The sequence below is a fragment of the Hemitrygon akajei genome, unplaced genomic scaffold (genome assembly GCF_048418815.1).
Source record: "Hemitrygon akajei unplaced genomic scaffold, sHemAka1.3 Scf000074, whole genome shotgun sequence".
NCBI lineage: Eukaryota > Metazoa > Chordata > Chondrichthyes > Myliobatiformes > Dasyatidae > Hemitrygon > Hemitrygon akajei.
Window position 1 is genome coordinate 2,858,835 of NW_027331960.1, and position 144,179 is coordinate 3,003,013.

The following is a 144,179-nucleotide window of genomic DNA, read 5'->3' on the forward strand; positions in this document are numbered from 1 at the left end:
TAACCTCCCTGTCTCACTGGAACGTACCAATGCAGAACTACACACAAATATGGCCTGAACATGTACCCCTCCATAACCTCACTGTCTCGTTGGATCGTCCCACTGCAGAACTCCACACAAATGTGCCCTGAACCTGTAACCCTCCATAACCTCCCTGTCTCACTGGAAAGTACGAATGCAGAACTCCACACAAATATGTACTGAACCTGTACCCGACCATAACCTCCCTGTCTCACTGGAACGTACCACTGCAGAACTCCACACAAATATGCCCTGAACCTGTACTCCTCCATAACCTCCCTGTCTCACTGGAACGTACCAATGCAGAACTCCACACAAATATGCCCTGAACCTGTCCCCGTCCATAACCTCCCTGTCTCATTGGATCGTCCCACTGCAGAACTCCACACAAATATGCCATGAACCGGTACCCTCCGTAACCTCCCTGTCTCACTGGAAAGTGCCAATGCAGAACTCCACACAAATATGCCCTGAACCTGTACCCGACCATAACCTCCCTGTCTCACTGGACCGTACCACTGCAGAACTCCACACAAATATGCCCTGAACCTGTACCCTCCATAACCTCCCTGTCTCACTGTAACGTACCAATGCAGAACTACACACAAATATGGCCTGAACATGTACCCCTCCATAACCTCCCTGTCTCGTTGGAACGTACCAATGCAGAACTCCACACAAATGTGCGCTGAACCTGTACCCTCCATAACCTCCCTGTCTCACTGGAACGTACCAATGCAGAACTACACATAAATATGGCCTGAACCTGTACCCCTCCATAACCTCCCTGTCTCGTTGGAACGTACCAATGCAGAACTCCACACAAATGTGCCCTGAACCTGTAACCCTCCATAACCTCCCTGTCTCACTGGAACGTACCAATGCAGAACTACACACAAATATGCCCTGAACATGTACCCCTCCATATCCTCCCTGTCTCATTGGAACGTACCAATGCAGAACTCCACACAAATATGCCCTGAACCTGTACCCGACCATAACCTCCCTGTCTCACTGGACCGTACCACTGCAGAACTCCACACAAATATGCCCTGTACCTGTACACGACCATAACCTCCCTGTCTCACTGGACGGTACCACTGCAGAACTCCACACAAATATGCCCTGAACCTGTACCCTCCATAAACTCCCTGTCTCACTGGAACGTACCAATGCAGAACACCACACAAATATGCCCTGAACCTGTACCTCTCCATAACCTCCCTGTCACACTGGAACGTAGCAATGCAGAACTCCGCACAAATATGCACTGAACCGGTACCCTCCATAACCTCCCTGTCTCACTGGAACGTACCAATGCAGAACTACACACAAATATGCCCTGAACCTGTACCCCTCCATAACCTCCCTGTCTCACTGGAACGTACCAATGCAGAATACCACACAAATATGCCCTGAACGTCTACCCGCCCATAACCTCCTTGTCTCACAGGAACGCACCCATGCAGAACTCTACACAATTTGCCCTGAACCTCTACCGGTCCATAGCCTCCCTGTCTCATTGGATCGTCCCACTGCAGAACTCCACACAAATATGCCATGAACCTGTACCCTCCATAACCTCCCTGTCTCACTGGAAAGTACGAATGCAGAACTCCACACAAATATGCACTGAACCTGTACCCGACCATAACCTCCCTGTCTCACTGGAACGTACCACTGCAGAACTCCACACAAATATGCCCTGAACCTGTACCCCTCCATAACCTCCTTGTCTCACTGGAGCGCACCAATGCAGAACTCCACACAAATTTGCCCTGAACCTGTACTCCTTCATAACCTCCCTGTCTCACTGGAACGTACCAATGCAGAACTCCACACAAATATGCCCTGAACCTGTCCCCGTCCATAACCTCCCTGTCTCATTGGATCGTCCCACTGCAGAACTCCACACAAATATGCCATGAACGGGTACCCTCCATAACCTCCCTGTCTCACTGGAAAGTACCAATGCAGAACTCCACACAAATATGCCCTGAACCTGTACCCGACCATAACCTCCCTGTCTCACTGGACTGTACCACTGCAGAACTCCACACAAATATGCCCTGAACCTGTACCCTCCATAACCTCCCTGTCTCACTGGAACGTACCAATGCAGAACTACACACAAATATGGCCTGAACATGCACCCCTCCATAACCTCCCTGTCTCGTTGGAACGTACCAATGCAGAACTCCACACAAATGTGCCCTGAACCTGTACCCTCCATAACCTCCCTGTCTCACTGGAACGTACCAATGCAGAACTACACACAAATATGGCCTGAACATGTACCCCTCCATAAACTCACTGTCTCGTTGGAACGTACCAATGCAGAACTCCACACAAATGTGCCCTGAACCTGTAACCCTCCACAACCTCCCTGTCTCACTGGAACGTACCAATGCAGAACTACACACAAATATGCCCTGAACATGTACCCCTCCATAACATCCCTGTCTCATTGGAACGTACCAATGCAGAACTCCACACAAATATGCCCTGAACCTGTACCCGACCATAACCTCCCTGTCTCACTGGACCGTACCACTGCAGAACTCCACACAAATATGCCCTGAACCTGTACCCTCCATAACCTCCCTGTCTCACTGGAACGTACCAATGCAGAACTACACACAAATATGCCCTGAACATGTACCCCTCCATAACCTCCCTGTCTCATTAGAACGTACCAATGCAGAACTCCACACAAATATGCCCTGAACCTGTACCCGACCATAACCTCCCTGTCTCACTGGACCGTACCACTGCAGAACTCCACACAAATATGCCCTGAACCTGTACCCTCCATAACCTCCCTGTCTCACTGGAACGTACCAATGCAGAACTACACACAAATATGCCCTGAACATGTACCCCTCCATAGCCTCCCTGTCTCATTGGAACGTACCAATGCAGAACTCCACACAAATATGCCCTGAACCTGTACCTCTCCATAACCTCCCTGTCACACTGGAACGTACCAATTCAGAACTCCGCACAAATATGCACTGAACCGGTACCCTCCATAACCTCCATGTCTCACTGGAACGTACCAATGCAGAATTCCACACAAATATGCCCTTTACGTGTACCCGCCCATAATCTCATTGTATCACTGGAACGCACCAATGCAGATCTCCACACAAATTTGCCCTGAACCTGTACCCCTCCATAACCTCCCTGTCTCAATGGAACGTACCAATGCAGAACTCCACTCAAATATGCCCTGATCCTGTACCGTGCATAATCTCTTGTCTCACTGGAACGTACCAATGCAGAACTCCACACAAATATGCCCTGAACCTGTACCCTCCATAACCTCCCTGTCTCACTGGAACGTACCAATGCAGAACCTCACACAAATATGCCCTGAACCTTTACCCCTCAATAACCTCCCTGCCTCACTGGAACGTACCAATGCAGAATACCACACAAATATGCCCTGAACGTGTACCCGCCCATATCCTCCTTGTCTCACTGGAACGCACCAATGCAGAACTCCACACAAATTTGACCTGAACCTGTACCCCTCCATAAACTCCCTGTCTCACTGGAACGTACCAATGCAGAACTCCACACAAATTTGCCCTGAACCGGTACCCTCCATAACCTCCCTGTCTCACTGGAACGTACCAATGCAGAATTCCACACAAAAATGCCCTGAACGTGTACCCGCTCATAACCTCCTTGTCTCACTGGAAAGTACCAATGCAGAACTCCACACAAATATGCACTGAACCTGTACCCGACCATAACCTCCCTGTCTCACTGGAACGTACCACTGCAGAACTCCACACAAATATGCCCTGAACCTGTACCCCTCCATAACCTCCTTGTCTCACTGGAGCGCACCAATGCAGAACTCCACACAAATTTGCCCTGAACCTGTACTCCTCCATAACCTCTCTGTCTCACTGGAACGTAACAATGCAGAACTCCACACAAATATGCCCTGAACCTGTACCCGTGCATAACCTCCCTGTCTCATTGGATCGTCCCACTGCAGAACTCCACACAAATATGCCATGAACCGGTACACTCCATAACCTCCCTGTCTCACTGGAAAGTACCAATGCTGAACTCCACACAAATATGCCCTGAACCTGTACCCGACCATAACCTCCCTGTCTCACTGGACCGTACCACTGCAGAACTCCACACAAATATGCCCTGAACCTGTACCCTCCATAACCTCCCTGTCTCACTGGAACGTACCAATGCAGAACTACACACAAATATGCCCTGAACATGTACCCCTCCATAACCTCCCTGTCTCATTGGAACGTACCAATGCAGAACTCCACACAAATGTGCCCTGAACCTGTAACCCTCCATAACCTCCCTGTTTCAGTGGAACGTACCAATGCAGAACTCCACACAAATATGCCCTGAATCTGTACCTCTCCATAACCTCCCTGTCACACTGGAACGTACCAATGCAGAACTCCGCACAAATATGCACTGAACCGGTACCCTGCATAACCTCCCTGTCTCACTGGAACGTACCAATGCAGAATTCCACACAAATATGCCCTTTACGTGTACCCGCCAATAATCTCCTTGTCACACTGGAACGCACCAATGCAGATCTCCACACAAATTTGCCCTGAACCTGTACCCCTCCATAACCTCACTGTCTCAATGGAACGTACCAATGCAGAACTCCACTCAAATATGCCCTGATCCTGTACCGTGCATAACCTCCCTGTCTCACTGGAACGTACCAATGCCGAACACCACACAAATATGCCCTGAACCTGTACCCTCCATAACCTCCCTGTCTCACTGGAACGTACCAATGCAGAACTACACACAAATATGCCCTGAACCTGTACCCCTCCATAACCTCCCTGTCTCACTGGAACGTACCAATGCATAATACCACACAAATATGCCCTGAACGTGCACCCGCCCATAACCTACTTGACTCACTGGAACGCACCAATGCAGAACTCCACACAAATTTGCCCTGAACCTGTACCCCTCCATAAACTCCCTGTCTCGCTGGAACGTACCAATGCAGAACTCCACACAAATTTGCCCTGAACCGGTACCCTCCATAACCTCCCTGTCTCACTGGAACGTACCAATGCAGAATTCCACACAAATATGCCCTGAACGTGTACACGCCCATAACCTCCTTGTCTCACTGGAACGCACCCATGCAGAACTCTACACAATTTGCCCTGAACCTGTACCGGTCCATAGCCTCCCTGTCTCATTGGATTGTCCCACTGCAGAACTCCACACAAATTTGCCCTGAACCTGTACTCCTCCATAACCTCCCTGTCTCACTGGAACGTACCAATGCAGAACTCCACACAAATATGCCATGAACAGGTACCCTCCATAACCTCCCTGTCTCACTGGAAAGTACCAATGCAGAACTCCACACAAATATGCCCTGAACCTGTACCCGACCATAACCTCCCAGTCTCACTGGACCGTACCACTGCAGAACTCCACACAAATATGCCCTGAACCTGTACCCTCCATAACCTCCCTGTCTCACTGGAACGTACCAATGCAGAATTCCACACAAATATGCCCTGAACCTGTACCTCTCCATAACCTCCCTGTCACACTGGAACGTAGCAATGCAGAACTCCGCACAAATATGCACTGAACCGGTACCCTCCATAACCTCCCTGTCTCACTGGAACGTACCAATGCAGAACTACACACAAATATGCCCTGAACCTGTACCCCTCCATAACCTCCCTGTCTCACTGGAACGTACCAATGCAGAATACCACACAAATATGCCCTGAACGTATAACCGCCCATAACCTCCTTGTCTCACAGGAACGCACCCATGCAGAACTCTACACAATTTGCCCTGAACCTCTACCGGTCCATAGCCTCCCTGTCTCATTGGATCGTCCCACTGCAGAACTCCACACAAATATGCCATGAACCTGTACCCTCCATAACCTCCCTGTCTCACTGGAAAGTACCAATGCAGAACTCCACACAAATATGCCCTGAACCTGTACCCGACCATAACCTCCCTGTCTCACTGGACCGTACCACTGCAGAACTCCACACAAATATGCCCTGAACCTGTACCCTCCATAACCTCCCTGTCTCACTGGAACGTACCAATGCAGAACTACACACAAATATGGCCTGAACATGTACCCCTCCATAACCTCCCTGTCTCGTTGGAACGTACCAATGCAGAACTCCACACAAATGTGCCCTGAACCTGTACCCTCCATAACCTCCCTGTCTCACTGGAACGTACCAATGCAGAACTACACACAAATATGGCCTGAACATGTACCCCTCCATAACCTCCCTGTCTCGTTGGAACGTACCAATGCAGAACTCCACACAAATGTGCCCTGAACCTGTAACCCTCCATAACCTCCCTGTCTCACTGGAACGTACCAATGCAGAACTACACACAAATATGCCCTGAACATGTACCCCTCCATAACCTCCCTGTCTCATTGGAACGTACCAATGCAGAACTCCACACAAATATGCCCTGAACCTGTACCCGACCATAACCTCCCTGTTTCACTGGACCGTACCACTGCAGAACTCCACACAAATATGCCCTGAACCTGTACCCGACCATAACGTCCCTGTCTCACTGGACCGTACCACTGCAGAACTCCACACAAATATGCCCTGAACCTGTACCCCTCCATAACCTCCTTGTCTCACTGGAGCGCACCAATGCAGAACTCCACACAAATTTGCCCTGAACCTGTACTCCTCCATAACCTCTCTGTCTCACTGGAACGTAACAATGCAGAACTCCACACAAATATGCCCTGAACCTGTACCCGTGCATAACCTCCCTGTCTCATTGGATCGTCCCACTGCAGAACTCCACACAAATATGCCATGAACCGGTACACTCCATAACCTCCCTGTCTCACTGGAAAGTACCAATGCTGAACTCCACACAAATATGCCCTGAACCTGTACCCGACCATAACCTCCCTGTCTCACTGGACCGTACCACTGCAGAACTCCACACAAATATGCCCTGAACCTGTACCCTCCATAACCTCCCTGTCTCACTGGAACGTACCAATGCAGAACTACACACAAATATGCCCTGAACATGTACCCCTCCATAACCTCCCTGTCTCATTGGAACGTACCAATGCAGAACTCCACACAAATGTGCCCTGAACCTGTAACCCTCCATAACCTCCCTGTTTCAGTGGAACGTACCAATGCAGAACTCCACACAAATATGCCCTGAATCTGTACCTCTCCATAACCTCCCTGTCACACTGGAACGTACCAATGCAGAACTCCGCACAAATATGCACTGAACCGGTACCCTGCATAACCTCCCTGTCTCACTGGAACGTACCAATGCAGAATTCCACACAAATATGCCCTTTACGTGTACCCGCCAATAATCTCCTTGTCACACTGGAACGCACCAATGCAGATCTCCACACAAATTTGCCCTGAACCTGTACCCCTCCATAACCTCACTGTCTCAATGGAACGTACCAATGCAGAACTCCACTCAAATATGCCCTGATCCTGTACCGTGCATAACCTCCCTGTCTCACTGGAACGTACCAATGCCGAACACCACACAAATATGCCCTGAACCTGTACCCTCCATAACCTCCCTGTCTCACTGGAACGTACCAATGCAGAACTACACACAAATATGCCCTGAACCTGTACCCCTCCATAACCTCCCTGTCTCACTGGAACGTACCAATGCATAATACCACACAAATATGCCCTGAACGTGCACCCGCCCATAACCTACTTGACTCACTGGAACGCACCAATGCAGAACTCCACACAAATTTGCCCTGAACCTGTACCCCTCCATAAACTCCCTGTCTCGCTGGAACGTACCAATGCAGAACTCCACACAAATTTGCCCTGAACCGGTACCCTCCATAACCTCCCTGTCTCACTGGAACGTACCAATGCAGAATTCCACACAAATATGCCCTGAACGTGTACACGCCCATAACCTCCTTGTCTCACTGGAACGCACCCATGCAGAACTCTACACAATTTGCCCTGAACCTGTACCGGTCCATAGCCTCCCTGTCTCATTGGATTGTCCCACTGCAGAACTCCACACAAATTTGCCCTGAACCTGTACTCCTCCATAACCTCCCTGTCTCACTGGAACGTACCAATGCAGAACTCCACACAAATATGCCATGAACAGGTACCCTCCATAACCTCCCTGTCTCACTGGAAAGTACCAATGCAGAACTCCACACAAATATGCCCTGAACCTGTACCCGACCATAACCTCCCAGTCTCACTGGACCGTACCACTGCAGAACTCCACACAAATATGCCCTGAACCTGTACCCTCCATAACCTCCCTGTCTCACTGGAACGTACCAATGCAGAATTCCACACAAATATGCCCTGAACCTGTACCTCTCCATAACCTCCCTGTCACACTGGAACGTAGCAATGCAGAACTCCGCACAAATATGCACTGAACCGGTACCCTCCATAACCTCCCTGTCTCACTGGAACGTACCAATGCAGAACTACACACAAATATGCCCTGAACCTGTACCCCTCCATAACCTCCCTGTCTCACTGGAACGTACCAATGCAGAATACCACACAAATATGCCCTGAACGTATAACCGCCCATAACCTCCTTGTCTCACAGGAACGCACCCATGCAGAACTCTACACAATTTGCCCTGAACCTCTACCGGTCCATAGCCTCCCTGTCTCATTGGATCGTCCCACTGCAGAACTCCACACAAATATGCCATGAACCTGTACCCTCCATAACCTCCCTGTCTCACTGGAAAGTACCAATGCAGAACTCCACACAAATATGCCCTGAACCTGTACCCGACCATAACCTCCCTGTCTCACTGGACCGTACCACTGCAGAACTCCACACAAATATGCCCTGAACCTGTACCCTCCATAACCTCCCTGTCTCACTGGAACGTACCAATGCAGAACTACACACAAATATGGCCTGAACATGTACCCCTCCATAACCTCCCTGTCTCGTTGGAACGTACCAATGCAGAACTCCACACAAATGTGCCCTGAACCTGTACCCTCCATAACCTCCCTGTCTCACTGGAACGTACCAATGCAGAACTACACACAAATATGGCCTGAACATGTACCCCTCCATAACCTCCCTGTCTCGTTGGAACGTACCAATGCAGAACTCCACACAAATGTGCCCTGAACCTGTAACCCTCCATAACCTCCCTGTCTCACTGGAACGTACCAATGCAGAACTACACACAAATATGCCCTGAACATGTACCCCTCCATAACCTCCCTGTCTCATTGGAACGTACCAATGCAGAACTCCACACAAATATGCCCTGAACCTGTACCCGACCATAACCTCCCTGTTTCACTGGACCGTACCACTGCAGAACTCCACACAAATATGCCCTGAACCTGTACCCGACCATAACGTCCCTGTCTCACTGGACCGTACCACTGCAGAACTCCACACAAATATGCCCTGAACCTGTACCCCTCCATAACCTCCCTGTCTCACTGGAACGTACCAATGCAGAATACCACACAAATATGCCCTGAACGTGTACCCGCCCATATCCTCCTTGTCTCACTGGAACGCACCAATGCAGAACTCCACACAAATTTGACCTGAACCTGTACCCCTCCATAAACTCCCTGTCTCACTGGAACGTACCAATGCAGAACTCCACACAAATTTGCCCTGAACCGGTACCCTCCATAACCTCCCTGTCTCACTGGAACGTACCAATGCAGAATTCCACACAAAAATGCCCTGAACGTGTACCCGCTCATAACCTCCTTGTCTCACTGGAAAGTACCAATGCAGAACTCCACACAAATATGCACTGAACCTGTACCCGACCATAACCTCCCTGTCTCACTGGAACGTACCACTGCAGAACTCCACACAAATATGCCCTGAACCTGTACCCCTCCATAACCTCCTTGTCTCACTGGAGCGCACCAATGCAGAACTCCACACAAATTTGCCCTGAACCTGTACTCCTCCATAACCTCTCTGTCTCACTGGAACGTAACAATGCAGAACTCCACACAAATATGCCCTGAACCTGTACCCGTGCATAACCTCCCTGTCTCATTGGATCGTCCCACTGCAGAACTCCACACAAATATGCCATGAACCGGTACCCTCCATAACCTCCCTGTCTCACTGGAAAGTACCAATGCTGAACTCCACACAAATATGCCCTGAACCTGTACCCGACCATAACCTCCCTGTCTCACTGGACCGTACCACTGCAGAACTCCACACAAATATGCCCTGAACCTGTACCCTCCATAACCTCCCTGTCTCACTGGAACGTACCAATGCAGAACTACACACAAATATGCCCTGAACATGTACCCCTCCATAACCTCCCTGTCTCATTGGAACGTACCAATGCAGAACTCCACACAAATGTGCCCTGAACCTGTAACCCTCCATAACCTCCCTGTTTCAGTGGAACGTACCAATGCAGAACTCCACACAAATATGCCCTGAATCTGTACCTCTCCATAACCTCCCTGTCACACTGGAACGTACCAATGCAGAACTCCGCACAAATATGCACTGAACCGGTACCCTGCATAACCTCCCTGTCTCACTGGAACGTACCAATGCAGAATTCCACACAAATATGCCCTTTACGTGTACCCGCCAATAATCTCCTTGTCACACTGGAACGCACCAATGCAGATCTCCACACAAATTTGCCCTGAACCTGTACCCCTCCATAACCTCACTGTCTCAATGGAACGTACCAATGCAGAACTCCACTCAAATATGCCCTGATCCTGTACCGTGCATAACCTCCCTGTCTCACTGGAACGTACCAATGCCGAACACCACACAAATATGCCCTGAACCTGTACCCTCCATAACCTCCCTGTCTCACTGGAACGTACCAATGCAGAACTACACACAAATATGCCCTGAACCTGTACCCCTCCATAACCTCCCTGTCTCACTGGAACGTACCAATGCATAATACCACACAAATATGCCCTGAACGTGCACCCGCCCATAACCTACTTGACTCACTGGAACGCACCAATGCAGAACTCCACACAAATTTGCCCTGAACCTGTACCCCTCCATAAACTCCCTGTCTCGCTGGAACGTACCAATGCAGAACTCCACACAAATTTGCCCTGAGCCGGTACCCTCCATAACCTCCCTGTCTCACTGGAACGTACCAATGCAGAATTCCACACAAATATGCCCTGAACGTGTACACGCCCATAACCTCCTTGTCTCACTGGAACGCACCCATGCAGAACTCTACACAATTTGCCCTGAACCTGTACCGGTCCATAGCCTCCCTGTCTCATTGGATTGTCCCACTGCAGAACTCCACACAAATTTGCCCTGAACCTGTACTCCTCCATAACCTCCCTGTCTCACTGGAACGTACCAATGCAGAACTCCACACAAATATGCCATGAACAGGTACCCTCCATAACCTCCCTGTCTCACTGGAAAGTACCAATGCAGAACTCCACACAAATATGCCCTGAACCTGTACCCGACCATAACCTCCCAGTCTCACTGGACCGTACCACTGCAGAACTCCACACAAATATGCCCTGAACCTGTACCCTCCATAACCTCCCTGTCTCACTGGAACGTACCAATGCAGAATTCCACACAAATATGCCCTGAACCTGTACCTCTCCATAACCTCCCTGTCACACTGGAACGTAGCAATGCAGAACTCCGCACAAATATGCACTGAACCGGTACCCTCCATAACCTCCCTGTCTCACTGGAACGTACCAATGCAGAACTACACACAAATATGCCCTGAACCTGTACCCCTCCATAACCTCCCTGTCTCACTGGAACGTACCAATGCAGAATACCACACAAATATGCCCTGAACGTATAACCGCCCATAACCTCCTTGTCTCACAGGAACGCACCCATGCAGAACTCTACACAATTTGCCCTGAACCTCTACCGGTCCATAGCCTCCCTGTCTCATTGGATCGTCCCACTGCAGAACTCCACACAAATATGCCATGAACCTGTACCCTCCATAACCTCCCTGTCTCACTGGAAAGTACCAATGCAGAACTCCACACAAATATGCCCTGAACCTGTACCCGACCATAACCTCCCTGTCTCACTGGACCGTACCACTGCAGAACTCCACACAAATATGCCCTGAACCTGTACCCTCCATAACCTCCCTGTCTCACTGGAACGTACCAATGCAGAACTACACACAAATATGGCCTGAACATGTACCCCTCCATAACCTCCCTGTCTCGTTGGAACGTACCAATGCAGAACTCCACACAAATGTGCCCTGAACCTGTACCCTCCATAACCTCCCTGTCTCACTGGAACGTACCAATGCAGAACTACACACAAATATGGCCTGAACATGTACCCCTCCATAACCTCCCTGTCTCGTTGGAACGTACCAATGCAGAACTCCACACAAATGTGCCCTGAACCTGTAACCCTCCATAACCTCCCTGTCTCACTGGAACGTACCAATGCAGAACTACACACAAATATGCCCTGAACATGTACCCCTCCATAACCTCCCTGTCTCATTGGAACGTACCAATGCAGAACTCCACACAAATATGCCCTGAACCTGTACCCGACCATAACCTCCCTGTTTCACTGGACCGTACCACTGCAGAACTCCACACAAATATGCCCTGAACCTGTACCCGACCATAACGTCCCTGTCTCACTGGACCGTACCACTGCAGAACTCCACACAAATATGCCCTGAACCTGTACCCCTCCATAACCTCCCTGTCTCACTTGAACGTACCAATGCAGAATACCACACAAATATGCCCTGAACGTGTACCCGCCCATAACCTCCTTGTCTCACAGGAACGCACCCATGCAGAACTCTACACAATTTGCACTGAACCTCTACCGGTCCACAGCCTCCCTGTCTCATTGGATCGTCCCATTGCAGAACTCCACACAAATATGCCATGAACCTGTACCCTCCATAACCTCCCTGTCTCACTGGAAAGTACGAATGCAGAACTCCACACAAATATGCACTGAACCTGTACCCGACCATAACCTCCCTGTCTCACTGGAAAGTACCACTGCAGAACTCCACACAAATATGCCCTGAACCTGTACCCCTCCATAACCTCCTTGTCTCACTGGAGCGCACCAATGCAGAACTCCACACAAATTTGCCCTGAACCTGTACTCCTCCATAACCTCCCTGTCTCACTGGAACGTACCAATGCAGAACTCCACACAAATAAGCCCTGAACCTGTCCCCGTCCATAACCTCCCAGTCTCATTGGATCGTCCCACTGCAGAACTCCACACAATTATGCCATGAACCGGTACCCTCCATAACCTCCCTGTCTCACAGGAACGTACCAATGTAGAACTACACACAAATATGCCCTGAACCTGTACCCCTCCATAACCTCCTTGTCTCACTGGAGCGCACCAATGCAGAACTCCACACAAATTTGCCCTGAACCTGTACTCCTCCATAACCTCCCTGTCTCACTGGAACGTACCAATGAAGAACTCCACACAAATATGCCCTGAACCAGTACCCGTCCATAACCTCCCTGTCTCATTGGATCGTCCCACTGCAGAACTCCACACAAATAAGCCATGAACCGGTACCCTCCATAACCTCCCTGTCTCACTGGAAAGTACCAATGCAGAACTCCACACAAAAATGCCCTGAACCTGTACCCGACCATAAACTCCCTGTCTCACTGGACCGTACCACTGCAGAACTCCACACAAATATGCCCTGAACCTGTACCCTCCATAACCTCCCTGTCTCACTGGAATGTACCAATGCAGAACTACACACAAATATGCCCTGAACATGTACCCCTCCATAACCTCCCTGTCTCATTGGAACGTACCAATGCAGACCTCCGCACAAATATGCACTGAACCGGTACCCTCCATAACCTCCCTGTCTCACTGGACCGTACCATTGTAGAACACCACACAAATATGCCCTGAACCTGTACCCTCCATAACCGCCCTGTCTCACTGGAACGTACCAATGCAGAACTACACACAAATATGCCCTTTACGTGTACCCGCCCATAATCTCCTTGTCTCACTGGAACGCACCAATGCAGATCTCCACACAAATTTGCCCTGAACCTGTACCCCTCCATAACCTCACTGTCTCAATGGAACGTACCAATGCAGAACTCCACTCAAATATGTCCTGATCCTGTACCGTGCATAACCTCCCTGTCTCACTGGAACGTACCAATGCCGAACACCACACAAATATGCCCTGAACCTGTACCCTCCAGATCCTCCCTGTCTCACTGGAACGTACCAATGCAGAACTACACACAAATATGCCCTGAACCTGTACCCCTCCATAACCTCCCTGTCTCACTGGAAAGTACCAATGCAGAATACCACACAAATATGCCCTGAACGTGTACCCGCCCATAACCTCCTTGTCTCACTGGAACGCACCAATGCAGAACTCCACACAAATTTGCCCTTAACCTGTACCCCTCCATAAACTCCCTGTCTCACTGGAACGTACCAATGCAGAACTCCACACAAATTTGCCCTGAACCGGTACCCTCCATAACCTCCCTGTCTCACTGGAACGTACCAATGCAGAATTCCACACAAATATGCCCTGAACGTGTACCCGCCCATAACCTCCTTGTCTCACTGGAACGCACCCATGCAGAACTCTACACAATTTGCCCTGAACCTGTACCGGTCCATAGCCTCGCTGTCTCATTGGATTGTCCCACTGCAGAACTCCACACAAATATGCCATGAACCTGTACACTCCATAACCTCCCTGTCTCACTGGAAAGTACCAATGCAGAACTCCACACAAATATGCACTGAACCTGTACCCGACCATAACCTCCCTGTCTCACTGGAACGTACCACTGCAGAACTCCACACAAATATGCCCTGAACCTGTAACCTCCATAACCTCCCTGTCTCACTGGAACGTACCAATGTAGAACTACACACAAATATGCCCTGAACCTGTACCCCTCCATAACCTCCTTGTCTCACTGGAGCGCACCAATGCAGTACTCCACACAAATTTGCCCTGAACCTGTACTCCTCCATAACCTCCCTGTCTCACTGGAACGTACCAATGCAGAACTCCACACAAATATGCCCTGAACCTGTACCCGTCCATAACCTCCCTGTCTCATTGGATCGTCCCACTGCGGAACTCCACACAAATAAGCCATGAACCGGTACCCTCCATAACCTCCCTGTCTCACTGGAAAGTACCAATGCAGAACTCCACACAAATATGCCCTTTACGTGTACCCGCCCATAACCTCCTTGTCTCACTGGAACGCACCAATGCAGAACTCCACACAAATTTGCCCTGAACCTGTGCCCCTCCATAACATCCCTGTCTCACTGGAACGTACCAATGCAGAACTCAACACAAATATGCCCTGAACCTGTACCCTCCATAACCTCCCTGTCTCACTGGAACGTACCATTGCAGAACACCACACAAATATGCCCTGAACGTGTACCCCGCCATAACCTCCTTGTCTCACTGGAAGGTACCAACGCAGAACTCCACACAAATATGCCCTGAACCTGTACCACTCCATAACCTCCCTGTCTCACTGGAACGTACCAATGCAGAACTCCACACAAATTTGCCCAGAACCGGTACACTCCATAATCTACCTGTCTCACTGGAACGTACCAATGCAGAATTCCACACAAATATGCCCTGAACGTATACCCGCCCATAACCTCCCTGTCTCGTTGGAACGTACCAATGCAGAACTCCACACAAATGTGCCATGAACCTGTACCCTCCATAACCTCCCTGTCTCACTGGAACGTACCAATGCAGAACTACACACAAATATGGCCTGAACATGTACCCCTCAATAACCTCCCTGTCTCGTTGGAACGTACCAATGCAGAACTCCACACAAATGTGCCCTGAACCTGTAACCCTCCATAACCTCCCTGTCTCACTGGAACGTACCAATGCAGAACTACACACAAATATGCCCTGAACTTGTACCCTCCATAACCTCCCTGTCTCATTGGAACGTACCAATGCAGAACTCCACACAAATATGCCCTGAACCTGTACCCGACCATAACCTCCCTGTCTCACTGGACCGTACCACTGCAGAACTCCACACAAATATGCCCTGAACCTGTACCCGACCATAACGCCCCTGTCTCACTGGACCGTACCACTGCAGAACACCACACAAATATGCCCTGAACCTGTACCCTCCATAACCTCCCTGTCTCACTGGAACGTACCAATGCAGAATTCCACACAAATATGCCCTGAACCTGTACCTCTCCATAACCTCCCTGTCACACTGGAACGTAGCAATGCAGAACTCCGCACAAATATGCACTGAACCGGTACCCTCCATAACCTCCCTGTCTCACTGGAACGTACCAATGCAGAACTACACACAAATATGCCCTGAACCTGTACCCCTCCATAACCTCCCTGTCTCACTGGAACGTACCAATGCAGAATACCACACAAATATGCCCTGAACGTATAACCGCCCATAACCTCCTTGTCTCACAGGAACGCACCAATGCAGAACTCTACACAATTTGCCCTGAACCTCTACCGGTCCATAGCCTCCCTGTCTCATTGGATCGTCCCACTGCAGAACTCCACACAAATATGCCATGAACCTGTACCCTCCATAACCTCCCTGTCTCACTGGAAAGTACCAATGCAGAACTCCACACAAATATGCCCTGAACGTGTACACGCCCATAACCTCCTTGTCTCACTGGAACGCACCCATGCAGAACTCTACACAATTTGCCCTGAACCTGTACCGGTCCATAGCCTCCCTGTCTCATTGGATTGTCCCACTGCAGAACTCCACACAAATATGCCATGAACCTGTACACTCCATAACCTCCCTGTCTCACTGGAAAGTACCAATGCAGAACTCCACACAAATATGCACTGAACCTGTACCCGACCATAACCTCCCTGTCTCACTGGAACGTACCACTGCAGAACTCCACACAAATATGCCCTGAACCTGTATCCTCCATAACCTCCCTGTCTCACAGGAACGTACCAATGTAGAACTACACACAAATATGCCCTGAACCTGTAACCCTCCATAACCTCCTTGTCTCACTGGAGCGCACCAATGCAGAACTCCACACAAATTTGTCCTGAACCTGTACTCCTCCATAACCTCCCTGTCTCACTGGAACGTACCAATGATGAACTCCACACAAATATGCCCTGAACCAGTACCCGTCCATAACCTCCCTGTCTCATTGGATCTTCCCACTGCAGAACTCCACACAAATAAGCCATGAACCGGTACCCTCCATAACCTCCCTGTCTCACTGGAAAGTACCAATGCAGAACTCCACACAAAAATGCCCTGAACCTGTACCCGACCATAACCTCCCTGTCTCACTGGACCGTACCACTGCAGAACTCCACACAAATATGCCATGAACCTGTACACTCCATAACCTCCCTGTCTCACTGGAACGTACCAATGCAGAACTCCACTCAAATATGTCCTGATCCTGTACCGTGCATAACCTCCCTGTCTCACTGGAACGTACCAATGCAGAATTCCACACAAATATGCCCTGAACGTGTACCCGCCCATAACCTCCTTGTCTCACTGGAACGCACCCATGCAGAACTCTACACAATTTGCCCTGAACCTGTACCGGTCCATAGCCTCCCTGTCTTATTGGATTGTCCCACTGCAGAACTCCACACAAATATGCCATGAACCTGTACACTCCATAACCTCCCTGTCTCACTGGAAAGTACCAATGCAGAACTCCACACAAATATGCACTGAACCTGTACCCGACCATAATCTCCCTGTCTCACTGGAACGTACCACTGCAGAACTCCACACAAATATGCCCTGAACCTGTAACCTCCATAATCTCCCTGTCTCACTGGAACGTACCAATGTACAACTACACACAAATATGCCCTGAACCTGTACCCCTCCATAACCTCCTTGTCTCACTGGAGCGCACCAATGCAGAACTCCACACAAATTTGCCCTGAACCTGTACTCCTCCATAACCTCCCTGTCTCACTGGAACGTACCAATGCAGAACTCCACACAAATATGCCCTGAACCTGTACCCGTCCATAACCTCCCTGTCTCATTGGATCGTCCCACTGCAGAACTCCACACAAATAAGCCATGAACCGTTACCCTCCATAACCTCCCTTTCTCACTGGAAAGTACCAATGCAGAACTCCACACAAATATGCCCTTTACGTGTACCCGCCCATAACCTCCTTGTCTCACTGGAACGCACCAATGCAGAACTCCACACAAATTTGCCCTGAACCTGTGCCCCTCCATAACATCCCTGTCTCACTGGAACGTACCAATGCAGAACTCAACACAAATATGCCCTGAACCTGTACCCTCCATAACCTCCCTGTCTCACTGGAACGTACCATTGCAGAACACCACACAAATATGCCCTGAACGTGTACCCCGCCATAACCTCCTTGTCTCACTGGAAAGTACCAACGCAGAACTCCACACAAATATGCCCTGAACCTGTACCACTCCATAACCTCCCTGTCTCACTGGAACGTACCAATGCAGAACTCCACACAAATTTGCCCAGAACCGGTACACTCCATATTCTACCTGTCTCACTGGAAAGTACCAATGCAGAATTCCACACAAATATGCCCTGAACGTATACCCGCCCATAACCTCCTTGTCTCACGGAGCGCACCAATGCAGAACTCCACACAAATTTGCCCTGAACCTGTACTCCTCCATAACCTCCCTGTCTCACTGGAACGTACCAATGCAGAACTCCACACAAATATGCCATGAACAGGTACCCTCCATAACCTCCCTGTCTCACTGGAAAGTACCAATGCAGAACTCCACACAAATATGCCCTGAACCTGTACCCGACCATAACCTCCCAGTCTCACTGGACCGTACCACTGCAGAACTCCACACAAATATGCCCTGAACCTGTACCCTCCATAACCTCCCTGTCTCACTGGAACGTACCAATGCAGAATTCCACACAAATATGCCCTGAACCTGTACCTCTCCATAACCTCCCTGTCACACTGGAACGTAGCAATGCAGAACTCCGCACAAATATGCACTGAACCGGTACCCTCCATAACCTCCCTGTCTCACTGGAACGTACCAATGCAGAACTACACACAAATATGCCCTGAACCTGTACCCCTCCATAACCTCCCTGTCTCACTGGAACGTACCAATGCAGAATACCACACAAATATGCCCTGAACGTATAACCGCCCATAACCTCCTTGTCTCACAGGAACGCACCCATGCAGAACTCTACACAATTTGCCCTGAACCTCTACCGGTCCATAGCCTCCCTGTCTCATTGGATCGTCCCACTGCAGAACTCCACACAAATATGCCATGAACCTGTACCCTCCATAACCTCCCTGTCTCACTGGAAAGTACCAATGCAGAACTCCACACAAATATGCCCTGAACCTGTACCCGACCATAACCTCCCTGTCTCACTGGACCGTACCACTGCAGAACTCCACACAAATATGCCCTGAACCTGTACCCTCCATAACCTCCCTGTCTCACTGGAACGTACCAATGCAGAACTACACACAAATATGGCCTGAACATGTACCCCTCCATAACCTCCCTGTCTCGTTGGAACGTACCAATGCAGAACTCCACACAAATGTGCCCTGAACCTGTACCCTCCATAACCTCCCTGTCTCACTGGAACGTACCAATGCAGAACTACACACAAATATGGCCTGAACATGTACCCCTCCATAACCTCCCTGTCTCGTTGGAACGTACCAATGCAGAACTCCACACAAATGTGCCCTGAACCTGTAACCCTCCATAACCTCCCTGTCTCACTGGAACGTACCAATGCAGAACTACACACAAATATGCCCTGAACATGTACCCCTCCATAACCTCCCTGTCTCATTGGAACGTACCAATGCAGAACTCCACACAAATATGCCCTGAACCTGTACCCGACCATAACCTCCCTGTTTCACTGGACCGTACCACTGCAGAACTCCACACAAATATGCCCTGAACCTGTACCCGACCATAACGTCCCTGTCTCACTGGACCGTACCACTGCAGAACTCCACACAAATATGCCCTGAACCTGTACCCCTCCATAACCTCCCTGTCTCACTGGAACGTACCAATGCAGAATACCACACAAATATGCCCTGAACGTGTACCCGCCCATAACCTCCTTGTCTCACAGGAACGCACCCATGCAGAACTCTACACAATTTGCACTGAACCTCTACCGGTCCATAACCTCCCTGTCTCACTGGACCGTACCACTGCAGAACTCCACACAAATATGCCCTGAACCTGTACCCTCCATAACCTCCCTGTCTCGTTGGAACGTACCAATGCAGAACTCCACACAAATGTGCCCTGAACCTGTACCCTCCATAACCTCCCTGTCTCACTGGAACGTACCAATGCAGAACTACACACAAATATGGCCTGAACATGTACCCCTCCATAACCTCCCTGTCTCGTTGGAACGTACCAATGCAGAACTCCACACAAATTTGCCCTGAACCTGTACTCCTCCATAACCTCCCTGTCTCACTGGAACGTACCAATGCAGAACTCCACACAAATAAGCCCTGAACCTGTCCCCGTCCATAACCTCCCAGTCTCATTGGATCGTCCCACTGCAGAACTCCACACAATTATGCCATGAACCGGTACCCTCCATAACCTCCCTGTCTCACAGGAACGTACCAATGTAGAACTACACACAAATATGCCCTGAACCTGTACCCCTCCATAACCTCCTTGTCTCACTGGAGCGCACCAATGCAGAACTCCACACAAATTTGCCCTGAACCTGTACTCCTCCATAACCTCCCTGTCTCACTGGAACGTACCAATGAAGAACTCCACACAAATATGCCCTGAACCAGTACCCGTCCATAACCTCCCTGTCTCATTGGATCGTCCCACTGCAGAACTCCACACAAATAAGCCATGAACCGGTACCCTCCATAACCTCCCTGTCTCACTGGAAAGTACCAATGCAGAACTCCACACAAAAATGCCCTGAACCTGTACCCGACCATAAACTCCCTGTCTCACTGGACCGTACCACTGCAGAACTCCACACAAATATGCCCTGAACCTGTACCCTCCATAACCTCCCTGTCTCACTGGAATGTACCAATGCAGAACTACACACAAATATGCCCTGAACATGTACCCCTCCATAACCTCCCTGTCTCATTGGAACGTACCAATGCAGACCTCCGCACAAATATGCACTGAACCGGTACCCTCCATAACCTCCCTGTCTCACTGGACCGTACCATTGTAGAACACCACACAAATATGCCCTGAACCTGTACCCTCCATAACCGCCCTGTCTCACTGGAACGTACCAATGCAGAACTACACACAAATATGCCCTTTACGTGTACCCGCCCATAATCTCCTTGTCTCACTGGAACGCACCAATGCAGATCTCCACACAAATTTGCCCTGAACCTGTACCCCTCCATAACCTCACTGTCTCAATGGAACGTACCAATGCAGAACTCCACTCAAATATGTCCTGATCCTGTACCGTGCATAACCTCCCTGTCTCACTGGAACGTACCAATGCCGAACACCACACAAATATGCCCTGAACCTGTACCCTCCAGATCCTCCCTGTCTCACTGGAACGTACCAATGCAGAACTACACACAAATATGCCCTGAACCTGTACCCCTCCATAACCTCCCTGTCTCACTGGAAAGTACCAATGCAGAATACCACACAAATATGCCCTGAACGTGTACCCGCCCATAACCTCCTTGTCTCACTGGAACGCACCAATGCAGAACTCCACACAAATTTGCCCTTAACCTGTACCCCTCCATAAACTCCCTGTCTCACTGGAACGTACCAATGCAGAACTCCACACAAATTTGCCCTGAACCGGTACCCTCCATAACCTCCCTGTCTCACTGGAACGTACCAATGCAGAATTCCACACAAATATGCCCTGAACGTGTACCCGCCCATAACCTCCTTGTCTCACTGGAACGCACCCATGCAGAACTCTACACAATTTGCCCTGAACCTGTACCGGTCCATAGCCTCCCTGTCTCATTGGATTGTCCCACTGCAGAACTCCACACAAATATGCCATGAACCTGTACACTCCATAACCTCCCTGTCTCACTGGAAAGTACCAATGCAGAACTCCACACAAATATGCACTGAACCTGTACCCGACCATAACCTCCCTGTCTCACTGTAACGTACCACTGCAGAACTCCACACAAATATGCCCTGAACCTGTAACCTCCATAACCTCCCTGTCTCACTGGAACGTACCAATGTAGAACTACACACAAATATGCCCTGAACCTGTACCCCTCCATAACCTCCTTGTCTCACTGGAGCGCACCAATGCAGTACTCCACACAAATTTGCCCTGAACCTGTACTCCTCCATAACCTCCCTGTCTCACTGGAACGTACCAATGCAGAACTCCACACAAATATGCCCTGAACCTGTACCCGTCCATAACCTCCCTGTCTCATTGGATCGTCCCACTGCGGAACTCCACACAAATAAGCCATGAACCGGTACCCTCCATAACCTCCCTGTCTCACTGGAAAGTACCAATGCAGAACTCCACACAAATATGCCCTTTACGTGTACCCGCCCATAACCTCCTTGTCTCACTGGAACGCACCAATGCAGAACTCCACACAAATTTGCCCTGAACCTGTGCCCCTCCATAACATCCCTGTCTCACTGGAACGTACCAATGCAGAACTCAACACAAATATGCCCTGAACCTGTACCCTCCATAACCTCCCTGTCTCACTGGAACGTACCATTGCAGAACACCACACAAATATGCCCTGAACGTGTACCCCGCCATAACCTCCTTGTCTCACTGGAAGGTACCAACGCAGAACTCCACACAAATATGCCCTGAACCTGTACCACTCCATAACCTCCCTGTCTCACTGGAACGTACCAATGCAGAACTCCACACAAATTTGCCCAGAACCGGTACACTCCATAATCTACCTGTCTCACTGGAACGTACCAATGCAGAATTCCACACAAATATGCCCTGAACGTATACCCGCCCATAACCTCCCTGTCTCGTTGGAACGTACCAATGCAGAACTCCACACAAATGTGCCATGAACCTGTACCCTCCATAACCTCCCTGTCTCACTGGAACGTACCAATGCAGAACTACACACAAATATGGCCTGAACATGTACCCCTCAATAACCTCCCTGTCTCGTTGGAACGTACCAATGCAGAACTCCACACAAATGTGCCCTGAACCTGTAACCCTCCATAACCTCCCTGTCTCACTGGAACGTACCAATGCAGAACTACACACAAATATGCCCTGAACTTGTACCCCTCCATAACCTCCCTGTCTCATTGGAACGTACCAATGCAGAACTCCACACAAATATGCCCTGAACCTGTACCCGACCATAACCTCCCTGTCTCACTGGACCGTACCACTGCAGAACTCCACACAAATATGCCCTGAACCTGTACCCGACCATAACGTCCCTGTCTCACTGGACCGTACCACTGCAGAACTCCACACAAATATGCCCTGAACCTGTACCCTCCATAACCTCCCTGTCTCACTGGAACGTACCAATGCAGAATTCCACACAAATATGCCCTGAACCTGTACCTCTCCATAACCTCCCTGTCACACTGGAACGTAGCAATGCAGAACTCCGCACAAATATGCACTGAACCGGTACCCTCCATAACCTCCCTGTCTCACTGGAACGTACCAATGCAGAACTACACACAAATATGCCCTGAACCTGTACCCCTCCATAACCTCCCTGTCTCACTGGAACGTACCAATGCAGAATACCACACAAATATGCCCTGAACGTATAACCGCCCATAACCTCCTTGTCTCACAGGAACGCACCCATGCAGAACTCTACACAATTTGCCCTGAACCTCTACCGGTCCATAGCCTCCCTGTCTCATTGGATCGTCCCACTGCAGAACTCCACACAAATATGCCATGAACCTGTACCCTCCATAACCTCCCTGTCTCACTGGAAAGTACCAATGCAGAACTCCACACAAATATGCCCTGAACCTGTACCCGACCATAACCTCCCTGTCTCACTGGACCGTACCACTGCAGAACTCCACACAAATATGCCCTGAACCTGTACCCTCCATAACCTCCCTGTCTCACTGGAACGTACCAATGCAGAACTACACACAAATATGGCCTGAACATGTACCCCTCCATAACCTCCCTGTCTCGTTGGAACGTACCAATGCAGAACTCCACACAAATGTGCCCTGAACCTGTACCCTCCATAACCTCCCTGTCTCACTGGAACGTACCAATGCAGAACTACACACAAATATGGCCTGAACATGTACCCCTCCATAACCTCCCTGTCTCGTTGGAACGTACCAATGCAGAACTCCACACAAATGTGCCCTGAACCTGTAACCCTCCATAACCTCCCTGTCTCCCTGGAACGTACCAATGCAGAACTACACACAAATATGCCCTGAACATGTACCCCTCCATAACCTCCCTGCCTCATTGGAACGTACCAATGCAGAACTCCACACAAATATGCCCTGAACCTGTACCCGACCATAACCTCCCTGTCTCACTGGACCGTACCACTGCAGAACTCCACACAAATATGCCCTGAACCTGTACCCGACCATAACGTCCCTGTCTCACTGGACCGTACCACTGCAGAACTCCACACAAATATGCCCTGAACCTGTACCCTCCATAACCTCCCTGTCTCACTGGAACGTACCAATGCAGAACTCCACACAAATATGCCCTGAACCTGTACCTCTCCATAACCTCCCTGTCATACTGGAACGTAGCAATGCAGAACTCCGCACAAATATGCACTGAACCGGTACCCTCCATAACATCCCTGTCTCACTGGAACGTACCAATGCAGAACTATACACAAATATGCCCTGAACCTGTACCCCTCCATAACCTCCCTGTCTCACTGGAACGTACCAATGCAGAATACCACACAAATATGCCCTGAACGTATAACGGCCCATAACCTCCTTGTCTCACAGGAACGCACCCATGCAGAACTCTACACAATTTGCCCTGAACCTCTACCGGTCCATAGCCTCCCTGTCTCATTGGATCGTCCCACTGCAGAACTCCACACAAATATGCCATGAACCTGTATCCTCCATAACCTCCCTGTCTCACTGGAAAGTACCAATGCAGAACTCCACACAAATATGCCCTGAACCTGTACCCGACCATAACCTCCCTGTCTCACTGGACCGTACCACTGCAGAACTCCACACAAATATGCCCTGAACCTGTACCCTCCATAACCTCCCTGTCTCACTGGAACGTACCAATGCAGAACTACACACAAATATGGCCTGAACATGTACCCCTCCATAACCTCCCTGTCTCGTTGGAACGTACCAATGCAGAACTCCACACAAATGTGCCCTGAATCTGTACCCTCCATAACCTCCCTGTCTCACTGGAACGTACCAATGCAGAACTACACACAAATATGGCCTGAACATGTACCCCTCCATAACCTCCCTGTCTCGTTGGAACGTACCAATGCAGAACTCCACACAAATGTGCCCTGAACCTGTAACCCTCCATAACCTCCCTGTCTCACTGGAACGTACCAATGCAGAACTACACACAAATATGCCCTGAACATGTACCCCTCCATAACCTCCCTGTCTCATTGGAACGTACCAATGCAGAACTCCACACAAATATGCCCTGAACATGTACCCGACCATAACCTCCCTGTCTCACTGGACCGTACCACTGCAGAACTCCACACAAATATGCCCTGAACCTGTACCCGACCATAACGTCCCTGTCTCACTGGACCGTACCACTGCAGAACTCCAAACAAATATGCCCTGAACCTGTACCCTCCATAACCTCCCTGTCTCACTGGAACGTACCAATGTAGAACTCCACACAAATATGCCCTGAACCTGTACCTCTCCATAACCTCCCTGTCATACTGGAACGTAGCAATGCAGAACTCCGCACAAATATGCACTGAACCGGTACCCTCCATAACATCCCTGTCTCACTGGAACGTAACAATGCAGAACTACACACAAATATGCCCTGAACCTGTACCCCTCCATAACCTCCCTGTCTCACTGGAACGTACCAATGCAGAATACCACACAAATATGCCCTGAACGTGTACCCGCCCATAACCTCCTTGTCTCACAGGAACGCACCCATGCAGAACTCTACACAATTTGCACTGAACCTCTACCGGTCCATAGCCTCCCTGTCTCATTGGATCGTCCCATTGCAGAACTCCACACAAATATGCCATGAACCTGTACCCTCCATAACCTCCCTGTATCACTGGAAAGTACGAATGCAGAACTCGACACAAATATGCACTGAACCTGTACCCGACAATAACTTCCCTGTCTCACTGGAAAGTACCACTGCAGAACTCCACACAAATATGCCCTGAACCTGTACCCCTCCATAACCTCCTTGTCTCACTGGAGCGAACCAATGCAGAACTCCACACAAATTTGCCCTGAACCTGTACTCCTCCATAACCTCCCTGTCTCACTGGAACGTACCAATGCAGAACTCCACACAAATATGCCCTGAACCTGTACCCGACCATAATCTCCCTGTCTCACTGGACCGTACCACTGCAGAACTCCACACAAATATGCCCTGAACCTGTACCCTCCATAACCTCCCTGTCTCACTGGAAAGTACCAATGCAGAACTCCACACAAATATGCCCTGAACCTGTACCCGACCATAACCTCCCTGTCTCACTGGACCGTACCACTGCAGAACTCCACACAAATATGCCCTGAACCTGTACCCTCCATAACCTCCCTGTCTCACTGGAACGTACCAATGCAGAACTACACACAAATATGGCCTGAACATGTACCCCTCCATAATCTCCCTGTCTCGTTGGAACGTACCAATGCAGAACTCCACACAAATGTGCCCTGAACCTGTACCCTCCATAACCTCCCTGTCTCACTGGAACGTACCAATGCAGAACTACACACAAATATGCACTGAACCGGTACCCTCCATAACATCCCTGTCTCACTGGAACGTACCAATGCAGAACTACACACAAATATGCCCTGAACCTGTACCCCTCCATAACCTCCCTGTCTCACTGGAACGTACCAATGCAGAATACCACACAAATATGCCCTGAACGTATAACGGCCCATAACCTCCTTGTCTCACAGGAACGCACCCATGCAGAACTCTACACAATTTGCCCTGAACCTCTACCGGTCCATAGCCTCCCTGTCTCATTGGATCGTCCCACTGCAGAACTCCACACAAATATGCCATGAACCTGTACCCTCCATAACCTCCCTGTCTCACTGGAAAGTACCAATGCAGAACTCCACACAAATATGCCCTGAACCTGTACCCGACCATAACCTCCCTGTCTCACTGGACCGTACCACTGCAGAACTCCACACAAATATGCCCTGAACCTGTACCCTCCATAACCTCCCTGTCTCACTGGAACGTACCAATGCAGAACTACACACAAATATGGCCTGAACATGTACCCCTCCATAACCTCCCTGTCTCGTTGGAACGTACCAATGCAGAACTCCACACAAATGTGCCCTGAACCTGTACCCTCCATAACCTCCCTGTCTCACTGGAACGTACCAATGCAGAACTACACACAAATATGGCCTGAACATGTACCCCTCCATAACCTCCCTGTCTCGTTGGAACGTACCAATGCAGAACTCCACACAAATGTGCCCTGAACCTGTAACCCTCCATAACCTCCCTGTCTCACTGGAACGTACCAATGCAGAACTACACACAAATATGCCCTGAACATGTACCCCTCCATAACCTCCCTGTCTCATTGGAACGTGCCAATGCAGAACTCCACACAAATATGCCCTGAACCTGTACCCGACCATAACCTCCCTGTCTCACTGGACCGTACCACTGCAGAACTCCACACAAATATGCCCTGAACCTGTACCCGACCATAACGTCCCTGTCTCACTGGACCGTACCACTGCAGAACTCCAAACAAATATGCCCTGAACCTGTACCCTCCATAACCTCCCTGTCTCACTGGAACGTACCAATGTAGAACTCCACACAAATATGCCCTGAACCTGTACCTCTCCATAACCTCCCTGTTATACTGGAACGTAGCAATGCAGAACTCCGCACAAATATGCACTGAACCGGTACCCTCCATAACATCCCTGTCTCACTGGAACGTACCAATGCAGAACTACACACAAATATGCCCTGAACCTGTACCCCTCCATAACCTCCCTGTCTCACTGGAACGTACCAATGCAGAATACCACACAAATATGCCCTGAACGTGTACCCGCCCATAACCTCCTTGTCTCACAGGAACGCACCCATGCAGAACTCTACACAATTTGCACTGAACCTCTACCGGTCCATAGCCTCCCTGTCTCATTGGATCGTCCCATTGCAGAACTCCACACAAATATGCCATGAACCTGTACCCTCCATAACCTCCCTGTATCACTGGAAAGTACGAATGCAGAACTCGACACAAATATGCACTGAACCTGTACCCGACAATAACTTCCCTGTCTCACTGGAAAGTACCACTGCAGAACTCCACACAAATATGCCCTGAACCTGTACCCCTCCATAACCTCCTTGTCTCACTGGAGCGCACCAATGCAGAACTCCACACAAATTTGCCCTGAACCTGTACTCCTCCATAACCTCCCTGTCTCACTGGAACGTACCAATGCAGAACTCCACACAAATATGCCCTGAACCTGTACCCGACCATAATCTCCCTGTCTCACTGGACCGTACCACTGCAGAACTCCACACAAATATGCCCTGAACCTGTACCCTCCATAACCTCCCTGTCTCACTGGAAAGTACCAATGCAGAACTCCACACAAATATGCCCTGAACCTGTACCCGACCATAACCTCCCTGTCTCACTGGACCGTACCACTGCAGAACTCCACACAAATATGCCCTGAACCTGTACCCTCCATAACCTCCCTGTCTCACTGGAACGTACCAATGCAGAACTACACACAAATATGGCCTGAACATGTACCCCTCCATAACCTCCCTGTCTCGTTGGAACGTACCAATGCAGAACTCCACACAAATGTGCCCTGAACCTGTACCCTCCATAACCTCCCTGTCTCACTGGAACGTACCAATGCAGAACTACACACAAATATGGCCTGAACATGTACCCCTCCATAACCTCCCTGTCTCGTTGGAACGTACCAATGCAGAACTCCACACAAATGTGCCCTGAACCTGTAACCCTCCATAACCTCCCTGTCTCACTGGAACGTACCAATGCAGAACTACACACAAATATGCCCTGAACATGTACCCCTCCATAACCTCCCTGTCTCATTGGAACGTACCAATGCAGAACTCCACACAAATATGCCCTGAACCTGTACCCGACCATAACCTCCCTGTCTCACTGGACCGTACCACTGCAGAACTCCACACAAATATGCCCTGAACCTGTACCCGACCATAACGTCCCTGTCTCACTGGACCGTACCACTGCAGAACTCCAAACAAATATGCCCTGAACCTGTACCCTCCATAACCTCCCTGTCTCACTGGAACGTACCAATGTAGAACTCCACACAAATATGCCCTGAACCTGTACCTCTCCATAACCTCCCTGTCATACTGGAACGTAGCAATGCAGAACTCCGCACAAATATGCACTGAACCGGTACCCTCCATAACATCCCTGTCTCACTGGAACGTACCAATGCAGAACTACACACAAATATGCCCTGAACCTGTACCCCTCCATAACCTCCCTGTCTCACTGGAACGTACCAATGCAGAATACCACACAAATATGTCCTGAACGTGTACCCGCCCATAACCTCCTTGTCTCACAGGAACGCACCCATGCAGAACTCTACACAATTTGCACTGAACCTCTACCGGTCCATAGCCTCCCTGTCTCATTGAATCGTCACATTGCAGAACTCCACACAAATATGCCATGAACCTGTACCCTCCATAACCTCCCTGTCTCACTGGAAAGTACGAATGCAGAACTCGACACAAATATGCACTGAACCTGTACCCGACAATAACTTCCCTGTCTCACTGGAAAGTACCACTGCAGAACTCCACACAAATATGCCCTGAACCTGTACCCCTCCATAACCTCCTTGTCTCACTGGAGCGCACCAATGCAGAACTCCACACAAATTTGCCCTGAACCTGTACTCCTCCATAACCTCCCTGTCTCACTGGAACGTACCAATGCAGAACTCCACACAAATATGCCCTGAACCTGTACCCGACCATAATCTCCCTGTCTCACTGGACCGTACCACTGCAGAACTCCACACAAATATGCCCTGAACCTGTACCCTCCATAACCTCCCTGTCTCACTGGAAAGTACCAATGCAGAACTCCACACAAATATGCCCTGAACCTGTACCCGACCATAACCTCCCTGTCTCACTGGACCGTACCACTGCAGAACTCCACACAAATATGCCCTGAACCTGCACCCTCCATAACCTCCCTGTCTCACTGGAACGTACCAATGCAGAACTACACACAAATATGGCCTGAACATGTCCCCCTACATAACCTCCCTGTCTCGTTGGAACTTACCAATGCAGAACTCCACACAAATGTGCCCTGAACCTGTACCTTCCATAACCTCCCTGTCTCACTGGAACGTACCAATGCAGAACTACACACAAATATGGCCTGAACATGTACCCCTCCATAACCTCCCTGTCTCGTTGGAACGTACCAATGCAGAACTCCACACAAATGTGCCCTGAACCTGTAACCCTCCATAACCTCCCTGTCTCACTGGAACGCACCAATGCAGAACTCCACACAAATTTGCCCTGAACCTGTACTCCTCCATAACCTCCCTGTCTCACTGGAACGTACCAATGCAGAACTCCACACAAATATGCCCTGAACCTGTCCCCGTCCATAACCTCCCTGTCTCATTGGATCGTCCCACTGCAGAACTCCACACAATTATGCCATGAACCGGTACCCTCCATAACCTCCCTGTCTCACTGGAAAGTACCAATGCAGAACTCCACACAAATATGCCCTGAACCTGTACCCGACCATAACCTCCCTGTCTCACTGGACCGTACCACTGCAGAACTCCACACAAATATGCCCTGAACCTATACCCTCCATAACCTCCCTGTCTCACTGGAACGTACCAATGCAGAACTACACACAAATATGGCCTGAACCTGTACCCCTCCATAACCTCCCTGTCTCATTGGATCGTCCCACTGCAGAACTCCACACAAATATGCCATGAACCTGTACACTCCATAACCTCCCTGTCTCACTGGAAAGTACCAATGCAGAACTCCACACAAATATGCCCTGAACCTGTAACCTCCATAACCTCCCTGTCTCACTGGAACGTACCAATGTAGAACTACACACAAATATGCCCTGAACCTGTACCCCTCCATAACCTCCTTGTCTCACTGGAGCGCACCAATGCAGAACTCCACACAAATTTGCCCTGAACCTGTACTCCTCCATAACCTCCCTGTCTCACTGGAACGTACCAATGCAGAACTCCACACAAATATGCCCTGAACCTGTCCCCGTCCATAACCTCCCTGTCTCATTGGATCGTCCCACTGCAGAACTCCACACAATTATGCCATGAACCGGTACCCTCCATAACCTCCCTGTCTCACTGGAAAGTACCAATGCAGAACTCCACACAAATATGCCCTGAACCTGTACCCGACCATAACCTCCCTGTCTCACTGGACCGTACCACTGCAGAACTCCACACAAATATGCCCTGAACCTGTACCCTCCATAACCTCCCTGTCTCACTGGAACGTACCAATGCAGAACTACACACAAATATGGCCTGAACATGTACCCCTCCATAACCTCCCTGTCACGTTGGAACGTACCAATGCAGAACTCCACACAAATGTGCCCTGAACCTGTACCCTCCATAACCTCCCTGTCTCACTGCAACGTACCAATGCAGAACTACACACAAATATGGCCTGAACGTGTACCCCTCCATAACCTCCCTGTCTCGTTGGAACGTAGCAATGCAGAACTCCACACAAATGTGCCCTGAACCTGTAACCCTCCATAACCTCCCTGTCTCACTGGAACGTACCAATGCAGAACTACACACAAATATGCCCTGAACATGTACCCCTCCATAACCTCCCTGTCTCATTGGAACGTACCAATGCAGAACTCCACACAACTATGCCCTGAACCTGTACCCGACCATAATCTCCCTGTCTCACTGGAACGTACCACTGCAGAACTCCACACAAATATGCCCTGAACCTGTACCCTCCTTAACCTCCCTGTCTCACTGGAACGTACCAATGCAGAACTACACACAAATATGCCCTGAACATGTACCCCTCCATAACCTCCCTGTCTCATTAGAACGAACCAATGCAGAACTCCACACAAATATGCCCTGAACATGTACCCGACCATAACCTCCCTGTCTCACTGGACCGTACCACTGCAGAACTCCACACAAATATGCCCTGAACCTGTACCCTCCATAACCTCCCTGTCTCACTGGAACGTACCAATGCAGAACTACACACAAATATGCCCTGAACATATACCCCTCCATAACCTCCCTGTCTCATTGGAACGTACCAATGCAGAACTTCACACAAATATGCCCTGAACCTGTACCTCTCCATAACCTCCCTGTCACACTGGAACGTACCAATGCAGAACTCCGCACAAATATGCACTGAACCGGTACCCTCCATAACTTCCCTGTCTCACTGGAACGTACAAATGTAGAATTCCACACAAATATGCCCTTTACGTGTACCCGCCCATAATCTCATTGTCTCACTGGAACGCACCAATGCAGATCTCCACACAAATTTGCCCTGATCCTGTACCCCTCCATAACCTCCCTGTCTCAATGGAACGTACCAATGCAGAACTCCACACAAATATGCCATGAACCTGTAAACTCCATAACCTCCCTGTCTCACTGGAAAGTACCAATGCAGAACTCCACACAAATATGCCCTGAACCTATACCCCTCCATAACCTCCCTGTCTCACTGGAACGTACCAATGCAGAATACCACACAAATATGCCCTGAACGTGTACCCGCCCATAAACTCCTTGTCTCACTGGAACGCACCAATGCAGAACTCCACACAAATTTGCCCTGAACCGGTACCCTCCATAACCTCCCTGTCTCACTGGAACGTACCAATGCAGAATTCCACACAAAAATGCCCTGAACGTGTACCCGCTCATAACCTCCTTGTCTCACTGGAAAGTACCAATGCAGAACTCCACACAAATATGCACTGAACCTGTACCCGACCATAACCTCCCTGTCTCACTGGAACGTACCACTGCAGAACTCCACACAAATATGCCCTGAACCTGTACCCCTCCATAACCTCCTTGTCTCACTGGAGCGCACCAATGCAGAACTCCACACAAATTTGCCCTGAACCTGCACTCCTCCATAACCTCTCTGTCTCACTGGAACGTACCAATGCAGAACTCCACACAAATATGCCCTGAACCTGTACCCGTCCATAACCTCCCTTTCTCATTGGATCGTCGCACTGCAGAACTCCACACAAATATGCCATGAACCGGTACCCTCCATAACCTCCCTGTCTCACTGGAAAGTACCAATGCAGAACTCCACACAAATATGCCCTGAACCTGTACCCGACCATAACCTCCCTGTCTCACTGGACCGTACCACTGCAGAACTCCACACAAATATGCCCTGAACCTGTACCCTCCATAACCTCCCTGTCTCACTGGAACGTACCAATGCAGAACTACACACAAATATGCCCTGAACATGTACCCCTCCATAACCTCCCTGTCTAATTGGAACGTACCAATGCAGAACTCCACACAAATGTGCCCTGAACCTGTAACCCTCCATAACCTCCCTGTTTCAGTGGAACGTAACAATGCAGAACTCCACACAAATATGCCCTGAACCTGTACCTCTCCATAACCTCCCTGTCACACTGGAACGTACCAATGCAGAACTCCGCACAAATATGCACTGAACCGGTACCCTCCATAACCTCCCTGTCTCACTGGAACGTACCAATGCAGAATTCCACACAAATATGCCCTTTACGTGTACCCGCCCATAATCTCCTTGTCTCACTGGAACGCACCAATGCAGATCTCCACACAAATTTGCCCTGAACCTGTACCCCTCCATAACCTCACTGTCTCAATGGAACGTACCAATGCAGAACTCCACTCAAATATGCCCTGATCCTGAAACGTGCATAACCTCCCTGTCTCACTGGAACGTACCAATGCAGAACACCACACAAATATGCCCTGAACCTGTACCCTCCATAACCTCCCTGTCTCACTGGAACGTACCAATGCAGAACTACACACAAATATGCCCTGAACTTGTACCCCTCCATAACCTCCCTGTCTCACTGGAACGTACCAATGCAGAATACCACACAAATATGCCCTGAACGTGTACCCGCCCATAACCTCCTTGTCTCACTGGAACGCACCAATGCAGAACTCCACACAAATTTGCCCTGAACCTGTACCCCTCCATAAACTCCCTGTCTCACTGGAACGTACCAATGCAGAACTCCACACAAATATGCCATGAACCTGTACACTCCATAACCTCCCTGTCTCACTGGAAAGTACCAATGCAGAACTCCACACAAATATGCACTGAACCTCTACCGGTCCATAGCCTCCCTGTCTCATTGGATCGTCCCATTGCAGAACTCCACACAAATATGCCATGAACCTGTACCCTCCATAACCTCCCTGTCTCACTGGAAAGTACGAATGCAGAACTCCACACAAATATGCCCTGAACCTGTACCCTCCATAACCTCCCTGTCTCACTGGAAAGTACCAATGCAGAACTCCACACAAATATGCCCTGAACCTGTACCCGACCATAACCTCCCTGTCTCACTGGACCGTACCACTGCAGAACTCCACACAAATATGCCCTGAACCTGTACCCTCCATAACCTCCCTGTCTCACTGGAACGTACCAATGCAGAACTACACACAAATATGGCCTGAACATGTCCCCCTCCATAACCTCCCTGTCTCGTTGGAACGTACCAATGCAGAACTCCACACAAATGTGCCCTGAACCTGTACCTTCCATAACCTCCCTGTCTCACTGGAACGTACCAATGCAGAACTACACACAAATATGGCCTGAACATGTACCCCTCCATAACCTCCCTGTCTCGTTGGAACGTACCAATGCAGAACTCCACACAAATGTGCCCTGAACCTGTAACCCTCCATAACCTCCCTGTCTCACTGGAACGCACCAATGCAGAACTCCACACAAATTTGCCCTGAACCTGTACTCCTCCATAACCTCCCTGTCTCACTGGAACGCACCAATGCAGAACTCCACACAAATATGCCCTGAACCTATACCCCTCCATAACCTCCCTGTCTCACTGGAACGTACCAATGCAGAATACCACACAAATATGCCCTGAACGTGTACCCGCCCATAAACTCCTTGTCTCACTGGAACGCACCAATGCAGAACTCCACACAAATTTGCCCTGAACCGGTACCCTCCATAACCTCCCTGTCTCACTGGAACGTACCAATGCAGAATTCCACACAAAAATGCCCTGAACGTGTACCCGCTCATAACCTCCTTGTCTCACTGGAAAGTACCAATGCAGAACTCCACACAAATATGCACTGAACCTGTACCCGACCATAACCTCCCTGTCTCACTGGAACGTACCACTGCAGAACTCCACACAAATATGCCCTGAATCTGTACCCCTCCATAACCTCCTTGTCTCACTGGAGCGCACCAATGCAGAACTCCACACAAATTTGCCCTGAACCTGCACTCCTCCATAACCTCTCTGTCTCACTGGAACGTACCAATGCAGAACTCCACACAAATATGCCCTGAACCTGTACCCGTCCATAACCTCCCTTTCTCATTGGATCGTCGCACTGCAGAACTCCACACAAATATGCCATGAACCGGTACCCTCCATAACCTCCCTGTCTCACTGGAAAGTACCAATGCAGAACTCCACACAAATATGCCCTGAACCTGTACCCGACCATAACCTCCCTGTCTCACTGGACCGTACCACTGCAGAACTCCACACAAATATGCCCTGAACCTGTACCCTCCATAACCTCCCTGTCTCACTGGAACGTACCAATGCAGAACTACACACAAATATGCCCTGAACATGTACCCCTCCATAACCTCCCTGTCTAATTGGAACGTACCAATGCAGAACTCCACACAAATGTGCCCTGAACCTGTAACCCTCCATAACCTCCCTGTTTCAGTGGAACGTAACAATGCAGAACTCCACACAAATATGCCCTGAACCTGTACCTCTCCATAACCTCCCTGTCACACTGGAACGTACCAATGCAGAACTCCGCACAAATATGCACTGAACCGGTACCCTCCATAACCTCCCTGTCTCACTGGAACGTACCAATGCAGAATTCCACACAAATATGCCCTTTACGTGTACCCGCCCATAATCTCCTTGTCTCACTGGAACGCACCAATGCAGATCTCCACACAAATTTGCCCTGAACCTGTACCCCTCCATAACCTCACTGTCTCAATGGAACGTACCAATGCAGAACTCCACTCAAATATGCCCTGATCCTGAAACGTGCATAACCTCCCTGTCTCACTGGAACGTACCAATGCAGAACACCACACAAATATGCCCTGAACCTGTACCCTCCATAACCTCCCTGTCTCACTGGAACGTACCAATGCAGAACTACACACAAATATGCCCTGAACTTGTACCCCTCCATAACCTCCCTGTCTCACTGGAACGTACCAATGCAGAATACCACACAAATATGCCCTGAACGTGTACCCGCCCATAACCTCCTTGTCTCACTGGAACGCACCAATGCAGAACTCCACACAAATTTGCCCTGAACCTGTACCCCTCCATAAACTCCCTGTCTCACTGGAACGTACCAATGCAGAACTCCACACAAATATGCCATGAACCTGTACACTCCATAACCTCCCTGTCTCACTGGAAAGTACCAATGCAGAACTCCACACAAATATGCACTGAACCTCTACCGGTCCATAGCCTCCCTGTCTCATTGGATCGTCCCATTGCAGAACTCCACACAAATATGCCATGAACCTGTACCCTCCATAACCTCCCTGTCTCACTGGAAAGTACGAATGCAGAACTCGACACAAATATGCACTGAACCTGTACCCGACAATAACTTCCCTGTCTCACTGGAAAGTACCACTGCAGAACTCCACACAAATATGCCCTGAACCTGTACCCCTCCATAACCTCCTTGTCTCACTGGAGCGCACCAATGCAGAACTCCACACAAATTTGCCCTGAACCTGTACTCCTCCATAACCTCCCTGTCTCACTGGAACGTACCAATGCAGAACTCCACACAAATATGCCCTGAACCTGTACCCGACCATAATCTCCCTGTCTCACTGGACCGTACCACTGCAGAACTCCACACAAATATGCCCTGAACCTGTACCCTCCATAACCTCCCTGTCTCACTGGAAAGTACCAATGCAGAACTCCACACAAATATGCCCTGAACCTGTACCCGACCATAACCTCCCTGTCTCACTGGACCGTACCACTGCAGAACTCCACACAAATATGCCCTGAACCTGTACCCTCCATAACCTCCCTGTCTCACTGGAACGTACCAATGCAGAACTACACACAAATATGGCCTGAACATGTCCCCCTCCATAACCTCCCTGTCTCGTTGGAACGTACCAATGCAGAACTCCACACAAATGTGCCCTGAACCTGTACCTTCCATAACCTCCCTGTCTCACTGGAACGTACCAATGCAGAACTACACACAAATATGGCCTGAACATGTACCCCTCCATAACCTCCCTGTCTCGTTGGAACGTACCAATGCAGAACTCCACACAAATGTGCCCTGAACCTGTAACCCTCCATAACCTCCCTGTCTCACTGGAACGCACCAATGCAGAACTCCACACAAATTTGCCCTGAACCTGTACTCCTCCATAACCTCCCTGTCTCACTGGAACGTACCAATGCAGAACTCCACATAAATATGCCCTGAACCTGTCCCCGTCCATAGCCTCCCTGTCTCATTGGATCGTCCCACTGCAGAACTCCACACAATTATGCCATGAACCGGTACCCTCCATAACCTCCCTGTCTCACTGGAAAGTACCAATGCAGAACTCCACACAAATATGCCCTGAACCTGTACCCGACCATAACCTCCCTGTCTCACTGGACCGTACCACTGCAGAACTCCACACAAATATGCCCTGAACCTATACCCTCCATAACCTCCCTGTCTCACTGGAACGTACCAATGCAGAACTACACACAAATATGGCCTGAACCTGTACCCCTCCATAACCTCCCTGTCTCATTGGATCGTCCCACTGCAGAACTCCACACAAATATGCCATGAACCTGTACACTCCATAACCTCCCTGTCTCACTGGAAAGTACCAATGCAGAACTCCACACAAATATGCCCTGAACCTGTAACCTCCATAACCTCCCTGTCTCACTGGAACGTACCAATGTAGAACTACACACAAATATGCCCTGAACCTGTACCCCTCCATAACCTCCTTGTCTCACTGGAGCGCACCAATGCAGAACTCCACACAAATTTGCCCTGAACCTGTACTCCTCCATAACCTCCCTGTCTCACTGGAACGTACCAATGCAGAACTCCACACAAATATGCCCTGAACCTGTCCCCGTCCATAACCTCCCTGTCTCATTGGATCGTCCCACTGCAGAACTCCACACAATTATGCCATGAACCGGTACCCTCCATAACCTCCCTGTCTCACTGGAAAGTACCAATGCAGAACTCCACACAAATATGCCCTAAACCTGTACCCGACCATAACCTCCCTGTCTCACTGGACCGTACCACTGCAGAACTCCACACAAATATGCCCTGAACCTGTACCCTCCATAACCTCCCTGTCTCACTGGAACGTACCAATGCAGAACTACACACAAATATGGCCTGAACATGTACCCCTCCATAACCTCCCTGTCTCGTTGGAACGTACCAATGCAGTACTCCACACAAATGTGCCCTGAACCTGTACCCTCCATAACCTCCCTGTCTCACTGCAACGTACCAATGCAGAACTACACACAAATATGGCCTGAACGTGTACCCCTCCATAACCTCCCTGTCTCGTTGGAACGTAGCAATGCAGAACTCCACACAAATGTGCCCTGAACCTGTAACCCTCCATAACCTCCCTGTCTCACTGGAACGTACCAATGCAGAACTACACACAAATATGCCCTGAACATGTACCCCTCCATAACCTCCCTGTCTCATTGGAACGTACCAATGCAGAACTCCACACAAATATGCCCTGAACCTGTACCCGACCATAATCTCCCTGTCTCACTGGAACGTACCAATGCAGAACTACACACAAATATGCCCTGAACATGTACCCCTCCATAACCTCCCTGTCTCATTAGAACGAACCAATGCAGAACTCCACACAAATATGCCCTGAACATGTACCCGACCATAACCTCCCTGTCTCACTGGACCGTACCACTGCAGAACTCCACACAAATATGCCCTGAACCTGTACCCTCCATAACCTCCCTGTCTCACTGGAACGTACCAATGCAGAACTACACACAAATAAGCCCTGAACATATACCCCTCCATAACCTCCCTGTCTCATTGGAACGTACCAATGCAGAACTTCACACAAATATGCCCTGAACCTGTACCTCTCCATAACCTCCCTGTCACACTGGAACGTACCAATGCAGAACTCCGCACAAATATGCACTGAACCGGTACCCTCCATAACTTCCCTGTCTCACTGGAACGTACAAATGTAGAATTCCACACAAATATGCCCTTTACGTGTACCCGCCCATAATCTCATTGTCTCACTGGAACGCACCAATGCAGATCTCCACACAAATTTGCCCTGAACCTGTACCCCTCCATAACCTCCCTGTCTCAATGGAACGTACCAATGCAGAACTCCACACAAATATGCCATGAACCTGTAAACTCCATAACCTCCCTGTCTCACTGGAAAGTACCAATGCAGAACTCCACACAAATATGCCCTGAACCTATACCCCTCCATAACCTCCCTGTCTCACTGGAACGTACCAATGCAGAATACCACACAAATATGCCCTGAACGTGTACCCGCCCATAAACTCCTTGTCTCACTGGAACGCACCAATGCAGAACTCCACACAAATTTGCCCTGAACCGGTACCCTCCATAACCTCCCTGTCTCACTGGAACGTACCAATGCAGAATTCCACACAAAAATGCCCTGAACGTGTACCCGCTCATAACCTCCTTGTCTCACTGGAAAGTACCAATGCAGAACTCCACACAAATATGCACTGAACCTGTACCCGACCATAACCTCCCTGTCTCACTGGAACGTACCACTGCAGAACTCCACACAAATATGCCCTGAACCTGTACCCCTCCATAACCTCCTTGTCTCACTGGAGCGCACCAATGCAGAACTCCACACAAATTTGCCCTGAACCTGCACTCCTCCATAACCTCTCTGTCTCACTGGAACGTACCAATGCAGAACTCCACACAAATATGCCCTGAACCTGTACCCGTCCATAACCTCCCTTTCTCATTGGATCGTCGCACTGCAGAACTCCACACAAATATGCCATGAACCGGTACCCTCCATAACCTCCCTGTCTCACTGGAAAGTACCAATGCAGAACTCCACACAAATATGCCCTGAACCTGTACCCGACCATAACCTCCCTGTCTCACTGGACCGTACCACTGCAGAACTCCACACAAATATGCCCTGAACCTGTACCTTCCATAACCTCCCTGTCTCACTGGAACGTACCAATGCAGAACTACACACAAATATGCCCTGAACATGTACCCCTCCATAACCTCCCTGTCTAATTGGAACGTACCAATGCAGAACTCCACACAAATGTGCCCTGAACCTGTAACCCTCCATAACCTCCCTGTTTCAGTGGAACGTAACAATGCAGAACTCCACACAAATATGCCCTGAACCTGTACCTCTCCATAACCTCCCTGTCACACTGGAACGTACCAATGCAGAACTCCGCACAAATATGCACTGAACCGGTACCCTCCATAATCTCCTTGTCTCACTGGAACGCACCAATGCAGATCTCCACACAAATTTGCCCTGAACCTGTACCCCTCCATAACCTCACTGTCTCAATGGAACGTACCAATGCAGAACTCCACTCAAATATGCCCTGATCCTGAACCGTGCATAACCTCCCTGTCTCACTGGAACGTACCAATGCAGAACACCACACAAATATGCCCTGAACCTGTACCCTCCATAACCTCCCTGTCTCACTGGAACGTACCAATGCAGAACTACACACAAATATGCCCTGAACTTGTACCCCTCCATAACCTCCCTGTCTCACTGGAACGTACCAATGCAGAATACCACACAAATATGCCCTGAACGTGTACCCGCCCATAACCTCCTTGTCTCACTGGAACGCACCAATGCAGAACTCCACACAAATTTGCCCTGAACCTGTACCCCTCCATAAACTCCCTGTCTCACTGGAACGTACCAATGCAGAACTCCACACAAATATGCCATGAACCTGTACACTCCATAACCTCCCTGTCTCACTGGAAAGTACCAATGCAGAACTCCACACAAATATGCACTGAACCTGTACCCGACCATAAGCTCCCTGTCTCACTGGAACGTACCACTGCAGAACTCCACACAAATATTCCCTGAACTTGTAACCTCCATAACCTCCCTGTCTCACTGGAACGTACCAATGTAGAACTACACACAAATATGCCCTGAACATGTACCCCTCCATAACCTCCTTGTCTCACTGGAGCGCACCAATGCAGAACTCCACACAAATTTGCCCTGAACCTGTACTCCTCCATAACCTCCCTGTCTCACTGGAACGTACCAATGCAGAACTCCACACAAATATGCCCTGAACCTGTACCCGTCCATAACCTCCCTGTCTCATTGGATTGTCCCACTGCAGAACTCCACACAAATAAGCCATGAACCGGTACCCTCCATAACCTCCCTGTCTCACTGGAAAGTACCAATGCAGAACTCCACACAAATATGTCCTGAACCTGTACCCGACCATAACCTCCCTGTCTCACTGGACCGTAGCACTGCAGAACTCCACACAAATATGCCCTGAACCTGAACCCTCCATAACCTCCCTGTCTCACTGGAACGCACCAATGCAGATCTCCAGACAAATTTGCCCTGAACCTGTACCCCTCCATAACCACCCTGTCTCAATGGAACGTAACAATGCAGAACTCCACTCAAATATGCCCTGATCCTGTACCGTGCATAACCTCCCTGTCTCACTGGAACGTACCAATGCAGAACTCCACACAAAGATGCCCTGAACCTGTACCCTCCATAACCTCCCTGTCTCACTGGAACGTACCAATGCAGAACTACACACAAATATGCACTGAACCTGTACCCCGCCATAACCTCCCTGTCTCACTGGAACGTACCAATGCAGAATACCACACAAATATGCCCTGAACGTGTACCCGCCCATAACCTCCTTGTCTCACTGGAACGCACCAATGCAGAACTCCACACAAATTTGCCCTGAACCTGTACCCCTCCATAAACTCCCTGTCTCACTGGAACGTACCAATGCAGAACTCCACACAAATATGCCATGAACCTGTACACTCCATAACCTCCCTGTCTCACTGGAAAGTACCAATGCAGAACTCCACACAAATATGCACTGAACCTGTACCCGACCATAAGCTCCCTGTCTCACTGGAACGTACCACTGCAGAACTCCACACAAATATTCCCTGAACTTGTAACCTCCATAACCTCCCTGTCTCACTGGAACGTACCAATGTAGAACTACACACAAATATGCCCTGAACATGTACCCCTCCATAACCTCCTTGTCTCACTGGAGCGCACCAATGCAGAACTCCACACAAATTTGCCCTGAACCTGTACTCCTCCGTAACCTCCCTGTCTCACTGGAACGTACCAATGCAGAACTCCACACAAATATGCCCTGAACCTGTACCCGTCCATAACCTCCCTGTCTCATTGGATCGTCCCACTGCAGAACTCCACACAAATAAGCCATGAACCGGTACCCTCCATAACCTCCCTGTCTCACTGGAAAGTACCAATGCAGAACTCCACACAAATATGTCCTGAACCTGTACCCGACCATAACCTCCCTGTCTCACTGGACCGTACCACTGCAGAACTCCACACAAATATGCCCTGAACCTGAACCCTCCATAACCTCCCTGTCTCACTGGAACGTACCAATGCAGAATTCCACACAAATACGCCCTTTACGTGTACCCGCCCATTATCTCCCTGTCTCACTGGAACGTACCAATGCAGAACTACACACAAATATGGCCTGAACATGTACCCCTCCATAACCTCCCTGTCTCGTTGGAACGTACCAATGCAGTACTCCACACAAATGTGCCCTGAACCTGTACCCTCCATAACCTCCCTGTCTCACTGCAACGTACCAATGCAGAACTACACACAAATATGGCCTGAACGTGTACCCCTCCATAACCTCCCTGTCTCGTTGGAACGTAGCAATGCAGAACTCCACACAAATGTGCCCTGAACCTGTAACCCTCCATAACCTCCCTGTCTCACTGGAACGTACCAATGCAGAACTACACACAAATATGCCCTGAACATGTACCCCTCCATAACCTCCCTGTCTCATTGGAACGTACCAATGCAGAACTCCACACAAATATGCCCTGAACCTGTACCCGACCATAATCTCCCTGTCTCACTGGAACGTACCAATGCAGAACTACACACAAATATGCCCTGAACATGTACCCCTCCATAACCTCCCTGTCTCATTAGAACGAACCAATGCAGAACTCCACACAAATATGCCCTGAACATGTACCCGACCATAACCTCCCTGTCTCACTGGACCGTACCACTGCAGAACTCCACACAAATATGCCCTGAACCTGTACCCTCCATAACCTCCCTGTCTCACTGGAACGTACCAATGCAGAACTACACACAAATATGCCCTGAACATATACCCCTCCATAACCTCCCTGTCTCATTGGAACGTACCAATGCAGAACTTCACACAAATATGCCCTGAACCTGTACCTCTCCATAACCTCCCTGTCACACTGGAACGTACCAATGCAGAACTCCGCACAAATATGCACTGAACCGGTACCCTCCATAACTTCCCTGTCTCACTGGAACGTACAAATGTAGAATTCCACACAAATATGCCCTTTACGTGTACCCGCCCATAATCTCATTGTCTCACTGGAACGCACCAATGCAGATCTCCACACAAATTTGCCCTGAACCTGTACCCCTCCATAACCTCCCTGTCTCAATGGAACGTACCAATGCAGAACTCCACACAAATATGCCATGAACCTGTAAACTCCATAACCTCCCTGTCTCACTGGAAAGTACCAATGCAGAACTCCACACAAATATGCCCTGAACCTATACCCCTCCATAACCTCCCTGTCTCACTGGAACGTACCAATGCAGAATACCACACAAATATGCCCTGAACGTGTACCCGCCCATAAACTCCTTGTCTCACTGGAACGCACCAATGCAGAACTCCACACAAATTTGCCCTGAACCGGTACCCTCCATAACCTCCCTGTCTCACTGGAACGTACCAATGCAGAATTCCACACAAAAATGCCCTGAACGTGTACCCGCTCATAACCTCCTTGTCTCACTGGAAAGTACCAATGCAGAACTCCACACAAATATGCACTGAACCTGTACCCGACCATAACCTCCCTGTCTCACTGGAACGTACCACTGCAGAACTCCACACAAATATGCCCTGAACCTGTACCCCTCCATAACCTCCTTGTCTCACTGGAGCGCACCAATGCAGAACTCCACACAAATTTGCCCTGAACCTGCACTCCTCCATAACCTCTCTGTCTCACTGGAACGTACCAATGCAGAACTCCACACAAATATGCCCTGAACCTGTACCCGTCCATAACCTCCCTTTCTCATTGGATCGTCGCACTGCAGAACTCCACACAAATATGCCATGAACCGGTACCCTCCATAACCTCCCTGTCTCACTGGAAAGTACCAATGCAGAACTCCACACAAATATGCCCTGAACCTGTACCCGACCATAACCTCCCTGTCTCACTGGACCGTACCACTGCAGAACTCCACACAAATATGCCCTGAACCTGTACCCTCCATAACCTCCCTGTCTCACTGGAACGTACCAATGCAGAACTACACACAAATATGCCCTGAACATGTACCCCTCCATAACCTCCCTGTCTAATTGGAACGTACCAATGCAGAACTCCACACAAATGTGCCCTGAACCTGTAACCCTCCATAACCTCCCTGTTTCAGTGGAACGTAACAATGCAGAACTCCACACAAATATGCCCTGAACCTGTACCTCTCCATAACCTCCCTGTCACACTGGAACGTACCAATGCAGAACTCCGCACAAATATGCACTGAACCGGTACCCTCCATAACCTCCCTGTCTCACTGGAACGTACCAATGCAGAATTCCACACAAATATGCCCTTTACGTGTACCCGCCCATAATCTCCTTGTCTCACTGGAACGCACCAATGCAGATCTCCACACAAATTTGCCCTGAACCTGTACCCCTCCATAACCTCACTGTCTCAATGGAACGTACCAATGCAGAACTCCACTCAAATATGCCCTGATCCTGAACCGTGCATAACCTCCCTGTCTCACTGGAACGTACCAATGCAGAACACCACACAAATATGCCCTGAACCTGTACCCTCCATAACCTCCCTGTCTCACTGGAACGTACCAATGCAGAACTACACACAAATATGCCCTGAACTTGTACCCCTCCATAACCTCCCTGTCTCACTGGAACGTACCAATGCAGAATACCACACAAATATGCCCTGAACGTGTACCCGCCCATAACCTCCTTGTCTCACTGGAACGCACCAATGCAGAACTCCACACAAATTTGCCCTGAACCTGTACCCCTCCATAAACTCCCTGTCTCACTGGAACGTACCAATGCAGAACTCCACACAAATATGCCATGAACCTGTACACTCCATAACCTCCCTGTCTCACTGGAAAGTACCAATGCAGAACTCCACACAAATATGCACTGAACCTGTACCCGACCATAAGCTCCCTGTCTCACTGGAACGTACCACTGCAGAACTCCACACAAATATTCCCTGAACTTGTAACCTCCATAACCTCCCTGTCTCACTGGAACGTACCAATGTAGAACTACACACAAATATGCCCTGAACATGTACCCCTCCATAACCTCCTTGTCTCACTGGAGCGCACCAATGCAGAACTCCACACAAATTTGCCCTGAACCTGTACTCCTCCATAACCTCCCTGTCTCACTGGAACGTACCAATGCAGAACTCCACACAAATATGCCCTGAACCTGTACCCGTCCATAACCTCCCTGTCTCATTGGATTGTCCCACTGCAGAACTCCACACAAATAAGCCATGAACCGGTACCCTCCATAACCTCCCTGTCTCACTGGAAAGTACCAATGCAGAACTCCACACAAATATGTCCTGAACCTGTACCCGACCATAACCTCCCTGTCTCACTGGACCGTAGCACTGCAGAACTCCACACAAATATGCCCTGAACCTGAACCCTCCATAACCTCCCTGTCTCACTGGAACGCACCAATGCAGATCTCCAGACAAATTTGCCCTGAACCTGTACCCCTCCATAACCACCCTGTCTCAATGGAACGTACCAATGCAGAACTCCACTCAAATATGCCCTGATCCTGTACCGTGCATAACCTCCCTGTCTCACTGGAACGTACCAATGCAGAACTCCACACAAAGATGCCCTGAACCTGTACCCTCCATAACCTCCCTGTCTCACTGGAACGTACCAATGCAGAACTACACACAAATATGCACTGAACCTGTACCCCGCCATAACCTCCCTGTCTCACTGGAACGTACCAATGCAGAATACCACACAAATATGCCCTGAACGTGTACCCGCCCATAACCTCCTTGTCTCACTGGAACGCACCAATGCAGAACTCCACACAAATTTGCCCTGAACCTGTACCCCTCCATAAACTCCCTGTCTCACTGGAACGTACCAATGCAGAACTCCACACAAATATGCCATGAACCTGTACACTCCATAACCTCCCTGTCTCACTGGAAAGTACCAATGCAGAACTCCACACAAATATGCACTGAACCTGTACCCGACCATAAGCTCCCTGTCTCACTGGAACGTACCACTGCAGAACTCCACACAAATATTCCCTGAACTTGTAACCTCCATAACCTCCCTGTCTCACTGGAACGTACCAATGTAGAACTACACACAAATATGCCCTGAACATGTACCCCTCCATAACCTCCTTGTCTCACTGGAGCGCACCAATGCAGAACTCCACACAAATTTGCCCTGAACCTGTACTCCTCCGTAACCTCCCTGTCTCACTGGAACGTACCAATGCAGAACTCCACACAAATATGCCCTGAACCTGTACCCGTCCATAACCTCCCTGTCTCATTGGATCGTCCCACTGCAGAACTCCACACAAATAAGCCATGAACCGGTACCCTCCATAACCTCCCTGTCTCACTGGAAAGTACCAATGCAGAACTCCACACAAATATGTCCTGAACCTGTACCCGACCATAACCTCCCTGTCTCACTGGACCGTACCACTGCAGAACTCCACACAAATATGCCCTGAACCTGAACCCTCCATAACCTCCCTGTCTCACTGGAACGTACCAATGCAGAATTCCACACAAATATGCCCTTTACGTGTACCCGCCCATTATCTCCCTGTCTCACTGGAACGCACCAATGCAGATCTCCAGACAAATTTGCCCTGAACCTGTACCCCTCCATAACCACCCTGTCTCAATGGAACGTACCAATGCAGAACTCCACTCAAATATGCCCTGATCCTGTACCGTGCATAACCTCCCTGTCTCACTGGAACGTACCAATGCAGAACTCCACACAAAGATGCCCTGAACCTGTACCCTCCATAACCTCCCTGTCTCACTGGAACGTACCAATGCAGAACTACACACAAATATGCACTGAACCTGTACCCCTCCATAACCTCCCTGTCTCACTGGAACGTACCAATGCAGAATACCACACAAATATGCCCTGAACGTGTACCCGCCCATAACCTCCTTGTCTCACTGGAACGCACCAATGCAGAACTCCACACAAATTTGCCCTGAACCTGTACCCCTCCATAAACTCCCTGTCTCACTGGAACGTACCAATGCAGAACTCCACACAAATATGCCATGAACCTATACACTCCATAACCTCCCTGTCTCACTGGAAAGTACCAATGCAGAACTCCACACAAATATGCACTGAACCTGTACCCGACCATAAGCTCCCTGTCTCACTGGAACGTACCACTGCAGAACTCCACACAAATATTCCCTGAACTTGTAACCTCCATAACCTCCCTGTCTCACTGGAACGTACCAATGTAGAACTACACACAAATATGCCCTGAACATGTACCCCTCCATAACCTCCTTGTCTCACTGGAGCGCACCAATGCAGAACTCCACACAAATTTGCCCTGAACCTGTACTCCTCCATAACCTCCCTGTCTCACTGGAACGTACCAATGCAGAACTTCACACAAATATGCCCTGAACCTGTACCCGTCCATAACCTCCCTGTCTCATTGGATTGTCCCACTGCAGAACTCCACACAAATAAGCCATGAACCGGTACCCTCCATAACCTCCCTGTCTCACTGGAAAGTACCAATGCAGAACTCCACACAAATATGTCCTGAACCTGTACCCGACCATAACCTCCCTGTCTCACTGGACCGTACCACTGCAGAACTCCACACAAATATGCCCTGAACCTGAACCCTCCATAACCTCCCTGTCTCACTGGAACGTACCAATGCAGAATTCCACACAAATATGCCCTTTACGTGTACCCGCCCATTATCTCCCTGTCTCACTGGAACGCACCAATGCAGATCTCCAGACAAATTTGCCCTGAACCTGTACCCCTCCATAACCACCCTGTCTCAATGGAACGTACCAATGCAGAACTCCACTCAAATATGCCCTGATCCTGTACCGTGCATAACCTCCCTGTCTCACTGGAACGTACCAATGCAGAACTCCACACAAAGATGCCCTGAACCTGTACCCTCCATAACCTCCCTGTCTCACTGGAACGTACCAATGCAGAACTACACACAAATATGCACTGAACCTGTACCCCTCCATAACCTCCCTGTCTCACTGGAACGTACCAATGCAGAATACCACACAAATATGCCCTGAACGTGTACCCGCCCATAACCTCCTTGTCTCACTGGAACGCACCAATGCAGAACTCCACACAAATTTGCCCTGAACCTGTACCCCTCCATAAACTCCCTGTCTCACTGGAACGTACCAATGCAGAACTCCACACAAATATGCCATGAACCTGTACACTCCATAACCTCCCTGTCTCACTGGAAAGTACCAATGCAGAACTCCACACAAATATGCACTGAACCTGTACCCGACCATAAGCTCCCTGTCTCACTGGAACGTACCACTGCAGAACTCCACACAAATATTCCCTGAACTTGTAACCTCCATAACCTCCCTGTCTCACTGGAACGTACCAATGTAGAACTACACACAAATATGCCCTGAACATGTACCCCTCCATAACCTCCTTGTCTCACTGGAGCGCACCAATGCAGAACTCCACACAAATTTGCCCTGAACCTGTACTCCTCCATAACCTCCCTGTCTCACTGGAACGTACCAATGCAGAACGCCACACAAATTTGCCCTGAACCTGTACCCCTCAATAACGTCCCTGTCTCACGGGAACGTACCAATGCAGAATTCCACACAAATATGCCCTGAACGTGTACCCGCCCATAACCTCCTTGTCTCACTGGAACGCACCAATGCAGAACTCAACACAAATTTGCCCTGAACCTGTACCCCTCCATAACCTCCCTGTCTCACTGGAACGTACCAATGCAGAACTCCACACAAATATGCCCTGAACCTGTACCCCTCCATAACCTCCCTGTCTCACTGGAAAGCACGAATGCCGAACTCCACTCAAATATGCACTGATCCTGTACCGTGCATAACCTCTCTGTCTCACTGGAACGTACCATTGCAGAACACCACACAAATATGCCCTGAACCTGTACCCCTCCATAACCTCCCTGTCTCACTGGAAAGTACCAATGCAGAACTCCACACAAATATGCCCTGAACCTGTACCCGACCATAACCTCCCTGTCTCACTGGAACGTACCACTGCAGAACTCCACACAAATATGCCCTGAATCTGTACCCTCCATAACCTCCCTGTCTCACTGGAACGTACCAATGCAGAACTACAAACAAATATGCCCTGAACCTGTACCCCTGCATAACCTGCCTGTCTCACTGGAACGTACCAATGCAGAACAACAAAAAATATGCCGTGAACCTGTACCCCTCCATAACCTCCCTGTCTCACTGGAACGTACCAATGCAGAATTCCACACAAATATGCCCTGAACGTGTACCCGCCCATAACCTCCTTGTCTCACTGGAACGCACCCATGCAGAACTCTACACAATTTGCCCTGAACCTGTACCGGACCATAGCCTCCCTGTCTCATTGGATCGTCCCACTGAAGAACTCCACACAAATATGCCATGAACCAGTACCCTCCATAACCTCCCTGTCTCACTGGAAAGTACCAATGCAGAACTCCACACAAATATGCACTGAACCTGTGCCCGACCATAACCTCCCTGTCTCACTGGAACGTACCACTGCAGAACTCCACACAAATATGCCCTGAACCTGTACCCTCCATAACCTCCATGTCTCACTGGAACGTACCAATGCAGAACTACACACAAATATGCCCTGAACCTGTACCCCTCCATAACCTCCCAATCTGACTGGAACGTGCCAATGCAGAACATCACACAAATATGCCCTGAACCTGTACCCTCCATAACCTCCCTGTCTCACTGGAACGTACCAATGCAGAACTACACTCAAATATGCCATGAAACTGTACCGCTCCATAACCTCCATGTCACACCGGAATGCACCATTGCAGAACGCCACACAAATATGCCCTGAACGTGTTCCCGCCCATAACCTCCTTGTCTCACTGGAACGTACCATTGCAGAACACCACACATATATGCCCTGAACCTGTACCCGACCATAATCTCCCTGTCTCACTGGACCGTACCACTGCAGAACTCCACACAAATATGCGCTGAACCTGTACCCTCCTTAACCTCGCTGTCTCACTGGAACGTACCAATGCAGAACTCCACACAAATGTGCCCTGAACCTGTACCCCTCCATAACCTCCCTGTCTCATTAGAACGTACCAATGCAGAACTCCACACAAATATGCCCTGAACCTGTACCCTCCATAACCTCCCTGTCTCACTGGAACGTACCAATGCAGAACTACACACAAATATGCCCTGAACATGTACCCCTCCATAACCTCCCTGTCTCATTGGAACGTACCAATGCAGAACTCCACACAAATGTCCCCTGAACCTGTAACCCTCCATAACCTCCCTGTTTCAGTGGAACGTACCAATGCAGAACTCCACACAAATATGCCCTGAACCTGTACCTCTCCATAACCTCCCTGTCACACTGGAACGTACCAATGCAGAACTCCGCACAAATATGCACTGAATCGGTACCCTCCATAACCTCCCTGTCTCACTGGAACGTACCAATGAAGAATACCACACAAATATGCCCTTTACGTGTACCCGCCCATAACCTCCTTGTCTCACTGGAACGCACCAATGCAGAACGCCACACAAATTTGCCCTGAACCTGTACCCCTCAATAACGTCCCTGTCTCACGGGAACGTACCAATGCAGAATTCCACACAAATATGCCCTGAACGTGTACCCGCCCATAACCTCCTTGTCTCACTGGAACGCACCAATGCAGAACTCAACACAAATTTGCCCTGAACCTGTACCCCTCCATAACCTCCCTGTCTCACTGGAACGTACCAATGCAGAACTCCACACAAATATGCCCTGAACCTGTACCCCTCCATAACCTCCCTGTCTCACTGGAAAGCACGAATGCCGAACTCCACTCAAATATGCCCTGATCCTGTACCGTGCATAACCTCCCTGTCTCACTGGAACGTACCATTGCAGAACACCACACAAATATGCCCTGAACCTGTACCCCTCCATAACCTCCCTGTCTCACTGGAAAGTACCAATGCAGAACTCCACACAAATGTGCCCTGAACCTGTACCCCTCCATAACCTCCCTGTCTCATTAGAACGTAGCAATGCAGAACTCCACACAAATATGCCCTGAACCTGTACCCTCCATAACCTCCCTGTTTCAGTGGAACGTACCAATGCAGAACTCCACACAAATATGCCCTGAACCTGTACCTCTCCATAACCTCCCTGTCACACTGGAACGTACCAATGCAGAACTCCGCACAAATATGCACTGCACCGGTACCCTCCATAACCTCCCTGTCTCACTGGAACGTACCAATGCAGAATTCCACACAAATATGCCCTTTACGTGTACCCGCCCATAATCTCCTTGTCTCACTGGAACGCACCAATGCAGATCTCCACACAAATATGCCCTGAACATGTACCCCTCCATAACCTCCCTGTCTCATTAGAACGAACCAATGCAGACCTCCACACAAATATGCCCTGAACATGTACCCGACCATAACCTCCCTGTCTCACTGGACCGTACCACTGCAGAACTCCACACAAATATGCCCTGAACCTGTACCCTCCATAACCTCCCTGTCTCACTGGAAAGTACCAATGCAGAACTCCACACAAATATGTCCTGAACCTGTACCCGACCATAACCTCCCTGTCTCATTGGAACGTACCAATGCAGAACTCCGCACAAATATGCCATGAACCTGTACACTCCATAACCTCCCTGTCTCACTGGAACGTACAAATGTAGAATTCCACACAAATATGCCCTTTACGTGTACCCGCCCATAATCTCATTGTCTCACTGGAACGCACCAATGCAGATCTCCACACAAATTTGCCCTGAACCTGTACCCCTCCATAACCTCCCTGTCTCAATGGAACGTACCAATGCAGAACTCCACTCAAATATGCCCTGATCCTGTACCGTGCATAACCTCTTGTCTCACTGGAACGTACCAATGCAGAACTCCACACAAATATGCCCTGAACATGTACCCGCCCATAAACTCTTGTCTCACTGGAACGCACCAATGCAGAACTCCACACAAATTTGCCCTGAACCGGTACCCTCCATAACCTCCTTGTCTCACTGGAAAGTACCAATGCAGAACTCCACACAAATATGCACTGAACCTGTACCCGACCATAACCTCCCTGTCTCACTGGAACGTACCACTGCAGAACTCCACACAAATATGCCCTGAACCTGTACCCCTCCATAACCTCCTTGTCTCACTGGAGCGCACCAATGCAGAACTCCACACAAATTTGCCCTGAACCTGTACTCCTCCATAACCTCCCTTTCTCATTGGATCGTCCCACTGCAGAACTCCACACAAATATGCCATGAACCGGTACCCTCCATAACCTCCCTGTCTCACTGGAAAGTACCAATGCAGAACTCCACACAAATATGTCCTGAACCTGTACCCGACCATAAACTCCCTGTCTCACTGGACCGTACCACTGCAGAACTCCACACAAATATGCCCTGAACATGTACCCTCCATAACCTCCCTGTCTCACTGGAACGTACCAATGCAGAACTACACACAAATATGCCCTGAACATGTACCCCTCCATAACCTCCCTGTCTAATTGGAACGTACCAATGCAGAACTCCACACAAATGTGCCCTGAACCTGTAACCCTCCATAACCTCCCTGTTTCAGTGGAACGTAACAATGCAGAACTCCACACAAATATGCCCTGAACCTGTACCTCTCCATAACCTCCCTGTCACACTGGAACGTACCAATGCAGAACTCCGCACAAATATGCACTGAACCGGTACCCTCCATAAACTCCCTGTCTCACTGGAACGTACCAATGCAGAATTCCACACAAATATGCCCTTTACGTGTACCCGCCCATAATCTCCTTGTCTCACTGGAACGCACCAATGCAGATCTCCACACAAATTTGCCCTGAACCTGTACCCCTCCATAACCTCACTGTCTCAATGGAACGTACCAATGCAGAACTCCACTCAAATATGCCCTGATCCTGAACCGTGCATAACCTCCCTGTCTCACTGGAACGTACCAATGCAGAACACCACACAAATATGCCCTGAACCTGTACCCTCCATAACCTCCGTGTCTCACTGGAACGTACCAATGCAGAACTACACACAAATATGCCCTGAACCTGTACCCCTCCATAACCTCCCTGTCTCACTGGAACGTACCAATGCAGAATACCACACAAATATGCCCTGAACGTGTACCCGCCCATAACCTCCTTGTCTCACTGGAACGCACCAATGCAGAACTCCACACAAATTTGCCCTGAACCTGTACCCCTCCATAAACTCCCTGTCTCACTGGAACGTACCAATGCAGAACTCCACACAAATATGCCATGAACCTGTACACTCCATAACCTCCCTGTCTGACTGGAAAGTACCAATGCAGAACTCCACACAAATATGCACTGAACCTGTACCCGACCATAAGCTCCCTGTCTCACTGGAACGTACCACTGCAGAACTCCACCCAAATATTCCCTGAACTTGTAACCTCCATAACCTCCCTGTCTCACTGGAACGTACCAATGTAGAACTACACACAAATTTGCCCTGAACCTGTACTCCTCCATAACCTCCCTGTCTCACTGGAACGTACCAATGCAGAACTCCACACAAATATGCCCTGAACCTGTACCCGTCCATAACCTCCCTGTCTCATTGGATCGTCCCACTGCAGAACTCCACACAAATAAGCCATGAACCGGTACCCTCCATAACCTCCCTGTCTCACTGGAAAGTACCAATGCAGAACTCCACACAAATATGTCCTGAACCTGTACCCGACCATAACCTCCCTGTCTCACTGGACCGTACCACTGCAGAACTCCACACAAATATGCCCTAAACCTGTACCCTCCATAACCTCCCTGTCTCACTGGAACGTACCAATGCAGAATTCCACACAAATATGCCCTTTACGTGTACCCGCCCATTATCTCCCTGTCTCACTGGAACGCACCAATGCAGATCTCCAGACAAATTTGCCCTGAACCTGTACCCCTCCATAACCACCCTGTCTCAATGGAACGTACCAATGCAGAACTCCACACAAAGATGCCCTGAACCTGTACCCTCCATAACCTCCCTGTCTCACTGGAACGTACCAATGAGGAACTACACACAAATATGCACTGAACCTGTACCCCTCCATAACCTCCCTGTCTCACTGGAACGTACCAATGCAGAACTCCACACAAATATGCCCTGAACCTGTACCCCTCCATAACCTCCCTGTCTCACTGGAAAGCACGAATGCCGAACTCCACTCAAATATGCCCTGATCCTGTACCGTGCATAACCTCCCTGTCTCACTGGAACGTACCATTGCAGAACACCACACAAATATGCCCTGAACCTGTACCCCTCCATAACCTCCCTGTCTCACTGGAAAGTACCAATGCAGAACTCCACACAAATGTGCCCTGAACCTGTACCCCTCCATAACCTCCCTGTCTCATTAGAACGTACCAATGCAGAACTCCACACAAATATGCCCTGAACCTGTACCCTCCATAACCTCCCTGTCTCACTGGAACGTACCAATGCAGAACTCCACACAAATGTGCCCTGAACCTGTAACCCTCCATAACCTCCCTGTTTCAGTGGAACGTACCAATGCAGAACTCCACACAAATATGCCCTGAACCTGTACCTCTCCATAACCTCCCTGTCACACTGGAACGTACCAATGCAGAACTCCGCACAAATATGCACTGAACCGGTACCCTGCATAACCTCCCTGTCTCACTGGAACGTACCAATGCAGAATTCTACACAAATATGCCCTTTACGTGTACCCGCCCATAATCTCCTTGTCTCACTGGAACGCACCAATGCAGATCTCCACACAAATATGCCCTGAACATGTACCCCTCCATAACCTCCCTGTCTCATTAGAACGAACCAATGCAGAACTCCACACAAATATGCCCTGAACATGTACCCGACCATAACCTCCCTGTCTCACTGGACCGTACCACTGCAGAACTCCACACAAATATGCCCTGAACCTGTACCCTCCATAACCTCCCTGTCTCACTGGAACGTACCAATGCAGAACTACACACAAATATGCCCTGAACATATACCCCTCCATAACCTCCCTGTCTCATTGGAACGTACCAATGCAGAACTCCACACAAATATGCCCTGAACCTGTACCTCTCCATAACCTCCCTGTCACACTGGAACGTACCAATGCAGAACTCCGCACAAATATGCACTGAACCGGTACCCTCCATAACTTCCCTGTCTCACTGGAACGTACAAATGTAGAATTCCACACAAATATGCCCTTTACGTGTACCCGCCCATAATCTCATTGTCTCACTGGAACGCACCAATGCAGATCTCCACACAAATTTGCCCTGAACCTGTACCCCTCCATAACCTCCCTGTCTCAATGGAACGTACCAATGCAGAACTCCACTCAAATATGCCCTGATCCTGTACCGTGCATAACCTCTTGTCTCACTGGAACGTACCAATGCAGAACTCCACACAAATATGCCCTGAACCTGTACCCTCCATAACCTCCCTGTCTCACTGGAACGTACCAATGCAGAACTACACACAAATATGCCCTGAACCTATACCCCTCCATAACCTCCCTGTCTCACTGGAACGTACCAATGCAGAATACCACACAAATATGCCCTGAACGTGTACCCGCCCATAAACTCCTTGTCTCACTGGAACGCACCAATGCAGAACTCCACACAAATTTGCCCTGAACCGGTACCCTCCATAACCTCCCTGTCTCACTGGAACGTACCAATGCAGAATTCCACACAAAAATGCCCTGAACGTGTACCCGCTCATAACCTCCTTGTCTCACTGGAAAGTACCAATGCAGAACTCCACACAAATATGCACTGAACCTGTACCCGACCATAACCTCCCTGTCTCACTCAAACGTACCACTGCAGAACTCCACACAAATATGCCCTGAACCTGTACCCCTCCATAACCTCCTTGTCTCACTGGAGCGCACCAATGCAGAACTCCACACAAATTTGCCCTGAACCTGTACTCCTCCATAACCTCTCTGTCTCACTGGAACGTACCAATGCAGAACTCCACACAAATATGCCCTGAACCTGTACCCGTCCATAACCTCCCTTTCTCATTGGATCGTCCCACTGCAGAACTCCACACAAATATGCCATGAACCGGTACCCTCCATAACCTCCCTGTCTCACTGGAAAGTACCAATGCAGAACTCCACACAAATATGCCCTGAACCTGTACCCGACCATAACCTCCCTGTCTCACTGGACCGTACCACTGCAGAACTCCACACAAATATGCCCTGAACCTGTACCCTCCATAACCTCCCTGTCTAATTGGAACGTACCAATGCAGAACTCCACACAAATTTGCCCTGAACCTGTACCCCTCCATAACCTCACTGTCTCAATGGAACGTACCAATGCAGAACTCCACTCAAATATGCCCTGATCCTGAACCGTGCATAACCTCCCTGTCTCACTGGAACGTACCAATGCAGAACACCACACAAATATGCCCTGAACCTGTACCCTCCATAACCTCCCTGTCTCACTGGAACGTACCAATGCAGAACTACACACAAATATGCCCTGAACCTGTACCCCTCCATAACCTCCCTGTCTCACTGGAACGTACCAATGCAGAATACCACACAAATATGCCCTGAACGTGTACCCGCCCATATCCTCCTTGTCTCACTGGAACGCACCAATGCAGATCTCCACACAAATTTGCCCTGAACCTGTACCCCTCCATAACCTCACTGTCTCAATGGAACGTACCAATGCAGAACTCCACACAAATTTGCCCTGAACCTGTACCCCTCCATAACCTCCCTGTCTCATTAGAACGTACCAATGCAGAACTCCACACAAATATGCCCTGAACCTGTACCCTCCATAACCTCCCTGTCTCACTGGAACGTACCAATGCAGAACTCCACACAAATGTGCCCTGAACCTGTAACCCTCCATAACCTCCCTGTTTCAGTGGAACGTACCAATGCAGAACTCCACACAAATATGCCCTGAACCTGTACCTCTCCATAACCTCCCTGTCACACTGGAACGTACCAATGCAGAACTCCGCACAAATATGCACTGAACCGGTACCCTCCATAACCTCCCTGTCTCACTGGAACGTACCAATGCAGAATTCTACACAAATATGCCCTTTACGTGTACCCGCCCATAATCTCCTTGTCTCACTGGAACGCACCAATGCAGATCTCCACACAAATATGCCCTGAACATGTACCCCTCCATAACCTCCCTGTCTCATTAGAACGAACCAATGCAGAACTCCACACAAATATGCCCTGAACATGTACCCGACCATAACCTCCCTGTCTCACTGGACCGTACCACTGAAGAACTCCACACAAATATGCCCTGAACCTGTACCCTCCATAACCTCCCTGTCTCACTGGAACGTACCAATGCAGAACTACACACAAATATGCCCTGAACATATACCCCTCCATAACCTCCCTGTCTCATTGGAACGTACCAATGCAGAACTCCACACAAATATGCCCTGAACCTGTACCTCTCCATAACCTCCCTGTCACACTGGAACGTACCAATGCAGAACTCCGCACAAATATGCACTGAACCGGTACCCTCCATAACTTCCCTGTCTCACTGGAACGTACAAATGTAGAATTCCACACAAATATGCCCTTTACGTGTACCCGCCCATAATCTCATTGTCTCACTGGAACGCAACAATGCAGATCTCCACACAAATTTGCCCTGAACCTGTACCCCTCCATAACCTCCCTGTCTCAATGGAACGTACCAATGCAGAACTCCACTCAAATATGCCCTGATCCTGCACCGTGCATAACCTCTTGTCTCACTGGAACGTACCAATGCAGAACTCCACACAAATATGCCCTGAACCTGTACCCTCCATAACCTCCCTGTCTCACTGGAACGTACCAATGCAGAACTACACACAAATATGCCCTGATCCTATACCCCTCCATAACCTCCCTGTCTCACTGGAACGTACCAATGCAGAACTCCACACAAATATGCCCTGAACCTGTACCCTCCATAACCTCCCTGTCTCACTGGAACGTACCAATGCAGAACTACACACAAATATGCCCTGAACCTATACCCCTCCATAACCTCCCTGTCTCACTGGAACGTACCAATGCAGAATACCACACAAATATGCCCTGAACGTGTACCCGCCCATAAACTCCTTGTCTCACTGGAACGCACCAATGCAGAACTCCACACAAATTTGCCCTGAACCGGTACCCTCCATAACCTCCCTGTCTCACTGGAACGTACCAATGCAGAATTCCACACAAAAATGCCCTGAACGTGTACCCGCTCATAACCTCCTTGTCTCACTGGAAAGTACCAATGCAGAACTCCACACAAATATGCACTGAACCTGTACCCGACCATAACCTCCCTGTCTCACTCAAACGTACCACTGCAGAACTCCACACAAATATGCCCTGAACCTGTACCCCTCCATAACCTCCTTGTCTCACTGGAACGTACCAATGCAGAACTCCACACAAATATGCCCTGAACCTGTACCCGTCCATAACCTCCCTTTCTCATTGGATCGTCCCACTGCAGAACTCCACACAAATATGCCATGAACCGGTACCCTCCATAACCTCCCTGTCTCACTGGAAAGTACCAATGCAGAACTCCACACAAATATGCCCTGAACCTGTACCCGACCATAACCTCCCTGTCTCACTGGACCGTACCACTGCAGAACTCCACACAAATATGCCCTGAACCTGTACCCTCCATAACCTCCCTGTCTCACTGGAACGTACCAATGCAGAACTACACACAAATATGCCCTGAACATGTACCCCTCCATAACCTCCCTGTCTAATTGGAACGTACCAATGCAGAACTCCACACAAATTTGCCCTGAACCTGTACCCCTCCATAACCTCACTGTCTCAATGGAACGTACCAATGCAGAACTCCACTCAAATATGCCCTGATCCTGAACCGTGCATAACCTCCCTGTCTCACTGGAACGTACCAATGCAGAACACCACACAAATATGCCCGGAACCTGTACCCCTCCATAACCTCCCTGTCTCACTGGAAAGTACCAATGCAGAACTCCACACAAATGTGCCCTGAACCTGTACCCCTCCATAACCTCCCTGTCTCATTAGAACGTACCAATGCAGAACTCCACACAAATATGCCCTGAACCTGTACCCTCCATAACCTCCCTGTCTCACTGGAACGTACCAATGCAGAACTCCACACAAATGTGCCCTGAACCTGTAACCCTCCATAACCTCCCTGTTTCAGTGGAACGTACCAATGCAGAACTCCACACAAATATGCCCTGAACCTGTACCTCTCCATAACCTCCCTGTCACACTGGAACGTACCAATGCAGAACTCCGCACAAATATGCACTGAACCGGTACCCTGCATAACCTCCCTGTCTCACTGGAACGTACCAATGCAGAATTCTACACAAATATGCCCTTTACGTGTACCCGCCCATAATCTCCTTGTCTCACTGGAACGCACCAATGCAGATCTCCACACAAATATGCCCTGAACATGTACCCCTCCATAACCTCCCTGTCTCATTAGAACGAACCAATGCAGAACTCCACACAAATATGCCCTGAACATGTACCCGACCATAACCTCCCTGTCTCACTGGACCGTACCACTGCAGAACTCCACACAAATATGCCCTGAACCTGTACCCTCCATAACCTCCCTGTCTCACTGGAACGTACCAATGCAGAACTACACACAAATATGCCCTGAACATATACCCCTCCATAACCTCCCTGTCTCATTGGAACGTACCAATGCAGAACTCCACACAAATATGCCCTGAACCTGTACCTCTCCATAACCTCCCTGTCACACTGGAACGTACCAATGCAGAACTCCGCACAAATATGCACTGAACCGGTACCCTCCATAACTTCCCTGTCTCACTGGAACGTACAAATGTAGAATTCCACACAAATATGCCCTTTACGTGTACCCGCCCATAATCTCATTGTCTCACTGGAACGCACCAATGCAGATCTCCACACAAATTTGCCCTGAACCTGTACCCCTCCATAACCTCCCTGTCTCAATGGAACGTACCAATGCAGAACTCCACTCAAATATGCCCTGATCCTGTACCGTGCATAACCTCTTGTCTCACTGGAACGTACCAATGCAGAACTCCACACAAATATGCCCTGAACCTGTACCCTCCATAACCTCCCTGTCTCACTGGAACGTACCAATGCAGAACTACACACAAATATGCCCTGAACCTATACCCCTCCATAACCTCCCTGTCTCACTGGAACGTACCAATGCAGAATACCACACAAATATGCCCTGAACGTGTACCCGCCCATAAACTCCTTGTCTCACTGGAACGCACCAATGCAGAACTCCACACAAATTTGCCCTGAACCGGTACCCTCCATAACCTCCCTGTCTCACTGGAACGTACCAATGCAGAATTCCACACAAAAATGCCCTGAACGTGTACCCGCTCATAACCTCCTTGTCTCACTGGAAAGTACCAATGCAGAACTCCACACAAATATGCACTGAACCTGTACCCGACCATAACCTCCCTGTCTCACTCAAACGTACCACTGCAGAACTCCACACAAATATGCCCTGAACCTGTACCCCTCCATAACCTCCTTGTCTCACTGGAGCGCACCAATGCAGAACTCCACACAAATTTGCCCTGAACCTGTACTCCTCCATAACCTCTCTGTCTCACTGGAACGTACCAATGCAGAACTCCACACAAATATGCCCTGAACCTGTACCCGTCCATAACCTCCCTTTCTCATTGGATCGTCCCACTGCAGAACTCCACACAAATATGCCATGAACCGGTACCCTCCATAACCTCCCTGTCTCACTGGAAAGTACCAATGCAGAACTCCACACAAATATGCCCTGAACCTGTACCCGACCATAACCTCCCTGTCTCACTGGACCGTACCACTGCAGAACTCCACACAAATATGCCCTGAACCTGTACCCTCCATAACCTCCCTGTCTAATTGGAACGTACCAATGCAGAACTCCACACAAATTTGCCCTGAACCTGTACCCCTCCATAACCTCACTGTCTCAATGGAACGTACCAATGCAGAACTCCACTCAAATATGCCCTGATCCTGAACCGTGCATAACCTCCCTGTCTCACTGGAACGTACCAATGCAGAACACCACACAAATATGCCCTGAACCTGTACCCTCCATAACCTCCCTGTCTCACTGGAACGTACCAATGCAGAACTACACACAAATATGCCCTGAACCTGTACCCCTCCATAACCTCCCTGTCTCACTGGAACGTACCAATGCAGAATACCACACAAATATGCCCTGAACGTGTACCCGCCCATATCCTCCTTGTCTCACTGGAACGCACCAATGCAGATCTCCACACAAATTTGCCCTGAACCTGTACCCCTCCATAACCTCACTGTCTCAATGGAACGTACCAATGCAGAACTCCACACAAATTTGCCCTGAACCTGTACCCCTCCATAACCTCCCTGTCTCATTAGAACGTACCAATGCAGAACTCCACACAAATATGCCCTGAACCTGTACCCTCCATAACCTCCCTGTCTCACTGGAACGTACCAATGCAGAACTCCACACAAATGTGCCCTGAACCTGTAACCCTCCATAACCTCCCTGTTTCAGTGGAACGTACCAATGCAGAACTCCACACAAATATGCCCTGAACCTGTACCTCTCCATAACCTCCCTGTCACACTGGAACGTACCAATGCAGAACTCCGCACAAATATGCACTGAACCGGTACCCTCCATAACCTCCCTGTCTCACTGGAACGTACCAATGCAGAATTCTACACAAATATGCCCTTTACGTGTACCCGCCCATAATCTCCTTGTCTCACTGGAACGCACCAATGCAGATCTCCACACAAATATGCCCTGAACATGTACCCCTCCATAACCTCCCTGTCTCATTAGAACGAACCAATGCAGAACTCCACACAAATATGCCCTGAACATGTACCCGACCATAACCTCCCTGTCTCACTGGACCGTACCACTGAAGAACTCCACACAAATATGCCCTGAACCTGTACCCTCCATAACCTCCCTGTCTCACTGGAACGTACCAATGCAGAACTACACACAAATATGCCCTGAACATATACCCCTCCATAACCTCCCTGTCTCATTGGAACGTACCAATGCAGAACTCCACACAAATATGCCCTGAACCTGTACCTCTCCATAACCTCCCTGTCACACTGGAACGTACCAATGCAGAACTCCGCACAAATATGCACTGAACCGGTACCCTCCATAACTTCCCTGTCTCACTGGAACGTACAAATGTAGAATTCCACACAAATATGCCCTTTACGTGTACCCGCCCATAATCTCATTGTCTCACTGGAACGCAACAATGCAGATCTCCACACAAATTTGCCCTGAACCTGTACCCCTCCATAACCTCCCTGTCTCAATGGAACGTACCAATGCAGAACTCCACTCAAATATGCCCTGATCCTGCACCGTGCATAACCTCTTGTCTCACTGGAACGTACCAATGCAGAACTCCACACAAATATGCCCTGAACCTGTACCCTCCATAACCTCCCTGTCTCACTGGAACGTACCAATGCAGAACTACACACAAATATGCCCTGATCCTATACCCCTCCATAACCTCCCTGTCTCACTGGAACGTACCAATGCAGAACTCCACACAAATATGCCCTGAACCTGTACCCTCCATAACCTCCCTGTCTCACTGGAACGTACCAATGCAGAACTACACACAAATATGCCCTGAACCTATACCCCTCCATAACCTCCCTGTCTCACTGGAACGTACCAATGCAGAATACCACACAAATATGCCCTGAACGTGTACCCGCCCATAAACTCCTTGTCTCACTGGAACGCACCAATGCAGAACTCCACACAAATTTGCCCTGAACCGGTACCCTCCATAACCTCCCTGTCTCACTGGAACGTACCAATGCAGAATTCCACACAAAAATGCCCTGAACGTGTACCCGCTCATAACCTCCTTGTCTCACTGGAAAGTACCAATGCAGAACTCCACACAAATATGCACTGAACCTGTACCCGACCATAACCTCCCTGTCTCACTCAAACGTACCACTGCAGAACTCCACACAAATATGCCCTGAACCTGTACCCCTCCATAACCTCCTTGTCTCACTGGAACGTACCAATGCAGAACTCCACACAAATATGCCCTGAACCTGTACCCGTCCATAACCTCCCTTTCTCATTGGATCGTCCCACTGCAGAACTCCACACAAATATGCCATGAACCGGTACCCTCCATAACCTCCCTGTCTCACTGGAAAGTACCAATGCAGAACTCCACACAAATATGCCCTGAACCTGTACCCGACCATAACCTCCCTGTCTCACTGGACCGTACCACTGCAGAACTCCACACAAATATGCCCTGAACCTGTACCCTCCATAACCTCCCTGTCTCACTGGAACGTACCAATGCAGAACTACACACAAATATGCCCTGAACATGTACCCCTCCATAACCTCCCTGTCTAATTGGAACGTACCAATGCAGAACTCCACACAAATTTGCCCTGAACCTGTACCCCTCCATAACCTCACTGTCTCAATGGAACGTACCAATGCAGAACTCCACTCAAATATGCCCTGATCCTGAACCGTGCATAACCTCCCTGTCTCACTGGAACGTACCAATGCAGAACACCACACAAATATGCCCGGAACCTGTACCCTCCATAACCTCCCTGTCTCACTGGAACGTACCAATGCAGAACTACACACAAATATGCCCTGAACCTGTACCCCTCCATAACCTCCCTGTCTCACTGGAACGTACCAATGCAGAACTCCACACAAATATGCCCTGAACATGTACCCGACCATAACCTCCCTGTCTCACTGGACCGTACCACTGCAGAACTCCACACAAATATGCCCTGAACCTGTACCCTCCATAACCTCCCTGTCTCACTGGAACGTACCAATGCAGAACTACACACAAATATGCCCTGAACATATACCCCTCCATAACCTCCCTGTCTCATTGGAACGTACCAATGCAGAACTCCACACAAATATGCCCTGAACCTGTACCTCTCCATAACCTCCCTGTCACACTGGAACGTACCAATGCAGAACTCCGCACAAATATGCACTGAACCGGTACCCTCCATAACTTCCCTGTCTCACTGGAACGTACAAATGTAGAATTCCACACAAATATGCCCTTTACGTGTACCCGCCCATAATCTCATTGTCTCACTGGAACGCACCAATGCAGATCTCCACACAAATTTGCCCTGAACCTGTACCCCTCCATAACCTCCCTGTCTCAATGGAACGTACCAATGCAGAACTCCACTCAAATATGCCCTGATCCTGTACCGTGCATAACCTCTTGTCTCACTGGAACGTACCAATGCAGAACTCCACACAAATATGCCCTGAACCTGTCCCCTCCATAACCTCCCTGTCTCACTGGAACGTACCAATGCAGAACTACACACAAATATGCCCTGAACCTATACCCCTCCATAACCTCCCTGTCTCACTGGAACGTACCAATGCAGAATACCACACAAATATGCCCTGAACGTGTACCCGCCCATAAACTCCTTGTCTCACTGGAACGCACCAATGCAGAAATCCACACAAATTTGCCCTGAACCGGTACCCTCCATAACCTCCCTGTCTCACTGGAACGTACCAATGCAGAATTCCACACAAAAATGCCCTGAACTTGTACCCGCTCATAACCTCCTTGTCTCACTGGAAAGTACCAATGCAGAACTCCACACAAATATGCACTGAACCTGCACCCGACCATAACCTCCCTGTCTCACTCAAACGTACCACTGCAGAACTCCACACAAATATGCCCTGAACCTGTACCCCTCCATAACCTCCTTGTCTCACTGGAGCGCACCAATGCAGAACTCCACACAAATTTGCCCTGAACCTGTACTCCTCCATAACCTCTCTGTCTCACTGGAACGTACCAATGCAGAACTCCACACAAATATGCCCTGAACCTGTACCCGTCCATAACCTCCCTTTCTCATTGGATCGTCCCACTGCAGAACTCCACACAAATATGCCATGAACCGGTACCCTCCATAACCTCCCTGTCTCACTGGAAAGTACCAATGCAGAACTCCACACAAATATGCCCTGAACCTGTACCCGACCATAACCTCCCTGTCTCACTGGACCGTACCACTGCAGAACTCCACACAAATATGCCCTGAACCTGTACCCTCCATAACCTCCCTGTCTCACTGGAACGTACCAATGCAGAACTACACACAAATATGCCCTGAACATGTACCCCTCCATAACCTCCCTGTCTAATTGGAACGTACCAATGCAGAACTCCACACAAATTTGCCCTGAACCTGTACCCCTCCATAACCTCACTGTCTCAATGGAACGTACCAATGCAGAACTCCACTCAAATATGCCCTGATCCTGAACCGTGCATAACCTCCCTGTCTCACTGGAACGTACCAATGCAGAACACCACACAAATATGCCCTGAACCTGTACGCTCCATAACCTCCCTGTCTCACTGGAACGTACCAATGCAGAACTACACACAAATATGCCCTGAACCTGTACCCCTCCATAACCTCCCTGTCTCACTGGAACGTACCAATGCAGAATACCACACAAATATGCCCTGAACGTGTACCCGCCCATAACCTCCTTGTCTCACTGGAACGCACCAATGCAGATCTCCACACAAATTTGCCCTGAACCTGTACCCCTCCATAACCTCACTGTCTCAATGGAACGTACCAATGCAGAACTCCACACAAATTTGCCCTGAACCTGTACCCCTCCATAAACTCCCTGTCTCACTGGAACGTACCAATGCAGAACTCCACACAAATATGCCATGAACCTGTACACTCCATAACCTCCCTGTCTCACTGGAAAGTACCAATGCAGAACTCCACACAAATATGCACTGAACCTGTACCCGACCGTAAGCTCCCTGTCTCACTGGAACGTACCACTGCAGAACTCCACACAAATATTCCCTGAACTTGTAACCTCCATAACCTCCCTGTCTCACTGGAACGTACCAATGTAGAACTACACACAAATATGCCCTGAACATGTACCCCTCCATAACCTCCTTGTCTCACTGGAGCGCACCAATGCAGAACTCCACACAAATTTGCCCTGAACCTGTACTCCTCCATAACCTCCCTGTCTCACTGGAACGTACCAATGCAGAACTCCACACAAATATGCCCTGAACCTGTACCCGTCCATAACCTCCCTGTCTCATTGGATCGTCCAACTGCAGAACTCCACACAAATAAGCCATGAACCGGTACCCTCCATAACCTCCCTGTCTCACTGGAAAGTACCAATGCAGAACTCCACACAAATATGTCCTGAACCTGTACCCGACCATAACCTCCCTGTCTCACTGGACCGTACCACTGCAGAACTCCACACAAATATGCCCTGAACCTGTACCCTCCATAACCTCCCTGTCTCACTGGAACGTACCAATGCAGAATTCCACACAAATATGCCCTTTACATGTACCCGCCCATTATCTCCCTGTCTCACTGGAACGCAACAATGCAGATCTCCAGACAAATTTGCCCTGAACCTGTACCCCTCCATAACCACCCTGTCTCACTGGAACGTACCAATGCAGAACACCACACAAATATGCCCTGAACCTGTACCCTCCATAACCTCCCTGTCTCACTGGAACGTACCAATGCAGAATACCACACAAATATGCCCTGAACGTGTACCCGCCCATAACCTCCTTGTCTCACTGGAACGCACCAATGCAGATCTGCACACAAATTTGCCCTGAACCTGTACCCCTCCATAACCTCACTGTCTCAATGGAACGTACCAATGCAGAACTCCACACAAATTTGCCCTGAACCTGTACCCCTCCATAACCTCCCTGTCTCATTAGAACGTACCAATGCAGAACTCCACACAAATATGCCCTGAACCTGTACCCTCCATAACCTCCCTGTCTCACTGGAACGTACCAATGCAGAACTCCACACAAATGTGCCCTGAACCTGTAACCCTCCATAACCTCCCTGTTTCAGTGGAACGTACCAATGCAGAACTCCACACAAATATGCCCTGAACCTGTACCTCTCCATAACCTCCCTGTCACACTGGAACGTACCAATGCAGAACTCCGCACAAATATGCACTGAACCGGTACCCTCCATAACCTCCCTGTCTCACTGGAACGTACCAATGCAGAATTCTACACAAATATGCCCTTTACGTGTACCCGCCCATAATCTCCTTGTCTCACTGGAACGCACCAATGCAGATCTCCACACAAATATGCCCTGAACATGTACCCCTCCATAACCTCCCTGTCTCATTAGAACGAACCAATGCAGAACTCCACACAAATATGCCCTGAACATGTACCCGACCATAACCTCCCTGTCTCTCTGGACCGTACCACTGAAGAACTCCACACAAATATGCCCTGAACCTGTACCCTCCATAACCTCCCTGTCTCACTGGAACATACCAATGCAGAACTACACACAAATATGCCCTGAACATATACCCCTCCATAACCTCCCTGTCTCATTGGAACGTACCAATGCAGAACTCCACACAAATATGCCCTGAACCTGTACCTCTCCATAACCTCCCTGTCACACTGGAACGTACCAATGCAGAACTCCGCACAAATATGCACTGAACCGGTACCCTCCATAACTTCCCTGTCTCACTGGAACGTACAAATGTAGAATTCCACACAAATATGCCCTTTACGTGTACCCGCCCATAATCTCATTGTCTCACTGGAACGCAACAATGCAGATCTCCACACAAATTTGCCCTGAACCTGTACCCCTCCATAACCTCCCTGTCTCAATGGAACGTACCAATGCAGAATTCCACTCAAATATGCCCTGATCCTGTACCGTGCATAACCTCTTGTCTCACTGGAACGTACCAATGCAGAACTCCACACAAATATGCCCTGAACCTGTACCCTCCATAACCTCCCTGTCTCACTGGAACGTACCAATGCAGAACTACACACAAATATGCCCTGATCCTATACCCCTCCATAACCTCCCTGTCTCACTGGAACGTACCAATGCAGAACTCCACACAAATATGCCCTGAACCTGTACCCTCCATAACCTCCCTGTCTCACTGGAACGTACCAATGCAGAACTACACACAAATATGCCCTGAACCTATACCTCTCCATAACCTCCCTGTCTCACTGGAACGTACCAATGCAGAATACCACACAAATATGCCCTGAACGTGTAACCGCCCATAAACTCCTTGTCTCACTGGAACGCACCAATGCAGAACTCCACACAAATTTGCCCTGAACCGGTACCCTCCATAACCTCCCTGTCTCACTGGAACGTACCAATGCAGAATTCCACACAAAAATGCCCTGAACGTGTACCCGCTCATAACCTCCTTGTCTCACTGGAAAGTACCAATGCAGAACTCCACACAAATATGCCCTGAACCTGTACCCGTCCATAACCTCCCTTTCTCATTGGATCGTCCCACTGCAGAACTCCACACAAATATGCCATGAACCGGTACCCTCCATAACCTCCCTGTCTCACTGGAAAGTACCAATGCAGAACTCCACACAAATATGCCCTGAACCTGTACCCGACCATAATCTCCCTGTCTCACTGGACCGTACCACTGCAGAACTCCACACAAATATGCCCTGAACCTGTACCCTCCATAACCTCCCTGTCTCACTGGAACGTACCAATGCAGAACTACACACAAATATGCCCTGAACATGTACCCCTCCATAACCTCCCTGTCTAATTGGAACGTACCAATGCAGAACTCCACACAAATTTGCCCTGAACCTGTACCCCTCCATAACCTCACTGTCTCAATGGAACGTACCAATGCAGAACTCCACTCAAATATGCCCTGATCCTGAACCGTGCATAACCTCCCTGTCTCACTGGAACGTACCAATGCAGAACACCACACAAATATGCCCTGAACCTGTACCCTCCATAACCTCCCTGTCTCACTGGAACGTACCAATGCAGAACTACACACAAATATGCCCTGAACCTGTACCCCTCCATAACCTCCCTGTCTCACTGGAACGTACCAATGCAGAACTCCACACAAATATGCCCTGAACATGTACCCGACCATAACCTCCCTGTCTCACTGGACCGTACCACTGCAGAACTCCACACAAATATGCCCTGAACCTGTACCCTCCATAACCTCCCTGTCTCACTGGAACGTACCAATGCAGAACTACACACAAATATGCCCTGAACATATACCCCTCCATAACCTCCCTGTCTCATTGGAACGTACCAATGCAGAACTCCACACAAATATGCCCTGAACCTGTACCTCTCCATAACCTCCCTGTCACACTGGAACGTACCAATGCAGAACTCCGCACAAATATGCACTGAACCGGTACCCTCCATAACTTCCCTGTCTCACTGGAACGTACAAATGTAGAATTCCACACAAATATGCCCTTTACGTGTACCCGCCCATAATCTCATTGTCTCACTGGAACGCACCAATGCAGATCTCCACACAAATTTGCCCTGAACCTGTACCCCTCCATAACCTCCCTGTCTCAATGGAACGTACCAATGCAGAACTCCACTCAAATATGCCCTGATCCTGTACCGTGCATAACCTCTTGTCTCACTGGAACGTACCAATGCAGAACTCCACACAAATATGCCCTGAACCTGTCCCCTCCATAACCTCCCTGTCTCACTGGAACGTACCAATGCAGAACTACACACAAATATGCCCTGAACCTATACCCCTCCATAACCTCCCTGTCTCACTGGAACGTACCAATGCAGAATACCACACAAATATGCCCTGAACGTGTACCCGCCCATAAACTCCTTGTCTCACTGGAACGCACCAATGCAGAAATCCACACAAATTTGCCCTGAACCGGTACCCTCCATAACCTCCCTGTCTCACTGGAACGTACCAATGCAGAATTCCACACAAAAATGCCCTGAACGTGTACCCGCTCATAACCTCCTTGTCTCACTGGAAAGTACCAATGCAGAACTCCACACAAATATGCACTGAACCTGCACCCGACCATAACCTCCCTGTCTCACTCAAACGTACCACTGCAGAACTCCACACAAATATGCCCTGAACCTGTACCCCTCCATAACCTCCTTGTCTCACTGGAGCGCACCAATGCAGAACTCCACACAAATTTGCCCTGAACCTGTACTCCTCCATAACCTCTCTGTCTCACTGGAACGTACCAATGCAGAACTCCACACAAATATGCCCTGAACCTGTACCCGTCCATAACCTCCCTTTCTCATTGGATCGTCCCACTGCAGAACTCCACACAAATATGCCATGAACCGGTACCCTCCATAACCTCCCTGTCTCACTGGAAAGTACCAATGCAGAACTCCACACAAATATGCCCTGAACCTGTACCCGACCATAACCTCCCTGTCTCACTGGACCGTACCACTGCAGAACTCCACACAAATATGCCCTGAACCTGTACCCTCCATAACCTCCCTGTCTCACTGGAACGTACCAATGCAGAACTACACACAAATATGCCCTGAACATGTACCCCTCCATAACCTCCCTGTCTAATTGGAACGTACCAATGCAGAACTCCACACAAATTTGCCCTGAACCTGTACCCCTCCATAACCTCACTGTCTCAATGGAACGTACCAATGCAGAACTCCACTCAAATATGCCCTGATCCTGAACCGTGCATAACCTCCCTGTCTCACTGGAACGTACCAATGCAGAACACCACACAAATATGCCCTGAACCTGTACGCTCCATAACCTCCCTGTCTCACTGGAACGTACCAATGCAGAACTACACACAAATATGCCCTGAACCTGTACCCCTCCATAACCTCCCTGTCTCACTGGAACGTACCAATGCAGAATACCACACAAATATGCCCTGAACGTGTACCCGCCCATAAGCTCCTTGTCTCACTGGAACGCACCAATGCAGATCTCCACACAAATTTGCCCTGAACCTGTACCCCTCCATAACCTCACTGTCTCAATGGAACGTACCAATGCAGAACTCCACACAAATTTGCCCTGAACCTGTACCCCTCCATAAACTCCCTGTCTCACTGGAACGTACCAATGCAGAACTCCACACAAATATGCCATGAACCTGTACACTCCATAACCTCCCTGTCTCACTGGAAAGTACCAATGCAGAACTCCACACAAATATGCACTGAACCTGTACCCGACCATAAGCTCCCTGTCTCACTGGAACGTACCACTGCAGAACTCCACACAAATATTCCCTGAACTTGTAACCTCCATAACCTCCCTGTCTCACTGGAACGTACCAATGTAGAACTACACACAAATATGCCCTGAACATGTACCCCTCCATAACCTCCTTGTCTCACTGGAGCGCACCAATGCAGAACTCCACACAAATTTGCCCTGAACCTGTACTCCTCCATAACCTCCCTGTCTCACTGGAACGTACCAATGCAGAACTCCACACAAATATGCCCTGAACCTGTACCCGTCCATAACCTCCCTGTCTCATTGGATCGTCCCACTGCAGAACTCCACACAAATAAGCCATGAACCGGTACCCTCCATAACCTCCCTGTCTCACTGGAAAGTACCAATGCAGAACTCCACACAAATATGTCCTGAACCTGTACCCGACCATAACCTCCCTGTCTCACTGGACCGTACCACTGCAGAACTCCACACAAATATGCCCTGAACCTGTACCCTCCATAACCTCCCTGTCTCACTGGAACGTACCAATGCAGAATTCCACACAAATATGCCCTTTACATGTACCCGCCCATTATCTCCCTGTCTCACTGGAACGCAACAATGCAGATCTCCAGACAAATTTGCCCTGAACCTGTACCCCTCCATAACCACCCTGTCTCAATGGAACGTACCAATGCAGAACTCCACTCAAATATGCCCTGATCCTGTACCGTGCATAACCTCCCAGTCTCACTGGAACGTACCAATGCAGAACTCCACACAAAGATGCCCTGAACCTGTACCCTCCATAACCTCCCTGTCTCACTGGAACATACCAATGCAGAACTACACACAAATATGCACTGAACCTGTACCCCTCCATAACCTCCCTGTCTCACTGGAACGTACCAATGCAGAATACCACACAAATATGCCCTGAACGTGTACCCGCCCATAACCTCCTTGTCTCACTGGAACCCACCAATGCAGAACTCCACACAAATTTGCCCTGAACCTGTACCCCTCCATAAACACCCTGTCTCACTGGAACGTACCAATGCAGAACTCCACACAAAATTGCCCTGAACCGGTACCCTCCATAACCTCCCTGTCTCACTGGAACGTACCAATGCAGAATTCCACACAAATATGCCCTGAACGTGTACCCGCCCATAACCTCCTTGTCTCACTGGAACGCACCAATGCAGAACGCCACACAAATTTGCCCTGAACCTGTACCCCTCAATAACGTCCCTGTCTCACGGGAACGTACCAATGCAGAATTCCACACAAATATGCCCTGAACGTGTACCCGCCCATAACCTCCTTGTCTCACTGGAACGCACCAATGCAGAACTCAACACAAATTTGCCCTGAACCTGTACCCCTCCATAACATCCCTGTCTCACTGGAACGTACCAATGCAGAACTCCACACAAATATGCCCTGAACCTGTACCCCTCCATAACCTCCCTGTCTCACTGGAAAGCACGAATGCCGAACTCCACTCAAATATGCCCTGATCCTGTACCGTGCATAACCTCCCTGTCTCACTGGAACGTACCATTGCAGAACACCACACAAATATGCCCTGAACCTGTACCCCTCCATAACCTCCCTGTCTCACTGGAAAGTACCAATGCAGAACTCCACACAAATATGCCCTGAACCTGTACCCGACCATAACCTCCCTGTCTCACTGGAACGTACCACTGCAGAACTCCACACAAATATGCCCTGAATCTGTACCCTCCATAACCTCCCTGTCTCACTGGAACGTACCAATGCAGAACTACAAACAAATATGCCCTGAACCTGTACCCCTGCATAACCTGCCTGTCTCACTGGAACGTACCAATGCAGAACTACAAAAAATATGCCCTGAACCTGTACCCCTCCATAACCTCCCTGTCTCACTGGAACGTACCAATGCAGAATTCCACACAAATATGCCCTGAACGTGTACCCGCCCATAACCTCCTTGTCTCACTGGAACGCACCCATGCAGAACTCTACACAATTTGCCCTGAACTTGTACCGGTCCATAGCCTCCCTGTCTCATTGGATCGTCCCACTGCAGAACTCCACACAAATATGCCATGAACCTGTACCCTCCATAACCTCCCTGTCTCACTGGAAAGTACCAATGCAGAACGCCACACAAATATGCACTGAACCTGTGCCCGACCATAACCTCCCTGTCTCACTGGAACGTACCACTGCAGAACTCCACACAAATATGCCCTGAACCTGTACCCTCCATAACCTCCCTGTCTCACTGGAACGTACCAATGCAGAACTACACACAAATATGCCCTGAACCTGTACCCCTCCATAACCTCCCAATCTGACTGGAACGTGCCAATGCAGAACATCACACAAATATGCCCTGAACCTGTACCCTCCATAACCTCCCTGTCTCACTGGAACGTACCAATGCAGAACTACACTCAAATATGCCATGAAACTGTACCGCTCCATAACCTCCATGTCACACTGGAACGCACCAATGCAGAACTCAACACAAATTTGCCCTGAACCTGTACCCCTCCATAACCTCCCTGTCTCACTGGAACGTACCAATGCAGAACTCCACACAAATATGCCCTGAACCTGTACCCCTCCATAACCTCCCTGTCTCACTGGAAAGCACGAATGCCGAACTCCACTCAAATATGCCCTGATCCTGTACCGTGCATAACCTCCCTGTCTCACTGGAACGTACCATTGCAGAACACCACACAAATATGCCCTGAACCTGTACCCCTCCATAACCTCCCTGTCTCACTGGAAAGTACCAATGCAGAACTCCACACAAATATGCCCTGAACCTGTACCAGACCATAACCTCCCTGTCTCACTGGAACGTACCACTGCAGAACTCCACACAAATATGCCCTGAATCTGTACCCTCCATAACCTCCCTGTCTCACTGGAACGTACCAATGAATAACTACAAACAAATATGCCCTGAACCTGTACCCCTGCATAACCTGCCTGTCTCACTGGAACGTACCAATGCAGAACTACAAAAAATATGCCCTGAACCTGTACCCCTCCATAACCTCCCTGTCTCACTGGAACGTACCAATGCAGAATTCCACACAAATATGCCCTGAACGTGTACCCGCCCATAACCTCCTTGTCTCACTGGAACGCACCCATGCAGAACTCTACACAATTTGCCCTGAACCTGTGCAGGTCCATAGCCTCCCTGTCTCATTGGATCGTCCCACTGCAGAACTCCACACAAATATGCCATGAACCTGTACCCTCCATAACCTCCCTGTCTCACTGGAAAGTACCAATGCAGAACTCCACACAAATATGCACTGAACCTGTGCCCGACCATTACCTCCCTGTCTCACTGGAACGTACCACTGCAGAACTCCACACAAATATGCCCTGAACCTGTACCCTCCATAACCTCCCTGTCTCACTGGAACGTACCAATGCAGAACTACACACAAATATGCCCTGAACCTGTACCCCTCCATAACCTCCCAATCTGACTGGAACGTGCCAATGCAGAACATCACACAAATATGCCCTGAACCTGTACCCTCCATAACCTCCCTGTCTCACTGGAATTTACCAATGCAGAACTACACTCAAATATGCCATGAAACTGTACCGCTCCATAACCTCCATGTCACACCGGAACGCACCATTGCAGAACGCCACACAAATATGCCCTGAACGTGTTCCCGCCCATAACCTCCTTGTCTCACTGGAACGTACCATTGCAGAACACCACACATATATGCCCTGAACCTGTACCCGACCATAATCTCCCTGTCTCACTGGACCGTACCACTGCAGAACTCCACACAAATATGCGCTGAACCTGTACCCTCCTTAACCTCGCTGTCTCACTGGAACGTACCAATGCAGAACTCCACACAAATGTGCCCTGAACCTGTACCCCTCCATAACCTCCCTGTCTCATTAGAACGTACCAATGCAGAACTCCACACAAATATGCCCTGAACCTGTACCCTCCATAACCTCCCTGTCTCACTGGAACGTACCAATGCAGAACTACACACAAATATGCCCTGAACATGTACCCCTCCATAACCTCCCTGTCTCATTGGAACGTACCAATGCAGAACTCCACACAAATGTCCCCTGAACCTGTAACCCTCCATAACCTCCCTGTTTCAGTGGAACGTACCAATGCAGAACTCCACACAAATATGCCCTGAACCTGTACCTCTCCATAACCTCCCTGTCACACTGGAACGTACCAATGCAGAACTCCGCACAAATATGCACTGAACCGGTACCCTCCATAACCTCCCTGTCTCACTGGAACGTACCAATGAAGAATTCCACACAAATATGCCCTTTACGTGTACCCGCCCATAACCTCCTTGTCTCACTGGAACGCACCAATGCAGAACGCCACACAAATATGCCCTGAACCTGTACCCCTCAATAACGTCCCTGTCTCACGGGAACGTACCAATGCAGAATTCCACACAAATATGCCCTGAACGTGTACCCGCCCATAACCTCCTTGTCTCACTGGAACGCACCAATGCAGAACTCAACACAAATTTGCCCTGAACCTGTACCCCTCCATAACCTCCCTGTCTCACTGGAACGTACCAATGCAGAACTCCACACAAATATGCCCTGAACCTGTACCCCTCCATAACCTCCCTGTCTCACTGGAAAGCACGAATGCCGAACTCCACTCAAATATGCCCTGATCCTGTACCGTGCATAACCTCCCTGTCTCACTGGAACGTACCATTGCAGAACACCACACAAATATGCCCTGAACCTGTACCCCTCCATAACCTCCCTGTCTCACTGGAAAGTACCAATGCAGAACTCCACACAAATGTGCCCTGAACCTGTACCCTCCATAACCTCCCTGTCTCACTGGAAGGTACCAATGCAGAACTCCACACAAATGTGCCCTGAACCTGTAACCCTCCATAACCTCCCTGTTTCAGTGGAACGTACCAATGCAGAACTCCACACAAATATGCCCTGAACCTGTACCTCTCCATAACCTCCCTGTCACACTGGAACGTACCAATGCAGAACTCCGCACAAATATGCACTGAACCGGTACCCTCCATAACCTCCCTGTCTCACTGGAACGTACCAATGCAGAATTCCACACAAATATGCCCTTTACGTGTACCCGCCCATAATCTCCTTGATTCACTGGAACGCACCAATGCAGATCTCCACACAAATATGCCCTGAACATGTACCCCTCCATAACCTCCCTGTCTCATTAGAACGAACCAATGCAGAACTCCACACAAATATGCCCTGAACATGTACCCGACCATAACCTCCCTGTCTCACTGGACCGTACCACTGCAGAACTCCACACAAATATGCCCTGAACCTGTACCCTCCATAACCTCCCTGTCTCACTGGAACGTACCAATGCAGAACTACACACAAATATGTCCTGAACATATACCCCTCCATAACCTCCCTGTCTCATTGGAACGTACCAATGCAGAACTCCACACAAATATGCCCTGAACCTGTACCTCTCCATAACCTCCCTGTCACACTGGAACGTACCAATGCAGAACTCCGCACAAATATGCCCTGAACCTGTACCCCTCCATAACCTCCCTGTCTCAATGGAACGTACCAATGCAGAACTCCACTCAAATATGCCCTGATCCTGTACCGTGCATAACCTCTTGTCTCACTGGAACGTACCAATGCAGAACTCCACACAAATATGCCCTGAACCTATACCCCTCCATAACCTCCCTGTCTCACTGGAACGTACCAATGCAGAATACCACACAAATATGCCCTGAACGTGTACCCGCCCATAAACTCCTTGTCTCACTGGAACGCACCAATGCAGAACTCCACACAAATTTGCCCTGAACCGGTACCCTCCATAACCTCCCTGTCTCACTGGAACGTACCAATGCAGAATTCCACACAAAAATGCCCTGAACGTGTACCCGCTCATAACCTCCTTGTCTCACTGGAAAGTACCAATGCAGAACTCCACACAAATATGCACTGAACCTGTACCCGACCATAACCTCCCTGTCTCACTGGAACGTACCACTGCAGAACTCCACACAAATATGCCCTGAACCTGTACCCCTCCATAACCTCCTTGTCTCACTGGAGCGCACCAATGCAGAACTCCACACAAATTTGCCCTGAACCTGTACTCCTCCATAACCTCTCTGTCTCACTGGAACGTACCAATGCAGAACTCCACACAAATATGCCCTGAACCTGTACCCGTCCATAACCTCCCTTTCTCATTGGATCGTCCCACTGCAGAACTCCACACAAATATGCCATGAACCGGTACCCTCCATAACCTCCCTGTCTCACTGGAAAGTACCAATGCAGAACTCCACACAAATATGCCCTGAACCTGTACCCGACCATAACCTCCCTGTCTCACTGGACCGTACCACTGCAGAACTCCACACAAATATGCCCTGAACCTGTACCCTCCATAACCTCCCTGTCTCACTGGAACGTACCAATGCAGAACTACACACAAATATGCCCTGAACATGTACCCCTCCATAACCTCCCTGTCTAATTGGAACGTACCAATGCAGAACTCCACACAAATGTGCCCTGAACCTGTAACCCTCCATAACCTCCCTGTTTCAGTGGAACGTAACAATGCAGAACTCCACACAAATATGCCCTGAACCTGTACCTCTCCATAACCTCCCTGTCACACTGGAACGTACCAATGCAGAACTCCGCACAAATATGCACTGAACCGGTACCCTCCATAACCTCCCTGTCTCACTGGAACGTACCAATGCAGAATTCCACACAAATATGCCCTTTACGTGTACCCGCCCATAATCTCCTTGATTCACTGGAACGCACCAATGCAGATCTCCACACAAATATGCCCTGAACATGTACCCCTCCATAACCTCCCTGTCTCATTAGAACGAACCAATGCAGAACTCCACACAAATATGCCCTGAACATGTACCCGACCATAACCTCCCTGTCTCACTGGACCGTACCACTGCAGAACTCCACACAAATATGCCCTGAACATGTACCCTCCATAACCTCCCTGTCTCACTGGAACGTACCAATGCAGAACTACACACAAATATGTCCTGAACCTGTACCCGTCCATAACCTCCCTGTCTCATTGGATCGTCCCACTGCAGAACTCCACACAAATAAGCCATGAACCGGTACCCTCCATAACCTCCCTGTCTCACTGGAAAGTACCAATGCAGAACTCCACACAAATATGTCCTGAACCTGTACCCGACCATAACCTCCCTGTCTCACTGGACCGTACCACTGCAGAACTCCACACAAATATGCCCTGAACCTGTACCCTCCATAACCTCCCTGTCTCACTGGAACGTACCAATGCAGAATTCCACACAAATATGCCCTTTACATGTACCCGCCCATTATCTCCCTGTCTCACTGGAACGCAACAATGCAGATCTCCAGACAAATTTGCCCTGAACCTGTACCCCTCCATAACCACCCTGTCTCAATGGAACGTACCAATGCAGAACTCCACTCAAATATGCCCTGATCCTGTACCGTGCATAACCTCCCAGTCTCACTGGAACGTACCAATGCAGAACTCCACACAAAGATGCCCTGAACCTGTACCCTCCATAACCTCCCTGTCTCACTGGAACATACCAATGCAGAACTACACACAAATATGCACTGAACCTGTACCCCTCCATAACCTCCCTGTCTCACTGGAACGTACCAATGCAGAATACCACACAAATATGCCCTGAACGTGTACCCGCCCATAACCTCCTTGTCTCACTGGAACCCACCAATGCAGAACTCCACACAAATTTGCCCTGAACCTGTACCCCTCCATAAACTCCCTGTCTCACTGGAACGTACCAATGCAGAACTCCACACAAAATTGCCCTGAACCGGTACCCTCCATAACCTCCCTGTCTCACTGGAACGTACCAATGCAGAATTCCACACAAATATGCCCTGAACGTGTACCCGCCCATAACCTCCTTGTCTCACTGGAACGCACCAATGCAGAACGCCACACAAATTTGCCCTGAACCTGTACCCCTCAATAACGTCCCTGTCTCACGGGAACGTACCAATGCAGAATTCCACACAAATATGCCCTGAACGTGTACCCGCCCATAACCTCCTTGTCTCACTGGAACGCACCAATGCAGAACTCAACACAAATTTGCCCTGAACCTGTACCCCTCCATAACATCCCTGTCTCACTGGAACGTACCAATGCAGAACTCCACACAAATATGCCCTGAACCTGTACCCCTCCATAACCTCCCTGTCTCACTGGAAAGCACGAATGCCGAACTCCACTCAAATATGCCCTGATCCTGTACCGTGCATAACCTCCCTGTCTCACTGGAACGTACCATTGCAGAACACCACACAAATATGCCCTGAACCTGTACCCCTCCATAACCTCCCTGTCTCACTGGAAAGTACCAATGCAGAACTCCACACAAATATGCCCTGAACCTGTACCCGACCATAACCTCCCTGTCTCACTGGAACGTACCACTGCAGAACTCCACACAAATATGCCCTGAATCTGTACCCTCCATAACCTCCCTGTCTCACTGGAACGTACCAATGCAGAACTACAAACAAATATGCCCTGAACCTGTACCCCTGCATAACCTGCCTGTCTCACTGGAACGTACCAATGCAGAACTACAAAAAATATGCCCTGAACCTGTACCCCTCCATAACCTCCCTGTCTCACTGGAACGTACCAATGCAGAATTCCACACAAATATGCCCTGAACGTGTACCCGCCCATAACCTCCTTGTCTCACTGGAACGCACCCATGCAGAACTCTACACAATTTGCCCTGAACTTGTACCGGTCCATAGCCTCCCTGTCTCATTGGATCGTCCCACTGCAGAACTCCACACAAATATGCCATGAACCTGTACCCTCCATAACCTCCCTGTCTCACTGGAAAGTACCAATGCAGAACGCCACACAAATATGCACTGAACCTGTGCCCGACCATAACCTCCCTGTCTCACTGGAACGTACCACTGCAGAACTCCACACAAATATGCCCTGAACCTGTACCCTCCATAACCTCCCTGTCTCACTGGAACGTACCAATGCAGAACTACACACAAATATGCCCTGAACCTGTACCCCTCCATAACCTCCCAATCTGACTGGAACGTGCCAATGCAGAACATCACACAAATATGCCCTGAACCTGTACCCTCCATAACCTCCCTGTCTCACTGGAACGTACCAATGCAGAACTACACTCAAATATGCCATGAAACTGTACCGCTCCATAACCTCCATGTCACACTGGAACGCACCAATGCAGAACTCAACACAAATTTGCCCTGAACCTGTACCCCTCCATAACCTCCCTGTCTCACTGGAACGTACCAATGCAGAACTCCACACAAATATGCCCTGAACCTGTACCCCTCCATAACCTCCCTGTCTCACTGGAAAGCACGAATGCCGAACTCCACTCAAATATGCCCTGATCCTGTACCGTGCATAACCTCCCTGTCTCACTGGAACGTACCATTGCAGAACACCACACAAATATGCCCTGAACCTGTACCCCTCCATAACCTCCCTGTCTCACTGGAAAGTACCAATGCAGAACTCCACACAAATATGCCCTGAACCTGTACCAGACCATAACCTCCCTGTCTCACTGGAACGTACCACTGCAGAACTCCACACAAATATGCCCTGAACCTGTACCCCTGCATAACCTGCCTGTCTCACTGGAACGTACCAATGCAGAACTACAAAAAATATGCCCTGAACCTGTACCCCTCCATAACCTCCCTGTCTCACTGGAACGTACCAATGCAGAATTCCACACAAATATGCCCTGAACGTGTACCCGCCCATAACCTCCTTGTCTCACTGGAACGCACCCATGCAGAACTCTACACAATTTGCCCTGAACCTGTGCAGGTCCATAGCCTCCCTGTCTCATTGGATCGTCCCACTGCAGAACTCCACACAAATATGCCATGAACCTGTACCCTCCATAACCTCCCTGTCTCACTGGAAAGTACCAATGCAGAACTCCACACAAATATGCACTGAACCTGTGCCCGACCATTACCTCCCTGTCTCACTGGAACGTACCACTGCAGAACTCCACACAAATATGCCCTGAACCTGTACCCTCCATAACCTCCCTGTCTCACTGGAACGTACCAATGCAGAACTACACACAAATATGCCCTGAACCTGTACCCCTCCATAACCTCCCAATCTGACTGGAACGTGCCAATGCAGAACATCACACAAATATGCCCTGAACCTGTACCCTCCATAACCTCCCTGTCTCACTGGAATTTACCAATGCAGAACTACACTCAAATATGCCATGAAACTGTACCGCTCCATAACCTCCATGTCACACCGGAACGCACCATTGCAGAACGCCACACAAATATGCCCTGAACGTGTTCCCGCCCATAACCTCCTTGTCTCACTGGAACGTACCATTGCAGAACACCACACATATATGCCCTGAACCTGTACCCGACCATAATCTCCCTGTCTCACTGGACCGTACCACTGCAGAACTCCACACAAATATGCGCTGAACCTGTACCCTCCTTAACCTCGCTGTCTCACTGGAACGTACCAATGCAGAACTCCACACAAATGTGCCCTGAACCTGTACCCCTCCATAACCTCCCTGTCTCATTAGAACGTACCAATGCAGAACTCCACACAAATATGCCCTGAACCTGTACCCTCCATAACCTCCCTGTCTCACTGGAACGTACCAATGCAGAACTACACACAAATATGCCCTGAACATGTACCCCTCCAAAACCTCCCTGTCTCATTGGAACGTACCAATGCAGAACTCCACACAAATGTCCCCTGAACCTGTAACCCTCCATAACCTCCCTGTTTCAGTGGAACGTACCAATGCAGAACTCCACACAAATATGCCCTGAACCTGTACCTCTCCATAACCTCCCTGTCACACTGGAACGTACCAATGCAGAACTCCGCACAAATATGCACTGAACCGGTACCCTCCATAACCTCCCTGTCTCACTGGAACGTACCAATGAAGAATTCCACACAAATATGCCCTTTACGTGTACCCGCCCATAACCTCCTTGTCTCACTGGAACGCACCAATGCAGAACGCCACACAAATATGCCCTGAACCTGTACCCCTCAATAACGTCCCTGTCTCACGGGAACGTACCAATGCAGAATTCCACACAAATATGCCCTGAACGTGTACCCGCCCATAACCTCCTTGTCTCACTGGAACGCACCAATGCAGAACTCAACACAAATTTGCCCTGAACCTGTACCCCTCCATAACCTCCCTGTCTCACTGGAACGTACCAATGCAGAACTCCACACAAATATGCCCTGAACCTGTACCCCTCCATAACCTCCCTGTCTCACTGGAAAGCACGAATGCCGAACTCCACTCAAATATGCCCTGATCCTGTACCGTGCATAACCTCCCTGTCTCACTGGAACGTACCATTGCAGAACACCACACAAATATGCCCTGAACCTGTACCCCTCCATAACCTCCCTGTCTCACTGGAAAGTACCAATGCAGAACTCCACACAAATGTGCCCTGAACCTGTACCCTCCATAACCTCCCTGTCTCACTGGAAGGTACCAATGCAGAACTCCACACAAATGTGCCCTGAACCTGTAACCCTCCATAACCTCCCTGTTTCAGTGGAACGTACCAATGCAGAACTCCACACAAATATGCCCTGAACCTGTACCTCTCCATAACCTCCCTGTCACACTGGAACGTACCAATGCAGAACTCCGCACAAATATGCACTGAACCGGTACCCTCCATAACCTCCCTGTCTCACTGGAACGTACCAATGCAGAATTCCACACAAATATGCCCTTTACGTGTACCCGCCCATAATCTCCTTGATTCACTGGAACGCACCAATGCAGATCTCCACACAAATATGCCCTGAACATGTACCCCTCCATAACCTCCCTGTCTCATTAGAACGAACCAATGCAGAACTCCACACAAATATGCCCTGAACATGTACCCGACCATAACCTCCCTGTCTCACTGGACCGTACCACTGCAGAACTCCACACAAATATGCCCTGAACCTGTACCCTCCATAACCTCCCTGTCTCACTGGAACGTACCAATGCAGAACTACACACAAATATGTCCTGAACATATACCCCTCCATAACCTCCCTGTCTCATTGGAACGTACCAATGCAGAACTCCACACAAATATGCCCTGAACCTGTACCTCTCCATAACCTCCCTGTCACACTGGAACGTACCAATGCAGAACTCCGCACAAATATGCCCTGAACCTGTACCCCTCCATAACCTCCCTGTCTCAATGGAACGTACCAATGCAGAACTCCACTCAAATATGCCCTGATCCTGTACCGTGCATAACCTCTTGTCTCACTGGAACGTACCAATGCAGAACTCCACACAAATATGCCCTGAACCTATACCCCTCCATAACCTCCCTGTCTCACTGGAACGTACCAATGCAGAATACCACACAAATATGCCCTGAACGTGTACCCGCCCATAAACTCCTTGTCTCACTGGAACGCACCAATGCAGAACTCCACACAAATTTGCCCTGAACCGGTACCCTCCATAACCTCCCTGTCTCACTGGAACGTACCAATGCAGAATTCCACACAAAAATGCCCTGAACGTGTACCCGCTCATAACCTCCTTGTCTCACTGGAAAGTACCAATGCAGAACTCCACACAAATATGCACTGAACCTGTACCCGACCATAACCTCCCTGTCTCACTGGAACGTACCACTGCAGAACTCCACACAAATATGCCCTGAACCTGTACCCCTCCATAACCTCCTTGTCTCACTGGAGCGCACCAATGCAGAACTCCACACAAATTTGCCCTGAACCTGTACTCCTCCATAACCTCTCTGTCTCACTGGAACGTACCAATGCAGAACTCCACACAAATATGCCCTGAACCTGTACCCGTCCATAACCTCCCTTTCTCATTGGATCGTCCCACTGCAGAACTCCACACAAATATGCCATGAACCGGTACCCTCCATAACCTCCCTGTCTCACTGGAAAGTACCAATGCAGAACTCCACACAAATATGCCCTGAACCTGTACCCGACCATAACCTCCCTGTCTCACTGGACCGTACCACTGCAGAACTCCACACAAATATGCCCTGAACCTGTACCCTCCATAACCTCCCTGTCTCACTGGAACGTACCAATGCAGAACTACACACAAATATGCCCTGAACATGTACCCCTCCATAACCTCCCTGTCTAATTGGAACGTACCAATGCAGAACTCCACACAAATGTGCCCTGAACCTGTAACCCTCCATAACCTCCCTGTTTCAGTGGAACGTAACAATGCAGAACTCCACACAAATATGCCCTGAACCTGTACCTCTCCATAACCTCCCTGTCACACTGGAACGTACCAATGCAGAACTCCGCACAAATATGCACTGAACCGGTACCCTCCATAACCTCCCTGTCTCACTGGAACGTACCAATGCAGAATTCCACACAAATATGCCCTTTACGTGTACCCGCCCATAATCTCCTTGATTCACTGGAACGCACCAATGCAGATCTCCACACAAATATGCCCTGAACATGTACCCCTCCATAACCTCCCTGTCTCATTAGAACGAACCAATGCAGAACTCCACACAAATATGCCCTGAACATGTACCCGACCATAACCTCCCTGTCTCACTGGACCGTACCACTGCAGAACTCCACACAAATATGCCCTGAACCTGTACCCTCCATAACCTCCCTGTCTCACTGGAACGTACCAATGCAGAACTACACACAAATATGTCCTGAACATATACCCCTCCATAACCTCCCTGTCTCATTGGAACGTACCAATGCAGAACTCCACACAAATATGCCCTGAACCAGTACCTCTCCATAACCTCCCTGTCACACTGGAACGTACCAATGCAGAACTCCGCACAAATATGCACTGAACCGGTACCCTCCATAACTTCCCTGTCTCACTGGAACGTACAAATGTAGAATTCCACACAAATATGCCCTTTACGTGTACCCGCCCATAATCTCATTGTCTCACTGGAACGCACCAATGCAGATCTCCACACAAATTTGCCCTGAACCTGTACCCCTCCATAACCTCCCTGTCTCAATGGAACGTACCAATGCAGAACTCCACTCAAATATGCCCTGATCCTGTACCGTGCATAACCTCTTGTCTCACTGGAACGTACCAATGCAGAACTCCACACAAATATGCCCTGAACCTGTACCCTGCATAACCTCCCTGTCTCACTGGAACGTACCAATGCAGAACTACACACAAATATGCCCTGAACCTATACCCCTCCATAACCTCCCTGTCTCACTGGAACGTACCAATGCAGAATACCACACAAATATGCCCTGAACGTGTACCCGCCCATAAACTCCTTGTCTCACTGGAACGCACCAATGCAGAACTCCACACAAATTTGCCCTGAACCGGTACCCTCCATAACCTCCCTGTCTCACTGGAACGTACCAATGCAGAATTCCACACAAAAATGCCCTGAACGTGTACCCGCTCATAACCTCCTTGTCTCACTGGAAAGTACCAATGCAGAACTCCACACAAATATGCACTGAACCTGTACCCGACCATAACCTCCCTGTCTCACTGGAACGTACCACTGCAGAACTCCACACAAATATGCCCTGAACCTGTACCCCTCCATAACCTCCTTGTCTCACTGGAGCGCACCAATGCAGAACTCCACACAAATTTGCCCTGAACCTGTACTCCTCCATAACCTCTCTGTCTCACTGGAACGTACCAATGCAGAACTCCACACAAATATGCCCTGAACCTGTACCCGTCCATAACCTCCCTTTCTCATTGGATCGTCCCACTGCAGAACTCCACACAAATATGCCATGAACCGGTACCCTCCATAACCTCCCTGTCTCACTGGAAAGTACCAATGCAGAACTCCACACAAATATGCCCTGAACCTGTACCCGACCATAACCTCCCTGTCTCACTGGACCGTACCACTGCAGAACTCCACACAAATATGCCCTGAACCTGTACCCTCCATAACCTCCCTGTCTCACTGGAACGTACCAATGCAGAACTACACACAAATATGCCCTGAACATGTACCCCTCCATAACCTCCCTGTCTAATTGGAACGTACCAATGCAGAACTCCACACAAATGTGCCCTGAACCTGTAACCCTCCATAACCTCCCTGTTTCAGTGGAACGTAACAATGCAGAACTCCACACAAATATGCCCTGAACCTGTACCTCTCCATAACCTCCCTGTCACACTGGAACGTACCAATGCAGAATTCCACACAAATATGCCCTTTACGTGTACCCGCCCATAATCTCCTTGTCTCACTGGAACGCACCAATGCAGATCTCCACACAAATTTACCCGGAACCTGTACCCCTCCATAACGTCACTGTCTCAATGGAACGTACCAATGCAGAACTCCACTCAAATATGCCCTGATCCTGAACCGTGCATAACCTCCCTGTCTCACTGGAACGTACCAAAGCAGAACACCACACAAATATGCCCTGAACCTGTACCCTCCATAACCTCCCTGTCTCACTGGAACGTACCAATGCAGAACTACACACAAATATGCCCTGAACCTGTACCCCTCCATAACCTCCCTGTCTCACTGGAACGTACCAATGCAGAATACCACACAAATATGCCCTGAACGTGTACCCGCCCATAACCTCCTTGTCTCACTGGAACGCACCAATGCAGAACTCCACACAAATTTGCCCTGAACCTGTACCCTTCCATAAACTCCCTGTCTCACTGGAACGTACCAATGCAGAACTCCACACAAATATGCCATGAACCTGTACACTCCATAACCTCCCTGTCTCACTGGAAAGTACCAATGCAGAACTCCACACAAATATGCACTGAACCTGTACCCGACCATAAGCTCCCTGTCTCACTGGAACGTACCACTGCAGAACTCCACACAAATATTCCCTGAACTTGTAACCTCCATAACCTCCCTGTCTCACTGGAACGTACCAATGTAGAACTACACACAAATATGCCCTTTACGTGTACCCGCCCATAATCTCATTGTCTCACAGGAACGCACCAATGCAGATCTCCACACAAATTTGCCCTGAACCTGTACCCCTCCATAAACTCCCTGTCTCAATGGAACGTACCAATGCAGAACTCCACTCAAATATGCCCTGATCCTGTACCCTCCATAACCTCCCTGTCTCACTGGAACGTACCAATGCAGAACTACACACAAATATGGCCTGAACCTATACCCCTCCATAACCTCCCTGTCTCACTGGAACGTACCAATGCAGAATACCACACAAATATGCCCTGAACGTGTACCCGCCCATAAACTCCTTGTCTCACTGGAACGCACCAATGCAGAACTCCACACAAATTTGCCCTGAACCGGTACCCTCCATAACCTCCCTGTCTCACTGGAACGTACCAATGCAGAATTCCACACAAAAATGCCCTGAACGTGTACCCGCTCATAACCTCCTTGTCTCACTGGAAAGTACCAATGCAGAACTCCACACAAATATGCACTGAACCTGTACCCGACCATAACCTCCCTGTCTCACTGGAACGTACCACTGCAGAACTCCACACAAATATGCCCTGAACCTGTACCCCTCCATAACCTCCTTGTCTCACTGGAGCGCACCAATGCAGAACTCCACACAAATTTGCCCTGAACCTGTACTCCTCCATAACCTCTCTGTCTCACTGGAACGTACCAATGCAGAACTCCACACAAATATGCCCTGAACCTGTACCCGTCCATAACCTCCCTTTCTCATTGGATCGTCCCACTGCAGAACTCCACACAAATATGCCATGAACCGGTACCCTCCATAACCTCCCTGTCTCACTGGAAAGTACCAATGCAGAACTCCACACAAATATGCCCTGAACCTGTACCCGACCATAACCTCCCTGTCTCACTGGACCGTACCACTGCAGAACTCCACACAAATATGCCCTGAACCTGTACCCTCCATAAACTCCCTGTCTCACTGGAACGTACCAATGCAGAACTACACACAAATATGCCCTGAACATGTACCCCTCCATAACCTCCCTGTCTCATTAGAACGAACCAATGCAGAACTCCACACAAATATGCCCTGAACATGTACCCGACCATAACCTCCCTGTCTCACTGGACCGTACCACTGCAGAACTCCACACAAATATGCCCTGAACCTGTACCCTCCATAACCTCCCTGTCTCACTGGAACGTACCAATGCAGAACTACACACAAATATGTCCTGAACATATACCCCTCCATAACCTCCCTGTCTCATTGGAACGTACCAATGCAGAACTCCACACAAATATGCCCTGAACCTGTACCTCTCCATAACCTCCCTGTCACACTGGAACGTACCAATGCAGAACTCCGCACAAATATGCACTGAACCGGTACCCTCCATAACTTCCCTGTCTCACTGGAACGTACAAATGTAGAATTCCACACAAATATGCCCTTTACGTGTACCCGCCCATAATCTCATTGTCTCACTGGAACGCACCAATGCAGATCTCCACACAAATTTGCCCTGAACCTGTACCCCTCCATAACCTCCCTGTCTCAATGGAACGTACCAATGCAGAACTCCACTCAAATATGCCCTGATCCTGTACCGTGCATAACCTCTTGTCTCACTGGAACGTACCAATGCAGAACTCCACACAAATATGCCCTGAACCTGTACCCTCCATAACCTCCCTGTCTCACTGGAACGTACCAATGCAGAACTACACACAAATATGCCCTGAACCTATACCCCTCCATAACCTCCCTGTCTCACTGGAACGTACCAATGCAGAATACCACACAAATATGCCCTGAACGTGTACCCGCCCATAAACTCCTTGTCTCACTGGAACGCACCAATGCAGAACTCCACACAAATTTGCCCTGAACCGGTACCCTCCATAACCTCCCTGTCTCACTGGAACGTACCAATGCAGAATTCCACACAAAAATGCCCTGAACGTGTACCCGCTCATAACCTCCTTGTCTCACTGGAAAGTACCAATGCAGAACTCCACACAAATATGCACTGAACCTGTACCCGACCATAACCTCCCTGTCTCACTGGAACGTACCACTGCAGAACTCCACACAAATATGCCCTGAACCTGTACCCCTCCATAACCTCCTTGTCTCACTGGAGCGCACCAATGCAGAACTCCACACAAATTTGCCCTGAACCTGTACTCCTCCATAACCTCTCTGTCTCACTGGAACGTACCAATGCAGAACTCCACACAAATATGCCCTGAACCTGTACCCGTCCATAACCTCCCTTTCTCATTGGATCGTCCCACTGCAGAACTCCACACAAATATGCCATGAACCGGTACCCTCCATAACCTCCCTGTCTCACTGGAAAGTACCAATGCAGAACTCCACACAAATATGCCCTGAACCTGTACCCGACCATAACCTCCCTGTCTCACTGGACCGTACCACTGCAGAACTCCACACAAATATGCCCTGAACCTGTACCCTCCATAACCTCCCTTTCTCACTGGAACGTACCAATGCAGAACTACACACAAATGTGCCCTGAACATGTACCCCTCCATAACCTCCCTGTCTAATTGGAACGTACCAATGCAGAACTCCACACAAATGTGCCCTGAACCTGTAACCCTCCATAACCTCCCTGTTTCAGTGGAACGTAACAATGCAGAACTCCACACAAATATGCCCTGAACCTGTACCTCTCCATAACCTCCCTGTCACACTGGAACGTACCAATGCAGAACTCCGCACAAATATGCACTGAACCGGTACCCTCCATAACCTCCCTGTCTCACTGGAACGTACCAATGCAGAATTCCACACAAATATGCCCTTTACGTGTACCCGCCCATAATCTCCTTGTCTCACTGGAACGCACCAATGCAGATCTCCACACAAATTTACCCGGAACCTGTACCCCTCCATAACGTCACTGTCCCAATGGAACGTACCAATGCAGAACTCCACTCAAATATGCCCTGATCCTGAACCGTGCATAACCTCCCTGTCTCACTGGAACGTACCAATGCAGAACACCACACAAATATGCCCTGAACCTGTACCCTCCATAACCTCCCTGTCTCACTGGAACGTACCAATGCAGAACTACACACAAATATGCCCTGATCCTGAACCGTGCATAACCTCCCTGTCTCACTGGAACGTACCAATGCAGAACACCACACAAATATGCCCTGAACCTGTACCCTCCATAACCTCCCTGTCTCACTGGAACGTACCAATGCAGAACTACACACAAATATGTCCTGAACATATACCCCTCCATAACCTCCCTGTCTCATTGGAACGTACCAATGCAGAACTCCACACAAATATGCCCTGAACCAGTACCTCTCCATAACCTCCCTGTCACACTGGAACGTACCAATGCAGAACTCCGCACAAATATGCACTGAACCGGTACCCTCCATAACTTCCCTGTCTCACTGGAACGTACAAATGTAGAATTCCACACAAATATGCCCTTTACGTGTACCCGCCCATAATCTCATTGTCTCACTGGAACGCACCAATGCAGATCTCCACACAAATTTGCCCTGAACCTGTACCCCTCCATAACCTCCCTGTCTCAATGGAACGTACCAATGCAGAACTCCACTCAAATATGCCCTGATCCTGTACCGTGCATAACCTCTTGTCTCACTGGAACGTACCAATGCAGAACTCCACACAAATATGCCCTGAACCTGTACCCTGCATAACCTCCCTATCTCACTGGAACGTACCAATGCAGAACTACACACAAATATGCCCTGAACCTATACCCCTCCATAACCTCCCTGTCTCACTGGAACGTACCAATGCAGAATACCACACAAATATGCCCTGAACGTGTACCCGCCCATAAACTCCTTGTCTCACTGGAACGCACCAATGCAGAACTCCACACAAATTTGCCCTGAACCGGTACCCTCCATAACCTCCCTGTCTCACTGGAACGTACCAATGCAGAATTCCACACAAAAATGCCCTGAACGTGTACCCGCTCATAACCTCCTTGTCTCACTGGAAAGTACCAATGCAGAACTCCACACAAATATGCACTGAACCTGTACCCGACCATAACCTCCCTGTCTCACTGGAACGTACCACTGCAGAACTCCACACAAATATGCCCTGAACCTGTACCCCTCCATAACCTCCTTGTCTCACTGGAGCGCACCAATGCAGAACTCCACACAAATTTGCCCTGAACCTGTACTCCTCCATAACCTCTCTGTCTCACTGGAACGTACCAATGCAGAACTCCACACAAATATGCCCTGAACCTGTACCCGTCCATAACCTCCCTTTCTCATTGGATCGTCCCACTGCAGAACTCCACACAAATATGCCATGAACCGGTACCCTCCATAACCTCCCTGTCTCACTGGAAAGTACCAATGCAGAACTCCACACAAATATGCCCTGAACCTGTACCCGACCATAACCTCCCTGTCTCACTGGACCGTACCACTGCAGAACTCCACACAAATATGCCCTGAACCTGTACCCTCCATAACCTCCCTGTCTCACTGGAACGTACCAATGCAGAACTACACACAAATATGCCCTGAACATGTACCCCTCCATAACCTCCCTGTCTAATTGGAACGTACCAATGCAGAACTCCACACAAATGTGCCCTGAACCTGTAACCCTCCATAACCTCCCTGTTTCAGTGGAACGTAACAATGCAGAACTCCACACAAATATGCCCTGAACCTGTACCTCTCCATAACCTCCCTGTCACACTGGAACGTACCAATGCAGAACTCCGCACAAATATGCACTGAACCGGTACCCTCCATAACCTCCCTGTCTCACTGCAACGTACCAATGCAGAATTCCACACAAATATGCCCTTTACGTGTACCCGCCCATAATCTCCTTGTCTCACTGGAACGCACCAATGCAGATCTCCACACAAATTTACCCGGAACCTGTACCCCTCCATAACGTCACTGTCTCAATGGAACGTACCAATGCAGAACTCCACTCAAATATGCCCTGATCCTGAACCGTGCATAACCTCCCTGTCTCACTGGAACGTACCAAAGCAGAACACCACACAAATATGCCCTGAACCTGTACCCTCCATAACCTCCCTGTCTCACTGGAACGTACCAATGCAGAACTACACACAAATATGCCCTGAACCTGTACCCCTCCATAACCTCCCTGTCTCACTGGAACGTACCAATGCAGAATACCACACAAATATGCCCTGAACGTGTACCCGCCCATAACCTCCTTGTCTCACTGGAACGCACCAATGCAGAACTCCACACAAATTTGCCCTGAACCTGTACCCTTCCATAAACTCCCTGTCTCACTGGAACGTACCAATGCAGAACTCCACACAAATATGCCATGAACCTGTACACTCCATAACCTCCCTGTCTCACTGGAAAGTACCAATGCAGAACTCCACACAAATATGCACTGAACCTGTACCCGACCATAAGCTCCCTGTCTCACTGGAACGTACCACTGCAGAACTCCACACAAATATTCCCTGAACTTGTAACCTCCATAACCTCCCTGTCTCACTGGAACGTACCAATGTAGAACTACACACAAATATGCCCTTTACGTGTACCCGCCCATAATCTCATTGTCTCACAGGAACGCACCAATGCAGATCTCCACACAAATTTGCCCTGAACCTGTACCCCTCCATAAACTCCCTGTCTCAATGGAACGTACCAATGCAGAACTCCACTCAAATATGCCCTGATCCTGTACCCTCCATAACCTCCCTGTCTCACTGGAACGTACCAATGCAGAACTACACACAAATATGGCCTGAACCTATACCCCTCCATAACCTCCCTGTCTCACTGGAACGTACCAATGCAGAACTCCGCACAAAAATGCACTGAACCGGTACCCTCCATAACCTCCCTGTCTCACTGCAACGTACCAATGCAGAATTCCACACAAATATGCCCTTTACGTGTACCCGCCCATAATCTCCTTGTCTCACTGGAACGCACCAATGCAGATCTCCACACAAATTTACCCGGAACCTGTACCCCTCCATAACGTCACTGTCTCAATGGAACGTACCAATGCAGAACTCCACTCAAATATGCCCTGATCCTGAACCGTGCATAACCTCCCTGTCTCACTGGAACGTACCAAAGCAGAACACCACACAAATATGCCCTGAACCTGTACCCTCCATAACCTCCCTGTCTCACTGGAACGTACCAATGCAGAACTACACACAAATATGCCCTGAACCTGTACCCCTCCATAACCTCCCTGTCTCACTGGAACGTACCAATGCAGAATACCACACAAATATGCCCTGAACGTGTACCCGCCCATAACCTCCTTGTCTCACTGGAACGCACCAATGCAGAACTCCACACAAATTTGCCCTGAACCTGTACCCTTCCATAAACTCCCTGTCTCACTGGAACGTACCAATGCAGAACTCCACACAAATATGCCATGAACCTGTACACTCCATAACCTCCCTGTCTCACTGGAAAGTACCAATGCAGAACTCCACACAAATATGCACTGAACCTGTACCCGACCATAAGCTCCCTGTCTCACTGGAACGTACCACTGCAGAACTCCACACAAATATTCCCTGAACTTGTAACCTCCATAACCTCCCTGTCTCACTGGAACGTACCAATGTAGAACTACACACAAATATGCCCTTTACGTGTACCCGCCCATAATCTCATTGTCTCACAGGAACGCACCAATGCAGATCTCCACACAAATTTGCCCTGAACCTGTACCCCTCCATAAACTCCCTGTCTCAATGGAACGTACCAATGCAGAACTCCACTCAAATATGCCCTGATCCTGTACCCTCCATAACCTCCCTGTCTCACTGGAACGTACCAATGCAGAACTACACACAAATATGGCCTGAACCTATACCCCTCCATAACCTCCCTGTCTCACTGGAACGTACCAATGCAGAATACCACACAAATATGCCCTGAACGTGTACCCGCCCATAAACTCCTTGTCTCACTGGAACGCACCAATGCAGAACTCCACACAAATTTGCCCTGAACCGGTACCCTCCATAACCTCCCTGTCTCACTGGAACGTACCAATGCAGAATTCCACACAAAAATGCCCTGAACGTGTACCCGCTCATAACCTCCTTGTCTCACTGGAAAGTACCAATGCAGAACTCCACACAAATATGCACTGAACCTGTACCCGACCATAACCTCCCTGTCTCACTGGAACGTACCACTGCAGAACTCCACACAAATATGCCCTGAACCTGTACCCCTCCATAACCTCCTTGTCTCACTGGAGCGCACCAATGCAGAACTCCACACAAATTTGCCCTGAACCTGTACTCCTCCATAACCTCTCTGTCTCACTGGAACGTACCAATGCAGAACTCCACACAAATATGCCCTGAACCTGTACCCGTCCATAACCTCCCTTTCTCATTGGATCGTCCCACTGCAGAACTCCACACAAATATGCCATGAACCGGTACCCTCCATAACCTCCCTGTCTCACTGGAAAGTACCAATGCAGAACTCCACACAAATATGCCCTGAACCTGTACCCGACCATAACCTCCCTGTCTCACTGGACCGTACCACTGCAGAACTCCACACAAATATGCCCTGAACCTGTACCCTCCATAAACTCCCTGTCTCACTGGAACGTACCAATGCAGAACTACACACAAATATGCCCTGAACATGTACCCCTCCATAACCTCCCTGTCTCATTAGAACGAACCAATGCAGAACTCCACACAAATATGCCCTGAACATGTACCCGACCATAACCTCCCTGTCTCACTGGACCGTACCACTGCAGAACTCCACACAAATATGCCCTGAACCTGTACCCTCCATAACCTCCCTGTCTCACTGGAACGTACCAATGCAGAACTACACACAAATATGTCCTGAACATATACCCCTCCATAACCTCCCTGTCTCATTGGAACGTACCAATGCAGAACTCCACACAAATATGCCCTGAACCTGTACCTCTCCATAACCTCCCTGTCACACTGGAACGTACCAATGCAGAACTCCGCACAAATATGCACTGAACCGGTACCCTCCATAACTTCCCTGTCTCACTGGAACGTACAAATGTAGAATTCCACACAAATATGCCCTTTACGTGTACCCGCCCATAATCTCATTGTCTCACTGGAACGCACCAATGCAGATCTCCACACAAATTTGCCCTGAACCTGTACCCCTCCATAACCTCCCTGTCTCAATGGAACGTACCAATGCAGAACTCCACTCAAATATGCCCTGATCCTGTACCGTGCATAACCTCTTGTCTCACTGGAACGTACCAATGCAGAACTCCACACAAATATGCCCTGAACCTGTACCCTCCATAACCTCCCTGTCTCACTGGAACGTACCAATGCAGAACTACACACAAATATGCCCTGAACCTATACCCCTCCATAACCTCCCTGTCTCACTGGAACGTACCAATGCAGAATACCACACAAATATGCCCTGAACGTGTACCCGCCCATAAACTCCTTGTCTCACTGGAACGCACCAATGCAGAACTCCACACAAATTTGCCCTGAACCGGTACCCTCCATAACCTCCCTGTCTCACTGGAACGTACCAATGCAGAATTCCACACAAAAATGCCCTGAACGTGTACCCGCTCATAACCTCCTTGTCTCACTGGAAAGTACCAATGCAGAACTCCACACAAATATGCACTGAACCTGTACCCGACCATAACCTCCCTGTCTCACTGGAACGTACCACTGCAGAACTCCACACAAATATGCCCTGAACCTGTACCCCTCCATAACCTCCTTGTGTCACTGGAGCGCACCAATGCAGAACTCCACACAAATTTGCCCTGAACCTGTACTCCTCCATAACCTCTCTGTCTCACTGGAACGTACCAATGCAGAACTCCACACAAATATGCCCTGAACCTGTACCCGTCCATAACCTCCCTTTCTCATTGGATCGTCCCACTGCAGAACTCCACACAAATATGCCATGAACCGGTACCCTCCATAACCTCCCTGTCTCACTGGAAAGTACCAATGCAGAACTCCACACAAATATGCCCTGAACCTGTACCCGACCATAACCTCCCTGTCTCACTGGACCGTACCACTGCAGAACTCCACACAAATATGCCCTGAACCTGTACCCTCCATAACCTCCCTTTCTCACTGGAACGTACCAATGCAGAACTACACACAAATGTGCCCTGAACATGTACCCCTCCATAACCTCCCTGTCTAATTGGAACGTACCAATGCAGAACTCCACACAAATGTGCCCTGAACCTGTAACCCTCCATAACCTCCCTGTTTCAGTGGAACGTAACAATGCAGAACTCCACACAAATATGCCCTGAACCTGTACCTCTCCATAACCTCCCTGTCACACTGGAACGTACCAATGCAGAACTCCGCACAAATATGCACTGAACCGGTACCCTCCATAACCTCCCTGTCTCACTGGAACGTACCAATGCAGAATTCCACACAAATATGCCCTTTACGTGTACCCGCCCATAATCTCCTTGTCTCACTGGAACGCACCAATGCAGATCTCCACACAAATTTACCCGGAACCTGTACCCCTCCATAACGTCACTGTCCCAATGGAACGTACCAATGCAGAACTCCACTCAAATATGCCCTGATCCTCAACCGTGCATAACCTCCCTGTCTCACTGGAACGTACCAATGCAGAACACCACACAAATATGCCCTGAACCTGTACCCTCCATAACCTCCCTGTCTCACTGGAACGTACCAATGCAGAACTACACACAAATATGCCCTGAACCTGTACCCCTCCATAACCTCCCTGTCTCACTGGAACGTACCAATGCAGAATACCACACAAATATGCCCTGAACGTGTACCCGCCCATAACCTCCTTGTCTCACTGGAACGCACCAATGCAGAACTCCACACAAATTTGCCCTGAACCTGTACCCTTCCATAAACTCCCTGTCTCACTGGAACGTACCAATGCAGAACTCCACACAAATATGCCATGAACCTGTACACTCCATAACCTCCCTGTCTCAATGGAAAGTACCAATGCAGAACTCCACACAAATATGCACTGAACCTGTACCCGACCATAAGCTCCCTGTCTCACTGGAACGTACCACTGCAGAACTCCACACAAATATTCCCTGAACTTGTAACCTCCATAACCTCCCTGTCTCACTGGAACGTACCAATGTAGAACAACACACAAATATGCCCTTTACGTGTACCCGCCCATAATCTCATTGTCTCACTGGAACGCACCAATGCAGATCTCCACACAAATTTGCCCTGAACCTGTACCCCTCCATAAACTCCCTGTCTCAATGGAACGTACCAATGCAGAACTCCACTCAAATATGCCCTGATCCTGTACCCTCCATAACCTCCCTGTCTCACTGGAACGTACCAATGCAGAACTACACACAAATATGGCCTGAACCTATACCCCTCCATAACCTCCCTGTCTCACTGGAACGTACCAATGCAGAATACCACACAAATATGCCCTGAACGTGTACCCGCCCATAAACTCCTTGTCTCACTGGAACGCACCAATGCAGAACTCCACACAAATTTGCCCTGAACCGGTACCCTCCATAACCTCCCTGTCTCACTGGAACGTACCAATGCAGAATTCCACACAAAAATGCCCTGAACGTGTACCCGCTCATAACCTCCTTGTCTCACTGGAAAGTACCAATGCAGAACTCCACACAAATATGCACTGAACCTGTACCCGACCATAACCTCCCTGTCTCACTGGAACGTACCACTGCAGAACTCCACACAAATATGCCCTGAACCTGTACCACTCTATAACCTCCTTGTCTCACTGGAGCGCACCAATGCAGAACTCCACACAAATTTGCCCTGAACCTGTACTCCTCCATAACCTCTCTGTCTCACTGGAACGTACCAATGCAGAACTCCACACAAATATGCCCTGAACCTGTACCCGTCCATAACCTCCCTTTCTCATTGGATCGTCCCACTGCAGAACTCCACACAAATATGCCATGAACCGGTACCCTCCATAACCTCCCTGTCTCACTGGAAAGTACCAATGCAGAACACCACACAAATATGCCCTGAACCTGTACCCGACCATAACCTCCCTGTCTCACTGGACCGTACCACTGCAGAACTCCACACAAATATGCCCTGAACCTGTACCCTCCATAACCTCCCTGTCTCACTGGAACGTACCAATGCAGAACTACACACAAATATGCCCTGAACATGTACCCCTCCATAACCTCCCTGTCTAATTGGAACGTACCAATGCAGAACTCCACACAAATGTGCCCTGAACCTGTAACCCTCCATAACCTCCCTGTTTCAGTGGAACGTAACAATGCAGAACTCCACACAAATATGCCCTGAACCTGTACCTCTCCATAACCTCCCTGTCACACTGGAACTTACCAATGCAGAACTCCTCACAAATATGCACTGAACCGGTACCCTCCATAACCTCCCTGTCTCACTGGAACGTACCAATGCAGAATTCCACACAAATATGCCCTTTACGTGTACCCGCCCATAATCTCCTTGTCTCACTGGAACGCACCAATGCAGATCTCCACACAAATTTACCCGGAACCTGTACCCCTCCATAACCTCACTGTCTCAATGGAACGTACCAATGCAGAACTCCACTCAAATATGCCCTGATCCTGAACCGTGCATAACCTCCCTGTCTCACTGGAACGTACCAATGCAGAACACCACACAAATATGCCCTTTACGTGTACCCGCCCATAATCTCCTTGTCTCACTGGAACGCACCAATGCAGATCTCCACACAAATTTACCCGGAACCTGTACCCCTCCATAACCTCACTGTCTCAATGGAACGTACCAATGCAGAACTCCACTCAAATATGCCCTGATCCTGAACCGTGCATAACCTCCCTGTCTCACTGGAACGTACCAATGCAGAACACCACACAAATATGCCCTGAACCTGTACCCTCCATAACCTCCCTGTCTCACTGGAACGTACCAATGCAGAACTACACACAAATATGCCCTGAACCTGTACCCCTCCATAACCTCCCTGTCTCACTGGAACGTACCAATGCAGAATACCACACAAATATGCCCTGAACGTGTACCCGCCCATAACCTCCTTGTCTCACTGGAACGCACCAATGCAGAACTCCACACAAATTTGCCCTGAACCTGTACCCCTCCATAAACTCCCTGTCTCACTGGAACGTACCAATGCAGAACTCCACACAAATATGCCATGAACCTGTACACTCCATAACCTCCCTGTCTCACTGGAAAGTACCAATGCAGAACTCCACACAAATATGCACTGAACCTGTACCCGACCATAAGCTCCCTGTCTCACTGGAACGTACCACTGCAGAACTCCACACAAATATTCCCTGAACTTGTAACCTCCATAACCTCCCTGTCTCACTGGAACGTACCAATGTAGAACTACACACAAATATGCCCTGAAAATGTACCCCTCCATAACCTCCTTGTCTCACTGGAGCGCACCAATGCAGAACTCCACACAAATTTGCTCTGATCCTGTACTCCTCCATAACCTCCCTGTCTCACTGGAACGTACCAATGCAGAATTCCACACAAATATGCCCTTTACGTGTACCCGCCCATTATCTCCCTGTCTCACTGGAACGCAACAATGCAGATCTCCAGACAAATTTGCCCTGAACCTGTACCCCTCCATAACCACCCTGTCTCAATGGAACGTACCAATGCAGAACTCCACTCAAATATGCCCTGATCCTGTACCGTGCATAATCTCCCTGTCTCACTGGAACGTACCAATGCAGAACTCCACACAAAGATGCCCTGAACCTGTACCCTCCATAACCTCCCTGTCTCACTGGAACGTACCAATGCAGAACTACACACAAATATGCACTGAACCTGTACCCGACCATAACCTCCCTGTCTCACTGGACCGTACCACTGCAGAACTCCACACAAATATGCCCTGAACCTGTACCCTCCATAACCTCCCTGTCTCACTGGAAAGTACCAATGCAGAACTACACACAAATATGCCCTGAACATGTACCCCTCCATAACCTCCCTGTCTAATTGGAACGTACCAATGCAGAACTCCACACAAATGTGCCCTGAACCTGTAACCCTCCATAACCTCCCTGTTTCAGTGGAACGTAACAATGCAGAACTCCACACAAATATGCCCTGAACCTGTACCTCTCCATAACCTCCCTGTCACACTGGAACTTACCAATGCAGAACTCCTCACAAATATGCACTGAACCGGTACCCTCCATAACCTCCCTGTCTCACTGGAACGTACCAATGCAGAATTCCACACAAATATGCCCTTTACGTGTACCCGCCCATAATCTCCTTGTCTCACTGGAACGCACCAATGCAGATCTCCACACAAATTTACCCGGAACCTGTACCCCTCCATAACCTCACTGTCTCAATGGAACGTACCAATGCAGAACTCCACTCAAATATGCCCTGATCCTGAACCGTGCATAACCTCCCTGTCTCACTGGAACGTACCAATGCAGAACACCACACAAATATGCCCTTTACGTGTACCCGCCCATAATCTCCTTGTCTCACTGGAACGCACCAATGCAGATCTCCACACAAATTTACCCGGAACCTGTACCCCTCCATAACCTCACTGTCTCAATGGAACGTACCAATGCAGAACTCCACTCAAATATGCCCTGATCCTGAACCGTGCATAACCTCCCTGTCTCACTGGAACGTACCAATGCAGAACACCACACAAATATGCCCTGAACCTGTACCCTCCATAACCTCCCTGTCTCACTGGAACGTACCAATGCAGAACTACACACAAATATGCCCTGAACCTGTACCCCTCCATAACCTCCCTGTCTCACTGGAACGTACCAATGCAGAATACCACACAAATATGCCCTGAACGTGTACCCGCCCATAACCTCCTTGTCTCACTGGAACGCACCAATGCAGAACTCCACACAAATTTGCCCTGAACCTGTACCCCTCCATAAACTCCCTGTCTCACTGGAACGTACCAATGCAGAACTCCACACAAATATGCCATGAACCTGTACATTCCATAACCTCCCTGTCTCACTGGAAAGTACCAATGCAGAACTCCACACAAATATGCACTGAACCTGTACCCGACCATAAGCTCCCTGTCTCACTGGAACGTACCACTGCAGAACTCCACACAAATATTCCCTGAACTTGTAACCTCCATAACCTCCCTGTCTCACTGGAACGTACCAATGTAGAACTACACACAAATATGCCCTGAAAATGTACCCCTCCATAACCTCCTTGCCTCACTGGAGCGCACCAATGCAGAACTCCACACAAATTTGCTCTGAACCTGTACTCCTCCATAACCTCCCTGTCTCACTGGAACGTACCAATGCAGAACTCCACACAAATATGCCCTGAACCTGTACCCGTCCATAACCTCCCTGTCTCATTGGATCGTCCCACTGCAGAACTCCACACAAATAAGCCATGAACCGGTACCCTCCATAACCTCCCTGTCTCACTGGAACGTACCAATGCAGAATTCCACACAAATATGCCCTTTACGTGTACCCGCCCATTATCTCCCTGTCTCACTGGAACGCAACAATGCAGATCTCCAGACAAATTTGCCCTGAACCTGTACCCCTCCATAACCACCCTGTCTCAATGGAACGTACCAATGCAGAACTCCACTCAAATATGCCCTGATCCTGTACCGTGCATAATCTCCCTGTCTCACTGGAACGTACCAATGCAGAACTCCACACAAAGATGCCCTGAACCTGTACCCTCCATAACCTCCCTGTCTCACTGGAACGTACCAATGCAGAACTACACACAAATATGCACTGAACCTGTACCCCTCCATAACCTCCCTGTCTCACTGGAACGTACCAATGCAGAATACCACACAAATATGCCCTGAACGTGTACCCGCCCATAACCTCCTTGTCTCACTGGAACGCACCAATGCAGAACTCCACACAAATTTGCCCTGAACCTGTACCCCTCCATAAACTCCCTGTCTCACTGGAACGTACCAATGCAGAACTCCACACAAAATTGCCCTGAACCGGTACCCTCCATAACCTCCCTGTCTCACTGGAACGTACCAATGCAGAATTCCACACAAATATGCCCTGAACGTGTACCCGCCCATAACCTCCTTGTCTCACTGGAACGCACCAATGCAGAACGCCACACAAATTTGCCCTGAACCTGTACCCCTCAATAACGTCCCTGTCTCACGGGAACGTACCAATGCAGAATTCCACACAAATATGCCCTGAACGTGTACCCGCCCATAACCTCCTTGTCTCACTGGAACGCACCAATGCAGAACTCAACTCAAATTTGCCCTGAACCTGTACCCCTCCATAACCTCCCTGTCTCACTGGAACGTACCAATGCAGAACTCCACACAAATATGCCCTGAACCTGTACCCCTCCATAACCTCCCTGTCTCACTGGAAAGCACGAATGCCGAACTCCACTCAAATATGCCCTGATCCTGTACCGTGCATAACCTCCCTGTCTCACTGGAACGTACCATTGCAGAACACCACACAAATATGCCCTGAACCTGTACCCGACCATAACCTCCCTGTCTCACTGGAACGTACCACTGCAGAACTCCACACAAATATGCCCTGAATCTGTACCCTCCATAACCTCCCTGTCTCACTGGAACGTACCAATGCAGAACTACAAACAAATATGCCCTGAACCTGTACCCCTGCATAACCTGCCTGTCTCACTGGAACGTACCAATGCAGAACTACAAAAAATAAGCCCTGAACCTGTACCCCTCCATAACCTCCCTGTCTCACTGGAACGTACCAATGCAGAATTCCACACAAATATGCCCTGAACGTGTACCCGCCCATAACCTCCTTGTCTCACTGGAACGCACCCATGCAGAACTCTACACAATTTGCCCTGAACTTGTACCGGTCCATAGCCTCCCTGTCTCATTGGATCGTCCCACTGCAGAACTCCACACAAATATGCCATGAACCTGTACCCTCCATAACCTCCCTGTCTCACTGGAAAGTACCACTGCAGAACTCCACACAAATATGCGCTGAACCTGTACCCTCCTTAACCTCGCTGTCTCACTGGAACGTACCAATGCAGAACTCCACACAAATGTGCCCTGAACCTGTACCCCTCCATAACCTCCCTGTCTCATTAGAACGTACCAATGCAGAACTCCACACAAATATGCCCTGAACCTGTACCCTCCATAACCTCCCTGTCACACTGGAACGTACCAATGCAGAACTACACACAAATATGCCCTGAACATGTACCCCTCCATAACCTCCCTGTCTCATTGGAACGTACCAATGCAGAACTCCACACAAATGTCCCCTGAACCTGTAACCCTCCATAACCTCCCTGTTTCAGTGGAACGTACCAATGCAGAACTCCACACAAATAAGCCCTGAACCTGTACCTCTCCATAACCTCCCTGTCACACTGGAACGTACCAATGCAGAACTCCGCACAAATATGCACTGAACCGGTACCCTCCATAACCTCCCTGTCTCACTGGAACGTACCAATGAAGAATTCCACACAAATATGCCCTTTACGTGTACCCGCCCATAACCTCCTTGTCTCACTGGAACGCACCAATGCAGAACGCCACACAAATTTGCCCTGAACCTGTACCCCTCAATAACGTCCCTGTCTCACGGGAACGTACCAATGCAGAATTCCACACAAATATGCCCTGAACGTGTACCCGCCCATAACCTCCTTGTCTCACTGGAACGCACCAATGCAGAACTCAACACAAATTTGCCCTGAACCTGTACCCCTCCATAACCTCCCTGTCTCACTGGAACGTACCAATGCAGAACTCCACACAAATATGCCCTGAACCTGTACCCCTCCATAACCTCCCTGTCTCACTGGAAAGCACGAATGCCGAACTCCACTCAAATATGCCCTGATCCTGTACCGTGCATAACCTCCCTGTCACACTGGAACGTACCAATGCAGAACACCACACAAATATGCACTGAACCGGTACCCTCCATAACCTCCCTGTCTCACTGGAACGTACCAATGCAGAATTCCACACAAATATGCCCTTTACGTGTACCCGCCCATAATCTCCTTGTCTCACTGGAACGCACCAATGCAGATCTCCACACAAATATGCCCTGAACATGTACCCCTCCATAAACTCCCTGTCTCATTAGAACGAACCAATGCAGAACTCCACACAAATATGCCCTGAACATGTACCCGACCATAACCTCCCTGTCTCACTGGACCGTACCACTGCAGAACTCCACACAAATATGCCCTGAACCTGTACCCTCCATAACCTCCCTGTCTCACTGGAACGTACCAATGCAGAACTACACACAAATATGCCCTGAACATATACCCCTCCATAACCTCCCTGTCTCATTGGAACGTACCAATGCAGAACTCCACACAAATATGCCCTGAACCTGTACCTCTCCATAACCTCCCTGTCACACTGGAACGTACCAATGCAGAACTCCGCACAAATATGCACTGAACCGGTACCCTCCATAACTTCCCTGTCTCACTGGAACGTACAAATGTAGAATTCCACACAAATATGCCCTTTACGTGTACCCGCCCATAATCTCATTGTCTCACTGGAACGCACCAATGCAGATCTCCACACAAATTTGCCCTGAACCTGTACCCCTCCATAACCTCCCTGTCTCAATGGAACGTACCAATGCAGAACTCCACTCAAATATGCCCTGATCCTGTACCGTGCATAACCTCTTGTCTCACTGGAACGTACCAATGCAGAACTCCACACAAATATGCCCTGAACCTGTACCCTCCATAACCTCCCTGTCTCACTGGAACGTACCAATGCAGAACTACACACAAATATGCCCTGAACCTATACCCCTCCATAAACTCCTTGTCTCACTGGAACGCACCAATGCAGAACTCCACACAAATTTGCCCTGAACCGGTACCCTCCATAACCTCCCTGTCTCACTGGAACGTACCAATGCAGAATTCCACACAAAAATGCCCTGAACGTGTACCCGCTCATAACCTCCTTGTCTCACTGGAAAGTACCAATGCAGAACTCCACACAAATATGCACTGAACCTGTACCCGACCATAACCTCCCTGTCTCACTGGAACGTGCCACTGCAGAACTCCACACAAATATGCCCTGAACCTGTACCCCTCCATAACCTCCTTGTCTCACTGGAGCGCACCAATGCAGAACTCCACACAAATTTGCCCTGAACCTGTACTCCTCCATAACCTCTCTGTCTCACTGGAACGTACCAATGCAGAACTCCACACAAATATGCCCTGAACCTGTACCCGTCCATAACCTCCCTTTCTCATTGGATCGTCCCACTGCAGAACTCCACACAAATATGCCATGAACCGGTACCCTCCATAACCTCCCTGTCTCACTGGAAAGTACCAATGCAGAACTCCACACAAATATGCCCTGAACCTGTACCCGACCATAACCTCCCTGTCTCACTGGACCGTACCACTGCAGAACTCCACACAAATATGCCCTGAACCTGTACCCTCCATAACCTCCCTGTCTCACTGGAACGTACCAATGCAGAACTACACACAAATATGCCCTGAACATGTACCCCTCCATAACCTCCCTGTCTAATTGGAACGTACCAATGCAGAACTCCACACAAATGTGCCCTGAACCTGTAACCCTCCATAACCTCCCTGTTTCAGTGGAACGTAACAATGCAGAACTCCACACAAATATGCCCTGAACCTGTACCTCTCCATAACCTCCCTGTCACACTGGAACGTACCAATGCAGAACTCCGCACAAATATGCACTGAACCGGTACCCTCCATAACCTCCTTGTCTCACTGCAACGTACCAATGCAGAATTCCACACAAATATGCCCTTTACGTGTACCCGCCCATAATCTCCTTGTCTCACTGGAACGCACCAATGCAGATCTCCACACAAATTTGCCCTGAACCTGTACCCCTCCATAACCTCACTGTCTCAATGGAACGTACCAATGCAGAACTCCACTCAAATATGCCCTGATCCTGAACCGTGCATAACCTCCCTGTCTCACTGGAACGTACCAATGCAGAACACCACACAAATATGCCCTGAACCTGTACCCTCCATAACCTCCCTGTCTCACTGGAACGTACCAATGCAGAACTACACACAAATATGCCCTGAACCTGTACCCCTCCATAACCTCCCTGTCTCACTGGAACGTACCAATGCAGAATACCACACAAATATGCCCTGAACGTGTACCCGCCCATAACCTCCTTGTCTCACTGGAACACACCAATGCAGAACTCCACACAAATTTGCCCTGAACCTGTACCCCTCCATAAACTCCCTGTCTCACTGGAACGTACCAATGAAGAACTCCACACAAATATGCCATGAACCTGTACACTCCATAACCTCCCTGTCTCACTGGAAAGTACCAATGCAGAACTCCACACAAATATGCACTGAACCTGTACCCGACCATAAGCTCCCTGTCTCACTGGAACGTACCACTGCAGAACTCCACACAAATATTCCCTGAACTTGTAACCTCCATAACCTCCCTGTCTCACTGGAACGTACCAATGTAGAACTACACACAAATATGCCCTGAAAATGTACCCCTCCATAACCTCCTTGTCTCACTGGAGCGCACCAATGCAGAACTCCACACAAATTTTCTCTGAACCTGTACTCCTCCATAACCTCCCTGTCTCACTGGAACGTACCAATGCAGAACTCCACACAAATATGCCCTGAACCTGTACCCGTCCATAACCTCCCTGTCTCATTGGATCGTCCCACTGCAGAACTCCACACAAATAAGCCATGAACCGGTACCCTCCATAACCTCCCTGTCTCACTGGAAAGTACCAATGCAGAACTCCACACAAATATGTCCTGAACCTGTACCCGACCATAACCTCCCTGTCTCACTGGACCGTACCACTGCAGAACTCCACACAAATATGCCCTGAACCTGTACCCTCCATAACCTCCCTGTCTCACTGGAACGTACCAATGCAGAATTCCACACAAATATGCCCTTTACGTGTACCCGCCCATTATCTCCCTGTCTCACCGGAACGCACCAATGCAGATCTCCAGACAAATTTGCCCTGAACCTGTACCCCTCCATAACCACCCTGTCTCAATGGAACGTACCAATGCAGAACTCCACTCAAATATGCCCTGATCCTGTACCGTGCATAACCTCCCTGTCTCACTGGAACGTACCAATGCAGAACTCCACACAAAGATGCCCTGAACCTGTACCCTCCATAACCTCCCTGTCTCACTGGAACGTACCAATGCAGAACTACACACAAATATGCACTGAACCTGTACCCCTCCATAACCTCCCTGTCTCATGGAACGTACCAATGCAGAATACCACACAAATATGCCCTGAACGTGTACCCGCCCATAACCTCCTTGTCTCACTGGAACGCACCAATGCAGAACTCCACACAAATTTGCCCTGAACCTGTACCCCTCCATAAACTCCCTGTCTCACTGGAACGTACCAATGCAGAACTCCACACAAAATTGCCCTGAACCGGTAACCTCCATAACCTCCCTGTCTCACTGGAACGTACCAATGCAGAATTCCACACAAATATGCCCTGAACGTGTACCCGCCCATAACCTCCTTGTCTCACTGGAACGCACCAATGCAGAACGCCACACAAATTTGCCCTGACCCTGTACCCCTCAATAACGTCCCTGTCTCACGGGAACGTACCAATGCAGAATTCCACACAAATATGCCCTGAACGTGTACCCGCCCATAACCTCCTTGTCTCACTGGAACGCACCAATGCAGAACTCAACACAAATTTGCCCTGAACCTGTACCCCTCCATAACCTCACTGTCTCAATGGAACGTACCAATGCAGAACTCCACTCAAATATGCCCTGATCCTGAACCGTGCATAACCTCCCTGTCTCACTGGAACGTACCAATGCAGAACACCACACAAATATGCCCTGAACCTGTACCCTCCATAACCTCCCTGTCTCACTGGAACGTACCAATGCAGAACTACACACAAATATGCCCTGAACCTGTACCCCTCCATAACCTCCCTGTCTCAATGGAACGTACCAATGCAGAACTCCACTCAAATATGCCCTGATCCTGTACCGTGCATAACCTCTTGTCTCACTGGAACGTACCAATGCAGAACTCCACACAAATATGCCCTGAACCTGTACCCTCCATAACCTCCCTGTCTCACTGGAACGTACCAATGCAGAACTACACACAAATATGCCCTGAACCTATACCCCTCCATAAACTCCTTGTCTCACTGGAACGCACCAATGCAGAACTCCACACAAATTTGCCCTGAACCGGTACCCTCCATAACCTCCCTGTCTCACTGGAACGTACCAATGCAGAATTCCACACAAAAATGCCCTGAACGTGTACCCGCTCATAACCTCCTTGTCTCACTGGAAAGTACCAATGCAGAACTCCACACAAATATGCACTGAACCTGTACCCGACCATAACCTCCCTGTCTCACTGGAACGTGCCACTGCAGAACTCCACACAAATATGCCCTGAACCTGTACCCCTCCATAACCTCCTTGTCTCACTGGAGCGCACCAATGCAGAACTCCACACAAATTTGCCCTGAACCTGTACTCCTCCATAACCTTTCTGTCTCACTGGAACGTACCAATGCAGAACTCCACACAAATATGCCCTGAACCTGTACCCGTCCATAACCTCCCTTTCTCATTGGATCGTCCCACTGCAGAACTCCACACAAATATGCCATGAACCGGTACCCTCCATAACCTCCCTGTCTCACTGGAAAGTACCAATGCAGAACTCCACACAAATATGCCCTGAACCTGTACCCGACCATAACCTCCCTGTCTCACTGGACCGTACCACTGCAGAACTCCACACAAATATGCCCTGAACCTGTACCCTCCATAACCTCCCTGTCTCACTGGAACGTACCAATGCAGAACTACACACAAATATGCCCTGAACATGTACCCCTCCATAACCTCCCTGTCTAATTGGAACGTACCAATGCAGAACTCCACACAAATGTGCCCTGAACCTGTAACCCTCCATAACCTCCCTGTTTCAGTGGAACGTAACAATGCAGAACTCCACACAAATATGCCCTGAACCTGTACCTCTCCATAACCTCCCTGTCACACTGGAACGTATCAATGCAGAACTCCGCACAAATATGCACTGAACCGGTACCCTCCATAACCTCCTTGTCTCACTGCAACGTACCAATGCAGAATTCCACACAAATATGCCCTTTACGTGTACCCGCCCATAATCTCCTTGTCTCACTGGAACGCACCAATGCAGATCTCCACACAAATTTGCCCTGAACCTGTACCCCTCCATAACCTCACTGTCTCAATGGAACGTACCAATGCAGAACTCCACTCAAATATGCCCTGACCCTGAACCGTGCATAACCTCCCTGTCTCACTGGAACGTACCAATGCAGAACACCACACAAATATGCCCTGAACCTGTACCCTCCATAACCTCCCTGGCTCACTGGAACGTACCAATGCAGAACTACACACAAATATGCCCTGAACCTGTACCCCTCCATAACCTCCCTGTCTCACTGGAACGTACCAATGCAGAATACCACACAAATATGCCCTGAACGTGTATCCGCCCATAACCTCCTTGTCTCACTGGAACACACCAATGCAGAACTCCACACAAATTTGCCCTGAACCTGTACCCCTCCATAAACTCCCTGTCTCACTGGAACGTACCAATGAAGAACTCCACACAAATATGCCATGAACCTGTACACTCCATAACCTCCCTGTCTCACTGGAAAGTACCAATGCAGAACTCCACACAAATATGCACTGAACCTGTACCCGACCATAAGCTCCCTGTCTCACTGGAACGTACCACTGCAGAACTCCACACAAATATTCCCTGAACTTGTAACCTCCATAACCTCCCTGTCTCACTGGAACGTACCAATGTAGAACTACACACAAATATGCCCTGAAAATGTACCCCTCCATAACCTCCTTGTCTCACTGGAGCGCACCAATGCAGAACTCCACACAAATTTGCTCTGAACCTGTACTCCTCCATAACCTCCCTGTCTCACTGGAACGTACCAATGCAGAACTCCACACAAATATGCCCTGAACCTGTACCCGTCCATAACCTCCCTGTCTCATTGGATCGTCCCACTGCAGAACTCCACACAAATAAGCCATGAACCGGTACCCTCCATAACCTCCCTGTCTCACTGGAAAGTACCAATGCAGAACTCCACACAAATATGTCCTGAACCTGTACCCGACCATAACCTCCCTGTCTCACTGGACCGTACCACTGCAGAACTCCACACAAATATGCCCTGAACCTGTACCCTCCATAACCTCCCTGTCTCACTGGAACGTACCAATGCAGAATTCCACACAAATATGCCCTTTACGTGTACCCGCCCATTATCTCCCTGTCTCACTGGAACGCACCAATGCAGATCTCCAGACAAATTTGCCCTGAACCTGTACCCCTCCATAACCACCCTGTCTCAATGGAACGTAACAATGCAGAACTCCACTCAAATATGCCCTGCTCCTGTACCGTGCATAACCTCCCTGTCTCACTGGAACGTACCAATGCAGAACTCCACACAAAGATGCCCTGAACCTGTACCCTCCATAACCTCCCTGTCTCACTGGAACGTACCAATGCAGAACTACACACAAATATGCACTGAACCTGTACCCCTCCATAACCTCCCTGTCTCACTGGAACGTACCAATGCAGAATACCACACAAATATGCCCTGAACGTGTACCCGCCCATAACCTCCTTGTCTCACTGGAACGCACCAATGCAGAACTCCACACAAATTTGCCCTGAACCTGTACCCCTCCATAAACTCCCTGTCTCACTGGAACGTACCAATGCAGAACTCCACACAAAATTGCCCTGAACCGGTAACCTCCATAACCTCCCTGTCTCACTGGAACGTACCAATGCAGAATTCCACACAAATATGCCCTGAACGTGTACCCGCCCATAACCTCCTTGTCTCACTGGAACGCACCAATGCAGAACGCCACACAAATTTGCCCTGAACCTGTACCCCTCAATAACGTCCCTGTCTCACGGGAACGTACCAATGCAGAATTCCACACAAATATGCCCTGAACGTGTACCCGCCCATAACCTCCTTGTCTCACTGGAACGCACCAATGCAGAACTCAACACAAATTTGCCCTGAACCTGTACCCCTCCATAACCTCACTGTCTCAATGGAACGTACCAATGCAGAACTCCACTCAAATATGCCCTGATCCTGAACCGTGCATAACCTCCCTGTCTCACTGGAACGTACCAATGCAGAACACCACACAAATATGCCCTGAACCTGTACCCTCCATAACCTCCCTGTCTCACTGGAACGTACCAATGCAGAACTACACACAAATATGCCCTGAACCTGTACCCCTCCATAACCTCCCTGTCTCACTGGAACGTACCAATGCAGAATACCACACAAATATGCCCTGAACGTGTACCCGCCCATAACCTCCTTGTCTCACTGGAACACACCAATGCAGAACTCCACACAAATTTGCCCTGAACCTGTACCCCTCCATAAACTCCCTGTCTCACTGGAACGTACCAATGAAGAACTCCACACAAATATGCCATGAACCTGTACACTCCATAACCTCCCTGTCTCACTGGAAAGTACCAATGCAGAACTCCACACAAATATGCACTGAACCTGTACCCGACCATAAGCTCCCTGTCTCACTGGAACGTACCACTGCAGAACTCCACACAAATATTCCCTGAACTTGTAACCTCCATAACCTCCCTGTCTCACTGGAACGTACCAATGTAGAACTACACACAAATATGCCCTGAAAATGTACCCCTCCATAACCTCCTTGTCTCACTGGAGCGCACCAATGCAGAACTCCACACAAATTTGCTCTGAACCTGTACTCCTCCATAACCTCCCTGTCTCACTGGAACGTACCAATGCAGAACTCCACACAAATATGCCCTGAACCTGTACCCGTCCATAACCTCCCTGTCTCATTGGATCGTCCCACTGCAGAACTCCACACAAATAAGCCATGAACCGGTACCCTCCATAACCTCCCTGTCTCACTGGAAAGTACCAATGCAGAACTCCACACAAATATGTCCTGAACCTGTACCCGACCATAACCTCCCTGTCTCACTGGACCGTACCACTGCAGAACTCCACACAAATATGCCCTGAACCTGTACCCTCCATAACCTCCCTGTCTCACTGGAACGTACCAATGCAGAATTCCACACAAATATGCCCTTTACGTGTACCCGCCCATTATCTCCCTGTCTCACTGGAACGCACCAATGCAGATCTCAAGACAAATTTGCCCTGAACCTGTACCCCTCCATAACCACCCTGTCTCAATGGAACGTACCAATGCAGAACTCCACTCAAATATGCCCTGATCCTGTACCGTGCATAACCTCCCTGTCTCACTGGAACGTACCAATGCAGAACTCCACACAAAGATGCCCTGAACCTGTACCCTCCATAACCTCCCTGTCTCACTGGAACGTACCAATGCAGAACTACACACAAATATGCACTGAACCTGTACCCCTCCATAACCTCCCTGTCTCACTGGAACGTACCAATTCAGAATACCACACAAATATGCCCTGAACGTGTACCCGCCCATAACCTCCTTGTCTCACTGGAACGCACCAATGCAGAACTCCACACAAATTTGCCCTGAACCTGTACCCCTCCATAAACTCCCTGTCTCACTGGAACGTACCAATGCAGAACTCCACACAAAATTGCCCTGAACCGGTACCCTCCATAACCTCCCTGTCTCACTGGAACGTACCAATGCAGAATTCCACACAAATATGCCCTGAACGTGTACCCGCCCATAACCTCCTTGTCTCACTGGAACGCACCAATGCAGAACGCCACACAAATTTGCCCTGAACCTGTACCCCTCAATAACGTCCCTGTCTCACGGGAACGTACCAATGCAGAATTCCACACAAATATGCCCTGAACGTGTACCCGCCCATAACCTCCTTGTCTCACTGGAACGCACCAATGCAGAACTCAACACAAATTTGCCCTGAACCTGTACCCCTCCATAACCTCCCTGTCTCACTGGAACGTACCAATGCAGAACTCCACACAAATATGCCCTGAACCTGTACCCCTCCATAACCTCCCTGTCTCACTGGAAAGCACGAATGCCGAACTCCACTCAAATATGCCCTGATCCTGTACCGTGCATAACCTCCCTGTCTCACTGGAACGTACCATTGCAGAACACCACACAAATATGCCCTGAACCTGTACCCCTCCATAACCTCCCTGTCTCACTGGAAAGTACCAATGCAGAACTCCACACAAATATGCCCTGAACCTGTACCCGACCATAACCTCCCTGTCTCACTGGAACGTACCACTGCAGAACTCCACACAAATATGCCCTGAATCTGTACCCTCCATAACCTCCCTGTCTCACTGGAACGTACCAATGCAGAACTACAAACAAATATGCCCTGAACCTGTACCCCTGCATAACCTGCCTGTCTCACTGGAACGTACCAATGCAGAACTACAAAAAATAAGCCCTGAACCTGTACCCCTCCATAACCTCCCTGTCTCACTGGAACGTACCAATGCAGAATTCCACACAAATATGCCCTGAACGTGTACCCGCCCATAACCTCCTTGTCTCACTGGAACGCACCCATGCAGAACTCTACACAATTTGCCCTGAACTTGTACCGGTCCATAGCCTCCCTGTCTCATTGGATCGTCCCACTGCAGAACTCCACACAAATATGCCATGAACCTGTACCCTCCATAACCTCCCTGTCTCACTGGAAAGTACCACTGCAGAACTCCACACAAATATGCGCTGAACCTGTACCCTCCTTAACCTCGCTGTCTCACTGGAACATACCAATGCAGAACTCCACACAAATGTGCCCTGAACCTGTACCCCTCCATAACCTCCCTGTCTCATTAGAACGTACCAATGCAGAACTCCACACAAATATGCCCTGAACCTGTACCCTCCATAACCTCCCTGTCACACTGGAACGTACCAATGCAGAACTACACACAAATATGCCCTGAACATGTACCCCTCCATAACCTCCCTGTCTCATTGGAACGTACCAATGCAGAACTCCACACAAATGTCCCCTGAACCTGTAACCCTCCATAACCTCCCTGTTTCAGTGGAACGTACCAATGCAGAACTCCACACAAATATGCCCTGGACCTGTACCTCTCCATAACCTCCCTGTCACACAGGAACGTACCAATGCAGAACTCCGCACAAATATGCACTGAACCGGTACCCTCCATAACCTCCCTGTCTCACTGGAACGTACCAATGAAGAATTCCACACAAATATGCCCTTTACGTGTACCCGCCCATAACCTCCTTGTCTCACTGGAACGCACCAATGCAGAACGCCACACAAATTTGCCCTGAACCTGTACCCCTCAATAACGTCCCTGTCTCACGGGAACGTACCAATGCAGAATTCCACACAAATATGCCCTGAACGTGTACCCGCCCATAACCTCCTTGTATCACTGGAACGCACCAATGCAGAACTCAACACAAATTTGCCCTGAACCTGTACCCCTCCATAACCTCCCTGTCTCACTGGAACGTACCAATGCAGAACTCCACACAAATATGCCCTGAACCTGTACCCCTCCATAACCTCCCTGTCTCACTGGAAAGCACGAATGCCGAACTCCTCTCAAATATGCCCTGATCCTGTACCGTGCATAACCTCCCTGTCTCACTGGAACGTACCATTGCAGAACACCACACAAATATGCCCTGAACCTGTACCCCTCCATAACCTCCCTGTCTCACTGGAAAGTGCCAATGCAGAACTCCACACAAATGTGCCCTGAACCTGTACCCCTCCATAACCTCCCTGTCTCATTAGAACGTACCAATGCAGAACTCCACACAAATATGCCCTGAACCTGTACCCTCCATAACCTCCCTGTCTCACTGGAACGTACCAATGAAGAACTCCACACAAATGTGCCCTGAACCTGTAACCCTCCATAACCTCCCTGTTTCAGTGGAACGTACCAATGCAGAACTCCACACAAATATGCCCTGAACCTGTACCTCTCCATAACCTCCCTGTCACACTGGAACGTACCAATGCAGAACTCCGAACAAATATGCAATGAACCGGTACCCTCCATAACCTCCCTGTCTCACTGCAACGTACCAATGCAGAATTCCACACAAATATGCCCTTTACGTGTACCCGCCCATAATCTCCTTGTCTCACTGGAACGCACCAATGCAGATCTCCACACAAATATGCCCTGAACATGTACCCCTCCATAACCTCCCTGTCTCATTAGAACGAACCAATGCAGAACTCCACACAAATATGCCCTGAACATGTACCCGACCATAACCTCCCTGTCTCACTGGACCGTACCACTGCAGAACTCCACACAAATATGCCCTGAACCTGTACCCTCCATAACCTCCCCGTCTCACTGGAACGTACCAATGCAGAACTACACACAAATATGCCCTGAACATATACCCCTCCATAACCTCCCTGTCTCATTGGAACGTACCAATGCAGCACTCCACACAAATATGCCCTGAACCTGTACCTCTCCATAACCTCCCTGTCACACTGGAACGTACCAATGCAGAACTCCGCACAAATATGCACTGAACCGGTACCCTCCATAACTTCCCTGTCTCACTGGAACGTACAAATGTAGAATTCCACACAAATATGCCCTTTACGTGTACCCGCCCATAATCTCATTGTCTCACTGGAACGCACCAATGCAGATCTCCACACAAATTTGCCCTGAACCTGTACCCCTCCATAACCTCCCTGTCTCAATGGAACGTACCAATGCAGAACTCCACTCAAATATGCCCTGATCCTGTACCGTGCATAACCTCTTGTCTCACTGGAACGTACCAATGCAGAACTCCCCACAAATATGCCCTGAACCTGTACCCTCCATAACCTCCCTGTCTCACTGGAACGTACCAATGCAGAACTACACACAAATATGCCCTGAACCTATACCCCTCCATAAACTCCTTGTCTCACTGGAACGCACCAATGCAGAACTCCACACAAATTTGCCCTGAACCGGTACCCTCCATAACCTCCCTGTCTCACTGGAACGTACCAATGCAGAATTCCACACAAAAATGCCCTGAACGTGTACCCGCTCATAACCTCCTTGTCTCACTGGAAAGTACCAATGCAGAACTCCACACAAATATGCACTGAACCTGTACCCGACCATAACCTCCCTGTCTCACTGGAACGTGCCACTGCAGATCTCCACACAAATATGCCCTGAACCTGTACCCCTCCATAACCTCCTTGTCTCACTGGAGCGCACCAATGCAGAACTCCACACAAATTTGCCCTGAACCTGTACTCCTCCATAACCTCTCTGTCTCACTGGAACGTACCAATGCAGAACTCCACACAAATATGCCCTGAACCTGTACCCGTCCATAACCTCCCTTTCTCATTGGATCGTCCCACTGCAGAACTCCACACAAATATGCCATGAACCGGTACCCTCCATAACCTCCCTGTCTCACTGGAAAGTACCAATGCAGAACTCCACACAAAGATGCCCTGAACCTGTACCCGACCATAACCTCCCTGTCTCACTGGACCGTACCACTGCAGAACTCCACACAAATATGCCCTGAACCTGTACCCTCCATAACCTCCCTGTCTCACTGGAACGTACCAATGCAGAACAACACACAAATATGCCCTGAACATGTACCCCTCCATAACCTCCCTGTCTAATTGGAACGTACCAATGCAGAACTCCACACAAATGTGCCCTGAACCTGTAACCCTCCATAACCTCCATGTTTCAGTGGAACGTAACAATGCAGAACTCCACACAAATATGCCCTGAACCTGTACCTCTCCATAACCTCCCTGTCACACTGGAACGTACCAATGCAGAACTCCGCACAAATATGCACTGAACCGGTACCCTCCATAACCTCCCTGTCTCACTGCAACGTACCAATGCAGAATTCCACACAAATATGCCCTTTACGTGTACCCGCCCATAATCTCCTTGTCTCACTGGAACGCACCAATGCAGATCTCCACACAAATTTGCCCTGAACCTGTACCCCTCCATAACCTCACTGTCTCAATGGAACGTACCAATGCAGAACTCCACTCAAATATGCCCTGATCCTGAACCGTGCATAACCTCCCTGTCTCACTGGAACGTACCAATGCAGAACACCACACAAATATGCCCTGAACCTGTACCCTCCATAACCTCCCTGTCTCACTGGAACGTACCAATGCAGAACTACACACAAATATGCCCTGAGGCTGTACCCCTCCATAACCTCCCTGTCTCACTGGAACGTACCAATGCAGAATACCACACAAATATGCCCTGAACGTGTACCCACCCATAACCTCCTTGTCTCACTGGAACGCACCAATGCAGAACTCCACACAAATTTGCCCTGAACCTGTACCCCTCCATAAACTCCCTGTCTCACTGGAACGTACCAATGCAGAACTCCACACAAATATGCCATGAACCTGTACACTCCATAACCTCCCTGTCTCACTGGAAAGTACCAATGCAGAACTCCACACAAATATGCACTGAACCTGTACCCGACCATAAGCTCCCTGTCTCACTGGAACGTACCACTGCAGAACTCCACACAAATATTCCCTGAACTTGTAACCTCCATAACCTCCCTGTCTCACTGGAACGTACCAATGTAGAACTACACACAAATATGCCCTGAACATATACCCCTCCATAACCTCCCTGTCTCATTGGAACGTACCAATGCAGCACTCCACACAAATATGCCCTGAACCTGTACCTCTCCATAACCTCCCTGTCACACTGGAACGTACCAATGCAGAACTCCGCACAAATATGCACTGAACCGGTACCCTCCATAACTTCCCTGTCTCACTGGAACGTACAAATGTAGAATTCCACACAAATATGCCCTTTACGTGTACCCGCCCATAATCTCATTGTCTCACTGGAACGCACCAATGCAGATCTCCACACAAATTTGCCCTGAACCTGTACCCCTCCATAACCTCCCTGTCTCAATGGAACGTACCAATGCAGAACTCCACTCAAATATGCCCTGATCCTGTACCGTGCATAACCTCTTGTCTCACTGGAACGTACCAATGCAGAACTCCCCACAAATATGCCCTGAACCTGTACCCTCCATAACCTCCCTGTCTCACTGGAACGTACCAATGCAGAGCTACACACAAATATGCCCTGAACCTATACCCCTCCATAAACTCCTTGTCTCACTGGAACGCACCAATGCAGAACTCCACACAAATTTGCCCTGAACCGGTACCCTCCATAACCTCCCTGTCTCACTGGAACGTACCAATGCAGAATTCCACACAAAAATGCCCTGAACGTGTACCCGCTCATAACCTCCTTGTCTCACTGGAAAGTACCAATGCAGAACTCCACACAAATATGCACTGAACCTGTACCCGACCATAACCTCCCTGTCTCACTGGAACGTGCCACTGCAGAACTCCACACAAATATGCCCTGAACCTGTACCCCTCCATAACCTCCTTGTCTCACTGGAGCGCACCAATGCAGAACTCCACACAAATTTGCCCTGAACCTGTACTCCTCCATAACCTCTCTGTCTCACTGGAACGTACCAATGCAGAACTCCACACAAATATGCCCTGAACCTGTACCCGTCCATAACCTCCCTTTCTCATTGGATCGTCCCACTGCAGAACTCCACACAAATATGCCATGAACCGGTACCCTCCATAACCTCCCTGTCTCACTGGAAAGTACCAATGCAGAACTCCACACAAAGATGCCCTGAACCTGTACCCGACCATAACCTCCCTGTCTCACTGGACCGTACCACTGCAGAACTCCACACAAATATGCCCTGAACCTGTACCCTCCATAACCTCCCTGTCTCACTGGAACGTACCAATGCAGAACAACACACAAATATGCCCTGAACATGTACCCCTCCATAACCTCCCTGTCTAATTGGAACGTACCAATGCAGAACTCCACACAAATGTGCCCTGAACCTGTAACCCTCCATAACCTCCATGTTTCAGTGGAACGTAACAATGCAGAACTCCACACAAATATGCCCTGAACCTGTACCTCTCCATAACCTCCCTGTCACACTGGAACGTACCAATGCAGAACTCCGCACAAATATGCACTGAACCGGTACCCTCCATAACCTCCCTGTCTCACTGCAACGTACCAATGCAGAATTCCACACAAATATGCCCTTTACGTGTACCCGCCCATAATCTCCTTGTCTCACTGGAACGCACCAATGCAGATCTCCACACAAATTTGCCCTGAACCTGTACCCCTCCATAACCTCACTGTCTCAATGGAACGTACCAATGCAGAACTCCACTCAAATATGCCCTGATCCTGAACCGTGCATAACCTCCCTGTCTCACTGGAACGTACCAATGCAGAACACCACACAAATATGCCCTGAACCTGTACCCTCCATAACCTCCCTGTCTCACTGGAACGTACCAATGCAGAACTACACACAAATATGCCCTGAGCCTGTACCCCTCCATAACCTCCCTGTCTCACTGGAACGTACCAATGCAGAATACCACACAAATATGCCCTGAACGTGTACCCACCCATAACCTCCTTGTCTCACTGGAACGCACCAATGCAGAACTCCACACAAATTTGCCCTGAACCTGTACCCCTCCATAAACTCCCTGTCTCACTGGAACGTACCAATGCAGAACTCCACACAAATATGCCATGAACCTGTACACTCCATAACCTCCCTGTCTCACTGGAAAGTACCAATGCAGAACTCCACACAAATATGCACTGAACCTGTACCCGACCATAAGCTCCCTGTCTCACTGGAACGTACCACTGCAGAACTCCACACAAATATTCCCTGAACTTGTAACCTCCATAACCTCCCTGTCTCACTGGAACGTACCAATGTAGAACTACACACAAATATGCCCTGAACATGAACCCCTCCATAACCTCCTTGTCTCACTGGAGCGCACCAATGCAGAACTCCACACAAATTTGCCCTGAACCTGTACTCCTCCATAACCTCCCTGTCTCACTGGAACGTACCAATGCAGAACTCCACACAAATATGCCCTGAACCTGTACCCGTCCATAACCTCCCTGTCTCATTGGATCGTCCCACTGCAGAACTCCACACAAATAAGCCATGAACCGGTACCATCCATAACCTCCCTGTCTCACTGGAAAGTACCAATGCAGAACTCCACACAAATATGCCCTTTACGTGTACACGCCCATTATCTCCCTGTCTCACTGGAACGCACCAATGCAGATCTCCAGACAAATTTGCCCTGAACCTGTACCCCTCCATAACCACCCTGTCTCAATGGAACGTACCAATGCAGAACTCCACTCAAATATGCCCTGATCCTGTACCGTGCATAACCTCCCTGACTCACTGGAACGTACCAATGCAGAACTCCACACAAATGTGCCCTGAACCTGTACCCCTCCATAACCTCCCTGTCTCATTAGAACGTACCAATGCAGAACTCCACACAAGTATGCCCTGAACCTGTACCCTCCATAACCTCCCTGTCACACTGGAACGTACCAATGCAGAACTACACACAAATATGCCCTGAACATGTACCCCTCCATAACCTCCCTGTCTCATTGGAACGTACCAATGCAGAACTCCACACAAATGTCCCCTGAACCTGTAACCCTCCATAACCTCCCTGTTTCAGTGGAACGTACCAATGCAGAACTCCACACAAATATGCCCTGAACCTGTACCTCTCCATAACCTCCCTGTCACACAGGAACGTACCAATGCAGAACTCCGCACAAATATGCACTGAACCGGTACCCTCCATAACCTCCCTGTCTCACTGGAACGTACCAATGAAGAATTCCACACAAATATGCCCTTTACGTGTACCCGCCCATAACCTCCTTGTCTCACTGGAACGCACCAATGCAGAACGCCACACAAATTTGCCCTGAACCTGTACCCCTCAATAACGTCCCTGTCTCACGGGAACGTACCAATGCAGAATTCCACACAAATATGCCCTGAACGTGTACCCGCCCATAACCTCCTTGTCTCACTGGAACGCACCAATGCAGAACTCAAAACAAACTTTGCCCTGAACCTGTACCCCTCCATAACCTCCCTGTCTCACTGGAACGTACCAATGCAGAACTCCACACAAATATGCCCTGAACCTGTACCCCTCCATAACCTCCCTGTCTCACTGGAAAGCACGAATGCCGAACTCCACTCAAATATGCCCTGATCCTGTACCGTGCATAACCTCCCTGTCTCACTGGAACGTACCATTGCAGAACACCACACAAATATGCCCTGAACCTGTACCCCTCCATAACCTCCCTGTCTCACTGGAAAGTGCCAATGCAGAACTCCACACAAATGTGCCCTGAACCTGTACCCCTCCATAACCTCCCTGTCTCATTAGAACGTACCAATGCAGAACTCCACACAAATATGCCCTGAACCTGTACCCTCCATAACCTCCCTGTCTCACTGGAACGTACCAATGAAGAACTCCACACAAATGTGCCCTGAACCTGTAACCCTCCATAACCTCCCTGTTTCAGTGGAACGTACCAATGCAGAACTCCACACAAATATGCCCTGAACCTGTACCTCTCCATAACCTCCCTGTCACACTGGAACGTACCAATGCAGAACTCCGCACAAATATGCAATGAACCGGTACCCTCCATAACCTCCCTGTCTCACTGCAACGTACCAATGCAGAATTCCACACAAATATGCCCTTTACGTGTACCCGCCCATAATCTCCTTGTCTCACTGGAACGCACCAATGCAGATCTCCACACAAATATGCCCTGAACATGTACCCCTCCATAACCTCCCTGTCTCATTAGAACGAACCAATGCAGAACTCCACACAAATATGCCCTGAACATGTACCCGACCATAACCTCCCTGTCTCACTGGACCGTACCACTGCAGAACTCCACACAAATATGCCCTGAACCTGTACCCTCCATAACCTCCCTGTCTCACTGGAACGTACCAATGCAGAACTACACACAAATATGCCCTGAACATATACCCCTCCATAACCTCCCTGTCTCATTGGAACGTACCAATGCAGCACTCCACACAAATATGCCCTGAACCTGTACCTCTCCATAACCTCCCTGTCACACTGGAACGTACCAATGCAGAACTCCGCACAAATATGCACTGAACCGGTACCCTCCATAACTTCCCTGTCTCACTGGAACGTACCAATGCAGAACTCCACTCAAATATGCCCTGATCCTGTACCGTGCATAACCTCTTGTCTCACTGGAACGTACCAATGCAGAACTCCCCACAAATATGCCCTGAACCTGTACCCTCCATAACCTCCCTGTCTCACTGGAACGTACCAATGCAGAACTACACACAAATATGCCCTGAACCTATACCCCTCCATAAACTCCTTGTCTCACTGGAACGCACCAATGCAGAACTCCACACAAATTTGCCCTGAACCGGTACCCTCCATAACCTCCCTGTCTCACTGGAACGTACCAATGCAGAATTCCACACAAAAATGCCCTGAACGTGTACCCGCTCATAACCTCCTTGTCTCACTGGAAAGTACCAATGCAGAACTCCACACAAATATGCACTGAACCTGTACCCGACCATAACCTCCCTGTCTCACTGGAACGTGCCACTGCAGAACTCCACACAAATATGCCCTGAACCTGTACCCCTCCATAACCTCCTTGTCTCACTGGAGCGCACCAATGCAGAACTCCACACAAATTTGCCCTGAACCTGTACTCCTCCATAACCTCTCTGTCTCACTGGAACGTACCAATGCAGAACTCCACACAAATATGCCCTGAACCTGTACCCGTCCATAACCTCCCTTTCTCATTGGATCGTCCCACTGCAGAACTCCACACAAATATGCCATGAACCGGTACCCTCCATAACCTCCCTGTCTCACTGGAAAGTACCAATGCAGAACTCCACACAAAGATGCCCTGAACCTGTACCCGACCATAACCTCCCTGTCTCACTGGACCGTACCACTGCAGAACTCCACACAAATATGCCCTGAACCTGTACCCTCCATAACCTCCCTGTCTCACTGGAACGTACCAATGCAGAACAACACACAAATATGCCCTGAACATGTACCCCTCCATAACCTCCCTGTCTAATTGGAACGTACCAATGCAGAACTCCACACAAATGTGCCCTGAACCTGTAACCCTCCATAACCTCCATGTTTCAGTGGAACGTAACAATGCAGAACTCCACACAAATATGCCCTGAACCTGTACCTCTCCATAACCTCCCTGTCACACTGGAACGTACCAATGCAGAACTCCGCACAAATATGCACTGAACCGGTACCCTCCATAACCTCCCTGTCTCACTGCAACGTACCAATGCAGAATTCCACACAAATATGCCCTTTACGTGTACCCGCCCATAATCTCCTTGTCTCACTGGAACGCACCAATGCAGATCTCCACACAAATTTGCCCTGAACCTGTACCCCTCCATAACCTCACTGTCTCAATGGAACGTACCAATGCAGAACTCCACTCAAATATGCCCTGATCCTGAACCGTGCATAACCTCCCTGTCTCACTGGAACGTACCAATGCAGAACACCACACAAATATGCCCTGAACCTGTACCCTCCATAACCTCCCTGTCTCACTGGAACGTACCAATGCAGAACTACACACAAATATGCCCTGAGCCTGTACCCCTCCATAACCTCCCTGTCTCACTGGAACGTACCAATGCAGAATACCACACAAATATGCCCTGAACGTGTACCCACCCATAACCTCCTTGTCTCACTGGAACGCACCAATGCAGAACTCCACACAAATTTGCCCTGAACCTGTACCCCTCCATAAACTCCCTGTCTCACTGGAACGTACCAATGCAGAACTCCACACAAATATGCCATGAACCTGTACACTCCATAACCTCCCTGTCTCACTGGAAAGTACCAATGCAGAACTCCACACAAATATGCACTGAACCTGTACCCGACCATAAGCTCCCTGTCTCACTGGAACGTACCACTGCAGAACTCCACACAAATATTCCCTGAACTTGTAACCTCCATAACCTCCCTGTCTCACTGGAACGTACCAATGTAGAACTACACACAAATATGCCCTGAACATGAACCCCTCCATAACCTCCTTGTCTCACTGGAGCGCACCAATGCAGAACTCCACACAAATTTGCCCTGAACCTGTACTCCTCCATAACCTCCCTGTCTCACTGGAACGTACCAATGCAGAACTCCACACAAATATGCCCTGAACCTGTACCCGTCCATAACCTCCCTGTCTCATTGGATCGTCCCACTGCAGAACTCCACACAAATAAGCCATGAACCGGTACCCTCCATAACCTCCCTGTCTCACTGGAAAGTACCAATGCAGAACTCCACACAAATATGCCCTTTACGTGTACACGCCCATTATCTCCCTGTCTCACTGGAACGCACCAATGCAGATCTCCAGACAAATTTGCCCTGAACCTGTACCCCTCCATAACCACCCTGTCTCAATGGAACGTACCAATGCAGAACTCCACTCAAATATGCCCTGATCCTGTACCGTGCATAACCTCCCTGACTCACTGGAACGTACCAATGCAGAACTCCACACAAATGTGCCCTGAACCTGTACCCCTCCATAACCTCCCTGTCTCATTAGAACGTACCAATGCAGAACTCCACACAAGTATGCCCTGAACCTGTACCCTCCATAACCTCCCTGTCACACTGGAACGTACCAATGCAGAACTACACACAAATATGCCCTGAACATGTACCCCTCCATAACCTCCCTGTCTCATTGGAACGTACCAATGCAGAACTCCACACAAATGTCCCCTGAACCTGTAACCCTCCATAACCTCCCTGTTTCAGTGGAACGTACCAATGCAGAAATCCACACAAATATGCCCTGAACCTGTACCTCTCCATAACCTCCCTGTCACACAGGAACGTACCAATGCAGAACTCCGCACAAATATGCACTGAACCGGTACCCTCCATAACCTCCCTGTCTCACTGGAACGTACCAATGAAGAATTCCACACAAATATGCCCTTTACGTGTACCCGCCCATAACCTCCTTGTCTCACTGGAACGCACCAATGCAGAACGCCACACAAATTTGCCCTGAACCTGTACCCCTCAATAACGTCCCTGTCTCACGGGAACGTACCAATGCAGAATTCCACACAAATATGCCCTGAACGTGTACCCGCCCATAACCTCCTTGTCTCACTGGAACGCACCAATGCAGAACTCAACACAAACTTTGCCCTGAACCTGTACCCCTCCATAACCTCCCTGTCTCACTGGAACGTACCAATGCAGAACTCCACACAAATATGCCCTGAACCTGTACCCCTCCATAACCTCCCTGTCTCACTGGAAAGCACGAATGCCGAACTCCACTCAAATATGCCCTGATCCTGTACCGTGCATAACCTCCCTGTCTCACTGGAACGTACCATTGCAGAACACCACACAAATATGCCCTGAACCTGTACCCCTCCATAACCTCCCTGTCTCACTGGAAAGTGCCAATGCAGAACTCCACACAAATGTGCCCTGAACCTGTACCCCTCCATAACCTCCCTGTCTCATTAGAACGTACCAATGCAGAACTCCACACAAATATGCCCTGAACCTGTACCCTCCATAACCTCCCTGTCTCACTGGAACGTACCAATGAAGAACTCCACACAAATGTGCCCTGAACCTGTAACCCTCCATAACCTCCCTGTTTCAGTGGAACGTACCAATGCAGAACTCCACACAAATATGCCCTGAACCTGTACCTCTCCATAACCTCCCTGTCACACTGGAACGTACCAATGCAGAACTCCGCACAAATATGCAATGAACCGGTACCCTCCATAACCTCCCTGTCTCACTGCAACGTACCAATGCAGAATTCCACACAAATATGCCCTTTACGTGTACCCGCCCATAATCTCCTTGTCTCACTGGAACGCACCAATGCAGATCTCCACACAAATATGCCCTGAACATGTACCCCTCCATAACCTCCCTGTCTCATTAGAACGAACCAATGCAGAACTCCACACAAATATGCCCTGAACATGTACCCGACCATAACCTCCCTGTCTCACTGGACCGTACCACTGCAGAACTCCACACAAATATGCCCTGAACCTGTACCCTCCATAACCTCCCTGTCTCACTGGAACGTACCAATGCAGAACTATACACAAATATGCCCTGAACATATACCCCTCCATAACCTCCCTGTCTCATTGGAACGTACCAATGCAGCACTCCACACAAATATGCCCTGAACCTGTACCTCTCCATAACCTCCCTGTCACACTGGAACGTACCAATGCAGAACTCCGCACAAATATGCACTGAACCGGTACCCTCCATAACTTCCCTGTCTCACTGGAACGTACAAATGTAGAATTCCACACAAATATGCCCTTTACGTGTACCCGCCCATAATCTCATTGTCTCACTGGAACGCACCAATGCAGATCTCCACACAAATTTGCCCTGAACCTGTACCCCTCCATAACCTCCCTGTCTCAATGGAACGTACCAATGCAGAACTCCACTCAAATATGCCCTGATCCTGTACCGTGCATAACCTCTTGTCTCACTGGAACGTACCAATGCAGAACTCCACACAAATATGCCCTGAACCTGTACCCTCCATAACCTCCCTGTCTCACTGGAACGTACCAATGCAGAACTACACACAAATATGCCCTGAACCTATACCCCTCCATAAACTCCTTGTCTCACTGGAACGCACCAATGCAGAACTCCACACAAATTTGCCCTGAACCGGTACCCTCCATAACCTCCCTGTCTCACTGGAACGTACCAATGCAGAATTCCACACAAAAATGCCCTGAACGTGTACCCGCTCATAACCTCCTTGTCTCACTGGAAAGTACCAATGCAGAACTCCACACAAATATGCACTGAACCTGTACCCGACCATAACCTCCCTGTCTCACTGGAACGTGCCACTGCAGAACTCCACACAAATATGCCCTGAACCTGTACCCCTCCATAACCTCCTTGTCTCACTGGAGCGCACCAATGCAGAACTCCACACAAATTTGCCCTGAACCTGTACTCCTCCATAACCTCTCTGTCTCACTGGAACGTACCAATGCAGAACTCCACACAAATATGCCCTGAACCTGTACCCGTCCATAACCTCCCTTTCTCATTGGATCGTCCTACTGCAGAACTCCACACAAATATGCCATGAACCGGTACCCTCCATAACCTCCCTGTCTCACTGGAAAGTACCAATGCAGAACTCCACACAAAGATGCCCTGAACCTGTACCCGACCATAACCTCCCTGTCTCACTGGACCGTACCACTGCAGAACTCCACACAAATATGCCCTGAACCTGTACCCTCCATAACCTCCCTGTCTCACTGGAACGTACCAATGCAGAACAACACACAAATATGCCCTGAACATGTACCCCTCCATAACCTCCCTGTCTAATTGGAACGTACCAATGCAGAACTCCACACAAATGTGCCCTGAACCTGTAACCCTCCATAACCTCCATGTTTCAGTGGAACGTAACAATGCAGAACTCCACACAAATATGCCCTGAACCTGTACCTCTCCATAACCTCCCTGTCACACTGGAACGTACCAATGCAGAACTCCGCACAAATATGCACTGAACCGGTACCCTCCATAACCTCCCTGTCTCACTGCAACGTACCAATGCAGAATTCCACACAAATATGCCCTTTACGTGTACCCGCCCATAATCTCCTTGTCTCACTGGAACGCACCAATGCAGATCTCCACACAAATTTGCCCTGAACCTGTACCCCTCCATAACCTCACTGTCTCAATGGAACGTACCAATGCAGAACTCCACTCAAATATGCCCTGATCCTGAACCGTGCATAACCTCCCTGTCTCACTGGAACGTACCAATGCAGAACACCACACAAATATGCCCTGAACCTGTACCCTCCATAACCTCCCTGTCTCACTGGAACGTACCAATGCAGAACTACACACAAATATGCCCTGAACCTGTACCCCTCCATAACCTCCCTGTCTCATTAGAACGTACCAATGCAGAACTCCACACAAATATGCCCTGAACCTGTACCCTCCATAACCTCCCTGTCACACTGGAACGTACCAATGCAGAACTACACACAAATATGCCCTGAACATGTACCCCTCCATAACCTCCTTGTCTCACTGGAGCGCACCAATGCAGAACTCCACACAAATTTGCCCTGAACCTGTACTCCTCCATAACCTCCCTGTCTCACTGGAACGTACCAATGCAGAACTCCACACAAATATGCCCTGAACCTGTACCCGTCCATAACCTCCCTGTCTCATTGGATCGTCCCACTGCAGAACTCCACACAAATAAGCCATGAACCGGTACCCTCCATAACCTCCCTGTCTCACTGGAAAGTACCAATGCAGAACTCCACACAAATATGCCCTTTACGTGTACACGCCCATTATCTCCCTGTCTCACTGGAACGCACCAATGCAGATCTCCAGACAAATTTGCCCTGAACCTGTACCCCTCCATAACCACCCTGTCTCAATGGAACGTACCAATGCAGAACTCCACTCAAATATGCCCTGATCCTGTACCGTGCATAACCTCCCTGACTCACTGGAACGTACCAATGCAGAACTCCACACAAATGTGCCCTGAACCTGTACCCCTCCATAACCTCCCTGTCTCATTAGAACGTACCAATGCAGAACTCCACACAAGTATGCCCTGAACCTGTACCCTCCATAACCTCCCTGTCACACTGGAACGTACCAATGCAGAACTACACACAAATATGCCCTGAACATGTACCCCTCCATAACCTCCCTGTCTCATTGGAACGTACCAATGCAGAACTCCACACAAATGTCCCCTGAACCTGTAACCCTCCATAACCTCCCTGTTTCAGTGGAACGTACCAATGCAGAACTCCACACAAATATGCCCTGAACCTGTACCTCTCCATAACCTCCCTGTCACACAGGAACGTACCAATGCAGAACTCCGCACAAATATGCACTGAACCGGTACCCTCCATAACCTCCCTGTCTCACTGGAACGTACCAATGAAGAATTCCACACAAATATGCCCTTTACGTGTACCCGCCCATAACCTCCTTGTCTCACTGGAACGCACCAATGCAGAACGCCACACAAATTTGCCCTGAACCTGTACCCCTCAATAACGTCCCTGTCTCACGGGAACGTACCAATGCAGAATTCCACACAAATATGCCCTGAACGTGTACCCGCCCATAACCTCCTTGTCTCACTGGAACGCACCAATGCAGAACTCAACACAAACTTTGCCCTGAACCTGTACCCCTCCATAACCTCCCTGTCTCACTGGAACGTACCAATGCAGAACTCCACACAAATATGCCCTGAACCTGTACCCCTCCATAACCTCCCTGTCTCACTGGAAAGCACGAATGCCGAACTCCACTCAAATATGCCCTGATCCTGTACCGTGCATAACCTCCCTGTCTCACTGGAACGTACCATTGCAGAACACCACACAAATATGCCCTGAACCTGTACCCCTCCATAACCTCCCTGTCTCACTGGAAAGTGCCAATGCAGAACTCCACACAAATGTGCCCTGAACCTGTACCCCTCCATAACCTCCCTGTCTCATTAGAACGTACCAATGCAGAACTCCACACAAATATGCCCTGAACCTGTACCCTCCATAACCTCCCTGTCTCACTGGAACGTACCAATGAAGAACTCCACACAAATGTGCCCTGAACCTGTAACCCTCCATAACCTCCCTGTTTCAGTGGAACGTACCAATGCAGAACTCCACACAAATATGCCCTGAACCTGTACCTCTCCATAACCTCCCTGTCACACTGGAACGTACCAATGCAGAACTCCGCACAAATATGCAATGAACCGGTACCCTCCATAACCTCCCTGTCTCACTGCAACGTACCAATGCAGAATTCCACACAAATATGCCCTTTACGTGTACCCGCCCATAATCTCCTTGTCTCACTGGAACGCACCAATGCAGATCTCCACACAAATATGCCCTGAACCTGTACCCCTCCATAACCTCCCTGTCTCATTAGAACGAACCAATGCAGAACTCCACACAAATATGCCCTGAACATGTACCCGACCATAACCTCCCTGTCTCACTGGACCGTACCACTGCAGAACTCCACACAAATATGCCCTGAACCTGTACCCTCCATAACCTCCCTGTCTCACTGGAACGTACCAATGCAGAACTACACACAAATATGCCCTGAACATATACCCCTCCATAACCTCCCTGTCTCATTGGAACGTACCAATGCAGCACTCCACACAAATATGCCCTGAACCTGTACCTCTCCATAACCTCCCTGTCACACTGGAACGTACCAATGCAGAACTCCGCACAAATATGCACTGAACCGGTACCCTCCATAACTTCCCTGTCTCACTGGAACGTACAAATGTAGAATTCCACACAAATATGCCCTTTACGTGTACCCGCCCATAATCTCATTGTCTCACTGGAACGCACCAATGCAGATCTCCACACAAATTTGCCCTGAACCTGTACCCCTCCATAACCTCCCTGTCTCAATGGAACGTACCAATGCAGAACTCCACTCAAATATGCCCTGATCCTGTACCGTGCATAACCTCTTGTCTCACTGGAACGTACCAATGCAGAACTCCACACAAATATGCCCTGAACCTGTACCCTCCATAACCTCCCTGTCTCACTGGAACGTACCAATGCAGAACTACACACAAATATGCCCTGAACCTATACCCCTCCATAAACTCCTTGTCTCACTGGAACGCACCAATGCAGAACTCCACACAAATTTGCCCTGAACCGGTACCCTCCATAACCTCCCTGTCTCACTGGAACGTACCAATGCAGAATTCCACACAAAAATGCCCTGAACGTGTACCCGCTCATAACCTCCTTGTCTCACTGGAAAGTACCAATGCAGAACTCCACACAAATATGCACTGAACCTGTACCCGACCATAACCTCCCTGTCTCACTGGAACGTGCCACTGCAGAACTCCACACAAATATGCCCTGAACCTGTACCCCTCCATAACCTCCTTGTCTCACTGGAGCGCACCAATGCAGAACTCCACACAAATTTGCCCTGAACCTGTACTCCTCCATAACCTCTCTGTCTCACTGGAACGTACCAATGCAGAACTCCACACAAATATGCCCTGAACCTGTACCCGTCCATAACCTCCCTTTCTCATTGGATCGTCCTACTGCAGAACTCCACACAAATATGCCATGAACCGGTACCCTCCATAACCTCCCTGTCTCACTGGAAAGTACCAATGCAGAACTCCACACAAAGATGCCCTGAACCTGTACCCGACCATAACCTCCCTGTCTCACTGGACCGTACCACTGCAGAACTCCACACAAATATGCCCTGAACCTGTACCCTCCATAACCTCCCTGTCTCACTGGAACGTACCAATGCAGAACAACACACAAATATGCCCTGAACATGTACCCCTCCATAACCTCCCTGTCTAATTGGAACGTACCAATGCAGAACTCCACACAAATGTGCCCTGAACCTGTAACCCTCCATAACCTCCATGTTTCAGTGGAACGTAACAATGCAGAACTCCACACAAATATGCCCTGAACCTGTACCTCTCCATAACCTCCCTGTCACACTGGAACGTACCAATGCAGAACTCCGCACAAATATGCACTGAACCGGTACCCTCCATAACCTCCCTGTCTCACTGCAACGTACCAATGCAGAATTCCACACAAATATGCCCTTTACGTGTACCCGCCCATAATCTCCTTGTCTCACTGGAACGCACCAATGCAGATCTCCACACAAATTTGCCCTGAACCTGTACCCCTCCATAACCTCACTGTCTCAATGGAACGTACCAATGCAGAACTCCACTCAAATATGCCCTGATCCTGAACCGTGCATAACCTCCCTGTCTCACTGGAACGTACCAATGCAGAACACCACACAAATATGCCCTGAACCTGTACCCTCCATAACCTCCCTGTCTCACTGGAACGTACCAATGCAGAACTACACACAAATATGCCCTGAACCTGTACCCCTCCATAACCTCCCTGTCTCATTAGAACGTACCAATGCAGAACTCCACACAAATATGCCCTGAACCTGTACCCTCCATAACCTCCCTGTCACACTGGAACGTACCAATGCAGAACTACACACAAATATGCCCTGAACATGTACCCCTCCATAACCTCCCTGTCTCATTGGAACGTACCAATGCAGAACTCCACACAAATGTCCCCTGAACCTGTAACCCTCCATAACCTCCCTGTTTCAGTGGAACGTACCAATGCAGAACTCCACACAAATATGCCCTGAACCTGTACCTCTCCATAACCTCCCTGTCACACAGGAACGTACCAATGCAGAACTCCGCACAAATATGCACTGAACCGGTACCCTCCATAACCTTTCTGTCTCACTGGAACGTACCAATGAAGAATTCCACACAAATATGCCCTTTACGTGTACCCGCCCATAACCTCCTTGTCTCACTGGAACGCACCAATGCAGAACGCCACACAAATTTGCCCTGAACCTGTACCCCTCAATAACGTCCCTGTCTCACGGGAACGTACCAATGCAGAATTCCACACAAATATGCCCTGAACGTGTACCCGCCCATAACCTCCTTGTCTCACTGGAACGCACCAATGCAGAACTCAACACAAATTTGCCCTGAACCTGTACCCCTCCATAACCTCCCTGTCTCACTGGAACGTACCAATGCAGAACTCCACACAAATATGCCCTGAACCTGTACCCCTCCATAACCTCCCTGTCTCACTGGAAAGCACGAATGCCGAACTCCACTCAAATTTGCCCTGAACCTGTACTCCTCCATAACCTCCCTGTCTCACTGGAACGTACCAATGCAGAACTCCACACAAATATGCCCTGAACCTGTACCCGTCCATAACCTCCCTTTCTCATTGGATCGTCCTACTGCAGAACTCCACACAAATATGCCATGAACCGGTACCCTCCATAACCTCCCTGTCTCACTGGAAAGTACCAATGCAGAACTCCACACAAAGATGCCCTGAACCTGTACCCGACCATAACCTCCCTGTCTCACTGGACCGTACCACTGCAGAACTCCACACAAATATGCCCTGAACCTGTACCCTCCATAACCTCCCTGTCTCACTGGAACGTACCAATGCAGAACAACACACAAATATGCCCTGAACATGTACCCCTCCATAACCTCCCTGTCTAATTGGAACGTACCAATGCAGAACTCCACACAAATGTGCCCTGAACCTGTAACCCTCCATAACCTCCATGTTTCAGTGGAACGTAACAATGCAGAACTCCACACAAATATGCCCTGAACCTGTACCTCTCCATAACCTCCCTGTCACACTGGAACGTACCAATGCAGAACTCCGCACAAATATGCACTGAACCGGTACCCTCCATAACCTCCCTGTCTCACTGCAACGTACCAATGCAGAATTCCACACAAATATGCCCTTTACGTGTACCCGCCCATAATCTCCTTGTCTCACTGGAACGCACCAATGCAGATCTCCACACAAATTTGCCCTGAACCTGTACCCCTCCATAACCTCACTGTCTCAATGGAACGTACCAATGCAGAACTCCACTCAAATATGCCCTGATCCTGAACCGTGCATAACCTCCCTGTCTCACTGGAACGTACCAATGCAGAACACCACACAAATATGCCCTGAACCTGTACCCTCCATAACCTCCCTGTCTCACTGGAACGTACCAATGCAGAACTACACACAAATATGCCCTGAACCTGTACCCCTCCATAACCTCCCTGTCTCATTAGAACGTACCAATGCAGAACTCCACACAAATATGCCCTGAACCTGTACCCTCCATAACCTCCCTGTCACACTGGAACGTACCAATGCAGAACTACACACAAATATGCCCTGAACATGTACCCCTCCATAACCTCCCTGTCTCATTGGAACGTACCAATGCAGAACTCCACACAAATGTCCCCTGAACCTGTAACCCTCCATAACCTCCCTGTTTCAGTGGAACGTACCAATGCAGAACTCCACACAAATATGCCCTGAACCTGTACCTCTCCATAACCTCCCTGTCACACAGGAACGTACCAATGCAGAACTCCGCACAAATATGCACTGAACCGGTACCCTCCATAACCTTTCTGTCTCACTGGAACGTACCAATGAAGAATTCCACACAAATATGCCCTTTACGTGTACCCGCCCATAACCTCCTTGTCTCACTGGAACGCACCAATGCAGAACGCCACACAAATTTGCCCTGAACCTGTACCCCTCAATAACGTCCCTGTCTCACGGGAACGTACCAATGCAGAATTCCACACAAATATGCCCTGAACGTGTACCCGCCCATAACCTCCTTGTCTCACTGGAACGCACCAATGCAGAACTCAACACAAATTTGCCCTGAACCTGTACCCCTCCATAACCTCCCTGTCTCACTGGAACGTACCAATGCAGAACTCCACACAAATATGCCCTGAACCTGTACCCCTCCATAACCTCCCTGTCTCACTGGAAAGCACGAATGCCGAACTCCACTCAAATATGCCCTGATCCTGTACCGTGCATAACCTCCCTGTCTCACTGGAACGTACCATTGCAGAACACCACACAAATATGCCCTGAACCTGTACCCCTCCATAACCTCCCTGTCTCACTGGAAAGTGCCAATGCAGAACTCCACACAAATGTGCCCTGAACCTGTACCCCTCCATAACCTCCCTGTCTCATTAGAACGTACCAATGCAGAACTCCACACAAATATGCCCTGAACCTGTACCCTCCATAACCTCCCTGTCTCACTGGAACGTACCAATGAAGAACTCCACACAAATGTGCCCTGAACCTGTAACCCTCCATAACCTCCCTGTTTCAGTGGAACGTACCAATGCAGAACTCCACACAAATATGCCCTGAACCTGTACCTCTCCATAACCTCCCTGTCACACTGGAACGTACCAATGCAGAACTCCGCACAAATATGCAATGAACCGGTACCCTCCATAACCTCCCTGTCTCACTGCAACGTACCAATGCAGAATTCCACACAAATATGCCCTTTACGTGTACCCGCCCATAATCTCCTTGTCTCACTGGAACGCACCAATGCAGATCTCCACACAAATATGCCCTGAACATGTACCCCTCCATAACCTCCCTGTCTCATTAGAACGAACCAATGCAGAACTCCACACAAATATGCCCTGAACATGTACCCGACCATAACCTCCCTGTCTCACTGGACCGTACCACTGCAGAACTCCACACAAATATGCCCTGAACCTGTACCCTCCATAACCTCCCTGTCTCACTGGAACGTACCAATGCAGAACTACACACAAATATGCCCTGAACATATACCCCTCCATAACCTCCCTGTCTCATTGGAACGTACCAATGCAGCACTCCACACAAATATGCCCTGAACCTGTACCTCTCCATAACCTCCCTGTCACACTGGAACGTACCAATGCAGAACTCCGCACAAATATGCACTGAACCGGTACCCTCCATAACTTCCCTGTCTCACTGGAACGTACAAATGTAGAATTCCACACAAATATGCCCTTTACGTGTACCCGCCCATAATCTCATTGTCTCACTGGAACGCACCAATGCAGATCTCCACACAAATTTGCCCTGAACCTGTACCCCTCCATAACCTCCCTGTCTCAATGGAACGTACCAATGCAGAACTCCACTCAAATATGCCCTGATCCTGTACCGTGCATAACCTCTTGTCTCACTGGAACGTACCAATGCAGAACTCCACACAAATATGCCCTGAACCTGTACCCTCCATAACCTCCCTGTCTCACTGGAACGTACCAATGCAGAACTACACACAAATATGCCCTGAACCTATACCCCTCCATAAACTCCTTGTCTCACTGGAACGCACCAATGCAGAACTCCACACAAATTTGCCCTGAACCGGTACCCTCCATAACCTCCCTGTCTCACTGGAACGTACCAATGCAGAATTCCACACAAAAATGCCCTGAACGTGTACCCGCTCATAACCTCCTTGTCTCACTGGAAAGTACCAATGCAGAACTCCACACAAATATGCACTGAACCTGTACCCGACCATAACCTCCCTGTCTCACTGGAACGTGCCACTGCAGCACTCCACACAAATTTGCCCTGAACCTGTACTCCTCCATAACCTCTCTGTCTCACTGGAACGTACCAATGCAGAACTCCACACAAATATGCCCTGAACCTGTACCCGTCCATAACCTCCCTTTCTCATTGGATCGTCCTACTGCAGAACTCCACACAAATATGCCATGAACCGGTACCCTCCATAACCTCCCTGTCTCACTGGAAAGTACCAATGCAGAACTCCACACAAAGATGCCCTGAACCTGTACCCGACCATAATCTCCCTGTCTCACTGGACCGTACCACTGCAGAACTCCACACAAATATGCCCTGAACCTGTACCCTCCATAACCTCCCTGTCTCACTGGAACGTACCAATGCAGAACAACACACAAATATGCCCTGAACATGTACCCCTCCATAACCTCCCTGTCTAATTGGAACGTACCAATGCAGAACTCCACACAAATGTGCCCTGAACCTGTAACCCTCCATAACCTCCATGTTTCAGTGGAACGTAACAATGCAGAACTCCACACAAATATGCCCTGAACCTGTACCTCTCCATAACCTCCCTGTCACACTGGAACGTACCAATGCAGAACTCCGCACAAATATGCACTGAACCGGTACCCTCCATAACCTCCCTGTCTCACTGCAACGTACCAATGCAGAATTCCACACAAATATGCCCTTTACGTGTACCCGCCCATAATCTCCTTGTCTCACTGGAACGCACCAATGCAGATCTCCACACAAATTTGCCCTGAACCTGTACCCCTCCATAACCTCACTGTCTCAATGAAACGTACCAATGCAGAACTCCACTCAAATATGCCCTGATCCTGAACCGTGCATAACCTCCCTGTCTCACTGGAACGTACCAATGCAGAACACCACACAAATATGCCCTGAACCTGTACCCTCCATAACCTCCCTGTCTCACTGGAACGTACCAATGCAGAACTACACACAAATATGCCCTGAACCTGTACCCCTCCATAACCTCCCTGTCTCACTGGAACGTACCAATGCAGAATACCACACAAATATGCCCTGAACGTGTACCCACCCATAACCTCCTTGTCTCACTGGAACGCACCAATGCAGAACTCCACACAAATTTGCCCTGAACCTGTACCCCTCCATAAACTCCCTGTCTCACTGGAACGTACCAATGCAGAACTCCACACAAATATGCCATGAACCTGTACACTCCATAACCTCCCTGTCTCACTGGAAAGTACCAATGCAGAACTCCACACAAATATGCACTGAACCTGTACCCGACCATAAGCTCCCTGTCTCACTGGAACGTACCACTGCAGAACTCCACACAAATATTCCCTGAACTTGTAACCTCCATAACCTCCCTGTCTCACTGGAACGTACCAATGTAGAACTACACACAAATATGCCCTGAACATGAACCCCTCCATAACCTCCTTGTCTCACTGGAGCGCACCAATGCAGAACTCCACACAAATTTGCCCTGAACCTGTACTCCTCCATAACCTCCCTGTCTCACTGGAACGTACCAATGCAGAACTCCACACAAATATGCCCTGAACCTGTACCCGTCCATAACCTCCCTGTCTCATTGGATCGTCCCACTGCAGAACTCCACACAAATAAGCCATGAACCGGTACCCTCCATAACCTCCCTGTCTCACTGGAAAGTACCAATGCAGAACTCCACACAAATATGCCCTTTACGTGTACCCGCCCATTATCTCCCTGTCTCACTGGAACGCACCAATGCAGATCTCCAGACAAATTTGCCCTGAACCTGTACCCCTCCATAACCACCCTGTCACAATGGAACGTACCAATGCAGAACTCCACTCAAATATGCCCTGATCCTGTACCGTGCATAACCTCCCTGACTCACTGGAACGTACCAATGCAGAACTCCACACAAAGATGCCCTGAACCTGTACCCTCCATAACCTCCCTGTCTCACTGGAACGTGCCAATGCAGAACTACACACAAATATGCACTGAACCTGTACCCCTCCATAACCTCCCTGTCTCACTGGAACGTACCAATGCAGAATACCACACAAATATGCCCTGAACGTGTACCCGCCCATAACCTCCTTGTCTCACTGGAACGCACCAATGCAGAACTCCACACAAATTTGCCCTGAACCTGTACCCCTCCATAAACTCCCTGTCTCACTGGAACGTACCAATGCAGAACTCCACACAAAATTGCCCTGAACCGGTACCCTCCATAACCTCCCTGTCTCACTGGAACGTACCAATGCAGAATTCCACACAAATATGCCCTGAACGTGTACCCGCCCATAACCTCCTTGTCTCACTGGAACGCACCAATGCAGAACGCCACACAAATTTGCCCTGAACCTGTACCCCTCAATAACGTCCCTGTCTCACGGGAACGTACCAAGCAGAATTGCACACAAATATGCCCTGAACGTGTACCCGCCCATAACCTCCTTGTCTCACTGGAACGCACCAATGCAGAACTCCACACAAATATGCCCTGAATCTGTACCCTCCATAACCTCCCTGTCTCACTGGAACGTACCAATGCAGAACTACAAACAAATATGCCCTGAACCTGTACCCCTCCATAACCTCCCTGTCTCACTGGAAAGCACGAATGCCGAACTCCACTCAAATATGCCCTGATCCTGTACCGTGCATAACCTCCCTGTCTCACTGGAACGTACCATTGCAGAACACCACACAAATATGCCCTGAACCTGTACCCCTCCATAACCTCCCTGTCTCACTGGAAAGTACCAATGCAGAACTCCACACAAATATGCCCTGAACCTGTACCCGACCATAACCTCCCTGTCTCACTGGAACGTACCACTGCAGAACTCCACACAAATATGCCCTGAATCTGTACCCTCCATAACCTCCCTGTCTCACTGGAACGTACCAATGCAGAACTACAAACAAATATGCCCTGAACCTGTACCCCTGCATAACCTGCCTGTCTCACTGGAACGTACCAATGCAGAACTACAAAAAATATGCCCTGAACCTGTACCCCTCCATAACCTCCCTGTCTCACTGGAACGTACCAATGCAGAATTCCACACAAATATGCCCTGAACGTGTACCCGCCCATAACCTCCTTGTCTCACTGGAACGCACCCATGCAGAACTCTACACAATTTGCCCTGAACTTGTACCGGTCCATAGCCTCCCTGTCTCATTGGATCGTCCCAATGCAGAACTCCACACAAATTTGCCCTGAACCTGTACTCCTCCATAATCTCCCTGTCTCACTGGAACGTACCAATGCAGAACTCCACACAAATATGCCCTGAACCTGTACCCGTCCATAACCTCCCTGTCTCATTGGATCGTCCCACTGCAGAACTCCACACAAATAAGCCATGAACCGGTACCCTCCATAACCTCCCTGTCTCACTGGAAAGTACCAATGCAGAACTCCACACAAATATGCCCTTTACGTGTACCCGCCCATTATCTCCCTGTCTCACTGGAACGCACCAATGCAGATCTCCAGACAAATTTGCCCTGAACCTGTACCCCTCCATAACCACCCTGTCTCAATGGAACGTACCAATGCAGAACTCCACTCAAATATGCCCTGATCCTGTACCGTGCATAACCTCCCTGACTCACTGGAACGTACCAATGCAGAACTCCACACAAAGATGCCCTGAACCTGTACCCTCCATAACCTCCCTGTCTCACTGGAACGTACCAATGCAGAACTACACACAAATATGCACTGAACCTGTACCCCTCCATAACCTCCCTGTCTCACTGGAACGTACCAATGCAGAATACCACACAAATATGCCCTGAACGTGTACCCGCCCATAACCTCCTTGTCTCACTGGAACGCACCAATGCAGAACTCCACACAAATTTGCCCTGAACCTGTACCCCTACATAAACTCCCTGTCTCACTGGAACGTACCAATGCAGAACTCCACACAAAATTGCCCTGAACCGGTACCCTCCATAACTTCCCTGTCTCACTGGAACGTACCAATGCAGAATTCCACACAAATATGCCCTGAACGTGTACCCGCCCATAACCTCCTTGTCTCACTGGAACGCACCAATGCAGAACGCCACACAAATTTGCCCTGAACCTGTACCCCTCAATAACGTCCCTGTCTCACGGGAACGTACCAATGCAGAATTGCACACAAATATGCCCTGAACGTGTACCCGCCCATAACCTCCTTGTCTCACTGGAACGCACCAATGCAGAACTCAACACAAATTTGCCCTGAACCTGTACCCCTCCATAACCTCCCTGTCTCACTGGAACGTACCAATGCAGAACTCCACACAAATATGCCCTGAACCTGTACCCCTCCATAACCTCCCTGTCTCACTGGAAAGCACGAATGCCGAACTCCACTCAAATATGCCCTGATCCTGTACCGTGCATAACCTCCCTGTCTCACTGGAACGTACCATTGCAGAACACCACACAAATATGCCCTGAACCTGTACCCCTCCATAACCTCCCTGTCTCACTGGAAAGTACCAATGCAGAACTCCACACAAATATGCCCTGAACCTGTACCCGACCATAACCTCCCTGTCTCACTGGAACGTACCACTGCAGAACTCCACACAAATATGCCCTGAATCTGTACCCTCCATAACCTCCCTGTCTCACTGGAACGTACCAATGCAGAACTACAAACAAATATGCCCTGAACCTGTACCCCTGCATAACCTGCCTGTCTCACTGGAACGTACCAATGCAGAACTACAAAAAATATGCCCTGAACCTGTACCCCTCCATAACCTCCCTGTCTCACTGGAACGTACCAATGCAGAATTCCACACAAATATGCCCTGAACGTGTACCCGCCCATAACCTCCTTGTCTCACTGGAACGCACCCATGCAGAACTCTACACAATTTGCCCTGAACTTGTACCGGTCCATAGCCTCCCTGTCTCATTGGATCGTCCCACTGCAGAACTCCACACAAATATGCCATGAACCTGTACCCTCCATAACCTCCCTGTCTCACTGGAAAGTACCAATGCAGAACTCCACACAAATATGCACTGAACCTGTGCCCGACCATAACCTCCCTGTCTCACTGGAACGTACCACTGCAGAACTCTACACAATTTGCCCTGAACTTGTACCGGTCCATAGCCTCCCTGTCTCATTGGATCGTCCCACTGCAGAACTCCACACAAATATGCCATGAACCTGTACCCTCCATAACCTCCCTGTCTCACTGGAAAGTACCAATGCAGAACATCACACAAATATGCCCTGAACCTGTACCCTCCATAACCTCCCTGTCTCACTGGAACGTACCAATGCAGAACTACACTCAAATATGCCATGAAACTGTACCGCTCCATAACCTCCATGTCACACCGGAACGCACCATTGCAGAACGCCACACAAATATGCCCTGAAAGTGTTCCCGCCCATAACTTCCTTGTCTCACTGGAACGTACCATTGCAGAACACCACACATATATGCCCTGAACCTGTACCCGACCATAATCTCCCTGTCTCACTGGACCGTACCACTGCAGAACTCCACACAAATATGCGCTGAACCTGTACCCTCCTTAACCTCGCTGTCTCACTGGAACGTACCAATGCAGAACTCCACACAAATGTGCCCTGA